Source organism: Leopardus geoffroyi, chromosome C1 (genome assembly GCF_018350155.1).
Source record: "Leopardus geoffroyi isolate Oge1 chromosome C1, O.geoffroyi_Oge1_pat1.0, whole genome shotgun sequence".
NCBI lineage: Eukaryota > Metazoa > Chordata > Mammalia > Carnivora > Felidae > Leopardus > Leopardus geoffroyi.
This window is the reverse complement of record NC_059328.1, coordinates 99129733-99242633: the sequence shown is the minus strand read 5'-3', so window position 1 is coordinate 99242633 and position 112901 is coordinate 99129733. Positions and strand designations below refer to the sequence as shown.

The 112901-nt window shown below is 43.7% G+C and overlaps 1 protein-coding gene and 1 long non-coding RNA gene across 2 annotated transcripts; one reads left to right on the top strand and one right to left on the bottom strand.

Annotated features, from left to right (window-relative positions):
- Positions 1-7543: 7543 nt before the first annotated feature.
- Positions 7544-89803, bottom strand: SLC22A15 (solute carrier family 22 member 15). The gene is given in 13 exon segments (XM_045478770.1): positions 7544-8464; positions 8848-9036; positions 12018-12090; positions 13999-14119; positions 28599-28684; positions 30767-30907; positions 38563-38778; positions 43398-43527; positions 46890-47012; positions 47015-47053; positions 47710-47842; positions 73842-74054; positions 89630-89803. Coding segments are annotated over 13 exon segments (1641 nt in total). The 5' UTR covers positions 89717-89803; the 3' UTR covers positions 7544-8374.
- LOC123598519 lies at positions 88407-96399 on the top strand. The gene is made up of 2 exons (XR_006712661.1): positions 88407-89388; positions 94940-96399. It is a non-coding gene; the product is annotated as an uncharacterized LOC123598519 (long non-coding RNA).
- Positions 96400-112901: the final 16502 nt, after the last annotated feature.

The window sequence follows — 112901 nt, the reverse complement described above, 5'->3', positions numbered from 1 at the left end:
TATCTACCAAAAAGACCTAGCAATTGTAAACATTTATGCTTCAAATGTGGAACACCCAAATATATAAATCAATTAATCACAAACATAAAGAACTCATTGATAATAATACCATAATAGTAGGGGACTTCAACACCCCACTTACAGCAATGGACAGACCATCTAACAGAAAATTAACAAGGAAACAATGGCTTTGAATGACGCACTGGACCAGATGGGCTTAACAGATAGATTCAGAACATTTCATCCTAAAGCAGTAGAATATACAGTCTTCTCCAGTGCACATGGAACATTCTCCAGAACAGATCATATACTGGGACACAAATCAGCCTTCAACAAGTACAAAAATATTGAGATCATACCATGCGTATTTTCAGACCACAATGCTATGAAGCTTGAAATCAACCACAAGAAAAATTTGTAAAGATAACAAATACTTGGAGACTAAAGAGCATCCTACTAAAGAATGAATGGGTTAACCAAGAAGTTAAAGAGGAAATTAAAAAGTACATGGAAGCCAATGAAAATGATAACACCACAGCCCAAAACCTCTGGGATGCAGCAAAGGTGGTCGTAAGAGGAAAGTATATAGCAATCCAGGCCTTCCTAAAGAAGGAAGAAAGGTCTCAGATACACAACCTAACTTTACACCTTAAAGAGCTGGAAAAAGAACAGCAAATAAAACCCCAAACCAGCAGAAGACAGGAAATAATAAATATTAGAGCAGAAATCAATGCTATCGAAACCAAAAAACCAAAAACCAAAAAACAAAAAAAAACCCGTAGAACAAATCAATGAAACCAGAAGCTGGTTCTTTGAAAGAATTAACAAAATTGATAAACCACTAGCCAGTTTGATCAAAAAGAAAAAGGAAAGGATCGAAATAAATAAAATCAAGAATGAAAGAGGAGAGATCACAGCCAACACAGCAGAAATAAAAATAATAAGAGAATATCATGAGCAATTATACGCCAATAAAATGGGCAATCTGGAAGAAGTGGACAAATTCCTGGAAACATAAATTACAAAAACTGAAACAGGAATAGAAAATTTCAACAGACCCATAACCAAAAGCAAAGAAATCAAATTAGTAATCAAAAATCTCCCAAAAAACAAGAGTCCAGGGCCAGATGGCTTTCCAGGGGGAATTCTACCAAACATTTACAGAAGAGTTAACACCTATTCTCTTGAAGCCATTCCAAAAAATAGAAATGGAAGGAAAACTTCCAAATTCTTTCTATTAAGCCAGCATTACCTTGATTCCAAAACCAGACAAAGACCCCACTAAAAAGGAGAACTATAGGCCAATTTCCCTGATGAAAATGGATGCAAAAATCCTCAACAAGATATTAGCCAACCAGATCCAACAATACATTAAAAAAATTATTCATCACGACCAAGTGGGATTTATATCTGGGATGCAGGGCAGTTTCAATATCCACAAAACAATCAGTGTGATTCATCACATCAATAAAAGAAAGGACAAGAACAACATGATCCCCTCAATAGATGCAGAGAAAGCATTTGACAAAATACAGCATCCTTTCTTGATAAAAACCATCAAGAAAGTAGGGATAGAAGGAGCATACCTCGAGATCATAAAAGCCATATATGAAGGACCCAACGCTAATATTATCCTCAATGGGGAAAAACTGAGAGCTCTCCCCTAAGGTCAGGAACAAGATAGGGATGTCCACTCTCACCACTGTTATTTAACATGGTATTGGAAGTCTTAGTCTCTGTAATCAGACAACACAAGGAAATAAAAGGCATCCAAATTGGCCAGGAGGAGGTCAAACTTTCACTCTTTGCTGATGACATGATACTCTATATGGAAAACCCAAAAGATTCCACCAAAAAACTGCTAGAACTGATCCATGAATTCAGCAAAGTGGCAGGATATAAAATCAATGCACAGAAATTGGTTGCATTCCTACACACCAATAATGAAGCAACGGAAAGAGAAATCAAGGAATTCATCCCACTTACAATTGCCCCAAAACCCAAAAAATACCTAGGAATAAATCTCACCAAAGAGGTGAAAAATCTATACACTGAAAACTATAGAAAGGTTATGAAAGAAATTGAAGAAAACACACACACACAAAAAATGGAAAAATATTTCATGCTCCTGGATAGGAAGAACAAATATTGTTAAAATGTCAATACTACCCAAAGCAATCTACATATTCAATGCAATCCCTATCAAAGTAACACCCACATTCTTCACAGAGCTAGAACAAACAATCCTAAAAATTGTATGGAACCAGAAAAGACCCCAAATAACCAAAGCAATCTTGAAAAATTAAGCCAAAGCAGGAGGCATCACAATTCCAGACTTCAAAGTTGTATTACAAAACTGTTATCATCAAGACAGTATGGCACTGACACAAAAACTGACACATAGCTCAATAGAACAGAATACAGTACTCAGAAATGGGCCCTCAAATGTATGGCCAACTAATTTTTGACAAAGCAGGAAAAAATATCCAATGGAATAAAGACAATCTCTTCAGCAAGTGGTGCTGGGAAAACTGGACAGCGACATGCAGAAAAATGAACCTGGACCACTTTCTTATACCATACACAAAAATCAACCCAAAATGGATGAAAGACTTAAATGTAAGACAGGAAGCCATCAAAATCCTCGAGGAGAAAGCAGGCAAAAACCTCTTTGACCTTGACTGCAGCAACTTCTTACTCAACACGTCTCTAGAGGCAAGGGAAACAAAAGCAAAAATGAACTATTGCGCCTTCATCAAAATAAAAAGTTTCTGCACAGCAAGGGAAATACTCAGCAAAACTAAAAGGCAACCAACGGAATGGGAGAAGATATTTGCAAATGACATATCAGATAAAGGGTTAGTACACAGAATCTATAAAAAACTTATCCAACTCCACACCCAAAAAACAAATAATGCAGTGAAGAAATGGGCAAAAGACATGAATAGACACTTCTCCAAAGAAGACATCCAGATGGCTAACAGACACATGGAAAAATGCTCATCACTCACCATCAGGGAAATACAAATCAAAACCACAATGAGATACCACCTCACACCTGTCAGAATGGCTAACATTAACAACTCAGGCAACGGCAGATGTTGGCGAGGATGCGGAGAAAGATCATCTCTTTTGCACTACTGGTGGAAATGCAAACTGGTGCAGCAACTCTGGAAAACAATATGGAGGTTCCTCAAAAAATTAAAACTGGAACTACCCTACGACCCAGCAATTGCACTAGTAGGCATTTATCCATGGAATACAGGTGTACTGTTTCGAAGGGACACATTCACCTCAATGTTTATAGCAGCACTATCAACAATAGCCAAATGTCCATGGATGGATGAATGGACAAAGAAGGCGTGGTATATATATACAATGGAGTATTACTCGGCAATCAAAAAGAATGAAATCTTGCCATTTGCAACTCCGTGGATGGAACTGGAGGGTATTAGGCTAAGTGAAATTAGTCAGAGAAAGACAAAAATCATGACTTCACTCACGTGAGGACTTTAAGACACAAAACAGATGAACACAAGGGAAGGGAAACAAAAATAATATAAAAACAGAGGACAAAACAGAAGAGACTCTTAAATATGGAGAACAAACAGAGGGTTGCTGGAGGGGTTGTGGGAGGGGGGATGGTTAAACAGGGAAGGGGCATTAAGGAATCTACTCCTGAAATCATTGTTGCACTATATGCTAACTAACTTGGATGTAAACTTAAAAAATTAAATTAAAATACCAAAAAAAAAAATGCTACCAAATAAAAAGTTGAAAGTAAAAAAAATACTTTAAACAGATAAATAAGGGATAAGAGAAAGAGAAAGTAAGAATAAGAGGAAGAAAGAAAATATACATAAAAATAAAAAAAGAAAACATTTCTTATTGTGGGTCATGATCAAGAAAGGTTGGAGGCCAAGGTCCCAGGAAGGTGTAGGGACACTGTGTGCTAATTCATCACGTCTTCTACAATATCCCTTAGTTTGCTAAGGAAGTCTCCTTTGATTCATCATCCGCTAATACCTTTTATTTTGATTAGGTGAATTTTGCCAAATAATATTTACATATATATTGAGGTAATCATTAAGTTCTTTCTCCTTTAATATGTGACACAGATGAATTTTCCAACACTGTATTATCTTTGCATTTTTCTCTCTAAAAATATTTTTATAGTTACCTGTTGTGCCCTAGCTATTGGGCCATGACTCTCTTGCTACAGCCCCTGCTACACATACCACCCGTAATTTCCAGCAGATTCTGTATTTGCCCAGTTTGTCAAAGATGCTACTATACATCGTGAGTCATTCTCTAACAACAAAATAGACCTATGCTTTGTGATTCTTTATTAAATTAATAGGAAGCCTAAATACCTGCACTTTATTTTTTAAAAATCCTTTATAGATACTGTTCTAATTTCAGAACCAATAATCTAATAAGAATTTATAACAGAGTCCTACTGGAGAGCTATATTTTAATTCTGATATACTAGTGACAATTATTTCCATGTTTTTGTTGAGAATATAAATCTACTAACAGTATCTTCATCAATTTGACCTCCACAAAAACACCTGCCCAGATTATATTCACGTAAGCAGTGCCCCAGACACGTTCATGTGCTTTTTTGTTGTATTGTGTTTATTTGCTCCTTTAAAAAATTTTTTTTAATGTTTATTTATTTTTGAGAGACAGAGAGACAGAGCACGAGTGGGGGAGGGGCAGAGAGAGAGAGAGACATAGAATCGGAAACAGGCTCCGGGCTCTGAGCTGTCAGCACAGAGCCCAACGTAGGGCTCGAACCCATCAACCAGGAGATCATGACCTGAGCTGAAGTCAGACGCTTAACTGACTGAGCCACCCAGGCGCCCCTATTTGCTCATTTTTAAATACTAAAGAATGTCCATATTGCTCGAAAGCAGCCAAATGACAAATACTGCATTTTCAACGGGCAGTGGTTTTCACTCACCAAATCAGGAAACTACAGCACAGTATCTTTTAACGTATCAGTGTGGTACCAAGGTTCCAAACCAGCTGTTATAAGACCTTTGACCTTTAAGCATCTTACATTTCTCTAGCTGCTTGTGAGGAGAAAAGAAATTTAATTTTGAATGCAATAAAAACATTAAAAGGATGCTTTTTACAAATCACCTGCACAAACAAAATATGTTACCTGTAAATTAGCTTTCTGATCATTTAATCGATGCGAATACACACATGTGCAGTTAATACCAAAAGGAAACAAAATCTGATTTTATAAAAGGCAGTACAGTGAACACCCAGTAATTATTAAACTTCCCCAGAAGACCATCTAGAAAGAAATGACTACCTAATTAGCTGACACGAGCAGCTGATCACCTGCCCGGCCTGTTTAAGTAACATGCGTTCAAACTGTGTGTCCTCCTTCCGTTCTTCCACCCCATAGCTGGGAAAAGACGATACCCAGGGATGGGGCTAATAGAATCCTCCTCTATTTAGCCAGAGGCAGAGGGAACCTCAGTGCCAACCGAGAGATGGGTTCCCAACTGGTCTTCAGTTAGAACAAAGCCACCACACTGGTTGCCTCTGGGCGTTGGGCCTACGAGTGATAGATTTTTTTACCTTCTAGTTTCCAAATTTTCTATAACGGGATGTATTCCTCTTCTAATGCAAAGGCCATGCTAACTGACCAAAGAACACATATATGCTAGATCGTTGTTTTATTTTTAACGCCTGACCATTAAAAAGAGCTTCTAAGTGTCCTTGTAAGTTCTTTCTCTCTTCCTCTCCTGGTGGTGGGCAGGGTCTCCATTTGCCAGAGAAAGACAAGCAGCGTTCCACAGTTTGGGGGTTTGGGTCAGATTTGCCTGATCTGGGATTTATAAAAATGATACTGCAAAGAATTCCACGGTTTTCTTGACGGCTAGGAACAGTAACATTTATCAGGTCCTCACTGGGTCTAGGGCCCATATTCTTCTGGGCACGGCGGAGAGGAACAAATAGCAGTAAAGATGGCCCTTATTTATGAAGAACTTAAAACATGATCAAGGGCATAAAGGACAGAAGAATACCTGAACACAAAGGCGGAGGCTAATATAGTGCAAACCATGAGGTTAATGTGGAAGAGGACAGGGGAGTGTCAGAGCCAACTGGGGGGGGGATGCCCCCAAGATTTCCAGAAGCAGTCACAATGACGTCTTCTCTTTACTTCCAATGCAATTCCCTTCTCTCCAAGAGCTAGTAGAAAGAGAAATTCTGAAGAAACAGAAATGCTCCTTGTTGGGAAAGTGCCCAAAAGCAATGCTGCGCAAGCCTGTTGACTCTAGGTTAGTACCACTCCTATTTGAGAGAGCACTCAAGTTTCTAGGGAAACAGATTTTCAGCAATGAGTTTAGAAAACTAAGTGCGACCGATTTATTTGAAAGTTGGTGGTGCTTCGCAGAAAACCATTTCCTATGAAATTACTTGCTTTCCACTCTGACTAAACAGGCAGAGACTGATCTGGGACTAGAAGTGTTCAAGCTCTTAAATGTTACCCAAGTGCCTCGTGGCACAATGCCCAAAATAGAACACAAAATTGTGAAAGGTCACGTTCTTTTCTTCCTTGTAAAAAATGGCACCTTTTGGGGCACCTGGGTGACTCAGTCAGTTAAGCGTCCAACTTTGGCCCAGGTCACAATCTCACGGGTTTGTGGGTTCGAGCCCTGCATCGGGCTCTGTGCTGACAGCTCAGAGCCTGAAACTTGCTCCGATTCTGTGTCTCCCTCTCTCTCTGTCCTTTCCCTGCTCATGTTCTCTCTGTGTCTCAAAAATAAATGAACATAAAAAATTTTTTTAAAAAAGCACCTTTTCCCCCTAACATCCAAGTGCTCAACATGTCACTTTTTAAAAAAATTTTTAATGTTTATTTCTTTTTGAGAGAGAGAGAGAGAGAGAGAGAGCATGAGCGGGGGAGGGAGACACAGAATCTGAAGCAGGATCCAAGCTCAGAGCTGTTAGCACAGAGCCCGCCATGGGGCTCGAACCCACGGACCAAGAGATTATGACCTGATCCAAAGTCGGACGCTTAACTGCCTGAGTCACCCAGGCGCCCCTCAACACGTCATTTTTTTTAAATTTTTTTTTTAACGTTTTATTTATTTTTGAGACAGAGAAAGACAGAGCATGAACGGGGGAGGGGCAGAGAGAGAGGGAGACACAGAATTGGAAGCAGGCTCCAGGCTCTGAGCCATCAGCCCAGAGCCCGACGCAGGGCTTGAACTCACGGAGTGCGAGATCGTGACCTGAGCCGAAGTCGGACGCTCAACCGACTGCGCCACCCAGGAGCCCCACGTTTTATTTATTTTTGAGACAGAGAAAGACAGAGCATGAACGGGGGAGGGGCAGAGAGAGAGGGAGACACAGAATCGGAAGCAGGCTCCAGGCTCTGAGCCATCAGCCCAGAGCCCGATGCGGGGCTCGAACTCACGGACCGCGAGATCGTGACCTGAGCCTAAGTCGGCCGCCCAACCGACTGAGCCACCCAGGCGCCCCTCAACATGTCATTTTTTAACTGCCCTCCATTTTAAAAAGCTTCCTCACTTACTGACACAGTTCTGAAGTTATTGCTGGTACTAGAATCTGAGATGGAAATTTTCCTGGAGGTGCACACAAGTCGTAACTGAAGAAATGACCCAAGTTGAGTGTCAAAGGGAGTGAACAAGCAGCTGCAGCCACGCCTTTGGCTCTGAGAGAATCCCTTCAATACAGTTGGCTTTTCCGAGTGGATTGTCTGTGGGACCAACGGCACGAGGAGTTCAAGCCAACCATTAGCCTGGGAACCAAGCTGAGGACCCAGGTCTCATCAGTTAGGGTAAAGCTGGAGGCCTCAGGCCACACACAGTCACCTCTCAGTGCTTTTCCTCTCGCACCAAAGTGAAATGCTAATGCCAATCTGCCTCAAGAGATTCCTGGTGAGTGAGGCACAAATGGTAAGGGGGAGGCGTCAGATATGGTATTAAGATGAGATGGGAAGGGTGGTTTCTCTTATCCCACTAGTGTGGTGAGAAGAAATTTTACATGTCTGCCTTTAGGTCAGGAGGAAAGATAAGCAACACGATCAGACTTCCAGAAACAAATTAGCTTTCCCCTCCGGCATGTGGATTTGAGCTACCTGGCCAGATGTCAAGGTTCTGAACTGAACGTGAATTCTGGACGACTGTTCCCCTGATATGGTGATGTTTCTCTCATGCACTGTCTTCTCCATCTTCCCTGGTGCCTGAAAACAATGAGCCCATAAGAAGTACCTTCCATGTATGTTCAAGCCTGTATTTCGACAACTCTCTGAAGTTTCCCAGAAAAGCCTGCCTTGACCAGAAGCAAGGAGATCATCTGCTCGTGACGGAGGCTCGGGGGCTCTTCACTTAATCATCTGTGTTTCTTCATCCGCATCAAAAAACTCCTCCTCTTCCTCACTCTCACTCCCTAAAGTGTTCTCCTTGTCTGAAGACTGAAATAGGAAAGGAGAGCAAGGACCAAATTATTATTTGCCATCCGACAGACAGATGCATTTTTATGACATCTATTTCCCCTAAGAATTGGCCCTAAAGTGTTCTAAGAAAGTGCATGAATCACGAGCCACCTTTATTTCTCTCAAAAAATCAACTGCTGGGGCGCCTGGGTGGCTCAGTCGGTTAAGCGTCCGACTTCAGCTCAGGTCGCGATCTCGCGGTCCGTGAGTTCGAGCCCCGCGTCGGGCTCTGGGCTGATGGCTCAGAGCCTGGAGCCTGCTTCCGATTCTGTGTCTCCCTCTCTCTCTGCCCCTCCCCCGTTCATGCTCTGTCTCGAAAATAAATAAACGTTAAAAAAAAAAAAAAAAAACTACCGCCATACCTGTGGGGGATCCAAGGTCTGTAAAGATAACGCCTCCTCCCCTAGCCTCCGATATGAATACACCTGAAGGTCAGAAAATGTCTCTAGCAATGGGCTGTTAAGGGTTTCTGGCAATAATAAACTCAGGAGGCCCGAAGTCAGGCCGGTGGCTCCGAAGACAATGAAGGGTAAGGACCACTGCACATATTTCTGTGGAGGCAGAGAGTAGAACAAAAACCATACAAAAACTCAGTATTCGTTTCCAAGCACATGACATCAGTAGTCTTATGACCGAGGAGCGGCCACATTTACTACCCAACTCACGCCTCCCCACTAGAATGTACTGACAGCCACTTGTTCCCCAACGAGAGACACCCTGGAAAATCACCAAGTGGTTGCTCGGCCACACAGAAGGGAGAGCGAGAACATAAAAAGGCAGCAGAGGTATGGGGATCAGAAGGAGTGGGGTGGGTACTGCTTTTGCTCCAGGTGACTCGCTTATAACACAGGGATCTCCATATACTTTTCACTTAGGAGACTCCCCAGATACTCGCGCCCGATGAACTTTGACGTTCTCAACCTTGGAATCGGCCAAACAATCCCACGTATGCTCGCACATTCATTCAGCACCGTAACCAGGAAGACGGGGGTTAAGGGTGTAGACACCCCGAAAAGAAAAAGAGAAGCCTGAAGAACCTAGCACACCTGTGTGGTTTGGAAACTACTTGAACCAAACACGGTAATTCAAGCATTGCTTCAGAGATCCAAAAGACATTCTCGGGAATATTTACATAGTTTCTTTAAACACAAACAGGTTCGGGGCACCCAGGTGGCTCAGTCGGTTAAGCTTCCGACTTCGGCTCAGGTCATGATCTCACGGTTTGTGAGTCTGAGCCCCATGTCGGGCTCTGTGCTGGCAGCTCGGAGCCTGGAGCCTGCTTAGGATTCTGTGTCTCCTTCTCTCTCTACCCCTCCCTCACGTGTGCTCTGTCTCTGTCTCTCAAAAATGAATAAACGTTAAAAAAAATTTTTAGGCACACACAGGTTCAAAGATAACACAGAAAACTATCTTTGGGATGCTGCTCTGGGCCTTTCTGAGCTGATTAACATTCTTAAATTCCTGCACAAGAATGGTATTATCATCTTCTCATTTGGGCTTCCAAACTCTGTGGATGAGACCACTACTAGTTAGGATCTCCTCTCGGATTTAATAAGTTCCTGATTTTTCAGAAGTAAAGAGACGATGGAGATGATCGAGAAGAGGGCAGGGGGGAATGGAGGTGATGGGGAGCGGGGAGGGGAGAATCTCACCTCTGCCACCCACATGGAAACACACGTCCAACACTGTGGGTGTGTTGCTGAATCAAGGGAGACACAACACTTTGATCTCTTCTCAACTGAGCAGGGATCAGGAGAGACAGAGTGCTGGGTTTTCTAACGTTCTAGGAGGGCCATCCAAAGTCGGAGATCTTTAGAGACAAACACCTGGTGTCAGACACATTTTGCAGAATGGAGCAACTCCGTATGAGAGGATGGTCTTGTAACGTAAAATTAAGCATGAAACACGGAAAGAGATACTCACTCATGAGAAGGAAATGAACTCAGAAAGAAAGGAAAGGCTTTTCCAAGACATCCTCCTGTACTAGTGAGACAGGGAAACCGAAGGGACCCTGGGAGAGAGAAAGCTGTTTCATGGCTTTGCTGCTTTACCTGTTTCTAGTCTTCCTAGGACCTGTACCCTCACCCCGCTTTACACATGCCTTGTAATGTAAACAGCATATGTCCTTGTAAGGGACAAGGAGTTAATGATTTCTCTAGAACAGATAACATCTAAGGAAGGGGCAAGTGAGAAGGACCAGAGGAAGCTACCGCACGCGTATTCCAGACCCCTGGGGTAGACAGTTCATGGCCAAGATCCCCCGGCTCCAAGGTGTAACACCTGGCCCCTCATCCTTGATCCAACCGGTTCCTGGCTGCCTGAGAGGACACGTACCCCCAGAGCCCCGTCCTCAAGAAAAACCCTGACCCTGAACAACGACGAGACTCTCTCCTTTCCTTTCTGAGTCTCTCGGACACTCACTCTGTGTGTACCTGCTCTCTCTGTATCTTCAGTAAATTCTGCTTTCACCTCCTGCTGGCTCGTGTTGGACTTCTATCCTGCATGAAGGCAAGGGCCCTCTGGGCTGGTCCTGCGGGAACCCCGCTGGATCCGTGGACCTGGCCCGCCAGCATTGCTAAGAAGTGCTGAGAAAAGTTGCCCGAGTGACGAACAGCTATCCGCACACCCAATCTAGTCAGCCTTTGCCGAGTCCTGGCTGGCAAGGCCACAGGTCAGACCAAGCACAGACGTGCGTAGGGCTCCACGGATTCTGTCACAGAACCTGAACAAGTCAAGTTCAAGAAGGATCTTCAGAACTGCCGTTTAGTCTATCTTTTGACCATGAACTTTAGAAAATGCTAGAAACTCTTAATAGACACACTGCTGGGCATTTTTCCTCTTCTAATTTTCTTTTTAAGAAATTTTTTCACGGTTATTTATTTTTGAGAGAGAGAGAGACAGAGTGCGAGTGGGGTGGGGGGGGAAGAGAGGGAGACAGACTGTGAAGTGGGCTCCAGGCTCAGAGCTGTCAGCACAGAGCCCGACACAGGACTCAAACTCACGAACCATGAGATCGTGACCTGAACCGAAGTCGGACGCTTAGCCGACTGAGCCCCCCAGGCGCCCCTAGTTTTCTTATTCTAAGTGGTGTGCCATCGGGCAAGTTAATCTGCTTCTGCTGCATTTCTCATCTTTATTAGAGGGTAACAATAATGCTGCCTCACACGGTGGCTGTGAATAGTACATGAGACGATGTGTGCTGAAGTGCTCAGCACAGAGCCCAGTCCACAGCCGAAGCTTAAAAAATATTCGCTAAGTGACTAACCTACGAATGGAGATGGGAAGGGGCAAGCTGGCATTAGCTAACCCTCCAGTAAATACAGAGAAGCAAACAGTCAGAGCCTCTGGTACGAGTCCATCTGCCCCGAGGGATCCGTTCCCTAAAAGGCTTCTTAATCTAGAAGGTACAAGGTTCACACTCGGGTCAGGCTGATCGTAAGTGGCAACTGTTCCTTACCCCTTTCTACTCAAAAGCATAAGCATTTCCAAAGCAGAGGATCGAGAAAAACAAAACTAGGAGGTACAAACCAACCAGTGAGGGGACGAAGGGAGCGATAATCCCACCAACTCGGGAGAACATAGAACAAGTTCCAAGCCCAACGTTCCTGAAAGGAATACAAAAAGGGGGGAAGTCAGTAAGTTCTGGGTGGGGGGCAGAATTTAAAGGTGCCATGGCTTAGTGGACCTATAATCATGAATCCCACAGTGGAGGAAGCACAGGCTCCTGTAGAGCAGTGCTGCCTACTGGAACATTCCGAGATGCTGGAAATGTTCTATAATTGCGCTGTCCAGTATGGAAGCTGCTAGATGCCTGTGGCTGTGAGCACTTGAAACGTGGCTAGTGAGAATGAGGAACTGGATTTTTTTTTTAATGTTTATTTTTGAGAGAGAGAGACAGAGTGCGAGCAGGGATGGGGCAGAGAGAGAGGGAAACACAGAATCTGAAGCAGGCTCCAGGCTCTGAGCTGTCAGCACGGAGCTTGATGTGGGGCTCACACTCATGAGCCATGAGATCATGACCTGAGCTGAAGTCGGATGCTTAACTGACTGGGCCACCCAGGCACCCCGAGGAACTGGATTTTTAATTTATTTCACTTTAACTGATTTAAATTTAAATAGCCACATGAGGCTAGTAACTACCATACTGGACAGTGCAGTTACTATAGAGAATAGTACAGAAAGAATATTTCTTGCCAAATGTTCTCATGGGTTTTGTGTCAAATGTTCTCATGGCTATGAATTAATATAGCCATGGAGACCTAGGGCTTTATGATCTGAGAAGTTTGCCCATTTAGTTAAAGTCAACTAACTGGCAATTAAAGGGTCAGGCATATAAATAGGAATGAGGAATATTACGTTTGTGGGACTACGGACATGCAAACGGGGGTAGGGCATGGGAACGAGGGAACAGGCAAGGTGGCCATCCATCGCTCCCCCCACCCACCCATATCCGCTCTCCAGAGTGTCCCAGTTTGGACAAAATGATCATCCTAGTTTCATAGCCAGCAGGCAGAGAAAACAGGTCAGAGGAATAATTAGGAAATGACTAGTCAATCACATGCAGTCTGGGAAAAACTGGAGGAAAAGGGAGCTGATATTAATAGGCAGAAAGAACCAGGAAGTCTGATGGATGTGGGAAACACTTGGAACGCTCCTCAGAAGGACTGGGGAAGGGCTGACCTAGGGAATACCCGCTGGGTTCACAGAGGCAATTCTGAGAAGACTAAGCTGGGTCCCTGCCCTTCAAATTTGGGTTTAATTTTTTGTTTTCAGACTTCTTTTAGAAGGGGAAACTTCAGATCAAATATGTTGTTTTTGATATAAGCATGTCCTACTTGTTAGAAACCACACTTAACAATCAATATGTAAACCTCCTGTTCACTTATTACTGTATGGAATTATCTTTTTTAAAGTTTATTTATTTTAAGAGAAAGAGAGAACAGAGAGAGAGAGAGAGAGAGAGAGAGGGTGCGAGCAAGGGAGGGGCAGAGAGAGAATCCCAAGCAGGCTCTGCACTGTCAGCATGGAGCCCGACGTGGGGCTCAAACCCATGAACTGTGAGAGCATGACCGAGTGGGAATCAAGAGCCGGACGCTCAACCAACTGAGCCACCCAGGTGCCCCTAGAATTATCTTTTTACAGATGTGTATATTTTGTGTTCTGCGAGAACACGGACCCAGTCCTCTTGTCCGTCTGTGCCTGACAGAGGCTGGGTGACTGAATCGATCAAGTCCACTGAAATAAAAATGGCAACCGAGCCCCATGTGGGTGATGGGATGTGCCTAGCGTAGAGTACTTCTCTCACGATTTACACAAGGGAGTTCGGCCCAAAACACAGCTCCGCCTTCCTCAGCCAAGTGGGCAAAGTGTGGTCCACACAGACAGCTTCTGGGCTTGTGGCTGCTCGCTGACTTGTTGCTGGCCCCCACTCACTGTGCTCCCGGTGGAATGAGAACCACACCTCTGTTGCTGTGAGCATCTACAGCGAAACATGCGGGATGTGTGAGGCATACCTGATGACTGTGGGGTACAGCTCAGACGTGTAGATGTAGACCACGTTAAAGGCAGCACTGATCGTCAGCTTCCCGAGCAGGGACAAGGAATGGCTGTTCACCACTGCAAACACACCCGTGTCTGAGGAGGACAAGGGTTAACACTTGTGAGGTCCTTCTGGGAGAAAAATTCCTTTAAATGACACAATGATGAACTAAGCCAGAGGCATTAATATGGATCTCAAACAGTGAGGAGGTGGTAAAACTGAATACACACTCAGAAGGTTTAGTAAGCACACACAACACACACACACACACGAATCTTCTCAGCGTCTTGGCTATCCCTGTGAAGTCGTCCATAATGGCGGTCATCATGGGCGATTGAACTTGCTCACTCCTCAATGGCAGAGCTCTTGGAATACTTCTTTACTAAAAGCAAGCTTCGTGGGGATTGTTAAGTCTCATCCACATTGGGGGCTACTCGCCTCTCCTTCCCAGCCTTGTTCAACAACCAGTGACGGGAAATGGTGGGTAGCATGATAAGCCTTGGCACACGTGGAGTAAGTCTGCCAGATATGAGACAGACAGAGGCAAGGTCCAGAAAATCTCCTCTCTGCAGTTTGTATTTCCTGGCGTTCCATTGGACGAGAAGGAATAATCCCAATAAATTACAACCAGAAGGTATCAAATATTAATGTTCTTTAAAGAACGAGCCTCTAAATATGGAACTACTTTTAATCTTTCTTCTTTCCCAACTTCTTACTTGAATCACTAACCACTAATGACATTTCAGTTTCTTACTGTAATGTTTTTATATAAAATACAAAAATACATTTTATGGCAGTTCCTTTCCCTATCAAAAATACTATCAGGGCAGCTGGGTGGCTCAGTCGGTTAAGCCTGCAACTGTTGGTTTTGGCTCAGGTCATGATCTTGTGGCTTTGTGGGTTCGAGCCCCGCACGGGGCTCTGTGCTGACAGTGCAGAGCCTGCTTTAGATTCTCTCTCCCCGTCTCTCGCTGCAGGTCCCCAACTCGTGCTGTCTCTGTCTCTCTCAAAATAAATAAACTTAAAAAAATTACTGTCAGGGTGCCTGGGTGGCTCAGTCACTTAAGCATCCAACTTCGGCTCAGGTCATGATCTCACAGTTTGTGAGTTCAAGCCCCGTGTCAGGCTCTGTGCTGTCAGCCTGGAGCCTGCTTTAGATTCTGTGTCTCCCTTGCTTTCTGTCCCTCCCCCGCTTGTGCTGTCTCTCTCTTTCAAAAAAATACACTCTAAAAAAATTTTTTTTAGATACTATCAATTATCTCATGCTCCTTTCCTTTATTAACATTATTCTCCTTGGGATCTTGCAATGTAATTATTCCCTTTCAAACATATTTAACCTCTCCATAACCCACTAGTTCTGCTTTCAAAATAACAATTTCTCCTTCTAAGAAAAAAAAAATCTCATTGACTCTGCTGTCCTTTCCCCCTTCCCTAGCAAACATCTTCAATGAGCGAGCAACTCACTGTTGCCGCGTATGCATCTGCCCTGTAGCTCACTGCGCTCTGACTTCTAATAACATCCTCTGCTGAAAGTCCTGCTCTTGAAGGTCAACGGTGAAGTCCTAATCACCAAAGTAATTGCTTCTCATTGCCCCTGACATTTCTGCCAAATGGAACACACCTGTCCCCTTCCTTGGGACAGCCTGCAGGACTCATAGAAACCACTCCACCCTTAAATAACTCAAAAGCAATATCCTTTCCTCCCTTTGACCTCCGCTGTCCCTATGTCCTGATCCATTAAATGGCATGCTTCAGACATGCTTCTGCAGTTGCTTATTTTTCCATCTTGCCTGCCCCAAATATTTCGAGTTACTTCAGGCTAAGGCTGGTATCTGGTTGTATCTGTGCCCCTCACGGCAATACTGTCTTCCACAGTACAATACTCAGCAGTGCCCACTGCGTATCTGTGGAACAACGAAGTAGAAGGACTACAATAGGAATTAATTTAGTGAGAAGAATCTGTGTTGAGGTTCTTTCAACTTCTAAGGAGGGGGTTATTTAAACATGCCATCCTAAAGTATGCTTCGCCTTCCTTGCTTGACTATGAAATAAATCCTCATCTACTTTAAAGACGGCATCCTGAACACAGTGGCCCAGGCATTGCCAAACCCGACCATCTGGGGCTTTCTCCTCTTCTGCCAGGCTATTTGGAAGAACACGCTAGCACTCTTAAGGACTGAATATATTATTTTAGGCCATGAGGTGCTTCTGGAAAAAGAACTATGCCGTTCAGCACTTTCCCCGAAAAATACGTCTGCACTTGAGATCAACAATCTCATCGATTAAACCAATAATAAGGGCAATTCTTCAATTATTTTCCAGAAAACTTAGCATGTCAAGAAAAGGTATTCAGTGGCCTTGAAGCCAACAGAAATGTGAACATTTGCTTTACTGCAAATGATCTCTGGGACTGTTTTCAATCCATACAGGATGGCGTCTTTCGGAACTGTATAGTGACACTCTAACATCTTTAACAACAGGTTAGGGGATTACCATCCTGAAAATTGAATTCTTTTTTTTTTATTAATTTTTTTAATGTTTATTTATTTTTGAGACAGAGAGAGACAGAGCATGAACAAGGGGGTGGGGGGCAGAGAGAGAGGGAGACACAGAATCGGAAGCAGGCTCCAGGCTCCGAGCCATTAGCCCAGAGCCCGACGCAGGGCTTGAACTCACAGACCACGAGATCGTGACCTGAGCTGAAGTCGGACACTTAACCGACTGAGCCACCCAGGCGCCCCTGGAAATTGAATTCTAATGGCACACCATGGAAGACTTTTATCTACACACCCGCAGGATCCAAAGCTGGAAGAAGTCTTTTGCATGAAGTTCAGGACACTTCCAGCTGTAACCCATTTGTGGAGCCTGGCTCCAGCCACACACCCACAGAGTGCTCACAGAAGCCCAACACCTCATCAGATGCTTGAAACTTCTCTTGTACATCCCTGCCAATGGAGTCTGCAGTCACCACTTGAATCTGGGGAGAATTCACTTTCACCCAAGGAGGCCCATCTCAATTTCAGACAGCTCTGTTTATTAGAAAATTCCTTACCTAATGAAGGGTTGGTATCTGAAATCTATAAAGAACTTACGAAACTCAACACCCAAAAACCAAATAATCCAGTGAAGAAATGGACAGAAGACCTGAACAGACACTTCTCCCAAGAAGACATCCAGATGGCTAACAGACATGAAGAGATGCTCAACGTCACTCACCATCAGGGAAATACAAATCAAAACCACAATGAGATACCACCTCACACCTGTCAGAATGGCTAACATGAACAACTCAGGCAACAACAGATGTTGGTGAGGATGCGGAGAAAGAGGATCTCTTTTGCACTGTTGGTGGGAATGCAAACTTGTGCAGCCACTCTGGAAAACAGTATGGAGGGTCCTCAAAAAATTAAAAATAGAACTACCCTATGATCCAACGATTGCACTACTAGGTATTTATCCAAAGAATACAAAAATGCTGATTCAAAGGGGCGCATGCACCCCAACGTTTATAGCAGTGCTATCAACAATAGTCAAATTATGGAAAGAGCCCAAATGTCCACTGACTGAAGAATGGATAGAGAAGATGTGGTTTATATATACAATGGAATACTACTTAGCGATGAAAAAGAATGGAATCTTGCCATTTACAACAATGTGGATAGAACTAGAGTGTATTATGCTAAGGAAAATAAGTCAGATAAAGACATATCACATGATTTCACTCATATGTGGAATTTGAGAAACTCAACAGAAGAACATAGGGGAAGGGAAGGAAAAATAAGATAAAAACAGAGAAGGAGGCAAACCTTAAGAGACCCTTAAATACAAATTTACCCAAGGGATACAAGAGTGCTGATGCACAGGGGCAATTGTACCCCAATGTTTATACAGCACTTTCAACAATAGCCAAGTTATGGAAAGAGCTTAAATGTCCATCAACTGATGAATGGATAAAGAAGATGTGGTTTATATATACAATGGAATACTACTTGGCAATGAGAAAGAATGAAATATGGCCTTTTGTAGCAATGTGGATGGAACTGGAGAGTGTGATGCTAAGTGAGATAAGTCATACAGAGAAAGACAGATACCATATGTTTTCACTCTTATGTGGATCCTGAGAAACTTAACAGAAGACCATGGGGGAGGGGAAGGGGAAAAAAAAAGTTAGAAAGGGAGGGAGGCAAACCATAAGAGACTCTTAAAAACTAAAAATAAACTGAGGGTTGATGGGGGGTGAGAGGGAGGGGAAAGTGGGTGATGGGCATTGAAGAGGACACCTGTTGGGATGAGCACTGGGTGTTGTATGGAAACCAATTTGACAATAAATTTCATATTAAAAAAAAAGAGAGAGAGGGACCCTTAAATACAGAGAACAAACTGAGGGCTGCTGGAGGGGAGGTGGGTGGGGGATGGGTTCAATGGGTGACGGGCATTAAAGAGGGCACTTTTGGGGATGAGCACCGGGTGTCCTACGTAAGAGATGAATCACTGAGTTCTCTTCCTGATGCTAAGACTATACTGTATGTTAACTAACTTGAATTTAAATTTAAAAAAAGAAAATTATTTCTTATCTTTTTTTTAAAGTATATTTTTTTGTTTTAAGAGAGAGAGAGAGAGGGAGGAGCAGAGAGAGAGAGGGAGGAGCAGAGAGAGAGAGGGAGAGAGAATCCCAAGCAGGCTCCAGGCTGTCAGCGCAGAGCCCGGCATGGGGCTCAAACTCACAAATTGTGAGATCATGACCTGAGTCGAAATCAAGAGTCAGATGCTTAACTGACTGAGCCACGCAGGCACCCCTCTTATCCTTTTTGAGGCTCCTTTTTGGGGAGCTTCTAGACTCTTGGTCATCCTGAATCAATATTTAGTAGTTCTTTTTAGCCACTGGGCTAAATCCTTTGATTCTTGACCTTGATCTGCAAATAAAATCAAATATTACTGCCTATTACCAGTGAATATCCAAAGTAACTGCTTTGAAAAAAGAGTGATTTAAAAAGGAAAATTAAACTCAATTATCTTTGGGGGAAAAAAAGGTAATTCTTAAAACACGTGTATCCTTCAAAGCACTGAATTCAAGACGTTGTAAGTTTTTTCCAATGATGCAGTTATACGACCATCATTTTTGAGACTAGCTGTCTGGAAGTTTTCTTAGAGTCCATATGAGGTCATCAGAACAAAAAGAATGTTTTACTCATATTTCACTGACCCGAAATAGTAAAAATTAAGCTTAATCGTCCACTTCATTCACTGGCTGAATACGGCAAATTTGGGATGGTTCGCATATATGTTAAAATTCTTTAAGACAGTGGTATACCCTCTACTATGATACATAATTGCGGGCAAAAACCCACAATTCATTTGCTTCCCCTTTTTTAAAGAAAAATACCGTATGTGCATAAAGATCTGTCACTACAGTTTTTTCTAAATTTCTAAGTTAGAAATTTCTAAAATTTCACATGAATGAAATGAGTCAGTTTGAGGACTTTTGTGTCTGGCTTCTTTTAGTTACCACTAATGCTTTTGACATTCATCCACGTTGTTGTATGTATCAGTAGGTCACAGTTCAATCCTTTTAACGTTTTGAGTAATATTTCACTGTATGAATATACCGCAATTTGTCTATCCCTTCTTCAGCTGGTGGGTATTGGGCTCCTTCCAGTTTGGGGGCTATTATTAATAAACCTACTACGAACATTTGCATCAAAGTCTTTGTGCAAATCTGTGTTTCTGCTTCCCTTCAGAAAAGGTGAGTCATATAGCAAGTGTATATTTCCCTTTGAAATAAGCTGCTAATGTTTTTCAAAGTGTCGCTACCATTGTACATTTCTATCAGCAGTATATAAGAGTTCTGGTTCTCCCGTATCGTGGTCAGTGTTTGATACGGTCAGCCTCTACGTTCTCTTATAGTAGTTGTATGGTTTTAGCCTTTGCATTTAAGTCTCTCGTCCATTTTGAGTTAATTACTGCATATGATGAGACATGCAAGTTGAAGTCAAATTTTTTGCACATGGATATCCAATTATTCCAGCACCAAGTGGTAAAAAGATTATCTTTTCCTCACTGAACTAACTTGTCATCGTTGCCAAAAATCAATTAACCAGATGCATTTTTCTCTTTGTAACGTTATAATTGGATAAAACATTTTTAAAGGGTGATCAAAACCTCAGGCCCCTCAAAAAACAAAATAAAAGTCACCTGACCATATGCATGGGTTTATTTCATACTAAATTCTGTTCTATTATCTATATATCCATTCCTATCTGCCAATATCATACTGTCCTGATTCATGTAACTTTGTAGGAAGTTTTAAAATCAGGTAGGGTAAGTCTTCCAACTTTATTTTTCTTGATAAAACTTATTTTGGATATTCGAGATCCTTTACATCTCTATAAAAACTTTGGTATTAATTTGTCGACATCTGTCCACGAAAAGAAGTCTGCTGGAAACTTTATTGGGATTGACCGTGCTGAAGACAGTGTGATTTGGGAAGAACTGACACCTTAAACAACATCTTCGGACCTTTAGTAGTATGGTAATCTCTTCATTTATTTTTATTATTATTATTACCACCAATTCATTCATGTAGTCTCTGCTTTGATTTCTCTCATCAACATTTTATATTTTATAGTTTTCTACAGGTCTGAAACATATTTTGTAAAACTTATCCCTAAATACATCATATTTTTAATTTATTATAAATGGTATTGTTTTCTTTCTATTTTATTTTTTCTAAGTTTGTTTATTGAATTAAGTAATCTCTATACCCAAAGTGGGACTCAAACTCACGACCCTGAGATCAAGAGTCGCATGCTCTACAAACTGAGCCAGCCAGGCACCCCACTGTCATTTTAAATTGTTTGTTGCTAATATATAGAAATAAAAGGGTGTCACATGACTCTGAAACTCATTTATTAATTTTAGTAGACTTTAATATTTCCTAGGATTTTCTATGGAGACGACCATGTACCCTTGTGAATAAAGACAGTTTCACTTCTTCCTTTCTAATTTGGATCCCTTTAATTTCTCTTTATTGGCTTATCGTATTCATTAGTAATTTCAGTACAATGTTCCATAGAAGTGATAAGAATGGACATCCTTGCCTTTGTCCTGATCTTAGGGAACAAGTACTTAGCTTTTCACCATTAAATGCGATGTTGGCTGTAGGTTTCCCCCAATGACCTTGATCAACTACTTCCAGTTGGTTGATGGTTTTTGTAGTGAATGGATATTGAATTCTGACAAGTGCTTTTTCTACTTGTATTGAAATGATCATATGATTTTTTTTCTTTCAGCTTTTGAAGATGGTGAATAACACTGATTAGATTTTGAATGTCAAAATAACCCTGCACTGAGAGCATAAACCCTGCTTGGTCACGATGTATTACCCTTTTTGAGCATTGCTGGATTCAATTTGCTAATATTTAGTTGAGGATTTTTGTCATCGATACTGACCTGCAGTTTTCTTGCAAGGTCTTTGGTTTTGTATCAGGATAACTGCTGGCCTCAAAAATGAGGTTGGGGGAGTATTCCTCCCTTCTGTATTTTCTGGAAGAATATACAGGATTAGTATTATTTCTTCCTGGAATTCTGCCTGGAATTCTCTTACAGGAATGTTTTTACCTACAAATTAAATTTCTTTAACAGATAGAGGTCTATTCAGGTTATCTGCTTTTTTGAGTAGGATTTGGTAGTTTGTATCTTTGAAAGAATGGATCCATTTTGCCTAAGCTGGATTTACTGGCATAAAAATGTGTACAATATTCCTTATAGATGCCAACAGGTTTTACAGGTTCCCCTCTTTCATTCTTGATATTGCTGATGTGTGTCTTCTCTCTTTGGCTGGAGGTTTACTGACTTTATATATCTCAACAACCAACTTTTGGTTTCATTGATTTTTCTCTAGTATTTTCCAGTTTTTATTTCATTGATATTTGTTCTTATTAGTTCCTTTCTTCTCTTTGCATTGTGCTTAATTTGTCATTAAAAAAATTTTTTTAGGGGCGCCTGGGTGGCGCAGTCGGTTAAGCGTCCGACTTCAGCCAGATCACGATCTCGCGGTCTGTGAGTTCGAGCCCCGCATCGGGCTCTGGGCTGATGGCTCGGAGCCTGGAGCCTGTTTCCGATTCTGTGTCTCCCTCTCTCTCTGCACCTCCCCCATTCATGCTCTGTCTCTCTCTGTCCCAAAAATAAATAAACGTTGAAAAAAAAATTAAAAAAAAAATTTTTTTTAATGTTTATTTTTGAGAGAGAGAGTGCAAGCGGGGGAGGGGCAGAGAGAGAGGGAGACACAGAATCCGGAAGCAGGCTCCAGGCTCTGAGCTGTCAGCAGGGACCATGAGATCATGACCTGAGCTGAATTCGGACACTCAACCGACTGAGCCACCCAGGTGCTCCTGTCATTACTTTTTTTTTATTATTTGCTTAAGAAAGAACCTTAGGTCATTAATTTGAAAACTTTTCAACTAAATTTTTCTCTAAGCCCTGCTTTACTGCATCCCACAAACTTTGATACATTATAATTTTTAATTAAAAATATTTTCTAATTTCCTTTGCAATTTCCTTTCTTCTTTGACCCGTTTTTACAAGAATGTCTTTTAAAATCCAAATATCTGAGGATTTCCCTGATATCTTCTGGTTACTGATTTCTAGCTTAATTCCATTCTCATCAAATAACTATTTTGGGGGAGCACCAGGGTGGCTCAGTCAACTAAGTGTCTGACTGTTGATTTCAGCTCAGGTCATGATCTCACGGTTCATGAGTTCGAGCCCCACATCATGCTTTGTGCTGACAGCACAGAGCCTGCTTGGGATTCTTTCTCTCTCTCTCTCTCTCTCTCTCTCTCTCTCCCCCCTCTCTCTGCCCCTCCCCAACTTGTGTTTCCTCTCTCAAAATTTTTTTAAAAATAACTATTTTGGGAAGATTTCAATCCTTTTCAATTTTTGAAACTTGTTTTATGGCCCAAATGTGACCCTTCTTGGTAAACGTTCCATGCGCTTTTCAGATGGAATGCATGTTCTGCTGTATTTGGGTACACTGTTCGACAAATGGCAGTTAGGTCATGTTCAAGTCTCCATATCCTTCGGCATTTTCTGTCTGATTTTTCTATCAGTGGTTGAGAGAGGGGTGGTGAAATATCCAACTATGATTTTGGATTTGTCTATTTATTCTTTCAGTTCTATCCAATTTCGCTTCCTGTATTCTGAATCTGTTATTAGATACATACACAATCAGGACTATTACATCTTCTTGATGAACACGCTTTCTCGTTACGTGTTTATAGCTTTCATCAAATGAGGAAAGTCTCTGACTGCCATTTCTGCAAATAATGTTTTCTTTACTTCCTCCTTCTTCGACTCCAATTACAAATACACGTTAGGCTTTGTGTTGCCCTATAACTCATTGATACCTTGTTAACTCTTCATTCAATTATTATTATTTTTTTTTTTTTTTTTTGCTTCATTCTGCATGGTTTCTTTAGATATGTCTTTTTCACTGATCTTCTGTGGTTAATCTCATTCACTGGATTTGTTTTTCATATAACATATGCTTCATTTCTAGATGCCACACGATGTCTTTTTTTTTTTTTATCCTCTATTTCTCTGTTCATGATGATCATGCTTTCCTCTATCTTCTTAAATATGTGGAACATCTTGATAATAGCTGTTTTCAAGTTCTTGTCTCCTCATTCTATCATCTGGGTCATTTCTGGTTTTGTTTCTATTGATATGTTTCCTGGTTATAGGTGGTATTATCCTGCCTGGTAGTTTTGGCTGGATGCCATACACTGTGGATATTACGGTGCTGGATTTTACTGTCTTCCTTGACTGCTCTTTGTTCTGGGATGCTGTTACTTTGTTTTTCTTCTTTGTTTTTGGGGGGAGGCTTTTTTTGTGGGGGGGGGATGCTGTTACTTTGAATCATTTGATCCTTCTAAGATTTTTAAAGCACTTTGAGGACATGCAGAGAAGGCCTTTAGCATAGGGCTACTTTGACCCAGGAGGTCTCTACTCAATGCTGCACATCTGGCTGAGAAGAACACAAACTAGGCATGGCCTTGGATTCCAAGAATTATTCCAAATGCTGCTTCCTCGTGGTCCTCTCTCTGGCCTCAGTGGTTTCCTCAAACTCCTGCACAAATCAGGAAGCAGCCTAAGACTCAGAGGCCCCTTCTGCAGATCTCTGGAGTTCATCCTCTGTGTATCTTACTCCTCTTCAGTCATTTTTCTAGCGAATTCTAGAAATTGTGGCCTCCCCAGGTTTTAATACTGTCTTCTCAGTTCAGTGCTGGGCTCCCTGTCCCTGCACCATGACTTGGACACCCTGGGTTAGGTCAGTCTTGGGGAGCACTTTGTTTCCTTCCCCTCGGGGATCACTGTCTTTCATGGACAGCCTGCTGTCCAGTGTCTGAAAATCAGAGTTTTTTATATTTGTCTGGTTTTATGGCTATTTAACACAGGAGGATAGCTGGTCTCCATTCCTATCATGGTCCTAAGTTGAAGTCCCCATAGTGTTTTGCCGTGTCGATTCTCATATGGCACCTTCTGACTTTACTGTTGTTGCTTCTCTCTAATCACTCATCTTTCTCACCAGACTGTAAGCTCTTAGGGCCTAGGGACTAGGTCTTGTTTATGAATTGTGTCCTGTACGTGGCCAGCACAAGAGAAGTCAAGTGAATAGAATGGGCAGATCAAGATAGATAAAAGAAATGAGATAGAGAGGTGCTCAGAGTGGAGCACCTTGAAATGTTTCAACTATGAAACTTGTTTATCTGGTCGTGTGCTGTGACTTCCTAGTATTCAGACTCTGGCAGGACCGTAACTGCCAGGAACCAACCTCCTTGCCAACAAGAGCCCAGTGTCAGTCAGTCTGACAATGCAGGTTCTTGAACCCTGGCCAATTCCCATCAGACCTGTCTGCTGAAGAGTTAAGAACTGACTCTAATTAGGCAGCGTTAATTCTCTAAGACAAAAGTCTCACCATGCGCAATGAATACGCTGGCTGTAAAACTCCAAGATGGCAAATCAGCATTCCCCCAAAGGCACTGATTTTAGAACCAGAAAGATCTGAAATCTGAATCCTAGGTGTGCTGCTTACCTGCTGTGCAAACCTAGGTAAGTTGCTTGACCTACCTGAACTTTAGCTTCCTTATAAAATGGGGGTAACACCTAATATCTTCTCTAGATGAAGACAACCCAGTATACAGTTAACCCTTAATAAATGATAGTATTGTAGGTTTAATTAGGATCCTTTAAGCAAAGATAGAAGTCAGGTAAAATGCATCAGTAGCCACCTGGTAACACTACCCCCAGGGAGAACATTTACTTGGAGGCCACCCAACGTGCAAATATGCACTGGGCAGGACACTTTGCCTAATAATTATAAACCACAGGCCGAGGGATGCCAAACAATCTGTTTTCTAGCTTACTGGCTGTTTCTTCTAGGGGTGTGCCTGTCCGTCTGTCTGTCTGTGCCTCAGACACAGAGAACCACAATCATACTCAGGTACTAAAAAACAGTTGGCAGGTACTGGGACACTTAAATTGGCTGGAAGAAGAGAGGGAATATATGTTTGGCGGGAAAAATTGAGGGGAAAATGGGTACAAAAAGTTCTGACAAGATGCTAATAAAATTTTTCAAACTACTAGGTGCCTTTCTTTTTTTTTTTTTTTAAATTTTTTTTTTTCAACGTTTATTTATTTTTGGGACAGAGAGAGACAGAGCATGAACGGGGGAGGGGCAGAGAGAGAGGGAGACACAGAATCGGAAGCAGGCTCCAGGCTCTGAGCCATCAGCCCAGAGCCCGACGCGGGGCTCGAACTCCCGGACCGCGAGATCGTGACCTGGCTGAAGTCGGACGCTTAACCGACTGCGCCACCCAGGCGCCCCTAGGTGCCTTTCTTAATACATATTTATCAGAACTTCTGGAACAGGCAGCTTAAGGCTGAGCACTTTGAAAACACTGAGATTTACAAGAGGGCCATCGAAATATTTTAAGAAGTAAACAGGAAAGGTTCAAAGAATGTTTAGAGAACAAATGTTTTCAGCTCAAAGAAGAGAAGGTTCAGGAATAGTTAAGATGACTCCTGGCAAACACAGGAAGGATTATGCAAAAGAAGGGGGTGGCCACCTGTCCTCTCGCCCTAATGATGAATAAAATGAAAAGAAATGGACTCAGTTGTGACAGAAGAGGCCCACTCTAATGGCTATTAAAAATAGAAACAATTTTCTAAGGGACAGTGTGAGATTTTTTTCCCCCTGGAAATCTTCAAAAATAGAGTAGACGTCCACTTTTCTAAGGATAACAGAGGTACCATGTTGGTGAGGCGCTTTCCTGGGGTCTGAAAGATTCCCTGCTATGCTGTTTCTTATTCACAGTCCACCAAGGGGCACAATCAACAAAGGGCTTGAGCTTTTCCTCTCTCTCTTTTTTTTTTTAAATTTGTTTAATGTTTGTTTATTTTTGAGAGAGAGAGAGACAGAGAGAGAGAGAGAGACAGCATGAGTGGGGAAGGGGCAGAGAGAGAGGGAGACACAGAATCGGAAGCAGGCTCCAGACTCTGAGCTGTCAGCAGCACAGAGCTCGACGCAGCGCTCGAACCCACTAACTGTGAGATCACGACCTGAGCCGAAGTTGGACGCTTAACCGACTGAGCCACCCAGGCGCCCGCCCCACTGAGCTTTTTCTCTCAAGAGTGGGGTGGGTCTGGATGGAGACCACACACCTGCTTTCACTTGGGTTTCTGTAGAAAGGGCCCCGTGCAGAGTGTCGGGAGGGGGGGGTTCCTTGGAGTGCACAGATAGGTGAGAGGGGGAAGGACATAAACTGGCCTGGCTGGCAGAAGTGTGAGAGGTGACAGGTGTGCTTAGAGCAACAAGGAAACATTTTTCTCTCCAAGGTGACAGATAGAACAATGGACTTTTAATGATAGAAAGCAACTGAATTTCCAAGGTGTCTATGAAAAACAAAAGCTGAATCTAAAGCCACAATATGATGGTTTGAAACCACTACTGTCTGTCCCAGACCAACAGAACCGGGCACTTAATTCTACGAGCCCACGGCAGGGCAGCAGCTGAGGACGGTCTCCCTTTCCCGGCACTAGCAAAGGTAACAGTTTCCTTAGACAATAAAAAACAAGCAAACTTACTCACTTCTCTAGTTTCTGCGATTCCATGAAAATCACTCTAAGGCTGGGTCAAATAACTGGGTCAAATCCACAGTCATGAACAAACTGCCCTCTGGATTCGAGGCACAGAACTTGAGGTGGCAACTGGTAGCATAGCAGGTGTCCTGGAGGGTTCCAGAACTAGAACACGAGGCTTTGGGGTCTGCAGTGGGGCACTGGTGCAACTGAACCTCGAGGAGAAGCAATGGCCAAAGGTGCGTTTCATACGTGATTTGCTGTCAGGAAAGACATTCTCCAGCTGCCTTTCTAGTAGCTGTCAAACTCCAGTAGCTGTGAAACCGCCTCACAATGATTCCCACCTGAAGTAAAAGCTCCAGGATGGGGCCCCATTAAGATCTAAAAGCCCCCCAAACAGGGCTTTTGCTGTACCGTATGCCCCTAGCAGCACCGGGTTTGTTACAGCCCGCTCCTCATTGTTGAAAATGACTGCCCAGGGGCGCCTGGGTGGCTCAGTCGGTTAAGCGTCCGACTTCGGCACAGGTCACGATCTCGCGGTCCGTGAGTTCGAGCCCCGCGTCGGGCTCTGGGCTGACAGCTTGGAGCCTGGAGCCTGCTTCGGATTCTGTGTCTCCCTCTCTGTGTCTCCCTCTCTCTGCCCCTCCCCAGCTTGCGCTCTGTCTCTCAAAAATAAATAAAATGTTAAAAAAATGTTTTTTTTAAAAAAAGAAAAGAAAATCACTACCCAAATCAGTTTTTTGACGGTTTAGCTAGTAGGCCTCACATGTGTTAGTGCAAGAAAAAAAAAAAAAAAAGGTTGAGAACCATCACTCTTATACACTTTGTATAAAGGGAAAGAAATCAGGATACCAAAGGGACCCTTTTCTTGCAGCTATGTTTGCACAGCCACAAATATATAAAAATGCCAAAGCTTCCTAAAGCTGTTTTGTTCACACTTTATATAAGAATGAGAAGATGTCAGGCATCACCAACTGTGAACACTACTCATATTGTTGCTGCTGTTATCAGGGTGCCCTGGGAGTACGGATGGAGGTGCTGAGGGTGCCGTTAGAACCAGCGTCTCTGACCTCTGATCTGTGATTGGCTGGAACGGGGAGTGCAATCTGTAACCCTGGATGGAGTTTCTCTCTGCAGAACTACATGGTCCTCCCCATCAGCAAATAAGCAACTCTAATACCAGCGTTGCAGCCCAGACGCCCCAGATGGTGGCTTAATCACCCGCAAGAATTAATAGCGCACCTCTAAGCACATTATTCACCCAGAGAACAGTTTAGGCAACGGGCAAGATTCTGGCCCATTATGCTCCACACAATCGCTAAATAATATGCAATCATAGAAATGAAGCATGGCATATGGTAATCTCTCCACGATATTGGGATTCATTGTAATAAAAGCGCCGTTCAGAACCCTTATGTAGAAATCTGAAAGGCTTACCTTTCTTTTCTGGAAGGAACATCACAATAAGACAAGCCAGTCCTCCTAGGCACAGAAATGCTGCTAAGGTCCGCTTCCGGCCACACCTAAACAATGGAAAGAAATGACACATTTCTCTTGGGGATCTTGTAAACGCATCTGCGGCTTCTCCTGAACCTCCTTCCTGAAACGTCCCCAGTGGCATTATATACGTTCGTCTTTGATTAAGGAATGGGTGGCAAATGGGACTGACCAGGACATAGAATATGTGACCATCACAACGCAAAGAACTAGCTGGATGGCAGCATCAAACGACGTGTGCAGGAGAAGAACAGAGAATCGCTCTGTTCCTGAGGGTTCGCTCTGTTCCGGGTGGTTCTGAATGCTTTCTGTCGAGCATTTTACTTAGTCCTCAAAATAAACCTATAAGGCATGTGCTGTGCCTTCCATCTTCCAGAGAATGAAAATAAATAAAACACGGCGAATGGAGTCTCCTAACTCACTTCCTTTCCCCGGTACTGAAATCTTGAGCACTTCAGATTTTATTTTATTTATTAAAAAAAAAATTTTTTTTAACGTTGATCCATTTTTGAGAGACAGAGAGACAGAGCATGAGCAGGGGAAGGGCAGAGAGAGAGGGAGACACAGAATCCGAAGCAGGCTCCAGGCTCTGAGCTGTCAGCACAGAGCCGGATGCGGGGCTTGAACTCATGAACTGGGAGATCATGACCGAAGTCGGAAGCTTAACCGACTGAGCCACCCAGGCGCCCCAAGCACTTCAAATTTTCAACACTGTAAAACAAGCCCCTCTCTCTTAAAAATGCAAACTGAAAATAATTTCTTGTTAGTACGTCAGAATCAAGTGAAATTTATGGCACGCCTTATGAAGGGAAATCATTTTCAAGGAAGAGCTTGAGGCTTGGGCGAAAGACACTGGCAGTGACAAGCCTCCCTTCACGAGGAGCCTATGACCCGCTAGGTCCCCTGCAGGACCTTTGGTAGCACCTGTAACTTTTCTGACAATTTTGCCAGGGAATTTTATAATCCCTAGTTTGAAGGTAAGTACAGCTTACTGAGCTTGTTAAGGCCGTAAAACTAACACGTGGCTAGGACCAGATTTGAATTCAGTGGCAGCGGCTCGGAGACAGGACAGGATGTGGGTCCCCAGGTCACACTGTGCTTCATGTAACACCAGTACTGAACGCCCTTCAGCGGACAGGTACCACGCTAGGCAGGCAGTGGGGAGGCAAAGCCACACAGGGAACTCCCGTGGATGGCACCCTTCTAAACCTTCAGTCGTCCTCGGAGGTGCGCATGGGCAGCTGTGACAGCATAGAGGAGGGGCATCTGGCACACCGGAGGTGTTGGGGACGGATTTCTGAATTTGCAGCCTGACTCGGCTCTTGGACCAGCATTGACCGCAAGCTTGGTCACTAACAGAGAGGTCGGCAGAGACAACTGGGACCGCCCCCAGAGAAAGGGTTCCACTGAACAGAATCCAAACTTGCCCTTTGGAAGGCACTAAGCATGCCATTCACGACAACATCACCAAGGAATGCTGTTTTGCTTTGAGTGATGGTTTCTGGGTAGTGGGACAAGGCACGATCCAGCAGATTCCTGGTTCGTACAGAATGGGGTTTTCGGTTGTACTGGTCAGGCGCTCAGGAACAGAAGTGACCCCAGGAAACTGAGGAAAAGGTACTTTGTCAAAGAGTTTTGAAAGGGCCTTGTAAAACTGCCCACTGACAATGAGAAGCAAAAGCAGGGTGTATTCCTCCCCTCAACAAAGTCGAGTGGGTCTTAAGAGGGAAGAAAAGTCTTTCCAGGCCCTCCAGTTCTATGCCTTGTGAAGGAATGTGCATGTGACAGGGGCTGGGTCCATGGAGTTCTATCTACACAGAGCCAATACTCCTATCTGTTGGGGCTCACACATGACACACAGGCTACTCAAAAACCTTCTGGTGGTAGTGCCTTTGGATTGAAAACCTACGTAAAAACTCACAAACATGAAACCCAAGAAATGCCACCCTAAAAAATGAATTCTAACTGCATTTGGTCTGAGAATAAATCACCATCGAGTGCTTAACAGATACTAGCTGTGGACAAAGACAAAAATCTTTATTTATGGATATAAGAGCATGTGTATGTATGTATTCTACGTAGTACACTTCATACTCGTCTATACTCACCATTTTTGGTTAATCAAGTAGATGCAGATAGGGTAAGAAGGAATCTCTATGAGGCCAGACAGGGCCAGGTTGGCATAAATATTTCCGCCGAGATCACCTGCACTCAGAGTGAGGCCATAATACACCAAGCTGCACACAAACCTGCGGTTGGGGGTAAAAGACAAGAAGGACAACAGAACAAGTACATTAAGAATCTGCCGGGGAAGATTCGATCACTGGTTCAGTGTAATGCCACGTGTCGTAAGCAGCGAGCTTGACATTCCCACTGACCTTCCTAATCCCGATCGAAATTTTTACTAGGAAAAAATACAAACGTAAGGGGCCTTGGAAATGATCTGTGCTGCGCTTGGATGCTCTCTAAAGCAAATGAGTGGTCAGCTGCTGAAAGAGCAAACACGCTGACCTGTCATCAAGCATATCTGCATTTAATAGAAGACAAGGACGATTCTTACTTTAATGCAGCAGTTACCGGAACCCTTGCCGTAGGTGACTGCTGGGTCAAGATGACTCTAGAGAAGAACGCCCGGGGGGAAAGCCAAGAGAGGACGGTGTTGAGAACATGCACTGAGAAGCGACTGGAGTCGGTGGTGGTGACCTGTATAGGCCAGAAATGACTGGCACTGCACCCCCCTGACCAGGTTCTTGACCCCGCCTGACATTCAGCAGGTGTATGTGCTGTAGACACCCAGACAGGAAAGGGAAGACCAGGGGACAGCAGAGGAAGGACGCTTTAAAAAGCCACTAGTTTATTTCTTTTTTTTTTTTTAATTTTTTTTTCAACGTTTATTTATTTTTGGGACAGAGAGAGACAGAGCATGAACGGGGGAGGGTCAGAGAGAGGGAGACACAGAATCGGAAACAGGCTCCAGGCTCTGAGCCATCAGCCCAGAGCCCGACGCGGGGCTCGAACTCACGGACCGCGAGATCGTGACCTGGCTGAAGTCGGACGCTTAACCGACTGCGCCACCCAGGCGCCCCAAAAGCCACTAGTTTATTTCTGCATGCCGTTACTGCAATACATAGGGAGAGCCTCCTGGGTGGCAGGCACTGAGCCAACCTCTCAAGGTCTGGGAACCGAGGAACCCAGGAGTTTTAGTGTTTATTTATTTTTGAGTGAGAGCGTGCACAAGCAGGGAAGGGGCAGAGAGAGGGAGACAGAGGGTCCAAAGCGGGCTCCATGCTGACAGCAGAGCCCTGATGCTGGACTCGAACTCAGGAACCACGAGATCATGACCTGTGCCGAAGCCGGACGCCCGACTGAGCCACTGAGGCGCCCCAAGCCCAGAGGCTTTAAATAAGCGAAGCAAAGTACCATCCTGAAGCCCCAGGTTGAGGATTTCTCAGACAGAGTGAAGGAAATAATACAAACTTGTGTGCCTAGGAAACTGCATTATTAAAAATAAAACAGAACAGAACATACAAAAATAAAACCCTGAAACTAGGCTTAGTAGTAGATGAATATGTTTCCTAACCATACGTTTCTATTAAATGTACTACAGGTTTTGGGAGCATATCAGTTTTTACATTTTGCAATTCACTTTGACAGGTGTTTATTCCGGGGACGTTTCCATTTGCTTCCCTTTAATTTTCCTCAGAACAAATCCGATGAGCTGTGGCGTGATGAGATCAAACAGGAAAGGGAAAGCTTTCTTTCCATCTCTGCCAAAACAGCAAAGTGGGCCAAGCGCCCTGGGCTATTAAGAAGGGGCTGCAGTGGACAGGAGACGTGTGGGGGATGGGAAGAGGGGACCCTGGAGCTCGACTGCTTGGTGGGTCATCCCTTCCTGGCAAATGAGCCAGGGGTGCCAGCTACTTCCCATTACCTCTCACTGGGTGAGCTGTCACTCGTGTTCTAAGGATGATGAGCAGTGTCGGAGCCAGGATGTCATGAGTAAGGATGCAAGGGGTCACTGAGTTGTCTGTGTTCCCTGCCTCCCAGAACCCTGTCTGTAAGCAGTAAGCTAAACAGATTTAAACCCATGCAGTTTTCTAAAGTATTTTTAAAATCCTTTGTACCTGCAGTAGATACCCTCCTCTGACAGGTGTACCTATCAGTGTGTTCACTCTGCATTTAAAATAGAAATCCCAGGGGCGCCTGGGCGGCTCAGTCAGTTAAGCATCCGGCTTCGGTCATGATCTCGTGGTTGGTGGGTTCGAGCCCCGCGTCGGGCTCCGTGCTGACAGCTCAGAGCCTAGAGCCTGCTTCAGATTCTGTGCCCCCCACCCTGGGCTCTCTGCCCCTCCCCACTTGTATTCTCTCTCTCTCTCTCTCTCTCTCTCTGTCTCCCTCCCTCTCAAAAATAAACATTAAAAACTAATAATAATAAATAAATAAAATAGATATCCCGGTGAAGCAATTCCCACCATGGAAACACACATACGTATTTAAACCCAGTTGTGATGGCAGCAAGTCGGGCTCAAATAAAGCCCAGTTCAGGACACACGAGGCATCTGGTGCCCTCTCGTGGGGAGGGAGAACGGGGAGAGCACGGGCAAGGAGGGCCTATGGTCCCAAGGTGGGCACTATGCTTGGGAGCTTCCTTAATGGCAAGTTGGTCATTGGGATGCATAATTACAGCTATTAAAATCATCTTGACCCTTTTTATGGGCCCAAGCAAAGTTCAAAATGCTTGCATAATATTTAACGGTATATTTAGGGCATCAAAGAACTGTTGAAAAAGGAACCACTGTGGGGAGTAACCAGAAGAACAGATGTGAAACACAGAGGTGTGATTTTACTCCCGGGGAAGGGCTTTCTTCAATGACAGACCCACAGAAAAGAATTCGGAATTTTATGGCATCTTCAGAAAGAACAGCAGTACGTGGAATGACTCTGCTTCTGTTATTGCATATTTTAGCATTCGGAGCCCAAGGGGAAGAGGTTTATTTGAGAAGAACTCCTGTGGCTGTGTAAGATATAAAATAAGCGGGGACGGGGCGCCTGGGTGGCTCAGTCGGTTGAGCGTCCGACTTCGGCTCAGGTCATGATCTCACGGTCTGTGAGTTCGAGCCCCGCGACGGGCTCTGTGCTGACAGCTCAGAGCCTGGAGCCTGCTTCCGATTCTGTGTCTCCCCTCTCTCTGCCCCTCCCCCACTCACACTCTGTCTCTCTCTCTCTGTCAAAAATAATTAAACATTAAAAAAAATTTTTATAAAATAAACAGGGACGCTCTCCCTGGCTCCATGTCTGCTTTGTTGGTTTGTTCATCTGTTTTTTATCCCCTGAAGGCCAGACTCCAGAAGTTAACATGCCTCGAAAGAACAAACAACCTTAAAACAAGAAGTAAATTATCCTCAAGAAGAAGGCAGAGGGTTTGACTGCCTATATGGCATGCAAATGCTGAGTTTTACGGAGCCCTAAGCGCCAGCACATATTTTCTAAGTGTTTGCACTCGGCCGAACCTCAAATTAGTTGCTCCTGTTCTGGGTTGTCAGGCTTGGCTTTTAATGGTTCCCTTAATCTCCACACCTCCAAGCTTGGGTCCCCCGGTGAACACTTATTATCCATCTGCGATATTCCAGCACTGTGCTGGGTCTGTGGGGAAGGTGGCAGTGGGTGTGACCTGATCACACAGGTGGCAGCCAGGGAGAATCACGATATGGAAAAATATATTCACACCTTCTTGTTCTCAATCTGCTGTTCTTTACAGCTGTGTACCTAAGATCACTTTCATATAAAATTATTCTCCTTGGGGAGGCTGGGTGGCTCAGTCGGTTTAGCGGCGGACTTCAGCTCAGGTCATGATCTCATGGTTCGTGAGTTCGAGCCCCACATCAGGCTCTCTGCTGTCAGCGCAGCTCCTGCTTGGATCCTCTGTCTCCCGCTCTCTCTGCCCCTCCCCTCTCTCTCTCTCTGCCCATCCCCAGTTAGTGCGCTCTCTCTCAAAAATAAAGATTTAAAAAAATAGTAAAAAATAAAATAAAACAATTCTCCTGAATCCCCACATGAAAATGTAGGTCTCGCACAGCCTTCAAGGCAAATACGTACCAACCACAGCACAGCAGTCCTTTTAGGCCAGTAAATATGATGCTCACACCCAATACTGGACCCAATAACATCGATGGCACCCTAGCAGAGGCTGCAGGCATACCGAGGAGATGTTGCGGGTTACGTTCCAGAACACTGTAATAGCCATAAAGCGATGATCGCAGTAAAGCAAGTCAAATAAACTTTTTTGTTTCCCAGTGCGTGTAAGTTATGTTGACACTATACTGTAGTCCACTACGTGTGCAAAAGCATTATGCCTTAAAAAGCAATGCACCTACCTAATTAAAAATATTTTGTTGCTAAAAAATGCTAACCATCATCTGAACTTTTAGCAGATCATCATGTTTCTGCCGGCGGAGGGTCCTGCCTCGATGTGGATGGCTGCTGACTGATCGAGGTGGTGGCCGCCAAAGGTTGGGTGGCTGTGGCCATTTCTTAAGACAGCAGTGAAGTCTGCCACCTTGATTGACTCTTTCTTTCACAAACAATTTCTCTACAGCATGTGATGCAATTTGACAGCATTTTGCCCACGGTAGAACTTCTGTCAAAATTGGAATCTAACTTCTCAAACCCTGCTGCTGCTTTATCAACTAAGTTTCTGGAGCATTCTAAATCCTTTGTCGTCATTTCGACAGTCCGCACAGCATCTTCACCAGGAGCAGATTCCATCTCAAGAAACCACTGTCTTTGCTCATCCATCACAAGCAGCTCCTCATCCGTTCAGGTTTGATCATGAGGTTGCAGCCATTCAGTCCCATCTTCAGGCTCCGCTTCTAATTCTAGTTCACTTGCTGTTTCCGCCACATCCACAGCTACTTCCTCCACCGAAATCTGGAACCCCTCAAAATCATCCATGAGGACTGGACTCAATTTATTCCAAATTCCTGTTAATGTTGATATCGTGACCTCTTCCCATGAATCACAAACGTTCACAATGGCATCTAGGAATAGTGAATCCTTTCCAGGAGGTTTTCCATTTACTTTGCCCAGATCCATCAGAGGCATCACCATCGATGGCACCGATATCCTTACGAAATGTATGTCTTAAATAAGATTGAAATTACTGAAAGTTGAAATTACTCCTGGATCCATGGGCTGGAGAAGGTTGTATTAGCAGGCATGAAACCAACATTAATCTCATTGCACATCTCCATCTGAGCTCTTGGGTGACAAGGTGTGTTATCAATTAGCAGTAATATTTTGAAAAGAATCTTTTTTAAAATCATTTTTAAGGTTTACTTATTTATATTGAAAGAGAGAAAGAGAGAGTGAGCATGTGTGACAGTGGGGGAGGGGCAGAGAGAGGGGGAGAGAGAATCTCAAGCAGGCTCCATGCTGTCAGCTAAGAGCCCCACATGGGGCTCGATCTCACGAACCGGGAGTTCATGACCTAAGCCGAAATCAAGAGCTCAACTCCCAACCAACTGGGCCACCCAGTCACCCTAGAATCTTTTTTTCTGAGCAGTAGGTCTCAATGGCGGGCTTAAAAATTTAGTAAACCGTACTGCAAACAGATGTGCTATCATCCATGCTTGGTTATTACATTTACAGAGCACAGGCAGAATAGATTTAGCATAATTCTTTTTTTTTTAAGTTTATTTATTTATTTTGAGAGCAAGATAGAGAGAGAGTGTGAGCAGAGGAGGGGCAGAGAGAGAGGGAGAGAGAGAGAATTCCAAGCAGGCTCCACCCTGTCAGTGAGGAGCCCGACGCGGGGCTCGAACTCACAAACCGCAAGTTCATGGCCTGAGCTGAAATCAAGAGTCCGACACTTAACCGACTGAGCCACCCAGGCACCCCCAGATTTAGCATAGTTCTTCAGGGCCCTAGAATTTTCAGAATGGTCACTGAGCACTGGCTTCCACTTAAAGTCACCAACTGCATTAGCCTCTAGCAAGAGTCAGCCTGCCCTGTGAAGCCAGGCATTGACTTCTCCTCTCTAGCCATAAAAGTCCTACATGGCATCTTCTTCCAAACGAAGCCTGTTTCATCTACGTGGAAATCTAGTGTGTAGTGTAGCCACCTTCATGAATGGTCTTAGCTGGATCTTCTGGAGAACTTGCTGGAGCTTCTACACTAGCACCTGCTGGCTGCTTCACTGTGCACTTTTATACTGTGGAGATGGCTTCTTTCCTTAAACCTCATGATCTAACCTCTGCTTGCTTCAGACTTTCCTTCTGCAGCTTCCTCACCTCCCAGCCTTCATAGAATGGGAGAGAGGGTGTTGCTCTGTACCAGGCTTTGGCTTAAGGGAACGTTGTGGCTGCTCTGATCGTCTCTCCAGACCACTCAAACTTTCTCCGTATCAGCAATCAGGCTGTTTTGCTTTATCATTCATGTGTTCACTAGAGTGGCTCTTCTCACTTCCTTCCAGAACTTTTCCTTCATTCACAGTGTGGCTAACTGGTCGGGAAGCCTAGCTTTTGGCCTACCTTGGCTTTCAACCTGCCTTCCTCAAAGCTGCGACATTTCTAGCTTTTGACTTAAAGTGAGAGGTGTGTGATTCTTCTTTTCATTTGGACACCTGGAGACCACTGTAGGGTTATTAACTGGCCTAATCCCAGTATTGTCATGTTTCCAGGAGGAGAGGGGTCCCAAAGAAGAGAGATGGGGGAACGGCCAGTCGGCGGAGTCGTTGGAACACACACAACATTTATTAGGTTTACTCTCTTCTCTAGGTGTGGTTCGTGGTGCCCCAAAACATCACAGTAGTAACACTAAAGAGCACTGAGGGGCGCCTGGGTGGTGCAGTCGGTTAAGCGTCTGACTTCAGCCAGGTTACGATCTCGCGGTCCGTGAGTTCGAGCCCCGCGTCGGGCTCTGGGCTGATGCCTCAGAGCCTGGAGCCTGTTTCCGATTCTGTGTCTCCCTCTCTCTCTGCCCCTCCCCCGTTCATGCTCTGTCTCTCCCTGTCCCAAAAATAAATAAACGTTGAAAAAAAAAAAATTAAAGAGCACTGATCACAGATCACCATGGCAAATGTAACAATAATGACAAAGTTCGACACAGAGCCGTGAAGCGAACAAATACCGTTGGAAAACGGTACCAACAGACTCGCTTGCCGCAGCGCTGGCACACGCCTTCCACCGTAAAAAACGCGGCATCTGAGAAGCATAGTAAAACGTGGTACGTCTATACGGTACGCAAGTACTGCCATCCACTTGACCCCTTCCCACGTCATTCTGCAAATGGGACCATCTTCAGTCGTTCGATGCAATTTACATGGATGCCGAGAGCATTCTGAGAGGCAGGTAGGAATGAGCTATTCAAGTGGCTTCAGGTCCGTCATTTCACACTCCCAGGATCCCATCAGGGCAAGGAACAACACCGCCTACCCCCGTGAGTGAGTGAGTGAGTGAGTGAGTGAGTGAGTGAATGAGCGGGAACGCCACAGAACGTGCTATCTGACCACTCGATGCCAAACCAAAGTTGGTATTTTAAACTCCTATTTAGAAACTCTTCTGTTTCTAATATGTTTTCTTACTTTCCTTTTTTTTTTAGAGGTGGGGGAGGGCAGTTCTTAAATATTTACATTAAATAGCTCAGAAGCACAGATGTGCTTCTGCTGTCTGTTTATTCAAGTTCAGTGGACCTGCTGTCAGGCCCCATCGGTTCCTCCTGGACAGGGAGGGTGCTACAAAAGCAGAGGTGAGCACGACGCAGGCATCAAGACACAAAACTTGTTTTCATGAAAACGTCAGGCTGACAAATCAGGTTACGTTTTCTGTCGCCCTGTAGAAGGACGTCATCAACAGACCTCTAGCACCCTGAGTTGAAGATCAAGACAACACCCCCTAGATATAATTACCAGATGAACATCAGGGTCAGCGTGTGCCCCAAGAGGATCCGGTAACGGAAGAGATCCAGGAAACTTCCGGTCTCCCTGTAGCTCCTGCTGGCCGGATGTGTTAGTGAGAACGTACACTTGAGCTTGTGGTTCCTCTTGGCAATGAGGTACAGAGCCGCTTCAGCCTCACTCAGCCGACCCTGGGAGTATAACCAACGAGGTGATTCAGGAATGAATCTGAAAGAGACGTCATTAAAGGCTGTATATTCATATAGGTACACGGGCACAGGAAGGAGCATGTAGATTTCCTCACCACAACTGGATTCCACGTGAGGTTTAAAACCAACTCTCCCGGGGCGCCTGGGTGGCGCGGTCGGTTGGGCGTCCGACTTCAGCCAGGTCACGATCTCGCGGTTCATGAGTTCGGGCCCCGCGTCGGGCTCTGGGCTGATGGCTCAGAGCCTGGAGCCTGTTTCCGATTCTGTGTCTCCCTCTCTCTCTGCCCCTCCCCCGTTCATGCTCTGTCTCTCTCTGTCCCAAAAATAAATAAACGTTGGAAAAAAAAAAAAAATTTTTTTTTAAAAAATAAAAAAAAAAAAAAACCAACTCTCCCAATGACATGGGGGGGGGGGGGTCCCCTTCAACAGCGTGCCAGTGTTAAACAGTGGTCTGCTTTACGAATGGAAACCAAGAACACACTTCCAAAACAGCAGCCAAAAAAAAAAAAAAAAAAAAAAAAAAAAAAAAAAAAGTAAGCAGTATGCATTTCCTTTTGAATAAATTTTAATAGATAAATGGCAAGTTAAGCCTAGAATACTGAAAAATTCAAATTTTTCATAAAGCACAGGTCGGAGAGAGGGCTCTAAATCACAGCCATGTGTTAGAACAGTACCACAGAGTGAACAGGTGTTTAAGTTCTGACAAAGCTTCACAAGATAAAAATATTTATCGTCTTATCAGAAAAAAATTAACTTTTAAAAAGTGTTTTTAACATAGTGATATGTTATTAAGAAGGCAGAGATTATTTTAAGATTCTACATGAAAATTAAACAGGGTTTATCCCATCTCAACTACTTTTGAGCATTTCCACCTTCAAAATACTCAAATTAGCTGATACACTTGCTTTAATATGTCCTCAGGATATTTCCTGCCCCCCCCCCCCAAGATCTTAAAGAATAAAAGTCATCTCCTGGTTAACTTTCAGTTACATAACAACAATTCTTTTCTATTGAATACTGAATGTCAGTGATGTCACCACTGGTATTTTCCAATAGTTCCAAGACTTAACTATGATGTGTCTCCTATCACAGCCGTGTGCACACTTCTAGAGGACCGAGGACTTGTGAAAGGCCAAACTGTGATAGGAACACAGACACGCATTTAATAAATACAGCAGCCAGTGCCTTTTGACCTAATGTGACATTATTTGCCTAAAATGAAACTTCTCTAAGGAAACTTGGCTATTTAAGGTGCCTTTTGGAATTCGTGCCCTTCTGTAAGGGCAGTGAAGTGGCAACAAAACCTACAGAATTTGGAACTTCATGGACAGCCAGTCGGTCGATAACCATTTGTTGAGCACTTTCGATTTTGTATTGAGCTGTGTAGTAGGTGCTCAGAGGAAACAGAAAGGCACGAATTCTCCCAGAGCTTTGCTGCTGGACAGAGAATATCCATGCAGATCTGATTGTCAACAAAAGCAGGAACGTAGGCCATCCTTTATTTCCTTCTTTATTGCCCTCTGATTATTATTACTAATACACAAGGTGGATGATCGAGTAAAATATCGTTCTCTTGGAAGTTAGGTCTGCCGATCATCAAGTGGACCGACTGGCCCTATCCACAAGGCCGCTTACAAGGTACCACATAAACACCAGCTGAGTCTAAATGCAAATAAAAAAGAGCATAAATGAAGCCTAATGTGATGAATGTAGACAGTACACCTGGGAGAGATAAGTGAGCCACCAGAAGTCTATCATAATAAAAATCAAAAATGAGGAGAACTGGGAGGTAAGGAGAAAAAAAAAAAAAAAAAGACAAGGAAATAGCCAAAATACTAACAGTCATTATCTTTGGGTAATTTAGGTCATTTTTCCCTTCTCCTTAAATTCCATTGTTTCCAGAATTGTTGATAAGCGTTAATTATCGTTAAAATGTTTATAAATCGGGGCGCCTGAGTGGCTCAGTCGGTTAACCGTCTGACTCTAGCTCGGGTCATGATCTCACGGTCCGTGAGTTCAAGCCCCATGTCGGGCTCTGTGCTGACAGCCTGGAGCCTGCTTCAGATTCTGTGTCTCCCTCTCTCTCTGCCCCTCCCCTGCTCATGCTCTGTTTCTGTCTCTCTCTTTCAAGAAATAAATACATAAATAAGAATATATAATAATAATTATAATAAATAAATAAAATATTTATAATAAATAAATAAAATAATTATAATAAATAAATAAATAAATAATAAGAAATAAATAAACATTAAAATTTAAAAAATGTTTATAAATTATGGTTAAAGATGAGATGTGAGAGATATTGAGGCTTTGGAAATTTGAGTTAATCAAGTATTTCTACTTGGGAAAGCACGTATCTTGGGCACTAACTGAGGACCAGACATGTTCCCACATTTGGGGAAGCCAATGAGCTTTCTTATACAAAGGCTCACCTATCTGCTAATAGATGGACTTGGGAATGTAAATTCTGACACATGCAGATTTTTCATATCAAACAGCAAGAGGTGTTTTGAAAGAAAAAGCAGTCTTTGAACACACTGCCCTCTCAGTAGTGCTGGGGACAACTTCAGAAGCCACGGTGCTAATTTAACAATGTTGCCTCTGCTCGAAACATGTCCTGTGAATCTCTTAGAAGATGGAAAGTCTTTGTAAATTATGGGAGTGTGATTTTTTAAGTAAAGCTGCTCAAATCCAAGTACTGTGAAAACGAGGAATTTTTTAAACTAAGCGATAATGTTTCTAGGAAAAAACACAAGGTATGACCCTAAAAAAATGTGACATTTTCGTATGTGGCTGACAGCTAATTCTGAAGGCTGATTCCAGATGTTTTTGTGCCAACACCTGCCCAACGGATACGAGGGATCTTCTGTGGGGAAGGCCCTGGGCTTTGCTGCTGGGGGACACGTAGCCAAGCTGAGAGCCTGCAACCGTCAGGGAGCTCCTGGTACAGAGAGACGGGCTCCACTCCAGCACGAGGTGGAAATAACCCCACTCGAAGGGCATGGGTTTAGTGCTGCAGAATTCAGAAGCAAATGACTTGCAGCTAGAGGTGTGATCAGAAGTTTGGAGGGGGTGGCAATTTGAGCACTCCAGAAGGCTAGGAGTTAAACAGGAAGAAATGGAGAGAAGGGTGTTGAAGGGGCAGGTGCAGCAGTGAGTAGGAGGTAGGGAAGCAGGCCAGCGCCAGGTGAGTGCTGGAAACTCCATGCAGCCGGCTGTGTCTGGAACACAGGGTATGGGAAACAGGGTGGGAGAAAATCAGGGCAGATCAGCTGGAGGCCGACTGTGGGAAGGCTCGCATTCCAGGCCTATTTCAGTTTTACATGCTCTTTTCTCTCCGTTTCCTATTTTTTCCTGACCTGAATTCATTTCCCAGTGAGTAGATGTCCCCACCTAGCGCTGGGCCATAAACACTCTCCCGACTGAGCCAGCCAGACGCCCCACTGTTATATTCATTTTTGCGCTTAATTCTCTCATTTCAAAGGGAATACAGAAACAGACTGCAGCTCAACCCTCACCAAATCTCAATTAGTAGAACTTGAAGAAAGAACTACTACGTTAAAGATGTATCTGAAGGAAAATTCTACTACAGTTATCCCTCATTTTACGGCATAGAAGCTGGGACCGCTGGCTGAAAGTTTCATTTATTCCAAAGATTTTAATGGTTCAAATCAGAGGTCTGAAACCTCAGGAGACAGCCTTTCACAAGCACATTGAAACTTCTAGTGAAGTAAAATTAAAAACTCGAACTTCTTAAGCACATCATTAAACTGATGAAGTAAGAGATGAACCAAGTATTACTTTGCGGCTAAAGATCCGAATGCAGTACGGTATTTACAGGCAAAACTGGGTTCCTTAGCCCCAGCAAGATGGTCAGCATTTAATGTTAATTTTACGGAGAACTCTGTAAATGTCTCTGAAATATCTGCTTTATTGTTACCGGACTCTATTTGGGGAAAAATGTTAATAAATAACATTCCTGTATTCTATATTATGTGATACATATTATATAATAAACAATATTAATAAAGTGTCTGCTGTGGGGAAAAAGCACTGATAAGATAGCTCTACATTGGTGGCTCACCTCCCGCATTTAGAGCGCCACAGTGGGGCATCTGGGCAAGTTGTTTGGAGCGCCCTGCCCTGCCCAGGCATTGAGCCCATCCACCCTACGGGTTTCTGCCATATGTGAGAATCTTCCCGCGCCCACATTTAGAGGCCCTGAGATAATAGTCACGCGCAGGATAAAGAGGTGCCACTACGCATTGGATACGGATGGAGTGTCCTGTGGTATCGTACCTGGGCCATACACCTAGCACGTGATCTGATCCAGCCTGAAGATCTTTACGCTTGAGGCATTAGGTTAAAAAAGAAATGGGTACCCTGGGTCAACAACTCGAAGGTTCAAATATGGTCTACGGAGAGGTTACTTCGAATAAGGGATACCTGCATTCTGAATTAATTAAGCATCTCTCCTCCCAGCATCTGCCAAGCTTTGGAGCGCTTGTGGAATTTAGCTCTTCACCAAAGTCAGTTCAGGTAAACTCCTGAAAGGGAATAACGCCACTCATTGACCCGCATCCTCTTAAGACATTCCTTCTGCGTATTAAACCTCTTAGGGGAAAAACTACTTACAAAGATAGGAGGAAGACCACTGTTCCCTGCAGGTTAACCAGAACGGCGAGGGTCCTCCAGGAGCGGATGAAGTATCCCAACAGGGCATACTGGGCGATGCCAACCGCGAAGAAGAGGCCACCGATGGATCCTAATTCAGGGAAGAGACGCCTGTTACTGGACACGGCACCCTCCCCGTCACCCTCTCCAACCCAAGTCACAAGCCAATGCCTTCCTTGGGAGACATCAACAGGAAAGAAAATCCTACCCAAATATTGAGTATCAGATGATAAAAGTGGAAGAGAGGCCAGCAAGTTAGTGGAAAAGGAGGAAGGACAGGTGAAAAATATGAATGACATGTGGTCAAGATGACTTGTAAGGGTTTGTCCAAATGCCTTCTGCATTGAAGGCTGTGTTGACATCTGCCTGAGCATGTGCTGAAGCTTAGACGATGTTTTCCTGGATGGTGGTAAGGTTTTTAGGTCATGAGATGATTGCAGCAGTGGGACTTCATCTTATCACAGGGCTGTGCCTCAAATCCTTATTTTAAATCACAGGCTACTCCTCAGCTCTCCCAACTGCCCTTCCCTACTTCATTTATTATCACCAGATATATGATATTTTCTATTTGTTTCTTGTCTGTCTCCATGACACATGGATTTTCGCCAGCACCCTGATGGAAAAAAAATCAACCAGGGGATTGTTAAAAAAAAAAAAAAATCCTATGTTTTTTGAAATAAATGCTGAGACGGGAAGTAGGCCCACTAGCTTTGCTCAATATACTTGTGAATTTATACCTCGGACACACTTTTTATAATTACTACCATCACCATCGGTAGCGGTAATAGCTACTATTTATCGTGTATTAATAAATGTATTACATACATTGTCCTACAAAGCAGGTGCCATTGTGGACCACGCACAAAGAGGAAGCAGCACAGAGAGGTTGGATGCCACTGTTAGGGCATGGAGCTGTGCACAGCATGCCTGAGACCATACCCCGATCTGCCTGACTACAGAGCCTGTGATGCTATATCAATCCTCTCTCTCCGCCCTTCTGGGGAGAAGCAGGCTTCTGGGGGCAATCCACAGCAATGGGACGATCTTGTTACAAGACTTCTCTACGACGATCCCATAAAAGAAATGTTTACTTGGATTCTTGCCCACAGGCTTTCATTTTCTAGCAATGATGACTTGTAGGCTCTGTGCCCTGGTGAGGACAGAGCAAAGAAGGGAGAGCCGAGACAGCACCTTCAGCGTGTTCCGAGCATGTGGTCAGATAAGTAAGGGAGTGGGGACGCCATGATTTCCCTGGAAACTTAAGATAATCAACAGCTATTACAGGTTCATTACAGTGTATCAGACAGCACCTGGCTTGCAAGAGTAAGACTTTCTGTCCTTGCTCAGAACAGCTCCGAGCACTTGGTATCCACGGACAGCAAGGTAGGTGAAAGGAAGACAGCCCACAAAATGGGACTGTTTTAGAGGGGCTGAGTTCAGACCCCAGTTCTGCCACTTGCTGCTGTGCGACCTTGGGCAAATCACTAAATGTCTCTGAGCCTCACTTTCCTCATCGGTAAAACAGAAATAATACTACCTACCTCAAAGAGTAGTTGTTAGCTTCAGATGGAATAATGCATGCTATGCAAATGTTAGCTATACTATCCTGCTGTGACATAGGATGACATCTATTAACCTCCCCCCCCCCCCAAACAAAGCCATCTGGAAGCCTCCTGTGGTGAGTATCTGCTACAAAATATTGTCTACCTAGCACTGTGTCTAATTCCAAGAATATTCCTTCCCTCTTCTGGAGAGCGGACCTCTCTTTACTTCATCCCTGTGGTTCAAGTGGGGGCTGACCATCCTGGTCCCCCTCACTGCAGTGACCCCTGCTGGGCCACTCGAGCTCTTACCCAGGATTATTTTTTAAGTAGGCTCTACACCCAATATGGGGCTTGAACTCACAACCTCAAGACCTGGAGTTGCATGCTTCACTGACTGAACCAGCCAGGCACCCCTTACCCAGGATTTTAAATACTGTACTTGGTGGTGAAACCTGAGAGCTATAGGGTCCCATCCGTGACTGTGCAGCAGAAGCTTCTCAGGGAGGATGGGGGGCAGAGACGAGGAGCATCTGACTTCCTGGTTCCGGGCATCTCTGAGGCCTGGCTTGGGTATATTATCCAAATAATTTCCCTTTATATGCAGATGTTCAGCAGAGTTGAGTCTCCATTACTTACGATCGGTAAGAGTTGGTATCAATTGGGTATGATGGACAAGAGGAAATGATTCCAAGGGGTCTAGTTTAATGGCCTTAAAGACTGTGATGACCATGCACAGAGGTGCTGGAAGATGGAAAATGCAGGTGAAAGAAAGCAGTATTTTTATTTGAGGGTCCAACTGACATTCATATCTAATGTCCAGCAAGAAGCTGCACGTGTATGCCTGGAAATGACAATGGAGATAAGGTGTGGAGATGTAGGTGTGGTAAGGCTCTAGGTATTTGGTTAAAAAAATTAATGAAAAAAAGTGAACACTTCCAATCACCATTTTTGCATCTTGTAATTCTGGAGTACCATACTGGTGGTTTTATAACTGTTTGTGAGCCGTTAAATATTTATCCCAGTTTTCAGATGTCTTTTCTGTTTAAGTAATTTTCAAGCCTGCTATTTTTGCTCCGTTTGAACTAGTAAAAGCCAAATTTTGGCAGGTGAGACTTCATTTTTTTGTAAAGGGTGCCAGCGAACCACCCAGTTTTCAAGCAAAGCCACGAGGTTCCCCCGATTCCTTTCTCTCCCCACTCCGATCCTTCAGCAAGTCATTGTCCCACCAAAATCCAGCTCAAATGGACCTCCTCGCTGCTCCTCTCCCCGCACCTGTCTATGCCTGCATCACGTTTCGCGGGCCAACCACAACCACGTCCCGAATGACCCCTCAATTCCTCCTCTTGTCCCTCAACAGTCCATTCTCCACACCTCTGCCAGAGGCGTCTTCCTGTATCCTATGTGATCCTACCGCTCCACTATTTCATTCGCCCGCTGACTTCTCACTGCACTTTGAATACAAACGAATTTCTCATTTGGCCTAGCGCGGGGCCTATGTCATCTGGTCCCTCCAGCGTGTCTCTCCCCGGCCCACGGAATCAGTATTTAATAAAATACAGTAAGAAGGTGCCGGGAGAGGCGTGTCTAGGATCTCCTATGTCTGCGCCATTTTTCAGTTCAAGGTGAAAACAGTTAACGCCCTTCTGAGGAAACAGACCCTCTCAGAACAATCTGGAGACAATCTGTGAGGATGGGAGGCAAGCTCCGGCCCCAGGGGAGACTTTCTACAGAGCAATATGAATACAATGACTCATTCAAGGTCATACAGAACAAACCCTGGAACGCAAATCTAATGGTTAGGTAGTCCCAAGTCCAAGTGCATTTTTGGACTCTGGGGTTAAACTGGTGCCCAACAGGGTTTTCTGGGGCAGCTCACTATCTGCATTATGTACACGGAGTGAAGCAGTACCTGCGAGCGCCCAGTAGGCGGTGCCCACACATTCGTTCAGCAGGACAAAGGCCACCAGGGACATTCCTCCATTCATCACACCCACCAGGAAGCGAGTTATTGCAAAGAACTCATAGGAGGGGAAAACCCATTTGCAATGGCAAATAAGATGTCAAGAGCAAAACCTAGAATAAGAGGAACAGCGGTCAACAATCCAGATACAAGACAGCATTTGATCAAAGTAACAAATTATACTCATTACGTTTGGAAAGATAAGTCTTTGTAAGCTTAAATTTTCTGAGCCGTGCTCTTTTAAAACTGTAAAAGGAAACTGTAAAGAAAAACCGAAGTTTTTCGTTCTTTGTTACAAGTGGATATCTGTCCATCATGCACCGTTGTTATTCACAATAACGTTGGAAATGGAAAAATCCCAGCTCAGACTCAGCTTGTCAAGAGAACTCCACCGAGTCTTACACAACACAGTTGAACTGAACTGACACACAAGATATAAGGAAATGGATCCAGTACGCTGGTTCCATCTCTGTTCTCCTTAGAACCATGGTATAAATTAGAATTCAGGAGGTTCCGAAAGCACCATCATCTCTGAAAAGCTTAACTGAAATACATGGCCTTCCTCAGGTATGCTGCTGGTCCTTTTAACACGCTTTGCCAGAAGCAACTCTGGCTGCGGTGTGGCCTCCTGCCAGTGTAATAAAAATCAGTTCTGTATCCACAAGGCAATTTCCTGAGAACCTTAAGGAAATAGTCGCCTTGTTATTTCCCTGAGAACCTTCAGGAAATAAGTCCTCCTAGTCAGTTCATGAACAGTCTAACACGTTACCTGTGAGATAGACTTTTTTCCTCCCGAAGCGATCTGAAAGCTGACCAAAAGAGATAACTCCCACGAACACACCACTGAAGAAGAAAGAGCTTGCTGCGCTGACTTTGTAGGATCTGTTGGCAATTAAAAACCACTAGGGGAAGAAAAAACAAAAGGGACACTGAGATCACAGAAAAGACAGATGGACGGAGTTAGCTATTAAAAAAAAAAGAAAAAAAACCCACAACAGATGTACAACCAAAACTTGAACACTGGAAATTGTCTACTGCATGACTCATTACTAATCAGGATTTGGTAGGTCATCTACCTTGGATAATATCCAAGGAGATTTTGTCATCAGGAACGCTAGAATTCATTATTATAATGTGCTGCCACAATACTGTATATACATCTTATCACAACACTGAATACGGTATGAGGGCTACTTTTATATATGCATTTGGTGGCTACGTCCCTCTTCTTAAGCCCTTGTATTTTTTTTTTTAATTTTTTTTTCAACGTTTATTTATTTTTGGGACAGAGAGAGACAGAGCATGAACGGGGGAGGGGCAGAGAGAGAGGGAGACACAGAATCGGAAACAGGCTCCAGGCTCTGAGGCATCAGCCCAGAGCCCGACGCGGGGCTCGAACTCACGGACTGCGAGATCGTGACCTGGCTGAAGTCGGACGCTTAACCGACTGCGCCACCCAGGCGCCCCCCCTTGTATTTTTTTTTAAGTTTATTTATTTATTTTGAGAGATAGGACATGTGCATGTGGGAGGGGCAGAGAGAGAGGAAGAGAGACTCTTAAGCATGTTCCACACTGCCAGCATGGAGCCCAATGCGGGGCTCAAACTCAAGAACTGAGAGATCTTGACCTGAGCTGAAATCAGGAGTTGGATGCTTAACCTACTGAGCCACCCAGGTGCCCCCATACAATAGAACATTATGCAACCTTAAAAGGGAAGGAGATTTTGACAAGCTACGACAGAGATGAACCTTAACCTTATGCTAAGTGAAATAAGCAGACCAAAAAAAAAAAAAAAAAGACAAATATTGTAAGAACTTATTTATGCCTGTAATATTGTGATTTATAGTAAGAAACATATATTTGGTCTTCGTCCCCTATTCCTAGCACACAGTTCCTAAAAACCCTTTTAATTTCCTACAGAAATATTTAGTATTTAGTTTTGTTCCCAGTTCCTGAAATAATTTCAGAGCAATAAAGGAGAAATGGGTGTCCTTTGTTGTTTTAACAGCCTCTTTCAACCACACCTGAGTTTAATAAGATCACTTTTGGAAAGCTCCTGGTTGGGGGCTCATAGCCAGGGGAACCCTCCCCTATCTCCCACCCCCGCCTCTGGGAGGGGGTGAGGGACTGGAACTGCCGATGGCCAATAATTTAATCAGTTCCACCTACATAATGACACCTCCCTAAAAACCCAAAGGGACAGGGGTTCGAAAAGCTTCTCAGCTGGTGAACACGTGGAGGAGCTGGGAGAGTGGTGCCCTGGGAGGGCGCGGGAGCCTGCGCCCCTTCCCACCACCTTGTCCCGGGCATCTCTTCCATCAGGCTGTTCCCGAGTTATATCCCTTGGAATAAACCAGTGATTTGGTAAGATGTCTTCCTGAGTTCCGTGAGCCGCTCTGGCCAATTAATCTCTCCCGAGGAGGACATTGCAGGGACCTCTGATTTCCGGTGGACCAGAAGCCCAGGAAATGAAGCGGACTCGCATCTGGCGTCTGAAGGTGGCGGCAGGGTGAGCCTTGTGGAATCAGTGGGAATCAGTGGAATCTGATGCTACCTCCAGGTGGATGGTGTCAGAACTGAGTCGGGTTGTAGGACATCCAGCCGGTGAGGCGGAGCTGTGTGACGTGGGAACCTGCCTCGCCTGCCCCCACAAACCCTACCTCACGCATCTGGTGGCCAGAAGGGTCCATGGTGAAGTAGTTGACAGTAAAGGAGGCACAGGGGGAAGGTTTTTCCTTCACCTGGAGTAGTCAAAGCCAGAGACGGAAAGTCAAATAAGGGTTGCCAGGGGCTGGGCGAATGGGGAGTTACTATTTAATGGGAACAGGTTTTCAGTTTGGGATGATAGAAAAGTTCTCGAGATGGACAGTGGTGATGGTTGCATGACATGTGTATACTTAACACCACTGCACCCTCAGAACGGCCGAAGTGTTAACATTTTATGTTATTTCACCACAATAAAAAAAAAAAAAAAAAAAACCTTGAGTACTATTATCTTGTGGTCTAGGGAAACTTATAAACTTAAAGAGAAGGCAATCACCCCTGCTTAAAATGCTATTATATGAAACCCTGTCGGCTGCTGTGTAAGGTGATGTTTGGTTATAGAGGTAAAAGTGAACCTGCATCACAGAGACAGAGAAGCAGGAAATGCTTCTCTCTCCCCTTCGCCGCCCCCTCTCCTGGAGTCCCCGAAGACAGGCTTAGGAAGAGCCCCAACACGCAAGGAGGAGCCCCCCCTCGGCTGTCCCTTTGCCTCTTGGACCTCCCTTCCCACGCTCTGACAAGCAGTCCTCAAGGCTCAGAGCACATCTGACTTCTCTCTTCTTGTATGGCGATGGTGAAGTTCTTGACCACACAGCTTCTGGACATCTCTGTGCAGCAACAATAACAAAATTCATAGCAGTGATGACAATAATATTCCCTGGAAAATAAACAAGGGTAACGCCTCCTCACTAATGCTGGACTCGACTTCTGAATTCCCCGGTTCTTCAGATGCAGTTCTTAACGAGGTTAGTGAACTGGTTTTCCCAGGCCCTTGTGGATGAGAAATTGCAGACTAGGGTGTCACTGCTTTTAGAAAAAGCAATCAGGGGGGCGCCTGGGTGGCGCAGTCGGTTAAGCGTCCGACTTCAGCCAGGTCACGATCTCGCGGTCCGTGAGTTCGAGCCCCGCGTCAGGCTCTGGGCTGGTGGCCCAGAGCCTGGAGCCTGTTTCCGATTCTGTGTCTCCCTCTCTCTCTGCCCCTCCCCCGTTCATGCTCTGTCTCTCTCTGTCCCAAAAATAAATAAACGTTGAAAAAAAAAAATTAAAAAAAAAAAAAAAAAAGAAAAAGCAATCAGGAATTACTGCTCCTGGTGGCAGTCATGATTCAAATAAGAGGGAAGGAAGCGGTGTGACAAATGTCTGTGATATGTTCTAGACAGGTTTCCACTTGGGTATTCAACAAATATTTGATTAGTTTCTACTGGAGGTTGACAACTACACTAAACACTGGGAACACAGATTGCGTAAGTTGGACATGGTCCCTTCCCAAATGGACGGTCAGTGCCAGTGGAATAAACACACAGGGATAGACTAGGAGGGCAGCTCTTCAAATCAGGTAATCAGGGAAGGCTTCTCTAGGGAGGTGATGTTTGGACCTGAATGATGAGAAGTGACCACTCTGGAAAGCTGCTCAGGGAACATGAGAAGAAGTGCCCCTACCCTAAGGTGAAGGTCCAGCAGTGCGCCTCCAGTACGTGCTATGATGAGGCCAGACAGGTGCATGGGTGTCAGACCACACAGGGCCCTGGGCCACGGAAGGAGCCGAATTACTCTAGTGCAAAGGGAAGGTGTTGGATTACTGGAATTCTGTTTCCAAGGATCACTCTTAGAGAATGCATTACAACAGAGCAAAGTGGGAGTGGGGAGGCTAGTGCATTAGCTCAGGAGACCATGGTGGCCTGGATGAGGGCAGAAGCGATGGGGGTGGAGAATTACAAGGACTTGTGACGGATTCCGAAGGCAGAAATGGCAGGCCTTCCTGATGGATGACACAGGGTGGGGGACGGAGAATCAAGGGCTTCACCTAAGTCGTTACCTTTGGCCACTGTGTGGATGACCTTTATGGAGGTGGAGAAGGTGGCAAGCGGGGACCAGGTATGTGGCGGGAAAGAAAGAGCTCTGTTTGGACTTGCTGAGGTTGAGATACCTATAAAACATCCAAGTGGCGATGCCGAGCAGAAATCTGGACACGAGTCTGGAGCTCCAGGGAGAGGTTATGAGGGTTTAAGAACCTACAGAGAGGGAAGAGGCTCAGGACTGGGGCCCAGGACACCCCCATGTTCAAAGGCCGAGGAGAAAAACGCCCATTATAGCAAACTCACAAGTAGGACTCAGAGACGTAGCAAGAAAACAGGGCGGAATGTGGTGTCGGAAACGCTACAAGAAGAAATTGGATGTGGGGCAGAAGGGGTGGTCAAGCGCGTGGAATGCTGCTTTAGAGGTCAGGTGAGATAAGCACAGGGACATGCGGTTATATTTAGAAACAAATGGACACTTCAAAATAGCAATTGCGGTGAAGAGTGAATGGAAGCCAGACTGGAGGAGGACGAGGAATTGCTGGCAGCAGTTCTGTACAGAATGGCTTCCAGAAGTTTTGGCTGTGAAGAGGAAGCAAGAAATGGGACAGTGTGGGGACAGGCATGTGGGACAGATTATTGGCTTGTTTTCTTTTAACATGGGTGCATCCTGATGAGAGTGAGTCGGCAGAGAAGATATCCCTGCAGAAGAAAAATATCTGGAAAAGCAAGAAGGGATAGGCTTGAGGGTACAGAGCGGAGAGGTTAACCGTTCACAGAAGCTGGGAGATGTCGCGGTAAAGGGAGCCAGAGAGGAAAGGCAGAATGTGGACTCAGAAGCAGGCAGTGAAGAAACCCCTGCCTGATTGCCTCATTTCTTTTTCAGTGAAATATCAAGTGAGGCCACTAGCCGAAGGAGAGTAGAAGTGGGGGAAGGGGGCATTTCAAGTTTCAGGAGGACTATGACGGACTCCTCTGAGGAAAGGGACGTGACCCTTTCAAGGGAAATGTTGCAGGAGACTGCCACGCCATGGTGAATATACACTTGAGCTGCTGTGTAGTTACCAATTTTGTGAGGAGGATGTTGGGAGTTAAGCTTACACAGAGTCGGGGACTTCTCAGGAGAATTACAAAGAGAGAGAGGCACCGGGGCGCTGTGGGGATTCACAAAAGAGTGATTAGTATAATACTGGAATATATGCTGTTTAAGGAGAAAAGCAGGCATAGGGGATTGTGGGTAGAGAAATAAATGTCCTGACCAGAAAAGTCCCCTACATCATTAACCTCCCTGTACTTCCCATTCTTGCCCTGACTGAAGCTTGGTGGTCCCCTGAAGAAATCACTCAGTGAACCGGATCCCTCTCAACTGGAGCCTGCTTTTCCTTTTCCACCCATGGACCTGAGAGCCTGGGATGGGAGAAGATGACCAAACTTCAAAATCATCAACTCACCTGAAGATCACATTACCAGAGGGCGTAATCCACTACCCTTCTAGAGCTGACAGAGATGCTAGCTTGTTTTGAACAGTAGCCACTCTCCCTCTGTTCCATAGTAATAGCATGTTTACTGGGCATATGGCTACCCAGATTGAAGACTAATGTCCCAACCTCTCTCACAATTAGGTATGACACGTTATCAAGTTCTGCACAATGAATGCAAACAGAGGCACCATGTGGCAACTTCCAGGACTTTGTCTTAGGAGACGGGTGATTTACCCTTTGCCCCTTCTTCCTTTCTATCCCACTACTCAGAATGTCCATAGGGAAGCTGGGGCTCTATCTGAAGCCATGATGAAGAGGGCCACAAATTAAGGATGAAGTCAAAAGCTGAAGGACCCTAGATCCCTGAGAACACTGGGGTAGGGCCCAGGCATTTGCATATTTTTTAAGTTCTCCAGATGATTCTCCTAGGCAATCAGGTTAAGAACCCCCATCCTAGACCTAGTCATCTTTAATAGCTGTATCACCTCTAAAACCTTGACCGTGAACATCTTACTCACTCTCCTTCTACCCCCTTCTCTTCCAACTCACTTCCCCCAGTACCCTGCTCCAAACATTCTTGAAGCTCTTCAAGACCCCAGTCACCACACTCTATAGTAACTGTAGAGTGACTCAGCATGGCCTGAGTCAGCAATAGAGATTCAATTATAGTAAGAAGCTCTGATTTAAGGATCTGTAAAGGGTAAAATATATTTTAAAGTTCACATGAAAGAGTTCTGGAAGCTGAAGGATAAGCTCTATTTTGTAAAACAAATTAGTTATTTTGGATTACAGATAGTTCTACTGTAGAAATTTCAATTCATGAGGAATGTCTACGGTGACATTTTTCTAGGTTGAAAAAGAAATCCGGGGCGCCTGGGTGGCGCAGTCGGTTAAGCGTCCGACTTCAGCCAGGTCACGATCTCGCGGTCCGTGAGTTCGAGCCCCGCGTCAGGCTCTGGGTTGATGGCTCAGAGCCTGGAGCCTGTTTCCGATTCTGTGTCTCCCTCTCTCTCTGACCCTCCCCTGTTCATGCTCTGTCTCTCTCTGTCCCAAAAATAAATAAACATTGAAAAAAAAAAAAAAAAAGAAATCCAATATTACATATCCTGTTGGCCTAGAAAAGAAAGGACCATATTTGTCACAGGGATATCCCTTCTACAATGGCCAATAAACAAGACCTCATTGTATTGATTTTTAATATCCTGAAGTTCAAACAACTTCTTTTTATATTTTTTAAGTTGTTGGTATTTGCTTTGGTGTTTTTATGCCTTTAAAATGTGGTCTTCACCTTTGGTCCTGATTATCCCATACTTCGATTTTTACTAGTCTGTTTTTTTGACCAAGGTGTTCAAGCTCATACTGATCTGTTTTGTGCTTAATTAAGAAGTGGCTAATCTGCCTTCTCAATAATCAACTGTTCTGTTGATCACATTTGTAGAACTCAAATCCACCAAGAAGGCCATAATAACCATCCTTCCAACAACTGGAAAGCTGTCGGCTTGGATGACAGTTTTAGGATGAAGTAGCCCACAAGATGCGTGACCAGCAAATTCCAAATTCTGATTCTCAGTTTCATGTGTGAAAGTAATTTCCAGTAATTCTTCTTCATGTCAATGCTGGTCGGGGTAACGCACTTCCTTAGTTCTCCTGTAATACGTCCAGGAATGGATAGAAAAAAAAAACCTAAAGGCATTGTCAAATTATAAAAAAAAAAAAAAAAAAAGCAAATTATGGGTGCCTGGGTGGCCTAGTCAGCTGAGCATCCAGCTGTTGGTTTCAGCTCAGGTCATGATCTCATGGTTTGTGGGATCGAGCCCCACATTGGGCTCTGTGCCGACACCATGGAGCCTGCTTGGGTTTTTTTCTGTGTCTCTCTCTGTTTCTTTTTCTGCCCCTCCCCTGCTTGTGCTCTAACTCTCTCTCTCTCAAAATAAACCAATGTGAAAAAAAAAAAAAAAAAAAACCTTCAAAAATTAAAAAAAAAAAAGCAAATTAAAGCATACAAAACTGAAACCCAGGAAAACTCCTTGACAGATCTAGGTAAACTGGGCATGGTTGATTTAGAAATGTCAATTCAGGGACTTAAGACAATGTGTTTACAACCAGCTTTCCATATGCACCATTCCCTAACACATGAGATTTTGGTTTGTTTTGTTTCCAACTTTTAAAACTTTTCAAATATACTTTATTTATCACATACCTACTATGTGATCTAAAGAGTTCTGTTTTGTCAAAGCTCAGACAAGACACACTAGGACCGTGATCCCTATAGTATTCAAGAAGACTGTACTGGTGTAAGGTTTTGGAAAGAGGTCACTCACCAGACTCGACTCAATTGCTAGCATGTTTTCTTATCCCTTTGGCCAATACTTAAACCAAGGTAAAATCCAAACCAGGATATCAGCAGGTCATTGCAAACTAAACTATAATAAACCTAAATATGGCAACCATTATATTCTCAAAGAGTGTGTTTTTTTATGAGGCATACATGTATAAATTTATAAGTCACTCAAATCCTTAACTGGCTAGAGAGTACTGGAGGGATGACTCTCTTATTATTTTAAGCAATAAGTCAAATTCCAAAGTTAGAATGTTCTTTTTTGTACAATTCATTTCAAACTGAAAAACCACTCACAAGTTGAAAAACCTGGAAATCTTCTTTTCCCATACATTAACAGACAAGAAAGAATATAAAGACAAAATATTTTCAGTCTTTCAGGATGACCTAGATAAATCCATTTCCGTCTTATAACCAACATCTGTATTTTTGTTCATATGCTTACCAAAATCATTGAGTTCATCAGCTGGGCATTTATTATACTGTATTTTCAAAAAGGATTTGAGGGGGCTAGCACTAAAAATGTGGGCAAAATCATTCACCCATCTAAAGAAAGTAGCCCGGAGGGAAAATCAGACACCAGCAGCAGGTGCCTCAGACATAAAAGGTGAAAGGAACATAAATATGGCGAATACTGGCGTGGTACAGAGCCAGGTGCCATGCAGAGCCATCCAGCTCTTAAGGATGAAAAAAAGGCAAGCAAATAGAAGTGAAGAGTGTTGACTATTGACTGGGTAGCAGGGAAGGATCCAGGAAGATTTTTAATATCTGGATTCTTATTGCTTAGAGGCTTAGAATAAGATGTCACTTCCTGTAAAGGGATAAAGTATTATGTGTGTCAAGAAAAGGTGTTTTAGCTGTAACACAGAGATCGGAATAGACCCATCAAAGGTCATTATGGTGATCCAAGCCAGCCAGGATGGGGTGGGGGCCTCAGAGAAGAAAATGGATTCAAGATGGAAACAGAGATTTGGGTTGAGCCATCCATAAACAGCTATTATATGACACCAAGAGATGAATCACAGATTGAGTGAAGCTGGAAGATGACTTTTTTAAAATTTTTTTACTTTACATAGTGAGGAGGGGGAAAGGAAAAGGGAGAGAGAGAATCCCAAGCAGCCTCCATGCCCAGCGTGGAGCCCGACGCGGGGCTCAAACTCACGAACTGTGAGATCATGACCTGAGCCGAAATCAAGAACTGGACACTCAACCAACTGAGCCACCCAGGCATGCCTGGAGAGAGGATGAGTTTTAAAAGAAGTAACAAAATGTGTTCTTAGCATCTCCCTTGAAATCATCAGACCTTAAGCTTTCTGGAAATGTCACAAGTCAATTCAGTCCTTTTTTCTGACATGGCAGAAATAGGATAATCTAAAAAAATTAATTATTGCTTCAAAATGGACTGCATGCTTATACAATCCTAAAAGTAAAATTAATGTCCAAGTAATGACAACTGCCTATCAAAGATATATCAAATGGAAAGGCACAGCACCTTATAACCAGATAATTAACAACCAACCAACTTTTGCATAATACTCTCCCCTTATCCCAACAACCACCTTTTAGAATTAGGTATTTATTATTATTATTATTAATTATTCCCATTTGATGGATGACGCAACTGCAGCTCAAACATGATCACACTAGAGTAAGCCTTGGGGACTGCACCTGATGCTGACATCGGTCTCAAAACGTCCTTCTTTGAGTACTATGTACTCGAATTAGTTAAGTAGGACAACTGTGGGGCTAAATCAATGAAATAACACTATATTTAAGTGTGTTAAATCCCAAGCACAGAAATTCCCATATACCAGGGAAAGAGTTTCTATTTTTTTTTTTAATTTTTTTTTAACGTTTATTTATTTTTGAGACAGAGAGAGACAGAGCATGAACGGGGGAGGGTCAGAGAGAGGGAGACACAGAATCTGAAACAGGCTCCGGGCTCCGAGCTGTCAGCACAGAGCCCGACGCGGGGCTCGAACTCACGGACCGCGAGATCATGACCTGAACCAAAGTCGGCCGCTTAACCGACTGAGCCACCCAGGCGCCCCAAGAGTTTCTATTTCTTAACCCTTAGCATGTGTTCCATCCAGGAAGCTATGAAAAAAAAAATCAACGATATTAGAACCAACACTAGAAACATGTAGGTTTTTGTGGCTCAGGGTAACAGAATCAGGGGCTCCTGGAAAGGAGAGGGCAAAGGGAGAAAAGGAAGGTCCTGTGTCAGATATGAAGTTAAGGTCACATGACCCATGGGTGTGAGGAACATGAGAAGGCTGAGAGTGAGGAGAACAGAATAACATACTTAAAAATCAACCTCCAGGGGCACCTGGGTGGCTCAGTCGGTTGAGCGTCTGACTTTGGCTCAGGTCATGATCTCAAGGCTTGTGAGTTCGAGCCCCATGTTGAGCTCACCGCTGTAAGCACAGAGGCTGCTTCAGATCTTCTGTCCCCCCACCCTCTCTCTCTCCCCTTACCCTGCTTGGGCTCTCTCTCAAAAATAAATAAATCTTAAAAAAAAATAAATCAAGCAACTTGCAAAGTGTTTTTGAGGGTGGGAAGGGGAGGGATTTATCTCATTCCATGGTGCATGTTTTAAATACAAATACTTAAAATGTCTATATATTTTTTAAATATTTTACACTTTTTAAGTAATCTCTATACCCAATGTGGGGCTCGAACCCCAAACTCCAAGATCAAAAGTTGCATGCACCACTGATCAAGCCAGCCAGGTGCCCCCAAATTTCTATACATTTTTTAAGTTTATTTTTTATTTATTTTGGGTGAGAGAGAGAGGAGAGAGCGCATGTGCAAGCAGGGGAGGGGCAGAGAGAGAGGGAGAGAGAGAATCCCAAGCAGGCTCCACGCTGGCAGCCTAGAGCCTGATGCGGTGCTCAAACTCATGCACTGTGAGATTCATGACCTGAGCCAAAACCAAGAGTCAGACTCAGGCTCAACCGACGGAGCCACGCAGATGCCCCCCAATTTCTGTATTTTTAAATGAACTTTTATCATGTACTCTTTGACATCCTCATATACCCACATGACACAAAGGAGCTTTTTCGCTAGCTTGCTTTTTCCCTCTGCTGAACAGCCCCATGCTACCTCACCCCTCTGTACAGCACTAGAACACAGATTATAAGATGCTTCCAAAAATCGGTCAGGGCTATCAGGAGACAAATAAGCAAGAAGAGACCCTCTTAACTCAGAACTGAGTCACACACCCAGCGTGTGCCCTGGGCAACGTCTCACCGGCTCTGTCAATGTCACAAATTTGTCTTGTCTCTGCTTCGGTTTTTTTCCTGTGATCTGAACTGCCCGCTCCTCCCCCTTCTATTGTAGGGTGACATTCCACGGAATGAGGGTTGAGAAACATGCTGTAGCCACAGATGACTCTAATGGAAGGGACAACACATTATGTAAACAAAAATCCTTTAGCCTGAGCTCTTCCAAGCAGGGGGTCATTTCCCTTCCCTAAGGAGGCTGTGCGTGCCTGTCCTTGTCTTGGCCCTCAGCGATGAAAATGAATAATCCCTCACTCACATGTGAATAATACAGAGCCGCTGCCCTGCAGGGCCCATGGAGGGCACAGCTCCCCACAGGGAAACAAACGTTCATCACTCGACTTTGCGTGAAGCCTGGCACCTTCTCCGCTCACCCCAGCCCCCTTCGCGTCCCTGGTGCACTCCTGTTCACCCTCCATGGCCCTGCCTGATCCACCGAGTGGGTCCATCTCCCTCCCTACTTTGGCTTCAAGTATGATGTTTGGTGAATTACACATTTCCTTGTCTCTCGCGTAGGATGCCGTGAGCTTCTTACAGCCCTATTTGCGTCTAAGTGCTTACCTGTCAGGACCAGCACTAATTAAATATATGCTGAATTATTCATGCAACAAGAGTGAATGATGTGGGTTACAGGCATCTTCATATACAGTATCTCCATGTCACGACTTCAAGGATTGAGTTGTGCGTTTATGGACAGGCAGGGCAGGAACGGCCTTACCAGTCACCCAGGGGCCACTGAGTGGCGCTCTCGTGACAGGAAGGGAGAGGGAGATCTGGAATCAGAGGGGTCTCCTATAGGACACAGAGGATACTTTGGCTTTATCGTTAGCCTCTACATTAATGAGAAAGAAAACTATGGAGGAAAAAAAAATTCCCAAATGATGGCAGTTTTCTGCCTAGAAAGGCAAAGTCTGTTCCATTGAAACACGCTTCCCAAAGCCTACTTTGGGCGAGCACTGTGAGCGGTCCACAAATACCTGCACTGAGAGAAGTGTGGAGGGTCTGCGGGGGGTAAGAATGCTGCCGTGAACAACCCAGAGACCATCAGTGAACCCGCAAGCCAGGGAGGGGCTGTGGCAGGTCTCCGAGTCGCGTCCAAGCCCCTTGCCTGGCTTCTGTGTCTCTTGGAAAGGTGAACTTGTTCACAAGCTTGGTGTCCACCACGAGCCCGGACTCGGACTTCCCCAGAGGGGGAACAGATCCTCCCCCCCCCCCCCCCCCCCCCACCGTGGCACAGCCTACCTTCTTCTCCCAGCAGTCCTGGCAGGCTAGCCAGAATGGGCAGACAAGACTGGGCATGTGTTTTCTGACAGAGCTCTTTGTCACTGGAAGTCCCGCTTTAGGGAAAATCAAGTCATGTCAGAAGTGCCGTAGCCCTACCCAGACTCTCGGCTTGTCAGCAGCTTCCCCGACACGCCTGCAGGACATCCCTGAGGGCTCTGCACAGTGCTGGTTACGGTGGCTCCGTAGAAGATTCTGGATTCTCTGCTACCAAGTCCAACCAAATTTCAGCCCTCCGCCATCCTGTATGTCCCATAAAAATATTTACAGCCTCATGCAGGAAAATCTCACTTCAGTAGAAAATGTGGTAATCAGAGGCCCCCAGTGATTCGGGAGTACTTGGCCAGGGTATTTCAGGGAACAGTTTCATGGTGATTAACTAACTTGCTTCATTTCAATGTAGTTGTCACTCTGAATTACCACTTAATGGGTGAAGTGTGCAGGCTATAACAATCAGTAGTGCAGGCATAAGGAAGCAAGACATTAAAAAAAAAAAAATTAGCCCCTAAAGCAATTATTGTAGTGAATTTTTCAAATAGTTTTAATACTCGGTCCTTTGACCCGAGGGTATGGCTTGGGGAAAATATATTAATCTCAAGATAATAATCAGTCAATTTCAGTTCTTCGATATCTACAATGATATTAAAGATTTCAACCTTACTCTTTTCGGTTGCAAACATTAATTAAGCATGATAATTGTGTGTCTCCGTGATATTTGGTACTTTCTGAATGAGTCAGAGCTCAGGGAATAATTTGAATACAGCAGACAGCAATTTGCTACATAAATTCACCCCAATGCCTGTTAGCTCATTGTGAAATAGTCAAAGCTCCTAGATTAGAGGGGTTCTTTTTTGCATTAATACCAAGTTAATCACATCTACGTAACCTTTTATTCACCCTTCCCCAAACCTTCCATGAATAACTTCTGTACGCCCTGACCTGAATGGAATAAGGTACCGGGTGGGAGTTTTAAAGTACGTATTTTGAATACCGTCTCCTGAAACGATAGAGCTCTACAGGCTCCATCCTGGTATTTATTTTCAGGGGGATTAGGTGAGAGGTGAACAGGCTTTATGCTTGTTTTTTTTAAACCAAATACCAAATTTGGTTCTTTTACGCCAAATAATTTCCATCAGAACCATACAGCATCTATATACCACAAACCTGCATCTTAAGGGTATTTACCAACTACTGGGTAAATCACCTGACAAGTTCAGGTGCCAGTTTCAATGCTACCCCACTGGAGATTTGGAGGAGCAACTGTAGGAAAGCCTACAGAGGCCATTAAAGTGGACTGCATGCTGACAGTCAGTGCAGGGTGTGCTTGGGGACCGCATCTGCTGAAATAAAGATGACCTCATCTGGGGGCGCGGAGACCAGCAGCTCCTAAAGGGGTGCTGGCGAGGGTGCGGCTGCGGTCGCCATCCTGCCCTCCACTAGCGGCCCCCGCTGCTCCATCAGCCTAGTTCTCTCTGTTCTTCCCTCTGCTGCTGCTTCTCTGCGGACTCTTGTCATTTTGGTAGCAGCGGCAAGAAACCTGGAAGCCGCCCATAGCACCCTCTTCGAACCACCCCCGGGACTTGGAACGCCACCCACACGGGGCTCCGATGTCCGGGGCGGAAGGAGAGTGTGGGAATTCACACGAGACGCCCACGGCCCGAGCGGTGGGCAGGAGGGCACGCAGCCTGCACACTCTATTTGCACCTCAAAATAAAAGGGAAAACATGAGATCTGCACTAAAAATGCAAAGCAGAGAGCGTCCTCTCAGGTCCGCCCGAATATAGCCGGAGGAGAGAGGTGTGTGTTACCATCCACACGAGGGCAGCCGGCCACTGAGTCTAGATGCAGGTGGACCCCCGAGGAGCAGGGAGACTGCCGCTCGTTTGACTTAATTCTCCTTCGCTATTTTTTTGTTATATCAGGAAACGAGTAAGTTTATTTGGGCTTGACAATTACTGAGGGTTAACTGAATCATTACTACTTTGACAGTACTTGTGTGATTTATTGTTTTATGATTTTTGGTGGCGGGGGAACCGCTGGCCAGGTTCCTCATGAGATGTTTACAAACATCCTGAGAGTTGTATGATCACCTTGGGGACAGCAAACTCATGAAAGATTTGCAGGTGGGCTGACACCCTCTTCCCTTTTTTTTTTTTTTTTAACATTTTATTTATTTTTGAGAGACAGAGAGAGACAGAGCATGAGCAGGGGAGGGGCAGAAAGAGGGAGACACAGAGTCTGAAGCAGGATGCAGACTCTGAGCTGTCAGCACAAAGCCTGACACGGGGCTCGAACTCACAAACCGTGAGATCATGCCCTGAGCTGAAGTCGGAAGCTTAACTGACTGAGCCAGCCAGGCGCCCCCTCCCTCTTACCTTCTACCTCAGTCATATGCCACAGTGGAAGGGCCACAGGAATCTGTGGCCCGGCTCCTCCATTTACAGTGTGACACTGAGTGAGTCACCAGCTACTCTGAGCTCACGAATTCCGATTATTTTTAATTTGCGAGCCACAATGCAAACGCTATGACTGTCTGGCCTTCTTCCTTAGAATTCACTCTCTCAGAGGCAAATCCAAGCAGTTGACGGGCAGCCCGGGCTCGGTGAGGATTTATTTTGCTTAGCTTTCCACCCAACATGTATGCACCATGCACCATCGTCCCACAGTCACCTGGCCGACCTTCATTCCCACCAACCCACCGACCCATACCTCCAGCCACTCTTCCCAGGCAGAGCCAAGCTCCTCCCTCTGTTCTGCATGGAAGTGCTTCTGGGGCTGTGGAGGGCGGCTGGGGGCCATGGGGGTATGGAAGCCCTTGATCTCGCTTCTCTTCACCGACAGCAGCAAAGTACCTAGCTATTTTAAATCCTGAAATGCCAACTGAGAAGACGTTAAACCTAAAGGCTTCTGTCTGTTGAGAAAAAACAAGCCTGAAAACCACTGGAGTAGTGGAAAGAATATGGGCTCATCGAACCCAGACCGGTGACTTATTAAATACAGGATTTAGGGCAAATTCCTTCAACTCTCTGCCCACCAGTTGTTTCATCTATAGGGTAGGGCTACGGCCAGGACTAACAAAGCAGCACATGGGGAAGGTCTCTGAGAGAGAGAGAGCCTCTCCCATAAGAGCAAAATAAAGTAGTCACAGTTACCTGCCTCTTCACTCTCCTCTACCCACCGAACCTTATAAAACTCATCTGCACCCACAAACTCTTTGCGTGGAATGGTCTCACTGCAGCAGAGGATTCCGTGAGGACCGTGGACCTCTGTCTCGTTATGTGGCCAGCAATGCCACCTGCACTCCTCCATCAGCAGAGTGGGCAGGCCACAGCTGTCCTTGCAAAGCATCATGAACCCACTCAGGCCAGAAGCAGCCAATTTAGCATCTGTGATGCCCCAAAGAGAACCCGTCCCCATGCGGGATAACCCGTCCACCCCCTGGAGGTGCCCACAGAGCAGCAGTGCAGCAATATCTCCACCTGTGCAGCTGGACAACCCCACCGCCACCCGCCATTCTGGACACATCTTGGGGCACCTGCTGGAGACCAAGGATCACTGTCCGCACAGAGAATATTTGTGCCTTGGGATACACCTCTGAGGTAGATAACTGACCTCCTGATGGGACGGGAACCTGTGTGCCTCTCTACCACGGGAGGAAAGTAGCAGGCATCTATAAATCTATAATGAGAAGACATAATAATCAAGACGGATAGCAGCATATACAGCCAAATACATCCATCTCAGGAATGAGAAAGGACAGGTGAGTAACAGGAAGGAGGGAGACAGGGTGGGGAAGGCGGAGTGAAAGACAAAGAGAAAAACAGGGAGATACATGCAGAGAGAATGAGACAGAAACGTCACAGAAAGAGAAAGGCAAGACAGAGACAGTGAGATAGAGACACAGAAAAAGGCAGAGAGGAAGAAATGGGAGGGAAATAACGAGAAAGGCAGAGATGGAGAGAGGTGGGGATAGAGAGAAACAGGTACAGAGAGACAAAATGACAGAGACTGGGAAAAAATAAGGAAAGAAAAGAGAGAGCAAGGGAGAGGGGTGTGGGGGGGAGGGAGACAGGCACACAGTTCCGGTCTGATGAAGCCAGATGGCGAGAGAGACAGTGATTCACAGATGTGCCCCAGTGGTCGTTAGAAGGGGACATGACAGGCAGGTAAGGTGAAGCCATCTTAGCCCATCATCCTTTTTTTTTCAGAGCTGCTTTAAACATCATCAGCACTTGCTGGGAAAGCTATTTAATCCCATTTCTCCTGCATCTACCAACTCTTTATCTTGGGAGTAGTAGCCCCTGGGACTCCCTTCTTTCCCTATTCAGCCCCCAGTCGAGCACTGTGAAGGGGGTGAGCCACTGGGCACCAGCACAGGAGGTATGCTGGTGACCAGGGCGCCCAGTCCTGCTGGCCTGGAGCGTAGGTTCTGACGGCACTCTCCTTCCTTGGCCCATATCAAGGCCTTATCTAGCATCAGGTGAGTAGTAGTTGCCCAAGGAATATTTGCTAATAATGGGGTCCTTCTGATAATATCTGAAAGGGCTCCTAATTATAGATTTCATTAGTATTAATTTAATTCAATTCCATTGAAATGTGTTGAGTGTCTGTGCTGAAGCACGGTGCTGCTATGGTATTTAATTTACTTTAAAGTATGAAGTACATACCTTGGGATATTCTGCATAAACATTACTTAGGTCAAGCTCCCATCTGGTACCAAGATTATTCTAGTGGAGGCTGTACTGGTCAGTGGTGGTCAGTGGGCCCATTCTCCAGAGCGAGGTCCTGCAAGGACTTTAATCACTGTCTCTATCAGCAATGGTTCCTTTGCTTCTTCTTGATTAAAGCAGTGGCCTGTTGACTAGCAATGATATGATCCCAAAAAACAGGTTACCTCTGGTGAAATTAGAGACACCCAAGTTATATAAATTAGGTCAATATATTTTAGAGACATTCACTACCCTTCCCTGAATTTGTGGGATAATCCAGTGTGTTCTGTATTCTTTATAAAGGGGTGATGCCCTCGGCTCAACTCCCTCCTTGGTCCTGAGACAATACGAATTCTGGATGGTTCTGCTTGCTTGATGCTGACAGGGAGGGGAAGTGTCAGTACTCTCACTATGGAAAACTGGAGTTTTTCTGTAGTGATTTGATATGCAAACTGTAGAGTACCGATAGAACCACAAAGCTATGACTTCTCAAGCCTGTAAGATATTTTATTTTGTGCTTCTCTGATAATAAGAATTAAGTTGATAAATGCTTCTATATGGGGCAGAATCTGGTCCGAGATCCACTTTCAGTGTAATATGGTAATGGATTTGTTGGAGGGCAGACTTATGGCTCTCATCCACCGCAAAATCCTATGAGGACTGTTTATAAACAGAACAAGGGCTTTTTGGAGAAATGACTAATTCCACAGTTGGGGTGGGGGTGGGGGTAAAAGATGAACCTGAAATATCTTGTTATGCCAAAATTTTTTCAACTCCCCCCCCCCCCCAAAATGATGGGCACATCAGAAGGACACAGGAGGACTTTCAGCTCCAGGAAAATGGAATAAATGTACTTTTCCTTGTTTTTCCCAGTAGATACCACTAAGACCCCTGGGCATCGGGTATAATGCAAACATAAAAGAACTCTGAAAGACGGAGGGAAGACCAGCCAAGACCCTGGGACCCAAGGAATGAGCCAGTGGTGAGTTCCCTGGGTTTCTCTTTGCCTCACATGCCCAAGACTGGGGACTGAAGAGGACAGCAACTTAGAAATGCCAAGAAAATTACAAAAGAAGCCCCAAACAAAACCTACTTTCTCCAGCCAAAGGCCTGGGAAAGGGGCAGCCCAGAAAGACAGAACATTGTTAGATTATAACCGTTTTATTCTGACCAATCACCACCATGAGAAACAAAAACCAACTATGGCCCCGACCCCATCCACAGCGAAGGCTAAGTGGGGAAACTAACCCTTCCCCCCAGGCTGGGTAGTAATAGGTGACCCCACCTTACTCCACTTGGGTGTGTCAGAAAAAGACAAACAGGTGAGCCAGCACGATCATTCCTGCCGCCTGCAGTAGGAACCCTCCATACCACCGCCACCACCACTGGTGGCGGTGCGACCTCACGGGGAGACGGGATTTCCAACACCATGTGACAGTAATGAGGCCCCTCTCCCCTCTTCCTGGGCCAGAACTGTGTCCGAGAAAGCCTGCTGAAACGGAAGATTTACTTAAGGCCCAGAATCTCTTAACATAATCCCCCTAACTGCTGGTTTCAAACAAAAATAATTTGTGATACCAGCAACCACGAAAATCTCAAAGTAGAATGAAAACAAAACAAAACAAAAAGACAACTACTGAGATGGCAGAGATGTTAGAACTATCTGACAAAGATGTGAAAGCGGCCATCAGAACAATGCTTCCAGGAGCACTTACAAACATGCTTGAAACAGATGACAAAATAGACCCAGCGGAAATACAGAAAGTCTCACCGACTAAAGAGAATATACTAAAAAAGAACAAAATGGAAAGCTTAGAACTAAAAAACCGCAATGAGTGGGTTTAACAGCAGAATGAAAGAGACAGAGGGAAGAATCAATACAGGTGAAAATGGAGTAAAGGAAAATCTCCAATATGAAAACAAAGACAAACTAGACAGAAGAAAATGAACAAGGCTTCAGAGATCTATGGGGCTAGAGCAAAAAAAAAAAAACAAACCCTAATATTTCTGTCATTGGAGTTCTGGAAGGAAAAGGGGAAGAGGATAAGCTTAAAATTAAAAATAAATAAATATAAATAAATAAATACATAAATAAATAAATAAATAAATAAATAAATAAATAAAGAGGGGCACCTGGCTGGCTCAGTCAGTTAAGCGTCTGACTTAGGCTCTGGTCATGATCTCACGGTCCGTGGGTTCGAGCCCCGTGTCCGATTCTGTGCTGACAGCTCAGAGCCTGAAGCCTGCTTCCGATTCTGTGTCTCCCTCTCTATCTGCCCCTCCCCCGCTCATGCTCGCTCACGCTCTCTCATTCCCTCAAAAATGAATTATCATTGAAAAAAGTGTTAAAACAGAGTACTTGAATAAATAACAGCCGATAATTTCCCAATTTGTCAAGAGCCATACACCTACAGATCCAAGAAGCTCAGTAAATCCCCAACAGGATAAACCTGAAGACATTCACACCAAGAAACATCATAATCTGACTTCTAAACACTAGCGACTAAAACACTAAAAAAAATCTTGAAAGTAGCAAGAGGGAAATTCCCTGTAGGGAAAAAAAAAAAAAAAAGAAAAGAGAAAGCAATTCAAATACCACCATATTTCTCATCAGAAGCCATGAAGCCTGAAGGAAGTGGCACAGGAGTTTCTAATGCTGAAGGAAATCAACTGTCCACCAAGAATTTTATTACCAGTGAAAGTAAGTGATGAAGGAAAACTAAGAGAATGTGCCAGCATCACAATTGCCCTAAGAGAGTGGCTAATGGAAGTTCTCTAAAAAGGAAGAAAACATAAAAAGGGGATCGTGGAACATCAGGAAGTAAAAAAGAGCACTGTAAGAAAAAACTGGGGTAAATATGTTAGACTTTCCTTCTCTTGAGTTTTCTAAATTACGTCTGATGGTTGAAGCAAAAATGATAACACTATGTAATGTGGTTCTAAAAGTATGTGGGAAAAATATTTAGAACAATTATATAAATAAACCGGAGAGGGCAAAGGAATGTACAGTGAAGTAGAATTTCTGTATGTCACTCAAACTGGTGATATGACATCAATAGACTGTGATAAGTTATGTAAATATAAGGCAATGTCAAGAGCAATCACTAAAAAAGCTATAAAAAATACTATAGATAAGTCAGAATAAATTCTAAAAATGTTCAAATAACTTACAGAAAGACTGGAAAAATCAAAGAAAAGAAACCAACAACAGAAAACAATAAAAAATAATAAGTTAGAAGAGGTAAGTTCTATCGTATAAATAATTATATTAAATGTAAATTATATAAAAAATATAAATAAAGACAGAGATTGACAGTGTGGGTTTAAAAACCGGACCCAATTATGTGCTGTCTACAAGAAACTAATTTCATACATACAGACCAGTTGAAAGTAAAGTGGAAAAATACATATCATGCTAACAAAACTAATCGAAGAAAGCAAGAGTGGCTAGATTAGTATCAAACCACATTTCAGAACATAGAAAATTACCAGGGACATAAAGGTACATTATAAAATGATAAAAAGAAAAAGTCCATCAAGAAGACATAGCAATCATCCATATGTATAGACTCAACAGAGCTAAAAAATATATGAAGGAAAAACTAGGAGCAGTGAAAGGAGAATTCAACAAATCTACAATAATAATTGAAGACATAAATACTCTTCTCTCAACAATACAGAACAACTAGGCGGAAAATCAGCAAGGATATAGAAGAAATCAACAATACCATTGACCAACAGGATCTAAACAATATTTATAAAACACTCCACATAACAGCAGCAGTTTGTTCAAGTGCCAGTGGAACATATACCAAAAGAGACCACATCCTGAATCATAAAGGAAACCATAACAAATTTTTAAAAAATTGAAATCACACTGTCCTCTGACCATAATGGAATCAAACTAGAAAGCAAAAACAGAAAGCTAACAGGAAAATCTCCAAACACTAGGTAACTAAACAAGAGACTTCTAAGTAACCATTGCGTCAAAGAGGAAGTCTTAAGGAGAAAAAAAAAATACAGTGAGCTAAATGAAAATAAAAATACAACATACCAAAATTTGTGGGACACAGCTAAAACAGTCATCAGAGGAAAATTTATAGCACTAAAATACTTATATTTGTAAAGAAGACTCATTAAAAATCTAGGCTACCAACTCTATAACCTTAAAAAGAAAAAGAGAAAAAGAAACTCAAAGCAAGCACAAGAAAGGAAATAATAAAGGTAAGAACAGAAATCAATACAATTAAAAATAGAAAACAGGGAAAAATCAATGAACAAAATGCTGGTTCTTTAAAACAATCAGTAAAACTGACAAGCTTGTATGACTGACAAGCAATTAAATAGGACAGAAGACACAAATTACCAAGATCGGGTAATAGAAGAGGGGATTTCATTTCAGACTCTGCAAACATCAAAAGAATAATAAAGTAATACAATGAACGACTCTACACACGTAAATCTGACAACTTAGATGAAATGGACCAAGTCTTTGAAAAGCACAAATTGCCACAACTCATAATACAAAATAAATCATTTAAACAGCTACATAACCTTTAAGAAAAATGAATTCATAATTTTAAAACTCCCAAAAAAGAAATCTAAAAAAAAAAAAAAAAAAGCCCAGATGATATTACTGGAAAGTTCTACCAAATATTTAAGAACTAACACCAATTCTACCCAATCACTTCCAGAAAACAGAAAAGAATGGAATACTTCCCAATGCATTTTATGAATGCACCCTGATACCAAAACCAGACAAAGGTCCAAAAAAAGAAAACAACAGATCAATATCTCTCATAAATACAGAAGCAAAAATTCTTAACAAAATATCAGCAAACAGAATTCAGCAATATATACAGAGAATATGCCATCAAGAGATGCAAAGCTGGTTCAGTATTTGAAAGTCAATCAGGACAACCCACCATAGTAGAAGGTGAAAAAAAAACCCCACATAATCACTGCAATTGATGTCAAACATTGCAAATTGCTCTATTTGACAAAATTCAATACATATTCAAAATAAAAACTAAAAAAAATTAGAGGGGCGCCTGGGTGGCTTAGTCAGTTAAGCATCTGACTCTTCATTTCAGCTCAGGTCGTGATCTCATGGTTGTGGGATAGAGCCCTGTGTTGGGCTCCGTGCTGAGCGTGGAGCCTGCTTGAGATTCTCTCTCTCCCCCTCTGCCCCTCTCCCTCACTTGCACACTCTTTAAAACAAATAATTGAATGAATGAATGAGTAAATAAATGAATAAATAAATATTTTAAAAAGGACACAAGAGCCAGCTTGAAGAGATTCCCACTGGTAAACTGGGGATAATTTGAGCACCAAAATAATTAAAGATGGTAAAAAATTATAAACAATTAAGAATAGGGACCAATAAGTACATACTAATGATAGATATATAGGTAGATACATAGATAGAGGTAGAGATAGAGATAGAGATAGAGATAGGTAGAGATAGAGATAGAGACAGAGACAGAGATAGGGATAGAGATAGAGAAAGAGATAGATAGAGAGATAGAGAGATAGAGAGATAGGGACAGACAGGCAGGCATACAGATGGACAAGGGAAAAGAAAGGGTTTTGCTTCCAGCTAAAAATGGAATGCCATGGAAATCTTAAAAAAAAAAAAAAAGCTTATAGATATAGAGAACAGACTGGTGATTGCCAGAGGGAGGGGGTGGAGGGGGTGGGTAAAATAGGTAAAGGGGTTCAAAAGGTACAAACTTCAGGTTATAAAATACGTAAGTCCTGGGGATGTAACGAGCAGCCTGGTGACAACAGATAATAATAATGTACAGATGTTAAAAGAATACATCTTAAAAGTTCTCCTCACAAGAACAAATTTTGTAACTATGGATGGTGATGGATGTTAACCAGACCTACCGTGGTGATCATTTTGAAATGCATACAAACATTGAATCATTATGTTGTACACCTAAAAGTAATATAATGTTATAGGTCAACTATACTTCAAAAAAATGGGGGGGGGGGCAGAATGCCAACTGGTAAATATGGAGGAAGTGCTAGAGTAAAGAAATTATCATTTTGCAACCATCATAGTCTTAGCTTGGTTTACAAAAGCATCATGAAAAGATGCTCAATTTGGAGTGGGGGGTTCTGAGAAGAGTACATTTGCATAATCTTGAAGTGATTCTCTGTAGATTACATATTCCTGGAAATGAAAAGAATGTTCACTGGACAGGGGAAAAGTCAAGCAATACCTGGAGTGGCTGATCAAAATTATCACCAAAAAGGGACAGATGAATAGCGTATGTGACCCAGAAGGGCATATTACTTATTACTATTCTGACTTCGGATGCGTAACCTTAATGAGAAATCATCAGACAGACCCAAAATGGAGAACATTCTTATTTTTAAAAAGGGGGAGGTATGTCTTCTTCAAAAGTATCAATGTCATAAAAGGAAAAGGCTGAAGGTGAAAAGACCCTAAGAGCCATGACAACTAAGTGTTAACATGTGACCCTAAAACGGAACTGAGTACAAGAGGGGGAAACCAGTGCTAGCAAGGACAGTACTGGGTCAAGTGACAAAATTGGGTACGGACGGTAGATTGAAATATAGAATCAATGTTAAACTTCTTTTTTTTTTTAATATGTTAATGTTTATTTATTTTTGAGAGAGAGAGAAGAGAGCCAGAGAGACAGAGCATGAGCGGGGGAGGGCAGAGAGAGAGAGGGAGACACAGAATCTGAAGCAGAACAGAATTCTGTCAGCACAGAGTCTGATGCAGGCTCTAACTCATGAACTTTGAGACCATGACCTGAGCCAAAGTCGGACGCTTAACGGACTGGGCCACCCGGGTGCCCCAATGATAAATGTCTTGAAGTTAGTAATTGTCCTGTGGTTATGTAAGAAAATTCCTTTACTTTTTAGGAAGTACACACAGAAGTATTTGGGCATAAAAGAACAACAGTATGGTATATGGAACTTTCAAAAGGCTTGGAAAAAAACGGAGATAGTAATGATAGGTGAAATTAAAGAATGTAAGGGTATTTATTCTCTGTATGAGTCTTGAAATTTGCCAGTTTGAAATTATTTCCAAATTAAAAAAACATTTTTTTAAGTTCTTTGGCTACCGTTACCTATCAAAGAACTAAGAGATGTGCATACCAATTTGTACGGGATAGGCTTCCAAAAAGTAGAGTAATTAAGAGCATAGGCCTCTCAGTTAAGACAAACTTGGCTTCAAATCTAGCTCTGACCCTCTAAGCTGACCTGACCTCAAGATGCCTCGATTTCTTCACCTGTAAAATGGGGAAAATAACGTTGACCTCATAAATTATTCTGAAGGTTAATGAGTTCAGGGCGCGTATCACAACACCTAGCATATAGTTAGTCATCATTCCACAGTGCTGCTTGCTATTTCAATAGGTTAGCAGTCGTGGTACTCAGCACTTGTGGTGACGGTCATTGTTGCTAGTAGGCCACAGAGGTACAAAGATGACCAAAATATGGTTTCTGACCTCAAATGACTTAAAAAGAAACAGAGTTGAACCACAAGCTACCGTGGGTGACGTAAATGCACACAAAATGTTACCGCAGCGGAAACAAGCGTATTTGCTTCTTCTGGGGGGTGGATTGGAAAGGACATCGCAGGGAAGGCGACGGTCAAGGTGAGCAGTAGAGGGTAAGGTTAGGATTTCACCAGGTGGACACAAGGGTGAGGTTAGGGCATTCCAAGGTCAGTTACCTACTGAGGTAACAGGCCAAGCACTCAGGGCTTGGGTGGGAAAGAGTGGAGGCAGAGGGAAGTGCAGGTGGGGCTGGAAAAGTACATCCGGGCCGCAGCTTGGAGGGTAAAGGGCCTTGAATGTAACACCCTAAGTGGGTTTCACTGTTTCCTGTGTGCAGTGGGAGAATCGCGGGAGGTTTTGAATGAGGGGTGACGCGACTGGATGTTTGTCATAGAAAATATACTACCTGGTAGGAGCTCGGAACGTTAATCCAGTAATCATGCTTTCAAATGGAAACTCTTAAGGGAAGGCCAAGCAAATAGCCCCTTCGTGTCTCTTCTGTTTTTGGCACGTCCCGCCCAAAGGGTGATAATCAAAACAGTCAGCAACAGGTAAGACTGGCTGATGCCATGGTGCACACACACACACACACACATACACACACAGGGGAGGTTGGGCAGGGGATGCAGGCAGGGCACCTGGCAAGCACTCTGGTAGCCCTGCAGGGGGGCAGCCAAATGGATCTGGGGGCAGCTAACTGGCATGACAGTCAGCACCGGGAGCTGGCAATGCCCACCAGGCATTAACCCTATGGTTACGAGATCACCGGGACCAAGGGCTAGGCCAGGGTGGTGGTGGGCAAATGGATAGCTTGTGGGGAGCAGGCAAAGGACTGAGTATGTCAACTTTTTAACAACCAGTACACGTGCTTTCCGGCTGAGCGCGAGCCGTGCCCCTCTTACACCAGGGTTTCCTTCACCAGACTATCCGTCCTTGGTTTATTTACCTGGGGCTGGCCCAGAAGGTGCCATCCTTACCAGAACTATCTTGGCCACAAAGCCCCCTTCAAAGTAAGGCTTCCTGCACACACGAGGCGGTCCCACCTGTATTCTATATTGTACAGTCAAGGGGCCCCATGTGGTCTACACACAGGACTGGACTGAATCCACACGAACTGTGGATGTTGTAGACAGTCACCACATTTCTGTCTCTTGACTCGGCTAATTTTTGTGTACATAAGAAAAAGAAATGAGAGTTTTAATTCACTTTTTAAAAGGACACTGTAGTCCGACTTCGGCTCAGGTCACGATCTCACAGCTCGTGGGTTCAAGCCCCGCGTCGGGCTCTGTGCCGACAGCTCGGAGCCCTGGAGCCTGCTTCGGATTCTGTGCCTCCCTCTCTCTCTGCCCCTAACCCACTCGCATTCTGTCTCTGTCTCTCTCAAACGTAAATAAACATTAAAAAATAAATAAATAAATAAAAATAAAAGGACACTGTAATTGGAATGTGGCTCTTCCGGAGTGCACATCGTACTTCATCTAACCAGTCTGGTGAGGCTCATGCTTTTCCTGTTTGTAGCAAGAAGGAAAGAGAATGTGTTCCCATACGACATTCTCCTTTAAACTCTCCAATGGACCCGACAGCTATTTGAAGAGGTGGCTGACATTTAAATGAACAAGACAGAGACATGGTTCCATCTGGACCAGGAGAAACGTTCACCCAGCGATCGTGATCTTGCTTTCCCGACGGCCACCACTGGTGTTACCTCCGAGGCGATGGAGGTGAAAGTGCTGCTGAAGTGCACGTGCTTCCGGACCTCGCTGCCATTGGCAGTCAGCAGCCAGTCCCCCAAGGCGTGGTCGTCACCCGCCGACCGGTTGCCGTGGCTCTGGTTGGGCAGGAGCTCTGCCAGGTCCCAGTGGTAGGACGGCGTGGCCCCCACCAGTGCGATGAGGATGGCCTCCGTGGCCACGTAGAGCTGAAGGAGCAAACATACAAACCCATCAGTGTTGAGATCGCGATCAGCAGGCTCACAAGCCCCGCGAGATCAGTTTCTTGCTTTTGTGTTTTCGTGAGCTACACGAAACCAGACACATCAGAAGCAAAGGAGAGAAACTTGGAAAGGAAGCTTCCCGATCTACTACCAACAGCATCATCAGCAATCCCACTTGTAAAGCACCTTAGGCTTTTTCTGGGGGGGGGGGGGAGGGGGTCTCCTCTACATTTGAGACGCATCTGATGCTCAGGACCCTGCACACGGATGACAGTATGACACTGGCGAAGGTAGGGATGGGCGGGGGACATTACGGCTCTGAAACACTACACTCTCAGTTCAGATAAGCAGGCACCAGGCTCCAAGAGTATCTTGGCCTTGGATTCACCATCTAAACAAAACCTTTTGTGGCACAGTTAAATGTCTCAGAAAACAGCACACATATATTCTCTCTCTCTTAGAGAGAGAATATACATACATAGTAAAAGAATATAGAGAGAGCATATTCATATAGAGTGTATATATATATACACACAGAGACAAAGAATCTATATAGTGTGTATATACAGAGAGAACATTTATAGAGTACATATAGAGAGTATATATAAAAAGTATATATAGGAAGAGAATATATATAGAGAGAAGTAGTATAGATAGATAACACATATATACAGAGAACACAAATGAAAATACTTTATTAAAGCAGGTAAGCATAATATGTACTTGAGTAGGCACTATTTTATTTTATTTTATTTTATTTTGAGAGAGAGAGAGGCACAAGTAAGCGAGGGGCAGAGAGAGAGACAGAGAGAGAGAGAGAGAGAGAGAGAAGTGGAGCTCATTCCAAGGGGCCTTGAGCTCCCAGACCGTGAGATCATGACCGGAGCCAAAGTCAGATACTTAACCAACTGACCCACCCAGGCTCCCAAGTAGATACTATATTAAAACATAATAGACAACTTTCATAAGCTGTAAAGAAATTCAAAATCCCATAATAAATACTCACTTTATAACCCTTAGCTCTACTTAATCATTATTTAATCTAAACATAGTTGTTCCCCTAAAAAAAAAAAAAATTCCCTCATTCATTCAAGAAATAATTATTGAGCACATATGCCATTTGTCTCTGATTGTTCTGGGCCTTACAGCTATTCACAATCGGGTTTACAAGCTGTTGAGCCCTATGCAGCCTTTATATGCTATGAATTTCCATTTATATTAGTTCTCATTGCCGGATGATTATTTCAAGCTTCAAATGAATTCGGAAAACACAGAATCAGTCTGTTCCAGTGAGAACTGTCTCACTAAGGAAGAAATCTTATTTTAAGAACTGATCCCCATTAATTTAGAACCTGGTATCTTAAAATACCTTTAAACACAATAAGCGTTTTACAAAGTATGAAGCTGTGATTTCGCTATAGCATACAGTAACACCCCCACTGGACGGATGTGCTGACTGAGGCACGAAAAGGAGGAGATTTGCCAACAGCTTTGGCTCCATCCATCAGTGAACCCCGAGCTCCTTCCACACCACGGTGTAGGGGCATATTCAGCTGTTAAGTGGATAAGCTAAAATGCCAAAGGCAGAGTAATTTATCACAAGTAAACGATGGAATTAGTGTCAAGGAAAGAGAAAGGAAGTCATGACATTGTGTGTGTCATAACAGAAAGCTAACGTAAAACCCAGGGTGTGAGTTTTGCACTCTCTGTGAGGCTGCGAGGATATGAGGCAGCCCCAATCTGTTTTGAGGCAAATGACGGTGGGCCTCCCGAGAGGTACCCAGCCACCACAGGTCAGTCTGCATGGGTGATTTATTGTAGAAGGCAGAAGATATCATGTTTCTAGATTTATATTGCTTCCTGGCCCCTATTTGCATACTATTAGGGAAGTTTTAGACCAGGAGGCAATCAGTCTGTAAAAATAAAAACCTTAATAATTACAAGAACAGATAGATTACACATTTGGCAGCAGCTATAATTACAAAGCCGCTTGCATCGCGTTAGTAACTGCCCCTCCTTATTATAATCTGCTGATCTTAATTGAAGGGCAAAGAAATGAAAAAATATGGGGCACGTGAACTCTGGAGATGAAGCAAAAACACATGTTCAAAACGGAGCCGTCAATCGGGCAAAGCAAACTAGTTATATTTTCTCTCTTAAATATGCTATTTTCTGCTTTTGTGCCTCCCACTTGCTTTATGTGGAAAGCACTTCACCTGGTTCAGCAGCGTCTCTGAACCTTTTCCATCCTCTGGGATGCGACTCAGGTACCACTTCCCGCCACCCCCCCCCCCACCTCACCTTCCTTTTGAACCCACCGGAAGCCCTCTCCTGCTTCTGTTCACCCCCAAAAGCTCCATCTAGACCTTTCTTAGTAAGAGACAGATCATTTTCTTCACGCCATCCCATTTATGCACTTGCTCATCTTATTTTTCCTACCAGAATATTCTGTCCCTGAGGGCAGGATCTCTGTGTGATCCACTCCTGGGCTTCCACACCAAACAACTCAGGGCCTGGACACATGAAGCCCACACTCAGCAAGTGAATGAATGAATAAATGACTGGGATAGAATGCTAATAACAGCAGCAAATGCTTCTCTGAATTCTAATTATGCGCCGAGCCCTATTCTAGGTGCTTGTTGAAAATACGTTAATACATCATATTTTTATCTGGACTGTTCTAAGATAAGCAATGTTCTAGGTAAGAGAGGAAATGCTCAAAGGATCCTCTACTCTGAAGTGTGCTTTTTCGTGGACACGCCCATTCTCAGCAGAAGCTACGATGTGTGGAAAGCAGTTCAGAAACTACATGCACCCCAGTGTTTACTGCAGCATTCATTTACAATAGCCAAACTATGGAGGCGGCCCCAGTGTCCAGATGAATGGATAGAGACACTGTATGTTAACTATCCTGGAATTACAATTAAACAATTAAAAATTTTTAAAAAGAAAACAGTTCAGAAACAAAGAGGTGGTGCTTATACACAAGCTAATTCACAGAGGGGAGCAGTGAAACCCAGTTAATCAGTATGATCTGTGTTAATCAGTATTATTCCCAGCAACCTGAAGCCCGATGAACGCTTTCACCTTCTCATCTCCTCTGCCCTCCTCCCACCCCTCGCCGTGTTTCCAGTGCGCATGCCATGCGTGCACACACACACGTACACCCAGGGACCTCAACTGCACACACAGAGCTGTGGCGTTATGTCACCAGATGGGTCAGACACGTGCAGCCCAGAACTCCTGCTTCTCTCCGCCAGAGTCCAAAGAGTCTCTCAATCTTGTCTGTATTACCCTGTAACTGCCATGCCCACGGATTCTTGTCGAATGATCGCACCCATCAGCGGCTGGGTCTTAAAGCCACAATCAGAAACCACCATCCACGCTCCTTCCAAGTGGGGTCAACAACACCGCAGAGAGGCCATTACCTTCTCCAACGCCCCCTCCAGGGAAGGAAAACAAGTGTCACAGATGGCTGCACTTTTTCTTCCCCTTTCAATGTCATTATAATTAGGTGACTACAATGCACCAGGGGACTGAAATTTCTGAAGTTGCAAAAAGTGAAGGTTTTAAAAGTGATTTTATATCGACAGCATTACAAGCTTTTATACTACTCCGGAAACCAAACCGTCCCTCATAAATGATCTCATCACAATATCTTGTGCTGTGAAGTCATGGGAAGTATGATGTTTAGGTCTTAAAGTAGGTAAAATGGGCAATTAAGTGACTCGTTCAAGATCACGTATAACACTAATAGCAAAACCAGGATGAGAATGGGATCACCTCATGGGAAAAATGGAAGATGACTTTGTTGTTGTCATTACCGTTAGTCTTTTCTGCACTTCGTACTCCGTTACTGACTGACTCAACCAAAGCATTACGTGGGCAAGCATATCATGACAGCACGCCCAGATGCCCAGTGCCCAGCACAAACTGGGTCTTCAATCAATGTCGGGTGACTTACAGATACCACCTATTTTTTTTAAATTGAAAATATTTAATATCATGCCCTGAATAACTGGTGTCTCGAAGTCCTGTTTCTTTCAACTCTAATTCATCCACATAATGCCACCAGATTGGTCTCCCTGAGACACTCCTCATGACATTCTTCCGGCCAAAACGTATCAATGGATCAGTGATAAATGTCTTAACGTTCCAGATCCCCACTGTATGGGCCAGCTGCTACCTAATCCACATTCACGCTTTCTGTACTGGCGTGCTCAGCTCCCCATTGCATGACTTCTCATGGTGCGGTGTGAAAAGAGGAAGGAATCTGTATACCTGAGCTGGAAACTCAGCTCTAGGAACCTTTCAGCAAATCAAAACCTCTCCAAACTTCAGGTTTTCTTTTCAGCGGGACTGGACGCTGGTAGTAACCATCTTTATCTAATTCATTCGTATCTAACTTATTCTGAGGGTCAAATGGGATGTTTCCTTTAGCCAGCAGTAAACTCTACAGCCCCATACAAATGGCATCTATCAGTGCCTCCCAGACTTTAAAGTGCAGGGTCTGGTCCTGTAGCCTGGGAAAGACCTGAGAGCTCAATGCTGCTAGCCTGGGCCACACTCTGTGTAGTAAGCCTAAAAGTTGTTCCGTCTTCTACACTTTTTTCCCCCAATTTCCATCTGAAATGACCTTCCCACTTCTCTCTAAACCCAAGCTCCCAAGTTCAGCACAAGCTCAGCCCTTCTCAAGTCTTCAACAAACCACTCCAGACCACGCTGATGGCTCCTTTGTTAATCTCCAAAGCAGTCAATGGCTGCACTATTTACTGGGGAAATATTATTTTGTATCTAACAGTGCAGATACAGGGAAATTCTAATTTGTTAATGATCTGTCTTCTCCTGAACGAAAGAAACGCTAACTTCGATTTCTATATGCTTCCAAGTAAACCCAACATACCACTCTATAACTAACAGCCTAGGATACATTTTAACTAATTCCTTGCAAAATGGTGTAGAAAAAGAAAAGAAAAAGAAAAGATGATGATCAAGATAAAAAACCAGTAATTCCAGGACCTAATCTTTGTTCCAACCACTAATTAAGACTTTGGATAAATTAAGTATTTGGGTAAACAGTGATTTAACCTGCATCTGTTTCCTTCCCTATCTTTCTCCCAAATAAAATGGAAATACCCCCACCTGACTACCTTCCTTCTGTGACTTCAGTTTAATTCTTAAAAAATTTTAGTGAGCTCCACCACTTTGCAACACATTATATTATGGGCCTCAGATGATAACAAGGATGGCTAAAAAATAATCTCTTCCTTCTAGGCAAATACATTCAAGTGAGGACAACAAACGTACCGAAAGCTACAAGCACAAGGCAGATTTTCACAAATGCAGTATTAGCCACGGCGGAAATGAGGTGATGAGAGCACAGAGAAAGTAGATGGGAAATCTAACTGGGGAATAAGGAAAAAGTTGCAAATATGACACCAGAAACTAGGTAGAGAAAACCTAGTAGGGGTTTAATCAAAACCAAATTCAGAGGAAGGAACTTTTGGGGCAAAAAAATAGGCCAATCAGAGTCGAGAAGGTAAACCACATATTTTTAGTGTTCTTTGAAGAAATATTACAGGATAGCTCAGCTTTTCCCAAACTTCGGTCACCTGTGTGCTCCCTGCAAGAATTTTATGTGCCGTTTTTTGTTTTCTATTTACTTAATAGTCTTCTTTTTTTTTCTTTTAGAGAGACAGAGAGAGAGAGAGAGAGAGAGAGAGAGAGAGAGAGAGAGAATATCCCAAGTAGGCTCCACACTCAGCATGGAGCCTGACACGGGGCTCGATTCCCCGACCCTGGAATCATGACCTGAGCCAAAATCAAGAGTCAGATGCTGAACGGACTGAGTCACCCAGGCGCCCCTAACGGTCTTCTTTTAAATTGATTCAAGATGTTTCTTTAAGCTTTTATTTCAATTCCAGTTAACATACAGTATAATATTAATTTCGGGTGTACAATATAGTGAGTCAAGACTTCCTTCCAACAGCCAGTGCTCACCACAGCAAGTGCGCTCCTTAGTCCCCACCGTATATTTCACCCACCCCCCTCCCCTCCCCTCCCCTCCGGAAACTGTGAGTGTGTTCTCTAGGGTTAAGAGTGTGTTTCATGGTTTGCCTCTCGCTCTTTTCTTTCCCCTTTGCTTGTTTTGTTTCTTAAATTTCACATGAGTGAAATTACATGGTATTTGTCTTTCTCTGACTTAATTTCACTTAGCATTGTGCTCTCTAGCTCCAACCACATCATCACAGATGACAAGATCTCATTCTTTTTTTGTGGCTGAATAATATTGCATTGTATATATATGCCACATCTTTATCCATTCATCCATCGATGGACACTTGGGCTGTTCCCACAATAATGCTGCTGTAAACATTGGGGTGCATGTATCCCTTCGAATTAGTATTTTTGTATTCTTTGAGTAAATACCTAGTAGTACGATTGCTGGATCATAGGCTAGTTCTATTTTTAACTTCTTGAGGAATCTCCATACTGCTTTCCACAGTGGCTGCACCAGTCTGCACTCCCACCAACAGCGCAAGAGGGTTCCTTTTTCTTCACCTCCTTGCCAACACCTGTTGTTTCTTATGTTGCTGATTTTAGTCATTCTGACAGGTGTAAGGTGATATCTCATGTAGTTTTGATTTGTATTTCCCTGATGATGAGTGATGCTGAGCATCTTTTCATATGTGTGTTGACCATCTGTATAGTCTTCTTTGGAAAAATGTCTATTCACGTCTTCTGCCCATTTTTTAATTGGATTATTCATTTTGGGGGTGTTGAACTTTTATAAGTTCTTTATATATTTTAGATACTAACCCTTTATCAGATATGTCCTTTGAAAATTCAGTTCAAAATTTTTAACTTAAGTGAATTTGCAAAGAAATAAAATTTTGTATCAATAGAGATATGACCAGACAGATGGAACTATCAAAATAAACACCGTGTCATAATGCCAAGTGTTGGCTAGTGTGTTTTCACTTAAGACGGGCCACAGAGATATTTTCAAGCAGGATTTGGGGACAGAGGGTGAAAGCAAAGGAGCAGCCATTTTGTTTTTTTATGCTCAGAAGGCTGGGAAAGGTGTTTTTTGCCTTTCTTTGCCACTTCTTTGCTGGCTCGCTCTGCTGGTAGAGCACAACAGCTGGGCCTGCAACGGATCCACGTTCCCCTGGACCCTCCCTCAGCATCTCTGACTCCCGGGCCAAGTATGTGTTTTCCAAGATGAAAGGCAGTTGCTTCATCAAGGTTGGAGGCAGTGAGAACAGCACAGATTCCCGTCAATTCGGATGGCTTCCAGACCATACTTTCCCTTCCAGACTGCCTTCCCTGCAGACGTCAAGCTCCAACATCAGACACAAAGACAACAGCCTTACAGGGACGGCTTAACCAACTCTCGCAATTGTGCGTGGTCAAATCTCTGTGACAAATTATTCACTGACTATGTGTATAATCATACACATATGAATACATACCACACACACACACACACACACACACACACGTGTCCCCATCCCAGGAGTTCTGCTTTCTGCCTCTCGGGTTGAACTACAACTCACACCACCTTCAGCAAATATGGCACAATATTAGCACTTATCAAATCTAGAAGTAGGCACAGGTATGTTTGTGACATTAGTCTCTGTGTTTCATGTGAAATGTTTCTTTGAAAATAAAATGACCACTACCATAAAAAAAGAATAATGTCATTAAATTTCAACTAGGTAAGGTTTTCTGCCCAAGTCTGAAGTCTGAGCCTTCTTTAATTCTTACTTCTAGTTCATTTCCTTTGCTAAAACAGAAATAGTTGCAAAAGTTTTGAGAAGTGCTAGCACCAAATGAGATTTTCTTCTTAGATGAAAGAAAGATCAGGGCGCTTGGGTGGCTCAGTCGGTTGAGGGTCCAACTATGGCTCAGGTCATGATCTCGCAGTCCGTGGGTTCGAGCCCTGCGTCGGGCTCTGTGCTGACGGCTCGGAGCCTGGAGCCTGCTTCGGATTCTGTGTCTCCCTCTCTCTCTCTCTCTGCCTCTCCCCTGCTCGCGCTCTGTCTCTCTCTCTCTCAAAAATAAACATTTAAAAATTCTAATTAAAGAAAGATTAAGGAAGAACTGAAAAGGGAATAACTCTTCTCACTTTATAAGCTAATGCTATTCAATATAATTTCCACAGACCACTTAGATCTACCATGCAGGCCACCCTTTGGGACATGAGAGAATGCAGAAAGATGGAAGATTAGAAACGACTGAGAGAGTAATAAAGAATCAAGAACAAAGGTGAGAGGATGTCCCTGGAAGAAAGGTCGAGCTGTCTTCCTCTTGGACACTCTGAAGAGATGTAATGACAGGTAAGGGTAAACGTTAATTTCGAAGCAAAAGAAAGGAGATGTTTAGGAAGTTTTTACTTCTATTCCATCCATAAAGTGGGACCAAAGAACATCTGGAGAGAGTGTGAGCAATGGAGTCAGGAGAAATTTGAGCTTAGGAAGAGTGGTCAACAGCTAACCGGGAGAAGTGCAGACCAGAGCCGGACGATGGCCCAAAGCATGGGTTTCAGAACTCCGAAAGAGAGGAACCAACCAGCCTATGTTGGCAACAAGAGACAACGGAATAAGCACGTTCTGGTACAGCCACACATTGCTACACTGCTACAGCCATTATAAAATATGTGGTTGTTCATTTATGACTACAGCAAGGCGTGCACGATACTGCTGACAGACAAAAATTGAGGTTAAGATACAAACTTATGCAAAAAAGGCAAATGTACATGTTTGTATAACTAAAAGTCCGGAAGACAATCCACCAACATGTGAGTGTGTTTCATGCCTGAGTGGTCCAAGTTCTGGTGATTCTTTCCCTTTTCTCTTTTCTATGTTTTCTCTTTTTGCTACAATCCCCATATACTCCTTGTTGAGCCTCATACAACTCCCCTAAATGCAGATGCTAATTTCTGCCTGAACGGTTGGTTAAGGGAGTCAGAGATGAGCTTCCTGAGTTGTGCGTATCTTGGGGTTGGCCAGCTCTCCCTTACAAGGCAGGCTTTGACCGTGGTGAAGGGCCAAGCTCGTGTTCCGAAAACCTCAAGGTGACATTGACACAACGCCAACTAACTGCTGGGCATTGGGCAACTTGAAGAAATCCTGAACTTGCAAAACAAATGAATTACACTTTCGTGATCCAGCCACTTCCCAGAGTACACAAACGACTGAGGGGTCCCCTACTGAAGCTGTCTCAGCCATCTCAGAGCAGAGGGTCACGGCATTCAGAGAGTGTAGCGTTCTCTCTGCCACACATTGTCTATCTTCACATTTTTAATGACACGTGTGTGTGTGTGTGTGTGTGTGTGTGTGTGTGTGACCTTCTCTTTCAGGGCACATGCTGAGTAGCTGTGCTGTGTGTGGCCCCAGCAGGCATGCTGCTAGAGATGTGGGTGCTGTGGGGGTGTTGAGCCAGTTGCTTTCTAAGGCACATCCCAATTCTTCAGATGCCCGAGGCTCAAAGGGGCTCCCTAAACCTCCCAGAGGCTCCCTGTATTTCCATAACCTCCCTGGATGGAAATCTGGTCTGGCTGATTTGCAACTTCACCTGCTTTACGCCAGGGGGCAGTGTCTGTCTACAGACAACAGCTTTCCTGAGGACATACTAGGGGGCAAGTGTAGCCATGGTCTCTTTAGGAAGCGCCCCACTTACCTAAAGTGATGGAAGAATACCACCAGCAAAGGTTCCCCGGATTATCACCCAAACTCGCGGCCACCGTCTGAGGGCAGACACAACTAAATCCGAGGGTAAGGGCGGCGTAAAACTTGCCCAAACTAACACAGAACCTGGTAGATGCTCACGTGTTCTGGAGTCATGATAGAGCGGCTCTCATGCCGGGTGTTGTCATCACGGCTGAACCCCTGGTGGTGGTGAGACTCTCCTGAGGCACAAGGGCTGGTCTCAATGACCAACACAGCGAGGTCTTCCCTAATGTCTGCCCTACGAACTTCATTACTTGCTTAAGGTTGACGGGTCGGAACCACCTCAGCGGTACCTCATCAAAAGAAGTCTTTCCACGAATCTCCTGGGGAGATTAGGACCGGGAGGCAAATGCAAACACGTAGGAGACATTCCCTGTGACAGTGTTCTACACAAAGTTCAAGAGCGCACCCTGAACAAAACTCTCTCTACCTCATTCTCTTAAGTGTGAAACTCATAGACCACAGTTGACAGCGCTAACTGGTTACAGGGACGGCAGGAGAAGGGTGGACGGTTACTCTCATGAAGTGAACTGTAGCATTTGCTTCTCAGTATGCCGATCTTTTCTATGCCACACTCTTCTTTTTTTTTTTTTTTTTTTTTTAATTTAACACAGAGAAGCAAAACAAAATAAAGTTCAGGAACCCACCATCCCAATTAACAAGCTACATTGTATTATATTTGCTTCAGATTTTTAAAATACGGTATTATGAATACAGAGCAAATCTCTTCTGTACCCCCCTCACCCCCACCCCTCCTTCCTTCCCTGGAGGTAATCTGATGCATTGGGTGTGGAGCCTTCTACCCCATATGTTTATACTGCTACATTGTCCATATACACTGAGAAACCAAATACGGTACAATTTCCTATATTTTGACAATTTTTTCAGATTTTATTTTAGAGAGAGAGAGAGAGCGTGCGTGCAAGTAGGGGAAAGGGGCAGAGGGAGAGAGACTGAGAATCTGAGGCAGGCTCTGTACTAAGCGGAGGGCTCAATCCCACGACCCTGGGTCCATGACCCGAGCCAAAATCAAGAGTGAGGCGCTCAACCCACTGACTGAGTCACCCAGGAGCCCCGATATTTTTACAATTTTTAGTAAGACTTTTGTGTCATATTGTATATATCACACTTGTTATTTTTTTCATGTAACACCGTGTTTTAGAAATTCATTCCTGTAGTTGTTTATCGATCTGGTTCATTCACGCCAACCTGTTATAGCCCATCAAATTTATGCCACATTTTGATTACCTGGTCCCTTTTTGGGAGTCACTACGGTGGTTACTAATTTTTATTATTACAAACAGTGCTGCAGTAAACATCTGAGCCATATCTTCATGCACGTGTTCAAGAAATGTCGGAGGACGTACACCTAGGAATCTAAAGCTGGGTTTCAATTTTACTAGACCGTGCCAAATTATTCTCTGAACGGCACAGTTCCCACTCCTCTTTTTCAGCACACCTGTACTGTTAGACTATTTAATGTCTGCTCATCTATTCAGTGTGAAATGATATTTCATAGTCATTTTAATACGCCCGTCCCAGGTGACCACTGAAGGTAAACATCTTTTCCTGTGTTGACTATCAGTTTCCTCTTCTGCACAATACCTGGTCAGTCATTCTGCTTTCTAAAACACCATGAAAGGATGTTTATTGCGTGAATGATCTGAAGGCACTGGTAACCCCAGGGTTGATAAATAAGATTGGGGTTATTAAGAGTTTACATTAAAATAATGCGTTCCAGAACACCGGAAGACTGTACCTCAAGCTGAGGTCCACGATGACATCACACTTTTGCTGGCGAAACTAATGCCTGTTACAGGTTACATGTTCCCGTTGGCTCATGGATGTTTTAAATCCTGTGCATTATACTACAATCTGTGACGCATGATCCCCGGGAAAATGAAGGAGTTGGAGTCGACGGCTTAGGACACAAAGAAGTGGGTTCCATTTTCACTTTGCGTCTAAAGGGCTCAAAAAACAAAGAACTGTATTCCAACCTTCTTCCTCCAGACAGCCTGGCAAACAAACACACACGTAGGCAAACACAAATGACGATGACAGCGTCGGCTCTGAATCACTACCAGAAAATAGAAACAGAAATAAAGCACACAGAATTATTCACATTTAAATACCACAGATAGCTCTTGTCCAAGGGAGGGCACTTATATTTGGACAGTAGGAGTTTTTCTAACTACAAAATTGTGAACATTGCTGCGCGTCCATGAGACAACGATTTTTACCTGTGGCAATCCCTTTTCCTCTAGCTTTCTGCTTATCTACTTTCAAACCGCCTATCACTCTTGTCAGGGGCATTTTCATCAGCATAAGAAGGGAGATCTACAAAATCTGCATCAATCCTTTATGTACCTGAAAGGTGACCACTATAGAGATTCTAAAGGTTGTGTTTGTAAAGCGTGTGGCCAGAAGTCACCTTGCTAAAGGCAAGCGGATATTGAGGTAACTTGCGAAGCGCTACCTGATGGTATCCACAATCCACAAAAACGGTTAACCTAAAGACCTTCCGAGTTGGCTTTGTGATGTGCTTTTGTCCTTTTAGTTTGAACTTGGATGTTTGAAGTAAAGGGGGTTAAAACCATTAATAATAATAATAATAATAATAATAATAAAACCCCGATAGAAGAAAATGCAAAAAGATCTGAATTTGCCATCTCTGTCCCTTCTAGTTCTGTGTTTCTCGACTGGAGTTGGTCATTGCCACACTGCAGATGCAGAAAAGGCTCTTGCTTCAGCAGTGGCTCCCTGTCTGGCTGTCCCTCTCTCTGGGAGTCCCGCCTACTGTGTACAGGGCTCTCTTTCTGCTAGCACTGCTCTGCAGGTGGGTCTGCATGTTCCTTGGGCAACAGTAGACCAGGGCTTTGGTTTTTTTTGAGGGTTTTTTTTGTTGTTGTTTTTGGTTTTGTTTTTAAGATTTATTTATTTTTTTAATTTTTTTTTGTTTTTTTTTTTCAATATATGAAGTTTATTGTCAAATTGGTTTCCATACAACACCCAGTGCTCTTTAAGATATTTTAAAGTAATCTCTATACCCAACATGGGCTCAAACTCCCAACACCAAGATCAAAAGTCATACACTCCACTGACTAAGACAGCCTGGCACCCCAGGGCTCTGGTTTCTTTTCTTTTCTTTTTTTTTCTTTTGAGTTTATTTTTGAGAGAAGGAGCAGGGAGAGAGACAGAATCTCAAGCAGGCTCTGCACTGTTGGTGTGGAGCCTGACGTGGGGCTCGAACCCACGAACTGTGAGATCCTGACCTGAGCCTGGGCCAAAATCAAGAGTCAGACACTTAACTGACTGAGTCACCCAGGTGCCCAGGGCTTTGATTTTTGAAGCAAACATCAACTTCCCATTTAAGCCATCTCTGAAAAGGGCTTCCTACTTTCTTCCTCTGCTGGAAGAAGCAACTTTCACAAGATGATGAAAGCATCATATTATAATTGTGTAATGGGGCTCCTAGTATTCCCACTCCACAGGCCATCCCAAACCAAAACCATCTCCAACAAGTGACTTGGTAGAGAAGTCTTTGGTGATGTCCACTTTCATATCCAAAATAGCTTTGGGTGACCCCAAGACCACCTTTATCATGTATATCAATGGGGCAGTTGAATACTCATGAATATGTACCACTATGAAGGATTCACTTCTGCCTGGACTGAGGCATTGTTGGGACAGACACAGCTACAGGGTGCCTCCCAGTCCACACCTACAAGATAAACAGTCACTCACTCCCAATACTCATAAGACCTGGTTCTTCAATGGCAAATACTGACCACATGTCAGGCAGGGATCAGTGAACAATCATGGTCACAGGCTTAGAGCTCTTTGGTACTAAACGCAAACCAACTGGGTCAACCATAAAGAAAAGTAAATGAGAAAAACAATAGGTCTCGAACCCAGAACCGTGGCCCTTTTTTTTTTTTTTAAGTTTTTATTTATTTATTTATTTATTTATTTATTTAGAGAGCATGCAAGCAGGAGAGGGGCGGAGAGAGAGAAGATAGAGAGAGAGAGAGAGAGAGAGAGAGAGAGAGAATCCCAAGCAGATTCCTCCATATCAGCACAGAGCCTGACAAAGGGCTCGAACCCACGAACCATGAGATCATGACCTGAGCCAAAATCAAGAGTGGGACACTTAACTGACTGAGCCACCTAGGGGCCCCAGAACAGTGGCCTTTTTAGTGCTGCACTCCCTCAAGACAAACTTATTCTAAATAGGCAGACACCTAGCTAGGTCTGTAACAAGATAATGACAGCAGGTGGAGTATAGGCATGGGGGGACAGGATTGTTCAGAAAAGGAATTATATTCCTGGAATTCTTGGTTAGAAGAGGAAAGAATTTTCTCAAAGAAAAAGTATTATAAATGAACATCAGGCATCATGGGTACTATGAAATACTCTCTGTATTAAGTACTGTTTTGTGACTTAGGAAGTACTCTTTCCCCACAGGAAAATTACAGTTAAAGCTGAAACACTGAACTTAAAGCACTTCAGAATCCTGAATATTTGTGAACTGAAAACTTGCTTTGCTAAAAAAAGGACTGACATCATCTATCAGTCCATCGTTTGAACAGCTCTTCTGGCTGGAGATAAAAACAACTGAACTTGCAAACATTTTAATGGAAAACAGAATCAGTAAGGCAACTCTTACCCTCCCCCACCCCCTACCTTCCTGTTGAGCAGTTGCCTTATGCCAGTTTCAAGCAACTGGTGGTTATACTCACGATTTCCCTGTACTTTCCTCGGGATAATCATCGCACACTAACTGTACTTATTGAACTGTCTGCCTGCCTCACCCAACGCCCCCCCCACTAGAATGGGGGTCTTTTGGGGGGAAAGGGGCTTTGATTTGCCCACCACGGTAGCCCCTGCTAAGCAAATAGTAGGCATCATTACATATGTGCTGAATGAAGGAGTAGTAAAATGAGGGCTCACAGTAGATACTAATCAAGAATTTGTGAATGAAACGCCTTTAGAATATTGGGAGAGGTAACTGATGTCATTAAATGGGCCATTTAGGCTGGCAAAGGAAGAGTAACTCTTGCCTGGCAAAGTGTATCTATAGCGACCTTGAGCATACTAAACCCACATTTTTGGACTGGGGTGAGCAAGCAGTGTGGGAGAATTTTGTACAGTGAAGAAATGATTCTACTTTATAACTGAATCTTATACATTGTAGATGACATTATTCAATTTATAGTAGTCTCAGCCCGAGGCTGGCCTCTGGGCAGAATGACCCAGCAGAACCTGAACGGGGGAGAAATAAACCCCATGCACGGAAAGCACCTGGAACAGAAAGCCCCCTGGAATCCAGGAAAAGATGGTAAGTGGACACCCAGAACTGAAGGAGGCCGCTCTAGGTGGGACCTTCGTCAGCGACAGCGGCGACCGGGGCTCACTGTGTGCTCTAGATTCCAAGGTGACAGAGCCGCAGGTGAGTAACAATTCCGTCACGCGTTCACGATGTTGTCCCAGGTAACTGCAGAACCCGGCATCCGCTAAGATTAACCAGCTCGTCGGCGGATAAAGTACCCCCCCCCCACCACTCCCTCTCCCACTCGAGGTGGCAGGTGGGTGGGCCTGGCGGAACAGCCCCAGGGGGCAGGCTCTGAGGCTGGGGCGGGCACCAAAGACCAGGCCTGACGGCGACCTGGTGCTGGGGCCCAGGCCGGCCCTCGCGCGGGACGGGGGCAGGGGGCTCGTGTCCCCCCCCTCCCCCCGGGGTTTGCAGATCCTGGGCGACCGGCCGGGCCCCTCGGGGGATCCGCGGGAGGCGGGGCAGCGGGGCGCTAGGGGTGGAGGGGGACTCACCTGCAGCAGCACGGCCAGCAGGAAGCACAAGTACATCTGGTAGATGCCCATCTCCCCCACCGCCTGAAACGCCTCCTCCACCTCCATGGCGGCCCCGGCCCGGCGGCCCCGGCTCGGCCCGGTGGCGCGGAGCGGGAGCGGGAGCGGGAGCGGGGGCCGGGTAGGGGAGAGAAGGGGTGGGACGGGGGCGGGGGCAGAGCCAGAGCCGGCGCGGGGGCGGCGCGCGTGCGCGGGCGGGGCGGGGCCGGGAGGGGGCGGACGGGGGGCGCGGGGTGCGGGGCTACGCGTCGGGGATCTGGGTCGGAGAGGGGCTGGCGTGCGCGCAGCTCGCGGGGCGAGGGAAGAGGAAGTGGGCGCGGGCTGAGACATCCGCGGCGATGGAGAAACACGGAAACGGCTGCCAGTCGGATCCCCGGCCCTGCTTGGGGCGGGGGCGCGATTACCGGGCGACCTGGTGGCGGCTCGGCATTGTTTGTCCTTTTGTATAAATCGGGGGGCTGGGGGCGTGCCAGAGCCTTCGGAGAAGAGGGCTGGCAGGCCTTTCTTTCTGGTCCAACGCTGCGCTAGCGCTGTGGGGGTCACACGTAAACACATTCTTGCAAAGCCGAGAGACTCATTTGCAAATAGAAATACGCACGAGGTACAAAGGAAATAAAGAGCCAAGGTTAAGCTGTGAGACTGGAGGTGATGGATGCCAAGGTGTTTGTAGAATAAGCAGCACTTGCCAGGCGGGAAAGGTGGAGGAAGAAGAGGCAGGGCGGAGAGAGGGGTCGCCCACCTTAAGTCCCCTCATTCCTGCATCTCCTGAGGTTGGTTTTAACAGCTGCCTAGTATTCCCTGGTCCAGGCCATGACCCTCAATACATTGTGAACAGAAGAGGTGACCAGCTAATGTTTTACCTAGGCTTTCACATCTAAAAAAGTGCGATAGGCCTAAGTCTTCTTTTCTCCCTACTGTCCCTGCTTGCATTTGGCATTAAGATCATAGCAGCTTAGCAAAATGAGTTGGAAATGTTTGGTATAACTCTCCTTTAAACCATCTGGATTGGCTTGTCTTGCCGGGGCGAACCCCTGTATTACAGAGATACATAGAAATATCAGATATATTTTTATGGCTTTGTGTTCTTAAATTACTTGTATTATTTAAAAAATGCTTCTATTTTAATCGAGATTTTTTTTTGTTTTGGTTTTGTAATTAACTTGTTCATCTTGTTCTTACAGGATTTTATAAACTCATGCTCTAGTTGCATTGATGCTCTGTTTTTCATTCTTAATATTGTTTATTTTTATTGCTCATTCTTATCCATCATGCTGGAGTTTCTCTATTCTTTCTTTATTTTTTAAAATTTTTTCTCTATTCTTTTTTTAAAGAACCAGTTTTTATTTTGTGGTTTTTCTTTCTGTGTTTCTTTGTTTTCCATTTTGTGGATTATGTGAATTCTTTTCACCCTTACTTTTGTTACTCTGTATTTCTTTTTTAGCTACATGACTTGAAAGTTTAGCTTATTTGCTTTAAATTTTACTTTTCTTTTTAATGTTTATTTATTTATTTTGAGACAGAGGGAGAGAGAGAATCCCAAGCAAGCCCTGTGCAATCAGAGCCTGACAGGGGGCTCGATCTCACAAACTGAACCATGAGATAATGTTCTGAGCCAAAACCAAGAGTAGGTGGCTTAATTGACTGAGAAACCCAGATTCCCCTAATTTTACTTTTTAAAGAATAATTACATTTCAGGCTATGCATTTCTCTTTGCTCTGTCCTATAAGTTTTGTCATGATGTGGTTTCTGTTGTCTTTAGTTCTGAATATTCCATGATATTGTAATATACTCTTCAAACCACTAAGTTATTTGTTAATGCTTTCTCCCTTCTTTTCTTTTTTTTTTAGTTTCCAAGTAAAGGTTATTGCTATTTTTAAACCATCCTTTTATTGTTGATTACTAATTTAAATACTTTGTGAACGAAGATGATATTAAATCTTGGAAATTGTTTGAGGTTTCTTGTGACCAGGAATGTGGTCATTTTAGAAAAATGGACTGAATGTACTGAAAATAGTCTCCATTTGCTTGGGTGCAAGATTCTCTATATATTAGATCAATCATGTTAATTGTATTCAAGTAATGTGTATTACTACTGGATATATCAACTTTTAATAAACATGTCAAAATCTTCCAAAATGTTTATTGTTTTTGAGTTTTTATCAAGTTCTCTTTTTATTTCTGTAGGTACATAAAAGGACCAATTGAATCATTCCTCTTGTGATAAAATAGCTCTTTCCTCTTTTTAATGCTTTTGTCTTCATTTTTATTTTGTTTGATATTAATATTGCAACATCAGGGTTTTTAAATATTATTTTCCTTGTAGTCTTTTTATTTTCATCCTTTTGTTTTTACTATGTTTTAGAAATGTTTATGGAGGGAGGATTTTTTGTCCATCCACTTTGATAGTCTTTGTCTTTTAACATGTGAGTTAAATCCATTTATATTTATTGTGAGTGATATATTTGGAATTTTTTTCTACCATTTCATTTAGTGTTTTCTGTTCACCATCTTCTTCTTTTTTTTTTTTTTTTTTTTTTCTTCTTGGCCATCTGTTGGAGTCTGAAAGCCATTTTCATCCTGCCTTTCTCTCTTTTTGCTATTTTAGAGACCTACAGATTGCGTTATTATATTATTATTATTAATTTCGTAGCTACACTTACATTTTTTAACATCCTCATAACTATATACTGTTCTACAATGTTTATAGTTATTTAACATGCCTATTTTCTTTTCAAACTCATAGGAAACTACACAAGATTCTGAAGGAGTTCAGAACAAGTCTCCCTAAAATGTGTCACTTTGGCATGTTCACTATTTTAGCTGAAGGCAATAAAGGCACAGCAGACTCAAGAAAAATTTTCCCCTCCTTTAAACTACCTAAAAGAATTTAGATAGGAGACCTGGTTACTAAGAGATAATTTTTTTCATTCTTTCTTTTTTTTTACTGTTTATTCATTTTTGAGAGAGAGAGAGCATGAGCAGGGGAGCAGCAGAGAGAGGGAGACACAGAACTCAAAGCAGGCTCCAGACTTTGTGCCGTCAGCACAGAGACCTACACAGGGCTCAAACTCACAGATTGTGAGATCATGACCTGAGCCAAAGTCGGTGCTTAACCAACTGAGCCACCCAGGTGCCCCAAGAGATAATTTTTTATCTGAAAGACTTATCTATAATGTAGGACAAACATCTAATTACCAAACAACTCCTCTTCATATTGTCCTATGAATCACCCTTCACCCCTTTGAAGCCCCAGCCCCGATCCCATTCCTTAGTTCAGTTGCCTCGCTTGTCCTTGGATCTCATATTCATATTCCCTGTAGGTGTGAAATTAAATGTTTTTCTCCTGTTAATCTCTCTAATTATTAGACCAGCCAGAGAATCTAGAATGGTAAAAGGAAATTTTTTTTTTTCTCTCCAATAATTCTAAGAAAGCTTTATCTGAGAAAACATAGGAGAACATAAAGATGTTACATATGCTGGAAAACTTTTTTAGGTGACTCAAGAAGTTACTGCTGTGGTGCTAAAACATGGATGGGGAAGATTCATGTGAAGTATTTTAATAAAAACCTTCCATTGTTAAGAAAAATTATCCTGCACTTGGAAATAATAAGAAAGCAAGAAGAGAACTGTGTGTGTCCTTTCAATGTGGTAATGAAGCGTTGTTTAACAGGCCCACCCTAGGATTATTTAATTCTGTAAAAGAACTGACTTGTGTTTAACTTTGTATTTACTATGAATTAGAGTCCAGAGACTACGTGTTTACATGTAAATTTGTAGATTTTTGTTAGGGATACGTGTAAATGATTATGTTCAATAGAAAAGATAATTCATTATTTAATTATCCTATAAAACATTAGCTTGTTTTATATCAAATTTAGAAATTCTATTTTAATGTTTTTTTGTTTTTTTTTTCTGGGAATTACAAGTTCCTCAACTGCTCTTAGAACGAGCTTTACCGTAGTACTGGTCCTTTCACCAATTAAAATAAAATCTTTGACACAGGTTCATTCTCTATTGGTAAGAGGGTTATATTTTTAACTTTTGGAAGTTTTTCTTTGACATCATCATGTATGAGAATGAAAAAGTTATAAATTAATATTTATATGATAGCTAAATAATGTGTCGAGTAGAAAGAGGGTGATTTCATCTTACTCCCTTAAAGTTTACATATTAATTTTTCTTCTATTGGATATTTATGCTAAAAGCAGTTGGCTATTATGAGAAAAGAAAGTACAACCTGGGGGTTGTCAGAAATGAGGTCTGATGGGTTGATAAAGGCCAGGTATGCAGTGCTAAGCAGCTTGAACTTTTTCCTACGGGTGATGGGAACCACTGAAGTGTTTTAAGCTGGAGTAGTGTGATTTTTAACAGACGATTTGGTAGAAGTATTAAAAGCATGTAACATCAGTTGTATGGGCCCAGGCAAGACCCAATGAGGGCCCGAGGGCTTAAACCAGAATAGTAATAATATAGATGGAGAAGTCAAGTCAAATTTAAAGTAAAATTTCAAAAATTGATAGCGACTGCATTTTGCACAGGCAAAAGAGAAAGAAGTCACGAATGACTCCTATGGTTCTGGCCTTGATGACTGGAAAAATGGAGATGCTCTTAACTGAGATAGGGAACACAGAAGGTGGAGTAGGTTGGTAGTGGTGGGTTGCAGGGCCTATAATAGGAATGGTGGGGCTGACCAGCATTGCTCTTTTAAATAGTCGTTGCCCCTTTAAGATCCTGCCCTTCCCCCTTAACCCACCCAGGTCCCTGCTGGATTTTCTTGCCCTAATTTACAGTCAGCGCCAGAGCTTCTGAGCATGCGCTGAAGAAAGAGCTGGCCTAATTAAAGCTCTCCTGAGGCTCAAGGTATTGCATCTGTGGCTCTTAGCAAAGAGTTCCATTTTGAGAGCATATTTTCCCCATCGGACTATTCTTTTCTCATTTTTCTTTTTCTTAAGCCCTTTCCTCCCATAATTTTATAGTACCTGGATCTTTCTTTTATCACTCAGGAGTAATGAGCATCTTGGGTTGTTGTTGTTGTTGTTGTTTTTTAAATAATAAAAAATTAAAATAATGTTTAGAATAGGATGTCTATCAAATACATACTGTTTGGGATCTGAGAAGAAAAAGGGTAAACTTTATCTGGTAAATTAGATAAAGATTTGAAGCAAATAGAATTGATTATTATAACCTTTTTTTTTAACATTATTATTATGAAAGCTGCACACCTAACCACTGTATCATGTCTTCTGCTTTATTGGTAATCTGATGTCCCAGAAGGTTACTGAAATTTGGTGTGCAAGATAACAGACTTCACATATGTCAAGTGTTGCTTCAGATCCTTGGCAATCAGTGTTGCAGACCCACCTAAATGTACCAAGAATTACCATCTTTTTGAAAAATCTGAAGAACATTTTTCCTTTTGCATAAACCTTCATGCTGTGCTAACCCTTCATTTTTAGTATTTCACAGCAACAAACTTTAATAAAGATAGCCAAAGTACAACTACCTCTGTCAACATTAAGTTGATAGAAACACAGCAAATACGTTGGGAATAACCAGATCACAAGGAAGCCTTCCTCCTGGGAGGAAGGAGCACGAGGGCCGAGGGAAGAGAAGCAAAAAGAAAATGGAATTGGCAGTGAAAAGGACATGTCTCCATCGGTTGACTAAACTAACAACTCTCCCAAACTAACAACTCTCGTTCAAAAACCATCCGTGAGTCAGTGACAAACATATACTAAAATAAATCTAAATTAATGTGGAGAAATTGACCATTCCCATGTCTTAAACCTTAGCAATAAAATAAAAGAGGATGAATAGAGTGAGGTCTAAAATTAAGAAGGTTATGGAAGAGGGATATGAAATATGAGGGAAATTAGCCATTAAGTATGTTTGAATTTAGGTAGTAGAGTGTTTTGCTTGCTAAGAGCCGAAGTTTCCATGCCGTCCCAAGAGGCACTAAGCTTAGATAGTAGGACATTCACTGAATCCAACAAATTCATTCTTGAGTGCTCAATTTTAATGGAAATGTCCATATTGTTGTGCCTGTGGTTGCTACTATTCCTTCCATGGGAGTTATCCATCAAGGGAATACAGACCAAAATGATGAATTTGCTTTACGCATGGGGTGGATACACTGGGACTGCATTCCGTAGGATGGATGAAAATTTACCCTCTACCAGACAAATGCTTCCAAGTTGCCCAGGATTAAAAGCTGGAGGCCATGGGAACTGTCTAAACCACCTTTGCTGTTGAGTATTGCATAAAACTGATGATAACCTGCATATCGAGAATTCTAGCTGCAACTGGGCCTTCCAGTTAAAACCAGCAATTGACATTGCTTTCAGAAAATAGGAAGTCAAAGTAGACTTCAGAGAACCAAGTGTGACACACTTATCTACTCAATCTCAGGAGAGGTCATCAATCCTAAACCATTCTGAAAATGCAAGTATTAGGTTCATTCAGCAAGATGGCTTGAGCAACTCCTCCCTACTGGGCATTGTTGTAGGTGTGAGGAATAAGGCATTAAACCATGGGAGCCTCTCCCTCTCCCTGGATGCTTGCATTACAGAGAAGACTTCCTTCTTGGCTGCAGTTCTGGATGGCACGGGTGGAGGAGGAGTTGGCAACTATGGGAGTTGCACACTTGCTGCATTATCTGAACGTGAAATCAACCCCAAATCCAAACATAACAATGTGAACCAATTAGAGCATAAACAAAGCTTTACAATCCAGCCCATCTTCTCCAGTCTATCATTCAGCCTATGGGCTCTCGTCCCTGTGTTTATCTGCTTTAAAAAGAACGTAGCCAAGGGCACCTGGTTGGCTCAGCCAGTTGAGCATACGATGTTGGTTCAGGTCATGATCTCATGGTTCATGAGTTCGAGTCCCACATCGGGCTCTTAAAAAAAAGAAAAAGAAAAAGAAAAAGAACGTAGCCAAGTCTTGTTATCTCCCAATAGTGAAAGTCACGTAGTGGAAAGTTGCAATAATTCACAAATTCACAAAAAGAATCTGCATGATCTTCCAAATGAAATGAATCCCCGGTTTACTGGCACACAGCTATTCTGAGCCAAAAGATCATAATGCATTTGAAAGAATATAAACTCCTCTTCCTCAGTCTTCATTTGCATGAGAAGAGTATCTTATCCTTAGCCAAACAGAGCAAATCAGGTCCTCCAGTCAATTATCTATTCTAGCACAAGATTTTGAATATTCTCGGTTTCATTTTCCACTCCTACCAGGGCTTGAGATGCATCCTTCACCATTTTTTTTTTTTTTTTTTTTTGTCATGTGGCCTTTTGCAAATCTAATGGGAGTGAATGGTTTTTCTCAAGAAAATGAGGGTGCACTCATACACATACTTTGAACATTGTTTTTTTTCAAATCACTGAATCCAACCCCGACATGATAGATATGATGAATTAGGGCTACCAGAGGTTAGATAATACGTTTAAAATGATTAAGGAACATAGCGAAAGTTCACCGTTGGTAGAGCAGTGGATGAAAACCAAGTTCTCAAAAGTTTGGGCCTTTTTGTTTTTTAAAACTGCCAGAGACCCCTCTCGGATTATAGGCCCATCTCTAAACAATGTTCTTCTCGCGTGGAAATATTAATATAGAACAACATTATCTTTGTAACATATTTGCACTCTGATTCCTTTGTAAACAAGAGTAAATGTGCCCCCAGACCCACAATGATTTTAAGGTTGGGGCTTTAGCTGAATAGGGCCTTCCCTGCCTGTCTCCCAAGCCAGAGACTCTAGTCGGGCATATGTGATAACTCAGCCCCATGATTGCAGCCACACACACACACACACACACACACACACACACACACACAGAAGAGTTCTCATCTGTTGTGTTGGAAGCTGAAGAATGGAGTACTGTTGTAGTTTTCCTTTGTGGATTATTCCTTCCTCAACAGCCATTCTGCTTTTGACCTGAAAAACTGGGCCACAGAGATCCTGCACCATCAGGCATGTTTCTTATCGGGCTGTGAATGTCTGGCATATGGCTAATTACAATTTACACCTCCCGAAGTCTTCTGACAATCCACTAAAGGCTGTTGTGTCTCTTTGGTTTACTGTTCGGGGCACTTTTTGCAGACAAAGCAGCAAACGGTTCTTTGGGAGGTAATTTATTTTTAAGTTTTCGTGTATTTATTATTTGAGAGAGAGTGTGTGTGTGCACGCACGCGTGTAAGAGCTGGAAAGGGCAGAGACAGAAAGGGAGAGAGGGAACCCAAGCAGGCACAGTGCTATCAGTGCAGAGCCCAACTCGGGGCTGGATCTCACGAACCGTGAGATTGTGACCTGAGCTGAAACCAAGCGTCGGACACAATCGACTGAGCCACCCAGGCGCCCCTTGGAGGTACTTTTTAATTTCAGTTGATGACGGAAGATGATGACTTCTGTCTGGGTTGTTAATGGTGTATTCTCAGCCTGGTCTGTTAAATGCCTATGTCCCTACTGATGTGTCATTGTCATTACAGTGTCCTGGTGACCAGCTTTCCTCTTCTTCTGTCTTCCTCTCAGACCTGTCCATGGGGGGTAAAATGAAGAAATAATATAAGTGAAAGAAGGCAGGATTTTAGAAGCAAAATGTTTATGGCATAAAATAAACCAATACAAATGATAAGAGAGATATCTGCATAAAGATACCTGAGTTGTTTTGAGTTTATGTTTTTATTTTTTTAGTTTATATTTATTTTGAGAGAGAGTGTGTGCCTGCGAGAGAGTGGGGGGAGGGCAGAGAGAGGAAGGAAGAGGGAGAGAGAATCCCAAGCAAGCTTCCGACGAAGGCTCAATCCCACAAACTGTGAGATCATGACCTGAGCTGAAACCAAGAGTTAAATGCTTAACCGACTGAGCCACCCAGGTGCCCCTTATTTTTAATTTTTATCCCTGTTTTTTCCTGCTGCACGTTTGTGAGATAAAAACGTGCTCTGTTGCAAGGAGATGGGTATCTCTTCGAACAACACGTAATGGAAAGATATTTCCACAAAGTTAATTTAGTTTTTAATTTGTGGGATATGAAAATACAAGCTGATAACTAGACATCACTTAAGCAGAGAGGTTTCCTCTTCAGTGGAGTGGCTGGCAGAGGGAGGAGGCATTCTGATGGAGATGTTCTATTTGAAGCTGGATGTAGAAGGCCAGGGTGGATTTAGTCCCAGGGCTCTCTTCTGGCCCTGCCAACAGGTGACCAGCTGGCACCAGATATAAGCATGACAGCTTGGTGCACTCAACTGAGCCCCCCGTTTCTATTTTCCCTCATCCAGGGAATAGCTAAAAACACGATCTCTAATTCCCTTACTGGCATGGGGCAGTACAGAAATAAATGAGTTTTCAGTTAAAGATTTGAAATAAAAATATGGCCAACCAGTTAGAATTTTAAAGTTGAAGCTCTGATACTCGCGTTTTAGGAACTGAGCGATCTATGAACCAAAGTAATGTGGGCCCCATCCATTCTCTACCATAGAACACACTTGAAAAGGCTGACGACATGAGAGGTTGAAAATTGAACATTTGAAATTTCAGCTTTGATGGCAATGTTTATGGGATGAGTATCTTTTTTTTTTTTTTTTAAGTTTACTTATTTTTGACACAGAGAGAGAGAGAGCAGGGGAGGGGCAGAGAGAGAGGGAGAGAGAGAATCCCAAGCAGGCTCCACGCTGTCAGCACAGAGCCCAGTGCAGGGCTCAATGCCACGAACCATGAGATGACCACCTGGGCCGAAACCAAGAGTCGGACACTTCACTGACTGAGCCACCCACGTGCCCCGGGATGAATATCTTCCTGAGAGGCCCACATCTCCTTGACGGGGATGCAGAGCTAGGAGAGAAGATTCAGCCCTTCTCCCTTTCCCCTAAATTGCCTGATTTGACCTAGAATCAGCATAACCACAATAAAGACTCACAAGTATTTCAAATGAGCTCTTGAACATTGATGTTTTCCTTTTCGTTAATCTCTCTCTTTTAATGTTAAGGGTATACCTTAAAAAAAAAAAAATGCCCTTAAAGCTCCCAAAGGATGGTTAAAAGGAGGGAAAACAAACAAGGAAAAAAGATAATACGGCCAGCAATTACCAAGAGCTCTGCGGTAATAGGCTCAGAACTGTTAGACCTCAGGTTCAGATGGGCCATGAGGCAAGTACACCTGAGATGCGTGCAACCTGGTGGTCCTTTCTGCCCTAGCCACCCGCTCTGTGTTCAGGGACCAGGAAGTCCTACACTTTCCACAAACAACGTCAACTGTGCGCAAAAGTGCGCTGGAGCTCTGTCACAGTCATGCCCGTCTGCCGGCTTCCGCAGCACCTGCAAGGTCATTTTAAACTTCCTTCATTAGATACGGTATGTTCCCCAAGATAGTTCTAAAATTCTTCCATACCGAAAACCAAAGTAGAAATTTACATGAAACAACATATTTTATAGAAAGGGGCCACAGGGATAGTTACAGCTTGGGGGGGTGGGGAAGTTTTCTGAAAAAGAAATCCTGATATGATTGTTTATATGTTCATTTTTTTATATCTTCCACTTCTCATTACGTGTATGTTTTCCTTTGGACTCATGGGCATATTTATAATAACTTTTGAAGTCCTTGTCTGCTAATCTGCCAGTTCTGTTGTCTCTTCCGTTCTGGGTTTGTTGGCATTGCTTGATTTTTTTTTTTTCTTCTTCCTGATTATCGGTCCCAATTTTCTACTGCTCCTATATAATAGTTTTTTATTGAATTCTAGAAATTGTGAATGTTTGTTATTGAGCACTGGAGTTTGTCTTAGTTCAAGCATATTAGATTTTATTCTAGTGGGCCGTTAATCTGTTTGTGCATCGGCTGGACATTTTGAAGCTTTTTTGGAGTGGGTTTGGGGCAGCCTTCCCTGCAGGGCTAATTTAGTCCTCCTGCAAAAGCGTGACTCCTCTGAAGCATCTAGTGATTACGTCAGGTGTTCACTGTAATCTCTTCACACCAGTTTGGCTTTTGCCTTTTCTGTACCCTGGAATTGTTTTTAATGGGAACACAATAACTTTTTTTAGAGAGAGAGAGACAGAGAGAGAGAGAGAGCGTACTAGTGGGGGAAAGGGGGAGAGGGAGAGAGAGAATCTTTTCTTATATAAAGTGTATTTATGTATTTTGAGAGAGAGAGAGAGAGAGAGAAAGAGAGAGAGAGAGAATGAGCAGGGGAGGAGCAGAGAGAGGGGGAGAGAGAGAATCCCAAGCAGGCTCTGCATTGTTGGCACAGAAACCAATGCGGGGCTTGAACAAACCATGAGATCATGACCTGAACTGAAGTCAGATACTTGACCCTGTGCCACCCAGGTGCCCCAAGAGAGAGAATCTTTTTTTTTTTTTTTAATGCTTATTTATTTATTTTGAGAAAGAGAGAGAGAGAAGGAGGCAGAGAGAGGGGGAGAAAGAGAATCCCAAGCAGGCTCTGTGAGATCATGACTTGAGCCAAAACCAAGAGTTGGCTGCTTAACCGACTGAGCCACCCAGACATTCCCCCAAGAGAGAGAATCTCAAGCAGGCTCCACGCTCAGCACAGAGCCTGACACAGGGCTCGATCCCATGACCCTGGGCTCAAGACCTGAGCTGAAATCAAGAGACAGATGCTCAACCAACCGAGCAACCCAGGTGCCCTGAACACTAATAACTTTTACATCCAAAGGATACTTTCCAGTTTTCCTCTTACCTGACCTCTTGGTGGTGGCATTTAATGCTGTTAGCCACTCCCACCTTCTCAAGACACTCTCTTCTTGAGACTTCGGTGCACTCTCTCTTTTTCCGGGGGATCTCACGCTGTGCCATGGCTTCCACTCCCATCTATTTTACAGTGAAAGAAACTCAATGTGTATGTGTGTTTTCTTCATCCTGGACTTTTCCCACGCTTCAGACTCCCCATTACCAACCCCGTCCTCAATATCTCTTCTTGAATATTACAAACACCTCATGTACTAAAGTGACCCCATGATTCCAGCCCACTGCCCCACACCTGCTTCTCTTCCAACATTCTGTCTCATTAAAAAGGCACTACCCAGTTTCTCATGCAAAAAAAAAAAAAAAACCTGAGTCATTCCTATAGCCTCACCCTTGATGTATATGAATATCAAATATAATCATTTTTTTTCCTACTAGAGATCTGTTGAATCTGTCTCCCAAGATCCAACAAGAAACTGTTGGTCCTGGACACCATGTGTGGTTCGAGAGCAGAAGAGAGAGACGCGGAATATTAATATAGCAGGGTTGAAACAGCCTCAGAGTGTTGTCCACAGCCAGATTGTTTTGGAAGAAGCAGAATATTTTCTGTACCCTTGGAGAACAGATTAGACATGGTGTAGGGAAGAGGAGACCTGAGAAAGTTTCAAGATAGAGCAAAGAGGGTGCAGCAGAAGCCTGGGTGATGGGACCATAAAAATATCAGTAGAGTCCACAGCAGAACATGAACAAGGAGACCAGACCGTTCACCTACCTTGTATAAGATCTCAGCATACCTTCCTCCCCAAATTCAGATCAATATCAAGGAGGTGGAAAGACCCCCAAATGGCCTGAAATCAGATTTCCAGCTTCCAGAAGAATGGGAGCTTGGAACTAAAATTAACTTCACGTATATACAAAATAATATTCTACTTCTTGGCAAAGGAATAAAACTCACACCCAGCATATGGACAACATCACTGATATAGACTTGATATTTAACCCAAATTGTGAATAAGTGTAAATGCAAAGATTAAGCAGGCTCTGTGATCAGCCAGTCTTCATCACCACCTCATCATCACCATCCAGGCCGCTGTCATCTCTTGCCTGAACACCAATAATCACCTCCTTCATATTCTCTCACCCAAATTCTTGCTTCCCTCCAATCTTATTCTGCACCAAACCAGGAGTGATCTTTTTGGTATACAAACCTGATCCTATCACTCCCCTTCTTCCTCTTCTTTTTAATATAATTTGTTGTCAAGTTGGCTAACATACAGTGTATACAGTGTGCTCTTGGCTTCGGGAGTAGATTCCCATGATTCATTGCTTAAATACAACACCCAGTGCTCATCCCAACAAGTGCCCTCCTCAATGCCCATCACCTATTTTCCCCTCTCGTCTGCTCTCTCCCCACCCCCCACCATCAACCCTCAGTGTGTTCTCTGTATTTAAGAGTCTCTTATGGTTTGCCTCCTTCCCTCTCTGTTTGAAACTATATTTTCCCCTTCCCTTCCCCCATGGTCTTCTGTTAAGTTTCTCAAGCTCCTCATATGAGTGGAAACGTATGATATCTGTCTTTCTCTGATGGACTTATTTCACTTAGCATAATACCCTCCAGTTCCATCCACGTTGTTGCAAATGGCAGGATTTCATTCTTTCCCATTGTCAAGTAGTATTCCATTGTATATATAAACCACACCTTCTTTATCCATTCATCAGTTGATAGACATTTAGGCTGTCTCCATAATTTGGCTATTGTTGATGGCACTGCTATAAACAGTGGGGTACACGTGCCCCTATGCGTCAGCACTCCTGTATCCTTTGGATAAATTCCTAGTAGTGCTATTGCTGGGTCGTAGGGTAGTTTTATTTTTAATTTACTGAGGAACCTCCATACTGTTTTCCAGAGTGGCTGCACCAGTTTGCATTTCCACCAACAGTGCAAGAGGGTTCCCATTCTCCACATTCTCGCCAGCATCTGTTGTTTCCAGAGTTGTTAATTTTAGCCACTCTGACTGGTGTGAGGTGGTATCTCAGTGTGGTTTTGATTTCTATTTCCCTGATGATGAGTGACGTTGAGCATCCTTTCATGTGTCTGTTGGTCATCCGGATGTCTTCTTTGGAAAAGTGTCTATTCATGTCTCTGCCCGTTTCTTCACTGGATTATTTGTTTTTTGGGTGTTGACTTTGGTAAGCTCTTTATAGACTTTGGATACTAACCCTTTATCTGGTATGTCATTTGCAAATATCTTCTCCCATTCTGTCAGTTGCCTTTTAGTTTTGTTGATTGTTTCCTTTGCAGTGCAGAAGCTTTTTATCTTGATGAGGTCCCCCATAGCACACTCACTCCCCTGCTAATAGCTTCTTTTTTTCTTAGTGTGGAGTCCCTATCCATTAACCAGGGCCTTTCAGACCCTGCGCTGTCTTGATAGTTACCCCTCCAGGCCTCTTTCTTTCATTCTGGCACACTAGACTTCTCCCAGCTCCTCTGGGGTGCTAATTCCAGGGACCTCCCTCTGCCTGGAATGTGCCTCCTCAGTCCCCCCCCCATACACACCCCAACTTGACCAACCCCCATTCATCCTTCAGTTCCTGGCTCCAGAGCCACTCCTCCCTGAAGCCTTCTTCCTTCTCCCAGGTCGGTCTGGGGACTTCTGGAGCCACTCGCATTTGCTCTCTGCCATTTCACCTCGTCGTGCTTTACAGCCACTGTGCTCCACAAGGGCAGGGCCAGGGTCTCCTACCCTCGATACCCAGGGCATACGCTGCACCCCAGATGGGGACCCTCCGGCACCAGAGGGGCTGGAAGAAATGCTGGATGCAGGAAAGCGGTCCAGAAAGCTAATTCCCACCAAAGTGTTAACTGATAATGTGTTCAAATGCTTGTGTAAAGGACATGCTGATAAATCTAAAGAAGCGTGTCCTTCCTGGTAAAACTTTGACTGTTGGCATATTTCTGAGCTAGGCCATTTTCACTTCCAGGCTGTTCACTAGGAGAAAAGGCGACAAGGACTCTACCATTACCCATGAATCCCTAAGTCATCACCCCCTCCCTGCCTCTCTAACCCGCCTCTCCTCCCACTGTGTGCTCTACCCAGAGGGGTTTTCTTTCTGTTTCTGGAACACACTAAGCTCCCGCCCCACCTGGGTCCTCGAGTGCCATCTCTCTGCAGGATGCTCTTAACCAGGTGAGGTGAGGTCCTGAACCACTGGCTAAGAGAGGCCGGCTCTGCTATTCCCTGCCGCTGCACTCTGTCTGCATCACAGCATTTGACCGCAGGCGGTAATTTAATGCATTTCTGTATTTACTTGCTTCAACCCATGTTCTTTACTAATCTGTAAGTAAAGGCAGGGAGTACATGTGCCTTGTACACTGTTGTTCCACGAGGGTCTAGCACAGTGCCTCGGACAAAGTGGGCACTCAGTAAGTATTTGTTGAATAAAAGAACTGATAGCTATAACAAACCATGAGCTGACAGTTATATTTATTAGCTATCATACCATACATGGCTTGACAAGGAAAATCGGAATGTTTTTGTTAAGGCTATGGAGGTTTGGCAAGTCAGACATAAAAGTTAACTCTGAGTGGGGCGCCTGGGTGGCACAGTCGGTTAAGCGTCCGACTTCAGCCAGGTCACGATCTCGCGGTCCGTGAGTTCGAGCCCCGCGTCGGGCTCTGGGCTGATGGCTCAGAGCCTGGAGCCTGTTTCCGATTCTGTGTCTCCCTCTCTCTCTGCCCCTCCCCCGTTCATGCTTTGTCTCTCTCTGTCCCAAAAATAAATAAACGTTGAAAAAAAAAAAAAAGTTAACTCTGAGGTTGCATTTGGATGGTTCCCTGAACTGGGGGGGGGGGGGGGGGTGGAAGGGTGGAAGGTATTGGGAGGGGGAGAGCAAGGGATGGGGAACCCCAGGCTGGGGAAATGGGGTGAGAGAAGACAAGGGACAAAATGCCCCTTGAAGCATTTACCCTTTGATTTGCGTTCTCCCAAAACCTTTACCTTAGAGATTTCTATTTTCCAGGTGTTAAGCCTATAAAACTGAATGTGATTGAAAGGAAAAAATATTCAACCTCTACGTTAATTTTGTGAAGTCATGGAGCCCTGTTTTATTTTTTGTTAATGTTTATTTATTTTTTTAGAGAGAGAGAGATAGCGAACGGAGGAGGGGCAAAGAGAGAGAGGGAGACACAGAATCCAAAGCAGGCTCCAGGCTCTGAGCTGTCAGCACAGAGCCTGACATGGGGCTCGAACTCATGAACCATGAGTTCATGACTTGAGCTGAAGTCAGATGCTCAACTGACTGAGCCACACAGGTGCCCCAGGAGTCCTGTTTTAATTTCCCATTGGTGCTATAACAAACCGTCACAAGTATAGTGGCTGAAAGGCAACAGCAATTTACTCTCTTGAGTCCTAGAAGCCAGAAGCCTGAAAGAATCCATGGGGCTAAACTCAAGGTGTCGGCAGCCTCCTTCTTGGAGGCTCCAGCGGAGAATCTGTTCCCAGCCCCTTCCGGCTCCCAGTGGCTGCCGCAATACTTGGCTTGTGATACATCACTCCAATCTCTGCTTCCTGTTCATGTTACCTTTTCTGTGGTCAAGTCTCCCTCTCCCTCCCTTTTGTAAGGACACATGTGATTACGTTTAGGGCCCACCTGGATTACCCAGGGTCCTCTTCCTATATCACAGATAATCTTTCTCTATCAGGATCCCTAATTTAATCACATCTACAAGGTCTCTTTTTTGATATAAGGCAGCATTCACAGGTTGCAGGGATTAGGGTGTGGATGGCGTCTTTGAGGGCCATCACTCAGCCTACCACGGGTCCATTTCAACTTTGAATTTCTATTGGACTGCCTCTTTAAGAAAAAAAAAAAAAACAGGTGCTCTATTTGCTGGGTTTGGGGTTTGTTTTTGGAACTCAACAGGTTCTTTATACATTTTTTATTCTTCAGGGCTCTAGCAATTTTCAATGCTAATCAAACTTCGGTTCTAAGTGGTAGAACCACTTAGACCAAAACTTTGTTTTTATAAGGAAGAGCAAATGAATCATAACCCAAAAACACAACTGCAGTTTTGTTTTCCATCAGGCATCTCTTTTGAAAGGCCCCTCTAGGGAAGCTAAACTGAAATAAAGATTTATCTGATTAAAGATTTGTTTTAGAGGTGTCAGAAAATAAAACACCCAGAGATTTCTGGTCAGCAAAGGGCTGAGCGACATGTTTTCACGTTTCTGATCTTAGCAGACCCAGTGTCCCGTACCTCGGTGAGGGAGAAATTCGCTGCTGGGGGTTATAGGCTGTTCTGCATTCAGAGCCTGAGTAAGGAGCCTGGAGCTGCTCTTTGAAGGAGACCCTAGTCTCAGGCCAGCAGGGAGGAAGGCGCTTCTAGAAAGAACCCCAGCCTTCTCAGCTCAGTTGCAATGGGCAGGTGTTCAGTGTTTTCAGAGCAGGGTGGTGAGATGGAAATATGACGTAAGGGTTATATTTAAATACGCAATTTCAATTTTTCCTGTGGCTGCCTTAAAAAAGCAAAAGAACAAGTGAAATTAAATTTAATGATAGTTTAATACATCCAAAATATTATTTCAACATGAAACAATAAGATAATTATTGAGGGATTTGTACCTTCGTTTTGAATGTTTTCATAATAAGTCATGATTCTGGGGTGTGAGTTACACCTCCAGTGCATCTCACGTTGGCCCAGCCTTGGTTCAAGTGCTCCATAGCCACAGGCGCCTAGTGGCCACCGTACTAGCCTTTGGGGTGACTAATAAAACTTTACTTGGCTTCTAGTGGTACTTCACCATTATAGATGCACTCCTTTACTCTTTTTTTACGTTTTCTGCTTTTGTTGTATTTTTGCTTCTTAGATTTCTGGTGAGTTGTAAGTCTTTGTTTTGATTTTCTTCCATGGGGAAATGGGAATTTTCTCTTAAAGGGTGGAAGCTGGAGAATAACCCATGTACTAAAAATGAGATAAAATGTCCAGGATGTAACTAGGCCTGAAAGACAGTACTGGAAGGGTGATAGAACCATCTCACAAGGGCTCTAGCAAACCCCATCTGCCTCCCAAGACAGCAGTAACACCTTCTCAGATCAGGTCAGATCTGGGAACAAACTTGCTCTACCTAAAGAAACAGTCCATGGGGCGCCTGGGTGGCGCAGTCGGTTAAGCGTCCGACTTCAGCCAGGTCACGATCTCGCGGTCCGTGAGTTCGAGCCCCGCGTCGGGCTCTGGGCTGATGGCTCGGAGCCTGGAGCCTGTTTCCGATTCTGTGTCTCCCTCTCTCTCTGCCCCTCCCCCGTTCATGCTCTGTCTCTCTCTGTCCCAAAAATAAATAAACGTTGGAAAAAAAAAAAAAAAGAAAAAAAGAAACAGTCCTGAACCAGGATTCAGGAAACTTGGCTTTAATAGCTGATTGGGAAACTTGGGAAACTTACGTAAATTCTCTGAGCTGCAGGGCATTCATTAGTAAAATGATGAAGTCCGATGGGTCCATGATTTTTAACAGTATATGCAGTGAACTCCATTTCCAAACAAGCTTTACAGGGAATCTCAATATGTTAAACACATCTAAGAGGGAGCTACTCTGATAGCAGTAAGAACGAAGAATGGAAATAGATGGGGGTACAAACAAGAGCAGGGTGACCAAAGCCCCCTGCCTCAACCATCCCTTTGCTTCTGAGGCACAGTTTGAAACTCTGGATAGATGGTCTCCACTATAGCTTTCAGCATTAAACATTCGAATTCCCTGGTATTCTCCATTGTACTCTATCAGCCAATGCTCTCAACTCACCAAAACAAAGAACAAAGTAGACAAACAAAAAAGTAGGTGGGAGATCATTCCTACAAAGGTTCAAGGCTGGCTTAGGATTTGCGAAGGTTCTAAGCACTTTTCTTTTGGAGTCCCATTACCCCATCCTGTAGCATATCAAACAAAATTTTCTTTTGGTATTGGAGAGACCATTTTTTTTTCAGGTCTCAAGCATTTCTGAAAGTCCTTAAAAACTCAGAGGCTGATGGCACTGTGCCTTCAGTACCTGATGGATAAATAGCCTGGAGGAAGATGTCTCCATGGATCCAATTTTCTTGATTTCCAGTGATGAAACAAGATGGAGCAGAACTGGCCAGTGTGCACAACCCTTCATTTCCTTTGGCAGTCTTTCTTTAGCGACAAATAATGCCTATCTTGCAGTTACAATATATCAAGAGTTAATCTAGGATATCAAAATCATGAGTGAATGAATGAAGGGAAATAAGAGCTATGTAAAAACTGGAGTAGAACCAAAGCTCAGTAAATATTACAATATCTGATCTGAATCTGGGTATATTTCAGGGTACATGGCTGTGAACATAATAAGTGTCCAACTTTGATATTACTGAGAGGGAAAAAAATGGACCTAATTGTAGGACAAATAATCATTGGGTGATGAGCTGTTTTTATTTTGTTTCGTTTTTCTAATTTGACTGCCTATTAGTATCATTATTCTAAATGTAGGCAATATTCCATTTTGCGGCCCTATCAGAGAATGAGATGTTCTACTTACACAAAAAAACAAATTAACCCTTTTCATAAAGTCAAGAAGATCTTCCATTTAACTAACCTCTGGGGCAATTTCTTGATATTTTCACTGAAACTACTTTTCTTTAAGCACCCACTGCTTGAAGATCACAGCTGAGGCTTGGGGGGAGGTTTCCAATTCCTGACAAGATGGTAAACTTTGTTTCATCTCTCAGTCTCAGCCCTAGGGATGCCAAGGAAGTGGAAGGGAGGTTGACAACTTGCTGTGCTACCAACACAAATCAAGAGAGAACCAAAATGAGCAAAAATATTGAGAGAGGGGAAAAATAAACATAAGAAAAGGTCTTAACAATTGAAGGAAATAACCAAAAGAAGAAAGACAACGTGTGTGACTTTTGACTATTATCGTATCTACCCTGCTGAAATTCCCTCCTGCTTCTGGTCTTCCTTTTCCACTAGATCCTTAAGCATACTAATAATAGTTATTTAGGATCCCTGCCTGATAGTTTGAACATTTGGGTCATCGCTGAGTCAGGATCAAAGTTGCTTTGTCTTGATAATGTTTTTATCTTTTGATATTTGTATGTCTTATAATTTTTGATTGAATGCTGGTCATTGAGTGTGAAAAGCACAGTCAAGACTGAGATAAATAGCATTTATGTCCAGAAATAGGTTTGCTGCTTTTTTTTTTTCTGACTGGCCACAGATATGGAAGGTTAGGTCAATAGAGCCAGGAGTTGAGCTGACTTTGGTACCTTTAGTGCACCACAGGATTTCTGTTCAATAAAGAAAATCTAAACAAAGGTAATTAAAAAGTGATAAATTGGGAGAAGATACTTCCAATGTGCAATAGCAGCGAGTGCTACATACCTAAAATAGACCAGAAACAACTTCAAATCAGCAACAACACTAAAAACGGGAAAACCAACAGGAAAATGGGCAAAATATACGTATAGACAATTTTCTGAAGAGGGCACTGGAATAGCCAACAAGTGTATGAAGACACACTCAATCTCACTTTACACAGAAATGAAATTCAAGATACAACTTTTCGCCTGTCAGATTGGCAAAAAGTAAAAGTCTGGTGACGTTGAGTATTGACAGAAGTGTGAGGAAACTAAAGCCCTCGTGTGCTGTGAGCATAATGTAAACTCGTGAGCAGGCGATCAACATTCAGGTAAGCAGCCCATTTCTGGGGGTATGTCTCTGGGAGACTCTTGCGTGTGACCAAAAGGAAATATTGCTCGGCGCATATTAGGCACCCAATAAATGCATATTTAGTGAAGGTTTGAAGGTGTTCATCACAACATGGTTTTTGATAAGCAGAGTTGAGGTAACCCAATCATCCATTTCTAGAAGTACAGGACAGTAAAACGTATGTGAGGGATGTGTTTGACAAAAGCTAACACTGGCCAACTGGTTGCAGTGTGCGAGGCGTCTTTCCAGTGCCTCATGTGTATTAATGCAATGGTTTTCCCATCAATGTAGTCAGGTGTTTAGTTTACCCAGAAGAGGTTCAGTCAGATCAAGCCAGAGGTCATGTAAACAGTAAGAGTCAGAGCTGGGATTCAACCCAGGCATCTGGCTCCAGCAGCAGAGCACTGAGCCACCTGTGATAAGGGGCTGCCTGCCTCCCGAGCCGTGTGTCTCACCCAGCGACCTGCCCCGTGGTCTGATGATTCCCAACTTCTCAGCTCATCCTTTCTGTTACGGGCCTTCTTTTCCTCTTCAAGGGGAAATCATTTCCTGTCCAGCAGAGAGGAGGACACCTTAATGAGGCTCCGAGTGATTCTTCTCCTCTGCAATTAGTGGAAGCGTATCAGGCCTTTCAAGTCTTTAAGATCCTGTAGTGAGGTGCTGGGACGTCAAGCAGCCTCTTTCCTAATCTTCTTGAAGTTCGTTTTCAAATAGCCTGAGACAATATGGCGATTCCCTCCTCCGGGTTCTTTGCCCTGGGGTGCGGGCACATTCAGCCCTCATGGGATCTTTCAGAGATCCCCTTTCTGTATCTTTGGGTACACCTACAGGCTCGAGACAATGTACTGTCAGTCATCACAGCGGGCTGTGGTGCAGTGGAGCCCCTCAGAGGTGACACAGGTCTAGAAAGTGATTTTTGCCTACACTAAAAACCCCAGACTACTACACTTTGGAATTGTTTTGTCTCATTTTTATAAAATGTGCCATCTCCTCCTTCTTTGTGTATTTACTGTATCTTTTAGCCCTGTCTCTTTTATCACTTGTCAGCGTGTCTCCCCCTTACAGTCTTCTTGAGCTGCTCATCTCATCAGCCGATTGTGGCTGGGGAATGAGATGGCCCAGCTTGGTAGGGCTGTGTCTAAAGAAGTCATAGGTCCTGGGCCGGACCCTGAAGGGTTGTGCGTCTCAGCTTGGTAGAAACTATTTTCAAATCTAAACCCAAACACCACTGAGTCACGAAGTGCCACCCACTGTGACCTGCACTGTGCTGTGTTTCTTACTTCATCCTCAGGACCACCCAGTGGGTTGGGTAAAACTGTCCCCATTTTGCAGACACTGAAGCTCTAGGAGAGAGAGGGCCTTGCCCAAGGTCAGCTAAAAGGTTGCAGAGCTGGGGTTCTGCCCAGGTGTTTTGACACAACTCTCTCAAGCGCTCCATTTTTTGGCCTTGTTGCTGATTTCTATGCACTAAATTGCCAATTAATTACCCTTGACCTAAATGGTGCATTTCTGTATTTAATTTCCTTTTTTTCTAAAAACAAGTTACCTATAATTTGAAACACTCTCTTACTTTAGAATAGTCACTGGCTTAGTGAAGATTAATTAGCAAATGGAAATTTCCTGCAAGGGGGAAAAAAAATCCCTTTATAATAAGAAACACAATTCAGTTCTTTTGAAGCCAAGCTCTGTTTCTGCCAGCCTGGCTATTCTGTTGGGGAGGAGTCTCCTTTCCTTGGAGCAGGTTTGTGTATTGATTTAGCAAACACTTACATGGTGCACTAAGTACTAGGCACTATCCTGAACCCTTTACAAATGTCAACTTTCTCTAGCAATAGAAACTAATAATATCATCCACATCTTACAGGTGAAGAGACTGAGGTTCAGAGAGATCTATCTATTTGTAAGTGGCCGAGTTTGGTAGGGCTGCATCTGAAGAAGTCACAGGTCTGAGCCAAACGCTAGCTCAGGCAAGATTTTTTGTTTTAATCTGTTTAATGTTTTATTTTTGAGAGCAGAGAGAGAGAGAGAGAGAGAGAGAGATTGAGAGGGAGACAACAGAATCTGAAGTAGGCTCCAGGCTCTGAGCTGTCAGCCCAGAGCCTGACTCGGGGCTCAAACTCATGAACTGTGAGATCAATGGCTCAACCAGAGCCGAGGTTGGACGCTCAACCGACTGAGCCACCCCAGTGCCCTGAGACAGGCAAGATTTTCACCCTAGAAGTCTGTGTCCAGAGTCCATGGGCTTAAGCACTGCACCACATTTCCTTCTTTGCTAACTCTGTGCTATGGGAGGCAAAGTATGACAATAGCATATAAGTGGGGATGGAAACAGGGAGGAGCCCAGGAGACCCATGTCTGTAGACTGGTTGAAGAAGCTTTGAAAGCCACACAGCTCAAGATGAAACTACCCTCCACGTCTCTGTCCCCTCCGGAGCTGTCCCAGGGGATCATTATCGTGGGCTCAGAAAAGGAGAGAGGCCCTCAGACTTTGTTAGTGACACTTTTGGTCTGAAGCAAATTCACGTGAAAGAGGAACATGTTAGTCTTTCAGGTAACTGATAGCAAAATGACTGTGCACTCTGCCTTTTCTCAATCAAACCACCCGCTTGGCATCACAGAGATAGGATCCCGGTGTGTGTGTTTAGAACACCCCAGGCTAAGTAGAGCAGGTTGTTGAATCAGAAGAAAAAAAAGATAACTCTTATAAGGAAACGGACCTATGTGTTTCATTGGCAGTCATGAAATGGGAAGAGAGAAAAGAATTCCATTCCGCTTCTCCTAGAACATATAAAATGAAAAATACTCCCAATTAATTCTGCC